The sequence below is a fragment of the Bufo bufo genome, chromosome 6 (assembly GCF_905171765.1).
Source record: "Bufo bufo chromosome 6, aBufBuf1.1, whole genome shotgun sequence".
NCBI lineage: Eukaryota > Metazoa > Chordata > Amphibia > Anura > Bufonidae > Bufo > Bufo bufo.
Window position 1 is genome coordinate 297,427,725 of NC_053394.1, and position 144,179 is coordinate 297,571,903.

Sequence of the window (144,179 nt, forward strand, 5' to 3'; positions counted from 1 at the left end):
TTTTTTTTTTTGGATAGTTAGATTCCTCATAGTGCGATATAGCAGAATATAATGCTCTTACTTACTTTCATGCGGCCGATTCTTTATAAAACGAACTTTTATAATATGTAAAGGAGGGCTCTACCAGCAAGTAGGGCGTCTACTTGCTGGTAGCTGCTGCAGAAATCCGCCCCCTCGCCGTGTTGATTGACAGGGCCAGCCGTGATCTCCTCCTCCGGCCGGCCCTGTCAGTAATTCAAAAATCGCGCGCCTCGCGTCATTCGGCGCAGGCGCTCTGAGATGAGGAGGCTCGTATCCTCAGCACTCCCTCAGTGCGCCTGTGCCGATGACGTCTTCTCTTTCGGTGATGTCATCGGCGCAGGCGCACTGAGGGAGTGCTGAGGATACGAGCCTCCTCATCTCAGAGCGCCTGCGCCGAATGACGCGAGGCGCGCGATTTTTGAATTACTGACAGGGCCGGCCGGAGGAGGAGATCACGGCTGGCCCTGTCAATCAACACGGCGAGGGGGCGGATTTCTGCAGCAGCTACCAGCAAGTAGACGCCCTACTTGCTGGTAGAGCCCTCATTTACATATTATAAAAGTTCGTTTTATAAAGAATCGGCCGCATGAAAGTAAGTAAGAGCATTATATTCTGCTATATCGCACTATGAGGAATCTAACTATACAAAAAAAAAAATGAGTTTTGCAGGGTGACAGAAACCCTTTAAAAGAGATTTTCTGTGATATACATGGACAGTCCCTTTAAGTGAGCTAAAGTAGCAGACACAACCCCATTGATAGCACGTGGGTCACACATCATTGAGCAAACATAAAATAGTGGAAAACACTTTTAAAGAGTAACTAAACTTTTCTACAAACGTCCTTAAAATGTTCTAAATAGCCTCTAAATACATTTTATTAACCAGTTTTCGTGCTCAAATAGGCACCCAAAGTCCTGGGTGCCTATCGCATCTTAACATGTCAGTGCTGTACTAAAATAATGATTTTAAGATGTGATAGGCACCCAGGACGTTGGGTGCCTATTTGAGCAGGAAAACTGAATTACTGGTTAATAAAGTATATTACAGTATATTATATTTTTAAGCTATTTAAAACATTTGTAAGAAAAGTTGTAGAAAGGTTTAGTTACTCTTTAATGACTGAACACCACGTATCAAACCACTAGATGCACACCAGGGAAGTTGTCACACTCTTGTGCCTTTGCCTACTAATGGAGTTTGTGTTACCACTAGAAGCAAGAAACGTTTACTATAGTCAACAAATGATGTCCAGCTGAGACCCCAGCCATTAAATGTAATATGATGGGCAACCCAGCTGCAAGCTTCAATTCCCCTGTAGCATCACCACAGGAGAAATGAAGCATTAAACAGTACCCACTGAAATCGATAGTCTGTCCATATAATACATTGTCATGCCAGATCCCCCAACATTAGAAATGCTCTATGTAGGTGCTTCTTGCTCTAATTATTGGGAAGAGACTCCCAAACAGGGAGTAACCTACTGTTCAAAGACCATATACCATGGGGGCAGACCATGCTTATGCTATGGAGTTCTTGGGCATAGAGGGAAAAAAATAAAAAATGTTACATTAAAACCTCGCACCATAATTGGGGCCCATTATCATGTTTGCTATTGGACCCCTCATTTCTAGGGATGCCACTACTTCTATTAACTCATAATAGAGCATTTGAGAATTAGTGTTCCCACACAGACATCCTCTTTAATTCCGATAACCGATCAACTGTAAACAAGTGCTCAGCTTTGCCAGAGATCCAACACAGGGAAAGTGAAGCATTACACCATGTTCATTGAAGTCAATAGGTTGTCTGCATAATGTGAGACATGACAGGTCTTCCAGAGCATGACATATTCTTGGTAACCACTCTTCACCCTGGCCAAGAGATGAGAAGCCTAAACCGAGGAGCCCTCTGTGCTAACTAAAATTTTCCTAATAGAATACATGAAATTACAGTAGGATTTTTAAACTAGACAACCACTTTAAGAATTTTAGTCAAAGTCATTGAATTTGGTTAATATGTTAGCAATTTTAATGAGACGTTCAGTGTGTAGGTAAAGATTATTCAAGTTGTATAAATCACAGAAAAAACGCACCAAACGGATATGCCACTGACTATACTGGCTAGTCATAAATGCAGATATTAAAAGCTGAGACTTTCGCCAATATATTCCTGTCAGGAAAATGTCGGAGCCCTTCATGCACCACGTCACGGTCACTCAGCATGGCAAAGGGTCCTACCACTACGCTAACTATGGTGTGAACAAGGTCTTAAGGTGATGTAATCCAGCTCACAGCCAGGCTTCCACACGAACGCCTAGCAGGACAACTAGTGCAATGTGAACAAAGCCAGACTGTAAGCCACACCCATATCAGACCATGTGATGGAGGTCCCCAGGTGCAAAAGAGTGTTTGAATGCCAGGTAAAGGCACATACACTACATATAAAACAAGACAAAAACACAGAGATATAGTGGCAATACTGGAGGAGCTGCTCAACCCCTAACACTGTAGCGTGTTTTTCATTGGGGGAGCAGCCCCACCGCATGTGGACCGCAGCAAACGACTATCCCCAGCAAAAAATGCATACGGTGGAGGATGTCGGCGCGGTCCACATGCACCACAAGGGCATCCTACACAAAACGGAGCATTGTGCGGATGAAAATATAATCATATAAATCACAGAAAAAATGCACCAAACGGATATGCCACTGACTATACTGGCTAGTCATAAATGCAGATATTAAAAGCTGAGACTTTCGCCAATATATTCCTGTCAGGAAAATATCGGAGCCCTTCATGCACCACGTCACAGTCACTCAGCATGGCAAAGGGTCCTACCACTACGCTAACTATGGTGTGAACAAGGTCTTAAGGTGATGTAATCCAGCTCACAGCCAGGCTTCCACACAAACGCCTAGCAGGACAACTAGTGCAATGTGAACAAAGCCAGACTGTAAGCCACACCCATATCAGACCATGTGATGGAGGTCCCCTGGTGCAAAAGAGTGTTTGAATGCCAGGTAAAGGCACATACACTACATATAAAACAAGACAAAAACACAGAAATATAGTGGCAATACTGGAGGAGCTGCTCAACCCCTAACACTGTAGCGTGTTTTTCATTGGGGGAGCAGCCCCACCGCATGTGGACCGCAGCAAACGACTATCCCCAGCAAAAAATGCATACGGTGGAGGATGTCGGCGCGGTCCACATGCACCACAAGGGCATCCCACACAAAACGGAGCATTGTGCGGATGAAAATATAATCATATAAATCACAGAAAAAATGCACCAAACGGATATGCCAGTGACTATACTGGCTAGTCATAAAGGGCTCCGATATTTTCCTGACAGGAATATATTGGCGAAAGTCTCAGCTTTTAATATCTGCATTTATGACTAGCCAGTATAGTCAGTGGCATATCCGTTTGGTGCATTTTTTCTGTGATTTATATGATTATATTTTCATCCGCACAATGCTCCGTTTTGTGTAGGATGCCCTTGTGGTGCATGTGGACCGCGCCGACATCCTCCACCGTATGCATTTTTTGCTGGGGATAGTCGTTTGCTGCGGTCCACATCCGGTGGGGCTGCTCCCCCAATGAAAAACACGCTACAGTGTTAGGGGTTGAGCAGCTCCTCCAGTATTGCCACTATATTTCTGTGTTTTTGTAAAGATTATTCAAGTTGTCAATTAGGTCTTGGGACCTGCCAAATTGAACGAGGTTTGATGATGAGTCAGTTTGTCAGAACAGAGCAATGACCTCCAGGAGATGTTATCGGGGTCAGTTATGTAGGCTTACTTATCACTAATCAAACATAAAAGTGGACTTTTAACACTGGTTATTAAGCACAGAAAATTAAGAGTCATTTATTTTTTGTATAGACAAGAGAAGAGCTGAGGGTCTACTGTGATCGGTCTGCACAATGTACAACCAAGTTTCTTTCAAGAAGGTGACCTCTGTCAAAACTGGCAGTATCAGTGATGGAGCTTACCACAGGGTATCAGGAGGCAGCTATGCCTCCAGTGTCTATGCTGGGGCAGGAGGACTGGGCACCCAAATTTCGAAAAATGTCACAGGAAGATATGTACAATATGGAAGTATTCAAATCATGGGGAATCAAAAGAAGACCATGCAGAACCTGAATGACCGTTTGGCCAGCTATATAAACCAAGTGCGCTCCTTGGAGAAGGCTAATGCCAAGCTAGATGGACATATTAGGGAGTGGTACAGCAAGAACAGTGGAAGCTCAGAAAGAGATTACAAGCATTACTTTGAAACTATTGAGGGACTAAGAAAACAGGTAAAAAAAATCATATGTTTTATAGGACATATCTGTCCATCATATCCATGTCTTCTATATGATGCTCATGCACATAGATCTTGATAAATGGTTAAATACATTATTATGCTTAAAGAAGTTGTCTGGGCTTTTACTATTGATGACCTATCCTCTGGATAGGTCATCAATATCAGATTGGCGGGGTGCTGGGTATCAGACCCCAACCAATCTGATATTGATGACCTATCCTTAGGATAGGTTATCAATAGTAAAAGCCCGAACAACCCCGTTAATAGATCATTTATTTACTCAACTCACTTACATATTCCACAGCACTTTACAGACACTTGCATTATACTGTCCCCAACAGGGCACACAATCTAAGTCCCCTATGTGGGAGGAAATTCGAGTTCATTGAGGAAACCCAAACAAATGCAAGGAGAACATACAAACTCCATGCAGATGGTGTCCTTGGTTAGATTCAAACCTAGGACCCCAGCGCTGCAAGTCAACAGTGCTAACCATAATACATTTTAAAAGAGTTACTATTTTTTCCTTAGTTTAAATTATTTTAACAAAGGCCAATTTATTAAATGACATACATAAACTAAATTCTAACTTCACTCAAGTCTGAGGATTTGCCTTCAGTCAATACCACAACTCAGATGTCATACTCATTAGTGAACACCAGTGATTCAGTATTAAATATTAACTACAACCATATACCGTGTTTTTCGCCCTATAAGACGGACGTTTCAGAGGAGGAAAATAAGAAAAAAAAATGTTTTTAATCAGACCTCAGAACAGACCCCCAATGTTATTACGTCCCCCAATCAGACCTCAGATCAGACCTCCATTTGAATGACCCCCAATCAGAGTGAGTAGAGAGCCCGGTGAGCGCTGCATTCACTGCTTCCCGGTCCTCCTATACTAATGAGCGTTTCCCTAAAGGAGGCAGTCTTGAGTATTCGCCCCATAAGACTTACTGACATTTGCCCTCCACTTTGGGGGGAAAAAGTGCATCTTATAGGGCGAAAAATACGGTATATGCCATCTTCCCTTGGGTATTATCTACTGCTTGTTGTCCACTAAGTGGCATGTAATCCTCTCCGCATGTCCTGTATCAGTTCAGTGAAGACACCATATTAATGGCCGCTGTACCATTCTTACTGTACATTTCGCTTTTTTCAGTGGAGTTAGGTGTTTGAGTTTTGTATGATTTATTTATGGCTATATTAACTTTTTTTTAGATCCTAGATGCCACCACAGAAAATGCTAGTATATTGCTTCAAATTGATAATGCACGGTTGGCAGGAGATGACTTCAAAACAAAGTAAGAAACGATTCTTTGTAAAAAAAAATTGGTGCCTCTTTTATAGTTGTTAACGGACTGGTAGGTGCCACTCAGATGACATGCAGTGGTGCGCAGGTTTACCTCATATTTTAGTCTGCACCGTGTTTCACTGCACACTGCTGGGGCTGTAACTGTAGGACTACACAGAGCTAGGGATGTAACTCTCTGGTAGTATTGAGCACGAATATTCAAATAGCGAATTTTTATTGCGAATATCGCCACTTCGAGAATTCGCAAATATTTAGAATATAGTGCTATATATTAGTTATATCGAATATTCATCATTTTTTTTCCATCTGAACACGATTCCTCTCTGCTTCTTGCTTGTGGGCCAATGAGAAGGAAGCAATGTCAAGTTCACAACAATACTTAGTGCACCAATCAGTAATCTGTAGTCAGACCTGCTAAAATGCGAAAAAATATTCTAATCCCTGCCGATTTGCGCAATCGCGAATATATTGGAGCACTTGACTCTAGCTGCATATAAAGCTATTCTAATGTTCTGCCGTGCCAACCATTTTCTCCAGTCTCAGGAAACTTATACCAGCTTGAAAAATGTAGCCAAAGTGACCCACGCCTGTATTTCACGTTACGAATTCGCATTACGCGATTTTTACATTGACAATTTATCGCATTCAATAAAATAATCTTGAATTCTCGAAATTCGCGAATATATGACGAATATTTTAAAAAATATTCGTTAAATATCGCAAATTCGAATATAGCCCCTGCAGCTCATCACTACTCTCTGGCTGCAAAATGCTGGAGCTGTAGACGTATGGCTGCACACGGCTGGATTTGTAGCTCTCTGGCTGCACATTACTGGGTATGTAGCACTCTTCCAGCACACTTCGGACTGTAGCTCCCTGGCTACACAGCGCTGGGGATATAGCTCTCTTGCTGCAAAATGCTGTAGATGTAGCTGTATGTCTGCTCACGGCTGGATATGTAGCACTCTGGCAGCACACTGTTTGGACTGTAGCTCTCTGGTTGCACATTGCTGGGGCTGTAGCTCTCTGGCTGCACTTTGCTGGGGCTGTAGCTATATGGCTGCACACAGCTGGCTATGTAGCTCTCTAGCAGCACACTGTTCAGACTGTAGCTCTATGGATGCACTTTGCTAGGGCTATAGCTCTCTGGCTGCACACAGCTGGCTATGTGCAGCGTACTCAAGTTAGGTTTAGAAATGTTCCTGGGTGTTGTAGTGCAATAGACACTAACCTGAGACGGCTGACTCTCTGCAAGGGCAGGTGATGATAAGAAATGTTCGTGACGCCAGTGCCAAATAAACGGTGGCACGCCGTTTGCTGATAGCAGGAATAACTGAGGAACCACGTGATGTTAAAACAGAACTCAAACTTTAGTAGTCATCATACATGGACATAGGTAGAAACGCAGTTCTTTTGCAGACAGTTGGTTGCAATACATTTGATGCAGGCAATATATATAGCAAGGTGACTTCAGAGTGTGAAACACAGGACTTGCAGTACAGGCGGCTTGCACTCTATTCCTGACTGATCCTGGAACATAGAAAATCTTCTCCAAGGCCCGATACCCTAGCTCTGGCGTATATCCTTGGTTTTATAATTATAAAGTACCTCCTCTGTTGTCTTGAGTACCTCTTGCTTTTCTGGACTTGCCTCTGTCTCTCTCTCAGCTTCCTCAGGCTCTTTAACTGAGGTGTTCCTGCTTCTGCATAGGTGAACTCAGGAGGGGAACCTTCTCCTTGAATCTGGAACCCGGTTACAGGGACTGCAATACCCTCTCCTGGTCTGCAGGCTTCAGGCCTGGACTTGACTCTGACATTGTCTAATCTCCAACTTGGTTCTCACTCTGGTTAGACTAGACTACCGACTCTAGACTGCCTCTCCTTACCCTGACTGGGCCTTATATAACCTAGGGCTCCCTAGCTCCCTCTAGTGACTAAGAGCTGGAATGACACCCCTAGCAGGCCTGTACATGCACATTTTACAGTAACAGGGAAGTACATAGCATTACATTACATTTTATAAAGACGACTCATACCAATCTCCCCATAAATAAGGGGGGGAACGACAGCACACCAAGTGACCTTTCTGTAGTGACGGGCATTATAGCCCCCGTACACTACATATGTCGCTCTCTGGCAGCACATTGCTGGGGCTGTAGCTCTCTGGCTGCACATTGCGGGGGCTGTAGCTCTCTGGTTGCACATTGCTGGGGCTGTAGCTCTCTGGCTGCACACAGCTGGCTATGTAGCTCTCTGGCAGCACACTGTTCAGACTGTAGCTCCATGGATGCACTTTGCTAGGGCTATAGCTCTCTGGCTGCACACAGCTGACTATGTAGCTCTCTGGTTGCACATTGCTAGGGCTGTAGCTCTCTGGCTGCACTTTGCTGGGGCTGTAGCTCTCTGGCTGCACATTGCTGGGGCTGTAGCTCTCTGGTTGCACATTGCTGGGGCTGTAGCTCTCTGGTTGCACATTGCTGGGGCTGTAGCTCTCTGGTTGCACATTTCTGGGGCTGTAGCTCTCTGGCTGCACACAGCTGGCTATGTAGCTCTCTGGCAGCACACTGTTCAGACTGTAGCTCTATGGATGCACATTGCTAAGATGTAGATCTCTTACTGCTGGGGCTGTACCTCTCTACACCACTGGGCTGTAACTAGTAGTATAGCTAAAAGCTCACAAGCAGTGTTGAGTGTAGCGATTCATTCGAAGCGGAATTCGGTTTAGGAAAACTTATTTGAAATTAATCTGAATTTTATCGCGTTTTGTGGTAACGAATAGAGTTGAGCGAACACCTGGATGTTCGGGTTCGAGAAGTTCGGCCGAACTTCCCGGAAATGTTCGGGTTCGGGATCCGAACCCGATCCGAACTTCGTCCCGAACCCCATTGAAGTCAATGGGGACCCGAACTTTTGGGCACTAAAAAGGCTGTAAAACAGCCCAGGGAAGAGCTAGAGGGCTGCAAAAGGCAGCAACATGTAGGTAAATCCCCTGCAAACAAATGTGGATAGGGAAATGAATTAAAATTAAAATAAAAAAAATAAAAATGAACCAATATCAATTGGACAGAGGTCCCATAGCAGAGAATCTGGCTTCACGTCAGCAGAGAATCAGTCTCTTCATGCCATAGCAAAGAATCTGGCTTCATGTCAGCAGAGAATCAGTCTCTTCATGCCATAGCAGAGAATCTGGCTTCATGTCAGCGCAGAATCAGTCTTCATGTCATAGCAGAGAATCAGGCTTCACGTCACCCACCACTGGAACAGGCCACTGTCACACATTTAGGCCCCGGCACCCAGACAGAGGAGAGCGGTCCCGTAACAGAGAATCTGGCCTTATGTCAGCGCAGAATCTGTCTTCCTGTCATAGCAGAGAATCAGGCTTCACGTCACCCACCACTGGAACAGGCCACTGTCAAACATTTAGGCCCAGGCACCCAGGCAGAGGAGAGAGGTCCCGTAACAGAGAATCTGGCCTTATGTCAGCGCAGAATCTGTCTTCATGTCATAGCAGAGATCAGGCTTCACGTCACCCACCACTGGAACAGGCCACTGTCACACATTTAGGCCCCGGCACCCAGACAGAGGAGAGCGGTCCCGTAACAGAGAATCTGGCCTTATGTCAGCGCAGAATTTGTCTTCATGTCATAGCAGAGAATCAGGCTTCACGTCACCCACCACTGGAACAGGCCACTGTCACACATTTAGGCCCAGGCACCCAGGCAGAGGAGAGAGGTCCCGTAACAGAGAATCTGGCCTTATGTCAGCGCAGAATCAGTCTTCATGTCATAGCAGAGAATCAGGCTTCACGTCACCCACCACTGGAACAGGCCACTGTCACACATTTAGGCCCCGGCACCCAGACAGAGGAGAGCGGTCCCGTAACAGAGAATCTGGCCTTATGTCAGCGCAGAATCTGTCTTCATGTCATAGCAGAGAATCAGGCTTCACGTCACCCACCACTGGAACAGGCCACTGTCACACATTTAGGCCCAGGCACCCAGGCAGAGGAGAGAGGTCCCGTAACAGAGAATCTGGCCTTATGTCAGCGCAGAATCTGTCTTCATGTCATAGCAGAGAATCAGGCTTCACGTCACCCACCACTGGAACAGGCCACTGTCACACATTTAGGCCCCGGCACCCAGACAGAGGAGAGCGGTCCCGTAACAGAGAATCTGGCCTTATGTCAGCGCAGAATCTGTCTTCATGTTATATCAGAGAATCAGGCTTCACGTCACCCACCACTGGAACAGGCCACTGTCACACATTTAGGCCCAGGCACCCAGGCAGAGGAGAGAGGTCCCGTAACAGAGAATCTGGCCTTATGTCAGCGCAGAATCTGTCTTCATGTTATATCAGAGAATCAGGCTTCACGTCACCCACCACTGGAACAGGCCACTGTCACACATTTAGGCCCAGGCACCTAGGCAGAGGAGAGAGGTCCCGTAACAGAGAATCTGGCCTTATGTCAGCGCAGAATCTGTCTTCATGTCATAGCAGAGAATCAGGCTTCACGTCACCCACCACTGGAACAGGCCACTGTCACACATTTAGGCCCCGGCACCCAGACAGAGGAGAGCGGTCCCGTAACAGAGAATCTGGCCTTATGTCAGCCCAGAATCTGTATTCATGTCATAGCAGAGAATCAGGCTTCACGTCACCCACCACTGGAACAGGCCACTGTCACACATTTAGGCCCAGGCACCCAGGCAGAGGAGAGAGGTCCCGTAACAGAGAATCTGGCCTTATGTCAGCGCAGAATCTGTCTTCATGTCATAGCAGAGAATCAGGCTTCACGTCACCCACCACTGGAACAGGCCACTGTCACACATTTAGGCCCCGGCACCCAGGCAGAGGAGAGAGGTCCCGTAACAGAGAATCTGGCCTTATGTCAGTGCAGAATCTGTATTCATGTCATAGCAGAGAATCAGGCTTCAGGTCACCCACCACTGGAACAGGCCACTGTCAAACATTTAGGCCCCGGCACCCAGGCAGAGGAGAGAGGTCCCGTAACAGAGAATCTGGCCTTATGTCAGCGCAGAATCTGTATTCATGTCATAGCAGAGAATCAGGCTTCAGGTCACCCACCACTGGAACAGGCCACTGTCACACATTTAGGCCCAGGCACCCAGGCAGAGGAGAGAGGTCCCGTAACAGAGAATCTGGCCTTATGTCAGCGCAGAATCTGTCTTCATGTCATAGCAGAGAATCAGGCTTCACGTCACCCACCACTGGAACAGGCACCCAGACAGAGGAGAGCGGTCCCGTAACAGAGAATCTGGCCTTATGTCAGCGCAGAATCTGTCTTCATGTCATAGCAGAGAATCAGGCTTCACGTCACCCACCACTGGAACAGGCCACTGTCACACATTTAGGCCCCGGCACCCAGACAGAGGAGAGCGGTCCCGTAACAGAGAATCTGGCCTTATGTCAGCGCAGAATCTGTCTTCATGTCATAGCAGAGAATCAGGCTTCACGTCACCCACCACTGGAACAGGCCACTGTCACACATTTAGGCCCAGGCACCCAGGCAGAGGAGAGAGGTCCCGTAACAGAGAATCTGGCCTGATGTCAGCGCAGAATCTGTCTTCATGTCATAGCAGAGAATCAGGCTTCACGTCACCCACCACTGGAACAGGCCACTGTCACACATTTAGGCCCCGGCACCCAGACAGAGGAGAGGTTCATTCAACTTTGGGTTGCCCCGCAATACACTGCGTGCAGAATTATTAGGCAAATGAGTATTTTGACCACATCATCCTCTTTATGCATGTTGTCTTACTCCAAGCTGTATAGGCTCGAAAGCCTACTGCCAATTAAGCATATTAGGTGATGTGCATCTCTGTAATGAGAAGGGGTGTGGTCTAATGACATCAACACCCTATATTAGGTGTGCATAATTATTAGGCAACTTCCTTTCCTTTGGCAAAATGGGTCAAAAGAAGGACTTGACAGGCTCAGAAAAGTCAAAAATAATGAGATATCTTGCAGAGGGATGTAGCACTCTTAAAATTGCAAAGCTTCTGAAGCGTGATCATCGAACAATCAAGCGTTTCATTCAAAATAGTCAACAGGGTCGCAAGAAGCGTGTGGAAAAACCAAGGCGCAAAATAACTGCCCATGAACTGAGAAAAGTCAAGCGTGCAGCTGCCAAGATGCCACTTGCCACCAGTTTGGCCATATTTCAGAGCTGCAACATCACTGGAGTGCCCAAAAGCACAAGGTGTGCAATACTCAGAGACATGGCCAAGGTAAGAAAGGCTGAAAGACAACCACCACTGAACAAGACACACAAGCTGAAACGTCAAGACTGGGCCAAGAAATATCTCAAGACTGATTTTTCTAAGGTTTTATGGACTGATGAAATGAGAGTGAGTCTTGATGGGCCAGATGGATGGGCCCGTGGCTGGATTGGTAAAGGGCAGAGAGCTCCAGTCCGACTCAGACGCCAGCAAGGTGGAGGTGGAGTACTGGTTTGGGCTGGTATCATCAAAGATGAGCTTGTGGGGCCTTTTCGGGTTGAGGATGGAGTCAAGCTCAACTCCCAGTCCTACTGCCAGTTTCTGGAAGACACCTTCTTCAAGCAGTGGTACAGGAAGAAGTCTGCATCCTTCAAGAAAAACATGATTTTCATGCAGGACAATGCTCCATCACACGCGTCCAAGTACTCCACAGCGTGGCTGGCAAGAAAGGGTATAAAAGAAGAAAATCTAATGACATGGCCTCCTTGTTCACCTGATCTGAACCCCATTGAGAACCTGTGGTCCATCATCAAATGTGAGATTTACAAGGAGGGAAAACAGTACACCTCTCTGAACAGTGTCTGGGAGGCTGTGGTTGCTGCTGCACACAATGTTGATGGTGAACAGATCAAAACACTGACAGAATCCATGGATGGCAGGATTTTGAGTGTCCTTGCAAAGAAAGGTGACTATATTGGTCACTGATTTGTTTTTGTTTTGTTTTTGAATGTCAGAAATGTATATTTGTGAATGTTGAGATGTTATATTGGTTTCACTGGTAAAAATAAATAATTGAAATGGGTATATATTTGTTTTTTGTTAAGTTGCCTAATAATTATGCACAGTAATAGTCACCTGCACAAACAGATATCCCCCTAAAATAGCTAAAACTAAAAACAAACTAAAAACTACTTCCAAAAATATTCAGCTTTGATATTAATGAGTTTTTTGGGTTCATTGAGAACATGGTTGTTGTTCAATAATAAAATTAATCCTCAAAAATACAACTTGCCTAATAACTCTGCACTCCCTGTATAATGGTAAAATGAAATTAAAAATAGTATTGAATGAGGAAGTGCCCTGGAGTAGAATAATATATTGTTAAGGGGAGGTAGTTAATATCTAATCTGCACAAGGGATGGACAGGTCCTGTGGGATCCATGCCTGGTTAATTTTTATGAACGTCAGCTTGTCCACATTGGCTGTAGACAGGCGGCTGCGTTTGTCTGTAATGACGCCCCCTGCCGTGCTGAATACACGTTCAGACAAAACGCTGGCCGCCGGGCAGGCCAGCACCTCCAAGGCATAAAAGGCTAGCTCTGGCCACGTGGACAATTTGGAGACCCAGAAGTTGAATGGGGCCGAACCATCAGTCAGTACGTGGAGGGGTGTGCACAGGTACTGTTCCACCATGTTAGTGAAATGTTGCCTCCTGCTAACACGTTCCGTATCAGGTGGTGGTGCAGTTAGCTGGGCGTGGTGACAAAACTTTTCCACATCTCTGCCATGCTAACCCTGCCCTCAGAGGAGCTGGCCGTGACACAGCTGCGTTGGCGACCTCTTGCTCCTCCTCTGCCTTCGCCTTGGGCTTCCACTGGTTCCCCTGTGACATTTGGGAATGCTCTCAGTAGCGCGTCTACCAACGTGCGCTTGTAGTCGCGCATCTTCCTATCACGCTCCAGTGTGGGAAGTAAGGTGGGCACATTGTCTTTGTACCGGGGATCCAGCAGGGTGGCAACCCAGTAGTCCGCACACGTTAAAATGTGGGCAACTCTGCTGTCGTTGCGTAGGCACTGCAGCATGTAGTCGCTCATGTGTGCCAGGCTGCCCAGAGGTAAGGACAAGCTGTCCTCTGTGGGAGGCGTATCGTCATCGTCCTGTGTTTCCCCCCAGCCACGCACAAGTGATGGGCCCGAGCTGCTTTGGGTGCCACCCCGCTGTGAACATGCTTCATCCTCATCCTCCTCCACCTCCTCCTCATCCTCGTCCTCATCGTCCTCCAGTAGTGGGCCCTGTCTGGCCACATTTGTACCTGGCCTCTGGTGTTGCAAAAAACCTCCCTCTGAGTCACTTCGAAGAGACTGGCCTGAAAGTGCTAAAAATGACCCCTCTTCCTCCTCTTCCTCCTGGGCCACCTCCTCTTCCATCATCGCCCTAAGTGTTTTCTCAAGGAGACATAGAAGTGGTATTGTAACGCTGATAACGGCGTCATCGCCACTGGCCATGTTGGTGGAGTACTCGAAACAGCGCAACAGGGCACACAGGTCTCGCATGGAGGCCCAGTCATTGGTGGTGAAGTGTGTCTGATCCGCAGTGCGACTGACCCGTGCGTGCTGCAGCTGAAACTCCACTATGGCCTGCTGCTGCTCGCACAGTCTGTCCAGCATATGCAAGGTGGAGTTCCACCTGGTGGGTACGTCGCATATGTGGCGGTGAGCGGGAAGGCCGAAGTTACGCTGTAGCGCAGACAGGCGAGCGGCGGCAGGGTGTGAACGCCGGAAGTGCGAACAGACGGCCCGCACTTTATGCAGCAGCTCTGACATGTCGGGGTAGTTGCGAATGAACTTCTGCACCACCAAATTCAGCACATGCGCCAGGCAAGGGATGTGCGTCAAACCGGCTAGTCCCAGAGCTGCAACGAGATTTCGCCCATTATCGCACACCACCAGGCCGGGCTTGAGGCTCACCGGCAGCAACCACTCGTCGGTCTGTTGTTCTATACCCCGCCACAACTCCTGTGCGGTGTGGGGCCTGTCCCCCAAACATATGAGTTTCAGAACGGCCTTCTGACGTTTACCCCGGGCTGTGCTGAAGTTGGTGGTGAAGGTGTGTGGCTGACTGGATGAGCAGGTGGAAGAAGAGGAGGAGGAAGCTGAGTAGGAGGAGGAGGAGACAGGAGGCAAAGAATGTTGCCCTGCGATCCTTGGCGGCGGAAGGATGTGCGCCAAACAGCTCTTCGCCTGGGGCCCAGCCGCCACTACATTTACCCAGTGTGCAGTTAGGGAGATATAGCGTCCCTGGCCGTGCTTACTGGTCCACGTATCTGTGGTTAGGTGGACCTTGCCACAGATGGCGTTGCGCAGTGCACACTTGATTTTATCGGACACTTGGTTGTGCAGGGAAGGCACAGCTCTCTTGGAGAAGTAGTGCCGGCTGGGAACAACATACTGTGGGACAGCAAGCGACATGAGCTGTTTGAAGCTGTGTGTGTCCACCAGCCTAAATGACAGCACTTTATAGGCCAGTAGTTTAGAAATGCTGGCATTCAGGGCCAGGGATCGAGGGTGGCTAGGTGGGAATTTACGCTTTCTCTCAAATGTTTGTGAGATGGAGAGCTGAACGCTGCCGTGTGACATGGTTGAGATGCTTGGTGACGCAGGTGGTGGTGTTGGTGGTACATCCCATGTTTGCTGGGCGGCAGGTGCCAACATTCCTCCAGAGGCAGAGGAAGAGGCCGAGGCGGCGGCAGCAGCAGCAGAAGAGGCCGAGGCGGCGGCAGCAGCAGAAGAGGCCGAGGCGGCAGCAGCAGAAGAGGCAGCAGGGGGAGCCTGAGTGACTTCCTTGTTTTTAAGGTGTTTACTCCACTGCAGTTCATGCTTTGCATGCAGGTGCCTGGTCATGCAGGTTGTGCTAAGGTTCAGAACGTTAATGCCTCGCTTCAGGCTCTGATGGCACAGCGTGCAAACCACTCGGGTCTTGTCGTCAGCACATTGTTTGAAGAAGTGCCATGCCAGGGAACTCCTTGAAGCTGCCTTTGGGGTGCTCGGTCCCAGATGGCGGCGGTCAGTAGCAGGCGGAGTCTCTTGGCGGCGGGTGTTCTGATTTTGCCCACTGTGACTGTATGTTTTTTAGCAGCCTTTAAACCCTGCAGCACATGCTAGGCTGAGTAGATGATGTACAGTTAGAGAGCCATGTGTTCTTCCTAAAATGGCTGCAAGACATGCTGTATTCCAGGTCACCCTGCTGCAATATCTTTGTAAATGATTTTCTCTTGTTCATTTTTCTGTATGCTTTGTTATATCCTGTAACATGTATGTGGGAATGTAATATAATGACTGCCTGTTATGATATAGGTAGGCTGGTGACCTGGCTGTATACCACATAGTGGCAGTGTTTCCCTGTTGTATTACAGGTATGTTGCTGTTATCTTCATATACTTGTTCAATGTAAAAACCACTATACGATCACTGTTTTATAATATATTTAGAGTGCAGACATTTACTGTGAAGGAGGTGGGCTGGTGACCTGGCTGTATACCACATAGTGGCAGTGTTTCCCTGTTGTATTACAGGCTCCAGCCAAGTGCACTCCACCTCAATAAAGCTTTAAACCACAGAAGACCTGAGTGTCGTCCCTTAGAGTCCACTTAGAGTTTATGCCTGGAGGAGCTGGTGACCGAGTGAGTGTGAAAGCTGGAGGTGTCGCAGATGGTGCAAGGAAAAGAGGGTTACATTTGTGCCGTGACTCGGATGTCATCATTCTGCTCAAAGTGACCAGTGAAGATACCTAAAGTCACCAGTATGCGAGTTCTGAGGTGATTGTGCCACGGCGGAGCTGCTAGGCGGCAGATTGACCTTATTAGCGGTTTATATCCTCTCAGGAATAGAAGATGAGTGGACGAGCCAGAGCCCGCGGAAGAGCACGTGCCAGGGGGCAGCCCAGCCAAGGACAGCCTGGACAGGAGCAAGAGGCTCAAGAACCTAGACGCATTGAAAGACCCCAGCAGCCACCAGCCGAGCCTTTGCTTGTGGGAAGAGGGCGCCAGAGAGGCCCGCCAGTAGTGGAGAGACCTCCGACTGATGTTCTGCAGCTTTCAGCTGGATTTCAGGACATATCCCTCGGAGAACGGGGTGGCCGCAGGCGTGACTTCCATGACCTTGGAGTGAACACCCGGCAGACCATTGTGAGGCCTGTTTTTTTTTGCGCTGTGTGACAGGTATAGGTTTAATCACAGAATCAGACTTCTATCTGCACGGTAGCGTGTGTCTTAGGTTTTTCTGAATGACACTATCAGTACCTTCAATGTAAGATATTCTTTTTGGGATAGATTTCAAGTAGGCCTCAAATACCAGAAACTAGTTATTTTGAGAATGGCAAATTTGGGAATGGTTTTTCAACCCAGAAAAAAAAGTGTGCTTTTACGGTCACTACAAATAACTTGACCAGCTAAAACAGTACAGATTTGGTTAAATAGAGATGTGAGGCCTGTTTTTTTTTGCGCTGTGTGACAGGTATAGGTTTAATCACAGAATCAGACTTCTATCTGCACGGTAGCGTGTGTCTTAGGTTTTTCTGAATGACACTATCAGTACCTTCAATGTAAGATATCCTTTTTGGGATAGATTTCAAGTAGGCCTCAAATACCAGAAACTAGTTATTTTGAGAATGGCAAATTTGGGAATGGTTTTTCAACCCAGAACAAAAAGTGTGCTTTTACGGTCACTACAAATAACTTGACCAGCTAAAACAGTGCAGATTTGGTTGAATAGAGATGTGAGACCTGTTTTTTTTTGCGCTGTGTGACAGGTATAGGTTTAATCACAGAATCAGACTTCTATCAGCACGCTAGCGTGTGTCTTAGGTTTTTCTGAATGACACTATCAGTACCTTCAATGTAAGATATTCTTTTTGGGATAGATTTCAAGTAGGCCTCAAATACCAGAAACTAGTTATTTTGAGAATGGCAAATTTGGGAATGGTTTTTCAACCCAGAAAAAAAAGTGTGCTTTTACGGTCACTACAAATAACTTGACCAGCTAAAACAGTACAGATTTGGTTAAATAGAGATGTGAGGCCTGTTTTTTTTTGCGCTGTGTGACAGGTATAGGTTTAATCACAGAATCAGACTTCTATCTGCACGGTAGCGTGTGTCTTAGGTTTTTCTGAATGACACTATCAGTACCTTCAATGTAAGATATCCTTTTTGGGATAGATTTCAAGTAGGCCTCAAATACCAGAAACTAGTTATTTTGAAAATGGCAAATTTGGGAATGGTTTTTCAACCCAGAACAAAAAGTGTGCTTTTACGGTCACTACAAATAACTTGACCAGCTAAAACAGTGCAGATTTGGTTGAATAGAAATGTGAGACCTGTTTTGTTTTGCGCTGTGTGACAGGTATAGGTTTAATCACAGAATCAGACTTCTATCAGCACGCTAGCGTGTGTCTTAGGTTTTTCTGAATGACACTATCAGTACCTTCAATGTAAGATATTCTTTTTGGGATAGATTTCAAGTAGGCCTCAAATACCAGAAACTAGTTATTTTGAGAATGGCAAATTTGGGAATGGTTTTTCAACCCAGAAAAAAATGTGTGCTTTTACGGTCACTACAAATAACTTGACCAGCTAAAACAGTACAGATTTGGTTAAATAGAGATGTGAGGCCTGTTTTTTTTTGCGCTGTGTGACAGGTATAGGTTTAATCACAGAATCAGACTTCTATCTGCACGGTAGCGTGTGTCTTAGGTTTTTCTGAATGACACTATCAGTACCTTCAATGTAAGATATTCTTTTTGGGATAGATTTCAAGTAGGCCTCAAATACCAGAAACTAGTTATTTTGAGAATGGCAAATTTGGGAATGGTTTTTCAACCCAGAAAAAAAAGTGTGCTTTTACGGTCACTACAAATAACTTGACCAGCTAAAACAGTACAGATTTGGTTAAATAGAGATGTGAGGCCTGTTTTTTTTTTGCGCTGTGTGACAGGTATAGGTTTAATCACAGAATCAGACTTCTATCTGCACGGTAGCGTGTGTCTTAGGTTTTTCTGAATGACACTATCAGTACCTTCAATGTAAGATATCCTTTTTGGGATAGATTTCAAGTAGGCCTCAAATACCAGAAACTAGTTATTTTGAAAATGGCAAAATTGGGAATGGTTTTTCAACCCAGAACAAAAAGTGTGCTTTTACGGTCACTACAAATAACTTGACCAGCTAAAACAGTGCAGATTTGGTTGAATAGAGATGTGAGACCTGTTTTTTTTTGCGCTGTGTGACAGGTATAGGTTTAATCACAGAATCAGACTTCTATCAGCACGCTAGCGTGTGTCTTAGGTTTTTCTGAATGACACTATCAGTACCTTCAATGTAAGATATCCTTTTTGGGATAGATTTCAAGTAGGCCTCAAATACCAGAAACTAGTTATTTTGAGAATGGCAAATTTGGGAATGGTTTTTCAACCCAGAAAAAAATGTGTGCTTTTACGGTCACTACAAATAACTTGACCAGCTAAAACAGTACAGATTTGGTTAAATAGAGATGTGAGGCCTGTTTTTTTTTTTGCGCTGTGTGACAGGTATAGGTTTAATCACAGAATCAGACTTCTATCTGCACGGTAGCGTGTGTCTTAGGTTTTTCTGAATGACACTATCAGTACCTTCAATGTAAGATATCCTTTTTGGGATAGATTTCAAGTAGGCCTCAAATACCAGAAACTAGTTATTTTGAGAATGGCAAATTTGGGAATGGTTTTTCAACCCAGAAAAAAATGTGTGCTTTTACGGTCACTACAAATAACTTGACCAGCTAAAACAGTACAGATTTGGTTAAATAGAGATGTGAGGCCTGTTTTTTTTTTGCGCTGTGTGACAGGTATAGGTTTAATCACAGAATCAGACTTCTATCTGCACGGTAGCGTGTGTCTTAGGTTTTTCTGAATGACACTATCAGTACCTTCAATGTAAGATATCCTTTTTGGGATAGATTTCAAGTAGGCCTCAAATACCAGAAACTAGTTATTTTGAGAATGGCAAATTTGGGAATGGTTTTTCAACCCAGAACAAAAAGTGTGCTTTTACGGTCACTACAAATAACTTGACCAGCTAAAACAGTGCAGATTTGGTTGAATAGAGATGTGAGGCCTGTTTTTTTTTTGCGCTGTGTGACAGGTATAGGTTTAATCACAGAATCAGACTTCTATCAGCACGCTAGCGTGTGTCTTAGGTTTTTCTGAATGACACTATCAGTACCTTCAATGTAAGATATTCTTTTTGGGATAGATTTCAAGTAGGCCTCAAATACCAGAAACTAGTTATTTTGAGAATGGCAAATTTGGGAATGGTTTTTCAACCCAGAAAAAAAAGTGTGCTTTTACGGTCACTACAAATAACTTGACCAGCTAAAACAGTACAGAGAAGCAACAATTTCGGTTGTATGATAAATGGAAGAGGGATGCCCCTGACTTAACAGAGGAGCAATGGGATGCTGTCCTGGAGGATTTTACTCAAATTGCGGTTAGTGAGGCTCAAAGGGTATCTCAGCTCTTGTTACTGCACAGAGTGTATAAAACTCCAGTTCTGATGAAAAAAATGGGGTACAGGAGTGACGATTGCTGCCCGAGGTGCGATGTAGCAAATGCGGATCTCATTCACTTAATGTGGAATTGCCCGAGGTTGAGGAGATACTGGGTAGGGGTAGGTAAATTGGTGAAAACTGTTTTTGGTGTCGAACTTAATATGAAAGTGACGGAATGTATGTTAGGATGTGTGAATATTCCAAATTCAGTGCCGGAGAAAAGATTAGCTATTATTAGAGTATTATATCAGGCTAGAAAAGTAATAGCATTTCACTGGTTAAGCAGACAACCGCCATCAGTGGAAGAACTGGAAAAAAGAATACATGTACTGATTAGTTTGGAGAAATTTGTTTATCAAAAAAGGAATTGCTTAAAGAAGTTTGAAAAGATATGGTCACTATGGATTCAACATTACAACATACAGATGTAAAGGAATAAGAGAGGGAGTGAATAAATGAGAGAGTGATTGAGGAATGACTAGTAAAGAATGGAAAGGGGAGGTAGAGAGAATTCACAAAAAGTATGTCGAACAATTTATTCTGAGGATTTCAGGGTAAAGGAGGATCTTATGAATACTTCTACATATCCACATACTAATCTAGATGATAACACACTGTTCACAGTTGCACGAATATGAGTGAAAATATTGTGATAGATACAGTGACTATAATAATGTGTAACATATTGCATCGAGATGTTGTACAATGGCTCTTGTCCCATGGGATGTGTTGAGGGGAGGGTGGGAGGGTTAATGTTTTGTCTTTTGTTGTTAAAATGGAAAATTTTCAATAAAAATAATCTGATTTAAAAAAAAAAACAGTACAGATTTGGTTAAATAGAGATGTGAGGCCTGTTTTTTTTTGCGCTGTGTGACAGGTATAGGTTTAATCACAGAATCAGACTTCTATCAGCACGCTAGCGTGTGTCTTAGGTTTTTCTGAATGACACTATCAGTACCTTCAATGTAAGATATTCTTTTTGGGATAGATTTCAAGTAGGCCTCAAATACCAAAAACTAGTTATTTTGAGAATGGCAAATTTGGGAATGGTTTTTCAACCCAGAAAAAAAAGTGTGCTTTTACGGTCACTACAAATAACTTGACCAGCTAAAACAGTACAGATTTGGTTAAATAGAGATGTGAGGCCTGTTTTTTTTTGCGCTGTGTGACAGGTATAGGTTTAATCACAGAATCAGACTTCTATCTGCACGGTAGCGTGTGTCTTAGGTTTTTATGAATGACACTATCAGTACCTTCAATGTAAGATATCCTTTTTGGGAAAGATTTCAAGTAGGCCTCAAATACCAGAAACTAGTTATTTTGAGAATGGCAAATTTGGGAATGGTTTTTCAACCCAGAAAAAAAAGTGTGCTTTTACGGTCACTACAAATAACTTGACCAACTAAAACAGTACAGATTTGGTTAAATAGAGATGTGAGGCCTGTTTTTTTTTGCGCTGTGTGACAGGTATAGGTTTAATCACAGAATCAGACTTCTATCTGCACGGTAGCGTGTGTCTTAGGTTTTTCTGAATGACACTATCAGTACCTTCGATGTAAGATATCCTTTTTGGGATAGATTTCAAGTAGGCCTCAAATACCAGAAACTAGTTATTTTGAGAATGGCAAATTTGGGAATGGTTTTTCAACCCAGAACAAAAAGTGTGCTTTTACGGTCACTACAAATAACTTGACCAGCTAAAACAGTGCAGATTTGGTTGAATAGAGATGTGAGACCTGTTTTTTTTTTGCGCTGTGTGACAGGTATAGGTTTAATCACAGAATCAGACTTCTATCAGCACGCTAGCGTGTGTCTTAGGTTTTTCTGAATGACACTATCAGCACCTTCAATGTAAGATATCCTTTTTGGGATAGATTTCAAGTAGGCCTCAAATACCAGAAACTATTTATTTTGAGAATGGCAAATTTGGGAATAGTTTTTCAACCCAGAAAAAAAAGTGTGCTTTTACGGTCACTACAAATAACTTGACCAGCTAAAACAGTACAGATTTGGTTGAATAGAAATGTCAGGTCTATTTTTTAGGCGCTGGGTGACAGGCTCAACTTGCCCCTGATGTAATATTTGGCCAAAAAATAACCACACTGTTGATGGTTAAATGCACTTGGGTGACACAGGCTCAGCCTTCACCAGATGTAGCATATGGCCAAAAAATAATCAGACTGTTGATGGTTAAATGCACTTGGGTGACACAGGCTCAGCCTGCAGCTGATGTAGTATATGGCCAAAAAATAACCAGACTGTTGATGGTTAAATGCACTTCGGTGACACAGGCTCAGCCTGCAGCTGATGTAGGATATAGCACAAAATAACCACACTATCGATGGTTAAATACACTTGGTGATAGCTTGTGCTGGCGCACCACAAGTCACAAAATGGCCGCCGTCAATAATAGCACTTCAATGATCCACAGCTGCAGATCGATCACAGAATGAAGTCTTTTGGAGGAGTTAATCTGCCTAATCTCGCCCTAACGTCGCAGCTGCAACCTCTCCCTACACTGATCATAGCAGAGTGACGTGCGGCGCTACGTGACTCCAGCTTAAATAGAGGCTGGGTCACATGCTGCACTGGCCAATCACAGCCATGCCAATAGTAGGCATGGCTGTGATGGCCTCTTGGGCCAAGTAGTATGACGCTTGTTGATTGGCTGCTTTGCAGCCTTTCAAAAAGCGCCAAGAAAGCGCCGAACACCGAACCCGAACACAGACTTTTACGAAAATGTTCGGGTTCGGGTCCGTGTCACGGACACCCCAAAATTCGGTACGAACCCGAACTATACAGTTCGGGTTCGCTCATCCCTAGTAACGAATCAAGTTTTGCTAGAATGACAATAAAATTAAATAAAATGAGTCACTAGGTTTCAACGGTACTTGCGCTGCTGGTCTCCCGAAATGAAGTAGGTTCTTCACAAATGCAAAGTGTTAATATAGTGGGACCGAGCTGCTCCTTGTTCACACAAGGCGTTTTTCCAGGAATGCAGGTAATCACTTTCTCTGGCTCAAGACAGACACCCTTCAGTTGGATAGTGGTGTGCTTCAACCCAGATTGAAGCTCAGCAAATCTATGCTGGATCGTTAAAGGCTTTTCTGCAAGATGTCATAAATCACACAATAGTGAGAGTACCTCCGGCACAGTAAAAACTTTCTGTTTTATTATACTCACAGAAGTAAAAAGGTTATTTAGCATATCAATATGATAGTATTCTTTCCGCACAGCCCGACCCGGGTTTCACATAAAGCTTCGTCAGTGGCGAGATTCTCGTCAGGCCAGCACCTCCAAGGCATAAAAGCTTCAATCTGGGTCGAAGCACACCACTATCCAACTGAAGGGTGTCTGTCTTGAGCCAGAGAAAGTGATCACCTGCATTCCTGGAAAAACGCCTTGTGTGAACAAGGAGCAGCGCGGTCCCACTATATTAACACTTTGCTAGAATGGTGACTGCACTTGTTACAAAACGAAACTAAGTGTAGAGAAGACAAACAGTATGTAGTAAAACTGCCTGCAGTCACTACTATGGGGAGCTCAGTTAATATGAATTAATACAGTTACGTTGGATTTGTAAGCTGTGAAATCTCTTAGAATTGAGCTCCCCTCCTAGTGGAGACTGCAGGATAATGCAGTGGTTAAATATCAGGAACAGGAGCAGTTCACATCAGGCCCCCTCCTATAGCAGTGGTGTGGTCTACCAACTTGGAGAGTATGCAACTAGTATCAAAGTCTACTGTAGTGTGGGTTATTTCCTCCACCCGTGATGGCTTAGGGCAATAAAGCAGTTAATATCAGAATCTTTGATGGTCTGTAGCAGTGAGAGTGTTAATGACAGTATAATGCCTGCATCCCTGTAGTGTAGGGCAGCAAAGGAGTTAATGTATGTATAACTTGCTTTAAAAGGGTTAGTGATAGCATACCTGGTCATCATTGTCAGTAAAAGGGTTAATGTTAACATCCTTAGTGGTCTACAGCAGTGAAGAGTTTAATTACAGTATACCTGGTGGTCTGGGGCAGTTTAGGAGTTAATATTATAATCCTTGGTGATCTGGGGCAGTGTAGGTGTGAATGTCAGAAACCATGGTGGTCTGTACAGTGAAGGAGTTAATGTCAGAATCCATGGTGGTCTGTACAATGAATGAGTTAATGTCAGAATCCATGGTGGTTTGTAAAATGAAGTAGTTAATGTCAGAATCTATAGTGGTCTGTACAGTGGAGGAGTTAATGTCACAGTCCATGGTGGTCTGTACAGTGGAGGAGTTAATGTCAGAATCCATAGTGGTCTGTAAAATGAAGGAGTTAATGTCAGCATACCTGTTGATTTAAGAAAGTGAGGATGTTAACAAAAGACTGCATGGTCTCCTAGGGCAGTCAAATGGTACATTTTAAGAGCCCTGATGGAGCGCAGTGGATGGGTTAATGCTGCATATGTGGCAAATGGTGCATGCAAGTCCAGTGGTTACTCACCTCTCCAGGCCTGACCATTGTTCTGCCTGTAACGTTCTGTTTCCTCTTTGTACTGATCATAGAAATAGGTGCAGAGAGCTCATAATATGTGGAAACCATATAGGGAAATGTGAGTCTATCATTAGATGGTGTACGTCTCCCTGACAAATTATATATATATATATATATACAGGTGAAACTCGAAAAAATTAGAATATCGTGCAAAAGTTCATTTATTTCAGTAATGCAACTTAAAATTAGAATATTGTGCAAAGGTTCAATATTCTAGGCTCAAAGTGTCACACTCTAGTCAGCTAATTAATCCATACCCCCTGAGTAAAGGGTACCTGAGATTGTGACTTTTGGGGTTTTCATAAGCTGTAAGCCATAATCATCCAAATACAAATAAAGGCTTGAAATATCTCGCTTTGCATGTAATGAGTAGAGTTGAGCGAACACCTGGATGTTCGGGTTCGAGAAGTTCGGCCGAACTTCCCGGAAATGTTCGGGTTCGGGATCCGAACTCGACCCGAACTTCGCTCGAACCCGAACCCCATTGAAGTCAATGGGGACCCGAACTTTTCGGCACTAAAAAGGCTGTAAAATAGCCCAGGAAAGGGCTAGAGGGCTGCAAAAGGCAGCAAAATGTAGGTAAATCCCCTGCAAACAAATGTGGATAGGGAAATGAATTAAAATAAAAATAAAATAAATTAAAATTAACCAATATCAATTGGAGAGAGGTCTCATGGCAGAGAATCAGGCTTCATGTCATAGCAGAGAATCAGGCTTCACGTCACCCACCACTGGAACAGGCCATTGTCAGATATTTAGGCCCCGGCACCCAGACAGAGGAGAGAGGTCCCATAGCATAGAATCAGGCTTCATGTCATAGCAGAGAATCAGGCTTCACGTCACCCACCACTGGAACAGGCCATTGTCAGATATTTAGGCCCCGGCACCCAGACAGAGGAGAGAGGTCCCATAGCAGAGAATCAGGCTTCATGTCATAGCAGAGAATCAGGCTTCAAGTCATAGCAGAGAATCAGGCTTCATGTCATAGCAGACAATCAGGCTTCACGTCACCCACCACTGGAACAGGCCCTTGTCAGATATTTAGGCCCCGGCACCCAGACAGAGGAGAGAGACCCCATAGCATAGAATCAGGCTTCATGTCATAGCAGAGAATCAGGCTTCACGTCACCCACCACTGGAACAGGCCATTGTCAGATATTTAGGCCCCGGCACCCAGACAGAGGAGAGAGGTCCCATAGCAGAGAATCAGGCTTCATGTCATAGCAGAGAATCAGGCTTCAAGTCATAGCAGAGAATCAGGCTTCATGTCATAGCAGAGAATCAGGCTTCACGCCACCCACCACTGGAACAGGCCATTGTCAGATATTTAGGCCCCGGCACCCAGACAGAGGAGAGAGGTCCCATAGCATAGAATCAGGCTTCATGTCATAGAAGAGAATCAGGCTTCACGTCACCCACCACTGGAACAGGCCATTGTCAGATATTTAGGCCCCGGCACCCAGATAGAGGAGAGAGGTCCCATAGCAGAGAATCAGGCTTCATGTCACCCACCACTGGAACAGGCCATTGTCAGATATTTTTAGGCCCCGGCACCCAGACAGAGGAGAGAGGTCCCATAGCAGAGAATCAGGCTTAATGTCATAGCAGAGAATCAGGCTTCAAGTCATAGCAGAGAATCAGGCTTCATGTCATAGCAGAGAATCAGGCTTCAAGTCATAGCAGAGAATCAGGCTTCATGTCATAGCAGAGAATCAGGCTTCACGCCACCCACCACTGGAACAGGCCATTGTCAGATATTTAGGCCCCGGCACCCAGACAGAGGAGAGAGGTCCCATAGCAGAGAATCAGGCTTCATGTCACCCACCACTGGAACAGGCCATTGTCAGATATTTTTAGGCCCCGGCACCCAGACAGAGGAGAGAGGTCCCATAGCAGAGAATCAGGCTTAATGTCATAGCAGAGAATCAGGCTTCAAGTCATAGCAGAGAATCAGGCTTCATGTCATAGCAGAGAATCAGGCTTCACGTCACCCACCACTGGAACAGGCCATTGTCAGATATTTAGGCCCCGGCACCCAGACAGAGGAGAGAGGTCCCATAGCAGAGAATCAGGCTTCATGGCATAGCAGAGAATCAGGCTTCACGTCACCCACCACTGGAACAGGCCATTGTCAGATATTTAGGCCCCAGCACCCAGACAGAGGAGAGAGGTCCCATAGCAGAGAATCAGGCTTCACGTCACCCACCACTGGAACAGGCCATTGTCAGATATTTAGGCCCCGGCACCCAGACAGAAGAGCGAGAGGTCCCATAGCAGAGAATCAGGCTTCATGTCATAGCAGAGAATCAGGCTTCACGTCACCCACCACTGGAACAGGCCATTGTCAGATATTTAGGCCCCGGCACCCAGACAGAGGAGAGAGGTCCCATAGCAGAGAATCAGGCTTCATGGCATAGCAGAGAATCAGGCTTCATGTCACCCACCACTGGAACAGGCCATTGTCAGATATTTAGGCCCCGGCACCCAGACAGAGGAGAGATGTCTTATAGCAGAGAATCAGGCTTCATGTCATAGCAGAGAATCAGGCTTCATGTCACCCACCACTGGAACAGGCCATTGTCAGATATTTTTAGGCCCCGGCAACCAGACAGAGGAGAGAGGTCCCATAGCAGAGAATCAGGCTTCATGTCATAGCAGAGAATCAGGCTTCATGTCACCCAACACTGGAACAGGCCATTGTCAGATATTTTTAGGCCCCGGCACCCAGACAGAGGAGAGAGGTCCAATAACAGAGAATCAGTCTTCATGTCATAGCAGAGAATCATGCTTCATGTCACCCAACACTGGAACAGGCCATTGTCAGATATTTAGGCCCCGGCACCCAGACAGAGGAGAGATGTCCCATAGCAGAGAATCAGGCTTCATGTCATAGCAGAGAATCAGGCTTCATGTCACCCACCACTGGAACAGGCCACTGTCAGATATTTAGGCCCCGGCACCCAGACAGAGGAGAGAGGTCCCATAGCAGAGAATCAGGCTTCATGGCATAGCAGAGAATCAGGCTTCACGTCACCCACCACTGGAACAGGCCATTGTCAGATATTTAGGCCCCGGCACCCAGACAGAGGAGAGAGGTCCAATAACAGAGAATCAGTCTTCATGTCATAGCAGAGAATCATGCTTCATGTCACCCAACACTGGAACAGGCCATTGTCAGATATTTAGGCCCCGGCACCCAGACAGAGGAGAGATGTCCCATAGCAGAGAATCAGGCTTCATGTCATAGCAGAGAATCAGGCTTCATGTCACCCACCACTGGAACAGGCCACTGTCAGATATTTTAGGCCCCGGCACCCAGACAGAGGAGAGGTTCATTCAACTTTGGGTTGCCCCGCAATATAATGGTAAAATGAAAATAAAAAAAGGATTGAATGAGGAAGTGCCCTGGAGTACAATAATATATGATTAAGGGGAGGTAGTTATAAATGTCTAATCTGCACAAGGGATGGACAGGTCCTGTGGGATCCATGCTTGGTTCATTTTTATGAACGTCAGCTTGTCCACATTGGCTGTAGACAGGCGGCTGCGTTTGTCTGTAATGACGCCCCCTGCCATGCTGAATACACTTTCAGACAAAACGCTGGCCGCCGGGCAGGCCAGCACCTCCAAGGCATAAAAGGCTAGCTTTGGCCACGTGGACAATTTGGAGACCCAGAAGTTGAATGGGGCCGAACCATCAGTCAGTAAGTGGAGGGGTGTGCACACGTACTGTTCCACCATGTTAGTGAAATGTTGCCTCCTGCTAACACGTTCAGTATCGGGTGGTGGTGCAGTTAGCTGTGGCGTGGTGACAAAACTTTTCCACATCTCTGCCATGCTAACCCTGCCCTCAGAGGAGCTGGCCGTGACACAGCTGCGTTGGCGACCTCTTGCTCCTCCTCTTCCTTCGCCTTGGGCTTCCACTTGTTCCCCTGTGACATTTGGGAATGTTCTCAGTAGCGCGTCTACCAACGTGCCCTTGTACTCGCGCATCTTCCTATCACGCTCCAGTGTGGGAAGTAAGGTGGGCACATTGTCTTTGTACGGGGGATCCAGCAGGGTGGCAACCCAGTAGTCCGCACACGTTAAAATGTGGGCAACTCTGCTGTCGTTGCGCAGGCACTGCAGCATGTATTCGCTCATGTGTGCCAGGCTGCCCAGAGGTAAGGACAAGCTGTCCTCTGTGGGAGGCGTATCGTCATCGTCCTGCGTTTCCCCCAGCCACGCACCAGTGATGGGCCCGAGCTGCGTTGGGTGCCACCCCGCTGTGAACATGCTTCATCCTCATCCTCCTCCACCTCCACCTCCTCCTCATCCTCCTCATCCTCCAGTAGTGGGCCCTGTCTGGCCACATTTGTACCTGGCTTCTGCTGTTGCAAACAACCTCCCTCTGAGTCACTTCGAAGAGACTGGCTCTGACATGTCGGGGTAGTTGTGAATGAACTTCTGCACCACCAAATTCAGCACATGCGCCAGGCAAGGAATGTGCTTCAAACCGGCTAGTCCCAGAGCTGCAACGAGATTTCGCCCATTATCGCACACCACCAGGCCGGGCTTGAGGCTCACCGGCAGCAACGACTCGGCGGTCTGTTGTTCTATACCCCGCCACAACTCCTGTGCGGTGTGGGGCCTGTCCCCCAAACATATGAGTTTCAGAATGGCCTGCTGACGTTTACCCCGGGCTGTGCTGAAGTTGATGGTGAAGGTGTGTGGCTGACTGGATGAGCAGGTGGAAGAAGAGGAGGAGGAAGCCGAGTAGGAGGAGGAGGCAACAGGAGGCAAAGAATGTTGCCCTGCGATCCTTGGCGGCGGAAGGACGTGCGCCAAACTGCTCTTCGCCTGGGGCCCAGCCGCCACTACATTTACTCAGTGTGCAGTTAGGGAGATATAGCGTCCCTGGCCGTGCTTACTGGTCCACGTATCTGTGGTTAGGTGGACCTTGCCACAGATGGTGTTGCGCAGTGCACACTTGATTTTATCGGATACTTGGTTGTGCAGGGAAGGCACGGCTCTCTTGGAGAAGTAGTGGCGGCTGGGAACAACATACTGTGGGACAGCAAGCGACATGAGCTGTTTGATGCTGTCTGTGTCCACCAGCCTGAATGACAGCATTTCATAGGCCAGTTGTTTAGAAATGTTGGCATTCAGGGCCAGGGATCGAAGGTGGCTAGGTGGGAATTTACGCTTTCTATCAAATGTTTGTGAGATGGAGAGCTGAACGCTGCCGTGGGACATGGTTGCGATGCTTGGTGACGGAGGTGGTGGTGTTGGTGGTACATCCTCTGTTTGCTGGGCGGCAGGTGCCAACGTTCCTCCAGAGGCGGAGGAAGAGGCCGAGGCAGCAGCAGCAGAAGAGGTAGCAGGGGGAGCCTGAGTGAGTTCCTTGTTTTTAAGGTGTTTACTCCACTGCAGTTCATGCTTTGCTGTGCCTGGTCATGCAGGTTGTGCTAAGGTTCAGAACGTTAATGCCTCGCTTCAGGCTCTGATGGCACAGCGTGCAAACCACTCGGGTCTTGTCGTCAGCACATTGTTTGAAGAACTGCCACGCCAGGGAACTCCTTGAAGCTGCCTTTGGGGTGCTCGGTCCCAGATGGCGGTGGCCAGTAGCAGACGGACTTTCTTGGCGGCGGGTGTTCTGCTTTTGCCCACTGCTCCCTCTTTTGCTACGCTGGTGGCTCGGTCTCACCACTGCCTCTTCCTCAGAATTCTGAAAGTCAGTGGCACGACCTTCATTCCATGTGGGGTCTAGGACCTCATCGTCCCCTGCATCGTTTTCCACCCAGTCTTCCTCCCTGACCTCCTGTTCAGTCTGCACACTGCAGAAAGACGCAGCAGTTGGCACCTGTGTTTCGTCATCATCAGAGACGTGCTGAGGTGGTATTCCCATGTCCTCATCATCAGGAAACATAAGTGGTTGTGCGTTAGTGCATTCTATGTCTTCCACCGCTGGGGAAGGGCTAGGTGGATGCCCTTGGGAAACCCTGCCCGCAGAGTCTTCAAACAGCATAAGAGACTGCTGCATAACTTGAGGCTCAGACAGTTTCCCTTATATGCATGGGGGTGATGTGACAGACTGATGGGCTTGGTTTTCAGGCGCCATCTGTGCGCTCTCTGCAGAAGACTTGGTGGGAGATAATGTGAACGTGCTGGATCCACTGTCGGCCACCCAATTGACTAATGCCTGTACCTGCTCAGGCCTTACCATCCTTAGAACGGCATTGGGCCCCACCAAATATCGCTGTAAATTCTGGTGGCTACTGGGACCTGAGGTAGTTGGTTCACTAGGACGTGTGGCTGTGGCAGAACGGCCACGTCCTCTCCCAGCACCAGAGGGTCCACTAACACCACTACGACCATGTCCGCGTCCCTTACTAGATGTTTTCCTAGTTGTTACCGTTCACCACAATTTGAAAAAAATTATTTGGCCCAATGTATTGAATTCAAATTCAGGCCTTTTTTTACAGGCACCTAACACTATCTGGCTATCTATTTAGGTACCGTATTACACTAATACAGGCACAGCAGTAACGACAGATTTAGCTGAATATAAATTGTGGGCCTAGTATTTAGGCCCTGGATGACAAGTATCCCTTTTACGGATAGAATTAGACTTGGAAATGCACGGTAGCGTGTGAAGTTATTGAGGATGACCCTATCCGCACCTTCAATCTAATATACCCTTTTATGGATAGATTTAACCTTGGCCTGATACAGCAGAAACCACTGATTTAGGGAATTGCTAAGTTGGGAATTGTATTTCAACCCAGAACAAAAACTGTGCTTTGTCGGACACTAAATAGATTGACCAGCCACAGCAGTAACAACAGATTTAGCTGAATATAAATTGTAGGCCTAGTATTTAGGCCCTGGATGACAGGTATCCCTTTTATGGACAGAATTAGACTTGGAAATGCACGGTAGCGTGTGAAGTTATTGAGGATGACCCTATCCGCACCTTCAATCTAATATACCCTTATATGGATAGATTTAACCTTGGCCTGATACAGCAGAAACCACTGATTTAGGGAATTTCTAAGTTGGGAATTGTATTCAACCCAGAACAAAAACTGTGTTTCAGCAGGCAGCAGACAGTATTACAATTGGCTAGCCACAGCTGAAACACCAGATTTAGGGTACTGCTATTTTGGCAATTGTATTTTACCCCTCAATAAAATAGCAAGCACTGCCAAGCCCCTGATGTAGGATATAGCAAAAAAACTAACACACTATTGAGGGTTAAAAATGGACTTGGTGGCAGCTTGTGCTGGCGCACCACAAGACACAAAATGGCCGCCGATCACCCCAGAAAAAAGTGACTGAAAAACGCTCTGGGCAGCCTTAAAACAGTGAGCAATTGAATAGCAGAGGTTGTATGATACACAGCTGTATATCGATCACTTCAGTAAATAAATCACTGCCTAATCTCGCCCTAACAGCAGCAGCTGCATCCTATCCCTACACTGATCAGAGCAGAGTGACGTGCGGCGCTATGTGACTCCAGCTTAAATAGAGGCTGGGTCACATGCTGCACTGGCCAATCACAGCCATGCCAATAGTAGGCATGGCTGTGATGGCCTCTTTGGGCAAGTAGTATGACGCTTGTTGATTGGCTGCTTTGCAGCCTTTCAAAAAGCGCCAAGAAAGCGCCAAACACCGAACCCGAACCCAGACTTTTGTAGTGTCCCACTAGGTAGGCGTGGGCACTACACAAGGGTCAATTGGGTGACGTGTTACTCCTGCTCACAAGGGACAGTAATACTACATTTAACTGTGCACCTTAATGTATTTTTCTATGTGTTTTTACATGCAATGTTTTCCCCTGTGTCATGCATAGCAGGCCTATTAGGGTGTAGTTAGGCATCCTAGACACTAGAGGGAGATAGGGAGCCCCTAGTATAAATGTCCAGGCCCAGACAGGGAGGAGTTAGATCATAGTCAGGAGTCTGTGGAGACAGAAGTGAGAAGGCACCAGCCAGAGATATGCTGAGGGCCTCCTCCTGACATGCAGCTTGATAGCCCTGGCTGCTAGTTACGTCCAGGAGGCTAGTGAAGAACTCTAGCCTGCCTGTAGATCAAGTGAGCCTCATTTAGCTCAGAAGACACCCCAGTAGTAGGAGATGCACCTCCTGGGAGCCACCTGCAGTATCCCTCACAGCAAGGACAATACCACAAGTACAGCTAAGTAACCTGAGGGGCAGAAGTGTTTAATATAAAGCAAGTGCCAATACTGGAGGAAGGATTATATATACCAAGGATTCAAGCCAGCAATTAGGCATCCGGGCCTTGGGATCCAGCCAGCTAGAATAGCTGAGGGGATAGAGCAGCATTGTACTGCAAAGCATTAACTGTTTGCCCTTAAAATATCTTGCAAGATTATACCTGCCATATTGTGAAGTAAACCTGCTGTGCATTTGTATTATCAAGGACTGCATTATCATCTACTGCAACTGCTTGTATAAAGTTGGACTGTTTCCTGAAGTAAAGCAACGTTTGGTTTACCAACTGCGTACTCTATTAATCCTCCTACAAATCGGTGTGCCACCGTTACAGGCACTGGCGTCACGATTCTTAAAGGGACCTTGCCTCAGGCACTCAAAACACCTGCAACATCCAGGGCACCTCACCCGACATCAGGCCAGGTCTCTCCATACAGAGTGTGCCCCAGAGGAACTTGTGTCTACCTCTCATTCACTGTCGCATGCCTGCCCAGGGTTCTCCTCCAAAAAGTGAGTAACCCTCGATTGCCCATAACCGTGACCTCACTGTCGCTATACCCTGCAGGTCTGGCGTGCTGCACTTTTACGAAAATGTTCGGGTTCGGGTCCGTGTCACGGACACCCCAAAATTCGGTACGAACCTGAACTATACAGTTCGGGTTCGCTCATCCCTAGTAATGAGTCTGTCTCATATATTAGTTTCACCTTTTAAGTTGCATTACTGAAATAAATGAACTTTGCACAATATTCAAATTTTTTGAGTTTCACCTGTATGTATGTGTATGTATATATATATATATATATATATATATATATAGGAGCTGTGGCGCCTGTAAATGGTGAATACAGTCTACTTCTGTCCCTGGTCCCTTGGCAGATCACAAAACACAGGAACCACAAAAAAATACTGAAAAATTAAAATCTTCCCACTATTTTCCTCTCTAGGTTTGAAAATGAACAAGTGATCCGCCTCTCTGGGGAGAAAGACTTATTTGAATTACGCAAGGTGGTTGATCAGCTTACCATTACCAAGGCTGAGCTAGAAATGCAAATCGAGGGTCTGAAGGAGGAACTTATCTTCCTTACGAAGAACCACAAGGAGGTCAGTAATCATAGTTTCAGTAATAAAGTTCTATTATTAGCTTTGAAAAGTTTAGCAGTTGAGGACCACAGGTAAAGATGTGACATATGACATACATGGCTGCATGGTCCAGCTTGCATTTAAGCTTCAATGTTTCAAATATTGTATGAAATGTATTACCCATTAAAGATACATCTTGCTTACTTAAATATTAAGAGCTATCCTGCATCACTTTAGGACAGCCCTTTTTGTTAACTTACTGTAAGTCTTCAGGAGTAAAACACACTCTGCAGTATGTCATTTACAGTAGGTATTTGGTTGAGGTGAGCACCCCAATACTATGCGTTATATAACTATATATGATGTGTTTGTATATCTTATTTATTTCGCCAATCAGGAAATAGATGAGCTTCTTAAGAAAAGAACAGGCGCTGTCAACGTGGAGGTAGATGTAGCACCACCTGTGGATCTCGGTAAAATTATGGAAGAGATGAGGGCACAATATGAGCAGTTGGTTGAAAAACAGAGATTCGAGGCTAAAAATGTGTTTGAGAAAAAGGTAAGTGATCTTTATTGACCTTTAGGCTGGGTTCAGACCTGAGCGTATTTGATATGCGCGTTTAACGCGCGTTTGTGTCGCGCGTTTTTGTCGCGCGTTTTTGTCCATAGTCAACGCGCGTATTACGCGCGTTTGTGTGATTAACAGCAGTGTCCTATGGCTGCAAACGCGCGACAAAACGCCCCAAAGAAGCTCAAGAACTTGTTTGAGCGTAGGGCGTTTTTCAGCGCGTTCAAACGCGCTGTAAAACGCTCAAGTGAGAACCAGGGCCATAGGGAAGCATTGGTTTTCATGTGTTGAGCGTTTTACAGCGCGTTTGAACGCGCTGTAAAACGCTCAAGTGTGAACCCAGCCTTACCATACCTAATTAACACCAAGTGGCTAATGTCTGCTTCCAGTTCATATCTCGTCACCCACAAAATAGTAGGAAACGTCCACTCAACAGATCACTAGCCACAGTGGTGACCGACTTCAGCCAGTCGTTGACTGATCAGGAATTTCTTGCTATTTCCTATGTGTCAACATTGGAGAAGGAAGTGGTTACCAGTGTGGACCCAGTAGGCAGCAGAGGGGCATCTCTGAGGTGAGTTATGCCCCATTCTTTATATACAGCGACTTGCCAGCCAGTGCATTAAGGTCCTCAGTGCTTTGGAAAGTATGGTTTGCACTTAAATCAAAACTGCATTGAGAAAAGAAACCCTAAAAAGGCAGATTTGTACCTATGAACTGGCTGACCTGTTACATGTGCGCTTGACAGCTGAAGGTATCTGTGTTGGTCCCATGTTTATATGTGCCCGCAATGCTGAGAAAAATGATCTTTTAATATAAACAAATAAGCCTCTAGGAGCACCGGGGGAGTTGTGGTTACACCTAGAGGCTCTACTCTCTCTGCAACTGCTGCGTCCTCTCGACTTTGAAAACAGGGACAGGCAGTGGAAATGTCAAGAGAGTGCAGCAGTTGCAGAAAGATCAGAGCCGTTAGGTATAAAGGCAACGCCCCCGTTTCTCCTAGAAGCTCATTTGCATATATTAAAACATAATTTTTCTCAGCAATGCATGCACATACACTGCCTGTCCAAAAGAAAAGTCACCACCAAAAAAAAAATGGTCACACACTCATAACTCACTAATATTTTGTTGGACCGCCTTTAGCTTTGATTACGGCACGCATGCGCTGTGGCATTGTTTCGATAAGCTTCTGCAATGTCACAAGATTTATTTCCATCCATGCATAAATTTTTCACCAAGATCTTGCATTGATGATGGTAGAGTCTGACTGCTGCGCAAAGCCTTCTCCAGCACATCCCAAAGATTCTCAATGGGGTTAAGGTCTGGACTCTATGGTGGCCAATCCATGTGTGAAAATGATGTCTCATGCTCCCTGAACCACTCTTTCACAATTTGAGCCCGATGAATCCTGGTATTGTCATCTTGGAATATGCCCGTGCCATCAGGGAAGAAAAAATCCATTGATGGAATAACCTGGTCATTCAGTATGTTCAGGTAGTCGGCTGACCTTATTCTTGGAGCACATACTGTTGAAGAACCTAGACCTGACCAACTTCATCAACCCCAGATCATAGTACTGCCCCCACAGACTTGTACAGTAGGCACTAGGCATGATGGGTGCATCACTTCATCTGCCTCTCTTCTTACCCTGATGCGCCCATCACTCTGGAACAGGGTAAATCTGGACTCATCAGACCACATGGCCTTCTTCAATTGCTCCAGAGTCCAAACTTTATGCACCCTAGCAAATTGAAGCCTTTTTTTCTGGTTTGACTCACTGATTAGTGGTTTTCTTATGGCTACACAGCTGTTCAGTCCAAATCCCTTGAGTTCCCTTTGCATTGTGCATGTGGAAATGCTCTTACTTTCACTATTAAACATAGCCCTGAGTTCTACTGTTGTTTTTCCTTGATTTGATTTCACCAAACGCTTAAGTGATCACAGATCACGATCATTCAGGATTTTTTTCCCGCCACATTTCTTCCTGGAATACGATGGGTCCCCACTATCCTTCCAGTTTTTGATAATGCGTTGGACAGTTCTTAACCCAATTTTAGTAGTTTCTGCAATCTCCCTAGATATTTTCTCTGATTGATGCATGCCAATGATTTGACCCTTCTCAAACAGACTAACATCTTTTCCACGACCACGAAATGTGTCTTTCGACATGGTTGTTTAAGAAATGAGAAGCAACTCATTGCACCAGTTGGGGTTAAATAACTTATTGCCAGCTTAAAGATAATCGCCCATGCAGTAATTATCCAATAGGAAGCTCATAACTATTTGCTTAGTTAAATCCAGGTGGCGACTTTTTTTTTTGGACAGGCAGTGTATGACCATGGCACAAACAGAGATACCTTCACATCAAATCCTCTGACAGATGCCCTTTAAGTCATGACTGATTTCATATGGCATCAGCTAACTAGTAAATATCCTAACCAAAATTCCTTTTCATGTGTACGGATAGCAATTTATATGGTCAAAACGGCAAAAAACTGAAATAACCTGTGAGGTGAAATTGCATAGAAAACATTATTACTGCTTTTAATACATGGTACAAAGGGATATTCAGCATAGAGTCTTTACATGAATGAAAAAATCTACCATGCAAATGCTAAATTCATAGTTATATGATTATCCATGCATAAGTTTTTTATTTGTATAATTATATTTGTATAATTTTTGTATGTCAGGCATGTAAATAATCTTTTGCATCAGACTAATGATTTAGTGATGTGCCATAAAATTGCTATAAAGGTCCTATCATCATTATGTTGATGGAGGCCTGGATGTACTGCTCTTTTGTCAGGTTGTACTGCCTGGTATCATCATTAATATTTATTTTAAAGTGTCATTAATTCTAAGATAAGGTACATCTAAAAGGGGGTACACATACATAATGGGTGAAGACCCTGCCATGATGGATTATAATCTACAAGTGAAGGGGGAAAGAGACAGTAGGAGAGGGTAAAAGCTGCTCAAATATTGTAAGTGTGCAACAAGCCCCTGAGGCGCAAGTGCTGAGGATGGGAGTGATAGTGGCCCTGATGAAATGTTGTGTCACGGTGTACCACCTCAGGCTCCCTTGGGATCAGTGCATTGCTACTTTAGTTTTAAAGAATGAGGCCAGAAGTCTCTTTTACTAAGTTCAACTTAGAAATTCAGGAACATTAAATAACAGCGGAATCCAAGTGCAATTTTCTGGCCCCAGTAACAATATAGAGGTAGGATCGCTGCAATTTAGCACTTGTAATTGTAGATGTCCACTAGCATATGAAGACTTGTATTGTAACTGGCCTATTGGTAATCTTCCATGATGGGTGTCTTACCCGTAGTCCCTCAACTCACAGCAGTGTCTTTTATACTAGTCTTAGCAGTTCACTCTGCTCTTTGATTCCTATATCTGCTTGAGGATCTCTTAACTTAGCCTCTCTGGAGAATACTTTACAGGAGCAGGAGCTCTGCCATGTACTTCCTCTCCTCTCTGTCTATCAACAGAAACTCCACCTCCTGGCAGGAAGCAGGACCTGCCTACTCCTACCAAAAGAGCAGGAACAGGGTGATTAGCCCTGTTCCTTGCCAACCATTCCTTACTGGAATATATGGCCACAATATACAATACAAATACATACCTATTTACAATGCAATAGCAGATACCCCCAGGTCTGGGGAACTGCAGATGGTAGGCTTTCCTGAAGAGGTGAGTTTTCAGGTTGCTTTTGCAGGTTGGTATGTTGGGAGAGAGTCTGATGTGCTGAGGTATTCAGTTCCAGAGTATGGAAGATGCACGTGAAAAATCCTGTAGACAATTGTGTGAGGAACAGACAAGAGGAGAACAAAGGAAAAGGTCATTTGAGAATCGGAGATTACATGTGGGGATGTATCAGGAAAGTAGTATAGGAATGTAAGGAGGCGACAGATTATTTATGGCTTTATTGTGGATACGCTTCAGTTGTGGCCTTGTGAAGGTTGCATAGTATGGCTGAAAAAAACATACTGTATGTCCATCAAGTTCTACCAGAGGATAGGATTGGATGTGGATGAAGGGAAGGGGAGGTGACCAGAATGGATCAATATTCCTAAAAATAATTCTATACCTTTACATAACCATTATGTAAGTCTTATGTTGACTGCTGTGACCACCTCCTATTGCACAGATTCACAGGTCTTATGGTAAAGAACTGTTGGCTCTGGATATTGAACCTCTATTTTTTAGATGGAGAGTTTGCCTTGTCTTCTGAAGGGATTTTACATGGAAAAGCTTTTAACCATATGTTTTCATATTTGACAGTTATTTAAATGGATTTTCCTAGATCTTAACACTGATGACCTATAGTCAGGATAGGTCATCACTCATCAGTATCTAATCGGTGGGGGTCCGACACCTGGGAACCCCGCTGATTAGCAGTTTGAGAACCGCTGCCTTCTCACCACTTCTCCTAGGCCAGTGATAACATGTTCATCGGTCACATGGCCTAGGCACAGTTGAGTGCCCTTCAAGTGAATGAGGCTGAGTGCGATAACAAGCACAGCCGCTATACAGTGCACAGCGCTGTGCTTGGTAAGCTGCGAGAAGGCCACGGCACTCACAGGACCGCCACCAATCAGATTGTGATGACTTATCTAACCACAGGATAGGTCATCAGATATTAAATACTTGAAAACACTTTTAAGTTAATTATGTCTCTGCTCAAGACATGTCTCATCATGGACAATGGGGGCATATCGCTAGGATATGCCCCTATTGTCTTATAGGTGCGGGTCCCACCACTGGGACCCACACCTACAGTATATGGAGAACGGAGCCCCGCAAGTGAAGGAGGGTGCACTGCGCATGTGCAGCCACGCTCCATTAATTTTCTATGGGGCCGGCGAAAATAGCACTGGCTCATCTATTTACGTCAACCCCATAGAAATGAATGGGAGCGGGGACCGTGCATGCGCGGTATGCTCCCATTCACTTCTATGGGGAGCCTGCTTGGTGGTGGCTGGACCGGAGTCCTCCAGCCACCACCTTGCGTGGCTCCGTTCTCAATATAGGTGCGGGTCCCACCACTGGGACCCGCACCTATAAGACAATCGGGGCATATCCTAGCAATATGCTTCCATTGTCTATGATGAGACAACCCCTTTAATGCTTTTATTTTTTCCACATAACTAAGATCCTTCTTATTGTTTATCAATTTAGATGCCTTTCTTTGCTCTTTTTCCATCTCCAGGGCATCACCAATGCTTTGTTGGGTGGTAGTACTACATCCCTGTCCCATGAGTTCCTTTAACAAATGACAGTATTCCACGGACCTTAAAAGCAGCTGATTGACATTTAGGCTGTTATTTAGTGTTGTCATGAACCAGCGGGTGTAAATCCACTGTGCCACATGTCTTACCTCCTCTAAGGGCATTGTCTAAGTAAACCCCTTGATCTTCACAATACCCCTGATAGTGGAGATAAGCTTTCCCGGAGGGAACACAGGTCGCTACCTCTTGAGGAGGATTGGCACATGAGGCAGCTGGTCCAGGCAGACCAGGAGGTACCTGAGCAAGGTACCAGAGGTACAGGCATTGTCAGCAGGCTGAGTCATAACCAGGAGCAACAGGGCAGGAACGAAGGATGAGGCAGAGGTGAAGTAAAACAGGCAATAGGTCAGGGCAGGCGGCACAGGTATAGGTCAAGCAATCCGGATCAGCAACAGGAGAGTCAAGGCAAGCAGGCAGGGATCAAATAGGTAGCAGAGTCCAGGAATACAAGTATGAGACAGGAATACAAGCAGATATCAGGAACCTTAGCAGGACACAAGGACCTTGACACTGAGGCATCTGGGAAGGGGGCTGAGCCACTTAAATATGTGCAGGAGGGCTAAGATTGGTTAGCGAGGTCACATGATCCCATAAAGCACAGGAAGTGACTTGCGCCGGCCTTTAAGGAAATGCTGCAGGAAACAAGCAGCAAGCATGCTGTGGCCAGGGATGTAAGGAAACACTGGCAGCAGATCACCCGTGAACATGGCGCCCGGGACCGCGGCGGTAAGCAGGGGAACAGCGGCGCACAGCAGCGGCTGTTACAAGTGTACGATCTACAAGGACACCCAAATCCTTCTCTACTAATGACCCTCCCAGTGATGCTTCTATTAGGACATATAATGCATGTAAATTACTTGTACCCAGATGTATAACTTTACAGTGCATTCATCCACTTTGAATCTTATTTGCCAAGGGGATGCTCAAAGACTCAGATTGTCCAGGTTGGCTTGTAATTTCTGAATTTCCTTCTTAGACTGCACAGTATTACATAGCTTGGTTTTACCTGCAAAAACAAAAGCAATGCTATTAATCACATTCTCTATATCATTATATGGAACAAATGAAGGCTCTTGTTCTTCTGCCGCCCTATGCCCATCCTAACAGATCTTGATGAGATCTTGAGTAACCTGCAAAGGTTTTCTATACACTTGAGTAGAGTGCTTTATCTTACTCTGCTGAGTTGAGACCTGTCCTCCTTGAAAAGTAGACAAATAGTATACTAGTTCCAAGGGAATCTGTCACAACCTCTCTGAGGGCAGTATAAGCTGGTAGCAGGTATGCTGATTCCAGGGTTCTGTTATATGTGTCCAAAATGTAGTTTCTGAGAAGATTACTTTTTATTAGCAGCAGTGCTGGCATCATGCTGTGAGTCCTCTTACTTATGAGCCCCGTCCACCCTTGGGATGGCCCTGCCCACCTGCCAATGATTGATCACAATAAAAAAAAGTCGCTTAGATACGTATCTGTACTCATCACGCTGGAGGTCCTCGATGTGTTGTTAAAATCACAGAATCCAGTAAATTGTTGTGTAAGATGACCGCGCTGCTGCTCACTCCTCTGAGCCTCCTCTTTTTTCTGTACAGAGCAAATATCTGGCATGGAAACGGACCATCAAGCGCCACAGATAGGTACCTCTCCTCTACCCAACCTTCCTGTAGGAATCAGGGAATCGCAACCATAGTGAAACACTGACTTCCTCCGTACATTAAAAATGTTTTTTTTATACTCACAAGCAGAAAGGTGCGCTCCTGAAAAAGCGCGTAAGCGAAACCCGGCTCGGGCGATACCTGTGATTGTGCACCGTTGTGATTTTATACATACGTTTTAATCAAGTTTCTGCTTGTGAGTATAATAAAACATTTTTAATGTACGGAGGAAGTCAGTGCTTCACTATGGTTGCAATTCCTCGATTACCTACAGGAACGTTGGGTATCTGGCATGGTCCGTCTCCATGCCAGATATTTGCTCTGTACCGAAAAAAGAGGAGGCTCAGAGGAGTGAGCAGCAGTGCGCTCTTCTTATACAACGATTTGCCAATGATTGATAGCTTTTTCCCTATGCACAGTCAGGGCTCATGCACAGGACCGTTGTTGTTTTGTGGTCCGAAAATTGCGGATCTGCAAAACACGGATACAGAACAGCTGTCCCATAATAGAACAGCCCTATCCTTGTCCGTAATGAGGACAATAATAGGACATGTTTTATTTTTTTGCGGAATGGACATGAAACCCATACTGAGGCATTTCTGTTTTTTTGAGGCCACATTGAAGTGAATGGTTCCACATACGGGCCGTAAAAAAACGGAACGGACACGGACAAAAATACATTTGTGTGCGTGAGCCCTAATAGGGAGAAAGCAATCCATACTCAGCAGGTGATCGAGGTTATACCAGTTCTCCCGCTGCCATCTCATCACGTAGGGTAACAGAAAGGTGGTGACGGATTCTCTTTAAATGACTCTACTTAGTGATGTAAAAAAGACAAATCAACCATGTATCCAACAGGTGGAGCAGTGGAATATGGAGATCCAAATAAACACTAGTGATTTAGAGAAGTTCAAGCAAGAACTGAAGGAATACAGACAAAAGGTGCAAGAACTGGAGATGGAATCCGAGGCTGAACTCAATAAGGTCAGTGGTTTACGTATATCTGCAGCATTTTTGTTGGAAGTAGATTCTTTTTCAAGAAAACTTTTTTTTCCTAATCCTGGACAACCCCTTTAAAGGGGTTGTGCATGGTCAGAAAAACATGACAAATTTTTCTCAAAACTGTCCTATACCTGTCTCATTGTCTGCCCCCACACTAGGGTTGCCAACCAGAATTTTTCGTTTTTCTGGACAACTTATCCCAAAATCACAGACAGCCAACATTTTTTACAGACAAATTGGAAAACTATAGCGAATGATAAAGATAATAGTAGCGTTGAGCTAATCGAAGTCAAACAAATTGACCGATCCAAATTTCAGGAAAATTTGATTTGCGCAAAGCCGAAGTTTCTCACGTTTCGTGGTAATGAATCAATTTTCTCTGAAATGGCTGTAAAAACATAGCATACCGGAGTGCCATTGCTCCCTATTTTGAATGAACTTGCCCAGAGAAAGAGATACCGACTGAGTGCACAGGTGAATGCCTGATGAGGACGGCATACTGAAACGAACCCGCAGGTTTTTATAACCCTGTTTTTGATATAAGTGTTTTACCTTTTTCATCAAATAAAGGACACTAATTTAATATATTCCTGTTTTTATATAATATATATGGATTACATGGATAGTGGAAATCCAAATAATCAGGATACAGATAAGGCCTCTTTCACACTTGCGTTGTCCGGATCCGGCGTGTACTCCACTTGCCGGAATTACACGCCGGATCCGGAAAAACGCAAGTGTACTGAAAGCATTTGAAGACGGAACCGTCTTCCAAATGCTTTCAGTGTTACTAAGGCAGCCAGGACGCTATTAAAGTCCTGGTTGCCATAGTAGGAGCGGGGATCGGGGGAGCGGTATACTTACAGTCCGTGCGGCTCCCGGGGCGCTCCAGAATGACGTCAGAGCGCCCCATGCGCATGGATGACGTGATCCATGAGATCACATGATCCATGCGCTTGGGGCGCCCTGACGTCACTCTGGAGCGCCCGGGGAGCCGCACGGACGGTAAGTATGCTGCTCTCCCGCTCCCCGCTACACTTTACCATGGCTGCCAGGACTTTAGCGTCCCGGCAGCCATGGTAACCACTCTGAAAAAGCTAAATGTCGGGTCCGGTAATGCGCCGAAACGACGTTTAGCTTAAGGCCGGATCCGGATCAATGCCTTTCAATGGGCATTAATTCCGGATCCGGCCTTGCGGCAAGTGTTCCGGATTTTTGGCCGGAGCAAAAAGCGCAGCATGCTGCGGTATTTTCTCCGGCCAAAAAACGTTCCGTTCCGGAACTGAAGACATCCTGATGCATCCTGAACGGATTTCTCTCCATTCAGAATGCATTAGGATAATCCTGATCAGGATTCTTCCGGCATAGAGCCCCGACGACGGAACTCTATGCCGGAAGACAAGAACGCAGGTGTGAAAGAGCCCTTAGCCACTAATAATCTGCTATCAAGAGACTGACTTTATAGAATCTATTACACTGTAGTATTGTATTATATTACACTCTTATATTAGTTATACTATTATTTTCACTTTTATAGATTGTTTGCATCGTATGATGAAATGCATCAGTGCTACTATATTTTTGCTCCCCCCCTTATTCATATCAACTGAGACATTATTATCTGTCATTCCATTAAACCATGTCATAATACACATAATTATATCAAATTGTAGGTGTTCTAGCTGTCACGCCCCAGTCTTTGCTCCATTTTTAGTACAGTATAATACCTCAATTTTAAGCTGTTTCTATTATGTCTGTAAACGTCTTGTAAAATTATGCCTATAAAGTTCAGTGGAATCTTACTTTACTGAATCTGAGTGAAAAATATGGCACATTCCATCAGATACGCAATTCCGAAGCTATTCTACCCTTCAACAGCTATGTAGTGTCATATAGAAGCACCATATTGCAGCACACAGAATGCCTATGGTTTTATAGAACACAGCCGCAGGAACTCATACATGCTCTGCGAACTTGGCTCTGCAAGCGCATGAGACCTAACAACACCCCCATTTTCTTCTATTGCTCTGACTATAACCTGAATAATACATTGACATTATTGTATTGACAGAAAAATATAGCAGTTGCCATGTTGGAGAATATTGATGCCCAAAATTCAATGCAGCTAACAGAAGTTCAAGAAAATATTAATAACATAGAAACGCTACTTCAGAAAACACGTCGAGATGTTGGCCACCAGGTCTCCGAATTTACTCTTCTATTGAGCTTAAAGAACAGACTAGAGGCTGAGATTGCAACCTATCGTAGTCTCCTGGATGGAGCAACGAGGTGAGAAATGGTCATTTTATATCCTTCCTGAATAAGGACAGGCTATATATTGACAACTCCTGTTGACCACAAATTCTACGTCTTTCAAAGATTCAGGATGTTTCTTTGTTCTGCTTGGACCCTATTGTAGTACCAGTGAACTCCTCTATAGCACATAGACCAAACGGACACCATGACTTTCTTGAGGCCCAGTGTTAATCATAATGTAGTGGTTCTACAGTACAGTTGTGTAGTCTTTTTACTTCCCTTCATTTCTTTTGAGTTTGGATTCCAACAAAAATTATGGATAATTCAGGGGCAAATTATGCAGACTGTGCAGGTGTCCCACCGTGCTAACAAAAGTGCGTTTCCTACTGTCTATTAGACTGTATTCATGGGCTATTTTAGTCATTCTGTAGGTTCACAACTGATGGTTTGTGATATCAAGGAGAAACTGGCACACTTATGGAGGATCTACTTCAAAGTAAAGAAAACTGTCCTCTGTGATGAGCACTTCAGTTTGACAAATTAGCTGTAGGACATCAGGAAACTTACATAGTTGTTCTTGTAATGTCCAGATCTGAGTTATTAGATTATATAAAAGTACTGTGAAAATAAGAATTGCTGTATAATATTATTGATTATTTCCTTCGACCAAAGAAAAGCACAAGCTTGGGTTGTAGCACTCCTTATCTAAGACAGTGACGTAGACAAAAGTAGAATGTTGCTTCACTGTTACTGGTATAGTGAGAGTGCATTTAGGGTTATAAACAGTTAATCCCTATAGAGATCAGTGACGGGATTAAAAACTTTATTAGGATTAAAGTGGCAGTCATAAAATTCGAGGAAAGCTACAGGATAATCAAGTGACTAAACTTGTCACTCAACAATATTTCATAAACCTAATGGAATAGACAAGGGCACATTTATATTAATTGGTTAATGCAAGTAAAAAAAAAATACATAAAAGTTACAAATGATAGTCTACAATTTTCATACAGATTTATTTAATACAAAGGCCAGGAAATGGCACAAATTTTGGTGCACATCTACCCCTACTCATAGGCAGCATAGATCAAATCTATTAAGAGACATGTGCCATTTAATACATTTGACGCACTTAATTTTTTCCAGACTAGCGTTTGAAGCACCGGTTTTAATACAAGTAGGCCATAGTCTACATAATTTGTTAGTAAAAGCCCATGTTGATAGCTATAATGTACTATAGATTGGGGTTATAGAGGAATAAGGGTATGTTAGGGTCTAGAGGAAGGGTATTATGTCCAGATCAACTGTCCTCAATATGTATGTAACACTCCTTTGTCTTCAGTGGTGCCCTCTAACAAGCGAATGGGGCTCAATGACCCACTATCAGGAATAAACCACTGTTAACCTTTTTAAGTACTCTGTTCATCAGATTAATTGCCAAAAGGTTGTAGCGAGTGATATTTTAATTTCAATTATCATCCAAGATTGGACAGGTGAGGTCAGGGGCTTAGCTATGGGGTGCAGAGGTAGCAATCGCCTAAAGACCCCTCTGCCTCATAAGAAGACACCAGTATAGAAAGCACAGGTGGAGGACCTTGTCCAGATGTTGCACTGGGGCCCAGAATTAAACCTCTGGGTGAGGCCTCAGTGCAGGGATGTAGCAAGGAGAAGGTGGGACATGTTTGGGCTTTGTGGTACTTTATGTCTATTGCAAGGACAGACATGTTTGAACCAATACCTTTCCATTAGCTTTTCCAATCAAAATAAAAACAGAATCCTGATGGACCAATAATAAGTTATTGAGATCTGTCAGAAACTGATAAAGTAGCAGTCTATTTCTGGAAAGCTCATTCAAAAGTACCCACTGAGGGAATTCAGAGTTAGTAGTAGGGTCATAGAAACATAGAAACATAGAATGTGTCGGCAGATAAGAACCATTTGGCCCATCTAGTCTGCCCAATATACTGAATACTATGGATAGCCCCTGGCCCTATCTTATATGAAGGATGCCCTTATGCCTATCCCATGATGGCCTTATGCCTATTCCATTCATCTATTAGACCGGAGCAAATGTAAAAGGCATCTCTTACTCTAGAGGACCAAGCACGTCTGTCCATTTCATGGATAGTCCATTTATTTGAATGAGTTCTTCTTGTGGTGGTGCTGCAGTGGAGTTAAATACTTTCTGCATAGTTCCCCACAGATTACAGATGATTTCTGGGGTCTCAACAGTGAGACACCCTATGGTCTGTGTCACGAGACGCCGGGGCGCTCACTCTCCTCAGCGCCGCCGGCGTCCCGTGTCTATGCAGGAGCGAGGACACGCATAGCGTCCTCGTCTCCTTGGTGATAAGGGGCGAGACGGATTGGCCGTGCATGTCTCTTCCGCATGGCTGGCGTCCCCAGTTCCCCCAGCAACCAGGCGGGATATGAGCACCGAGCTGGGCACTCGGTGCTCAGCTATACTTCCTGCTGCGGGTCATGTGACGCTGGCCACGTCACATGACCCCATCTAGTCAGTATTTAACGGGCAGCCTGCTGGCCACAGGTTGCCTGTTAATTTTAGGTTCCTGGCGATTTGTTTGACTCTTGAATACTTACCTGATCCTGTTCCCTGACGATCCTTTGCCTGCTCCTCCTGTACTTTGCATCCCTCCTGGTATTTTGACCTCGGCTCCCACCTGACTACTCTTTGTTGACTCCTGTGGTACTTCTCGACTCTCCTGGTATTTGACCCCGGCTTTTCCTGACCATTCTTTGCTTAACCCTCTGTACTGCGTTGCCCTCTTGGTTCTGACCCGGTCCGTTCACATTCCGTATTTTGTCTTGTCTGTCTTCCCTGCACATATTCTAAGCTAGGGACTGCCGTCCAGTTGTCCTCTGTCATCAGGACTCGTGAGGCAAGTAGGCAGGGCTAGGGGTGAGGGTGGAGCGCAGTGGTCACTATCCTTCCCCCTGTGTGTGTGTGTGGACGTGACCGTTACAGTCTGCTTATGGTTGAGGGACCCGCTAAAAAATTGAATATTCACCACCCTAGAAAAAGTCATGGTGCCAGAGTGATTAGAGGCTAAATCTGCCTATTTAACATTTGATGAATGTTGTCCGAACCCACCAATTATGGTGTATGGCAGGATCTGAATCTTCCCCAATAGCAGATATTGGAAGAAAACAAGGATCAGGCATGTTGGATTTGAACATGTACGATCTTTTCAAGGGAGGTAAGCCACCACCAGAGGTGTATGCCCAAGGGGTCGAGGAGAATAGCGGTCGCCCAAACATACATTGGTCAGCAGCTATCTGTGTATGACAGACCTTACCAGCCCCAGCCTGTAATTTCCAGGTGGTTTACATATACTTTCTCTTTAAAATTTTGTGCTACATAAAATCCCAGAGTTTTGATGTTGACAACAGTAAATTCTAAAGGGCAAACAAGAATTAGAAGTAATTACCCTAAAAGTGGATTAGATGATCAAGTACTAGCTAGGTCATCTCTGTCTTTCATGTCTCAAAGCTTATGTTAATGGCTGTGAAATTAGTCCTGTAAGGACATCTGGATTAGTGCGCCTTAATGGACAAGGACTCAGAATATCACCCCTGCCCCTTCAGAGCCATGATGTCATTTACAATGTAAGACAGGGATTAGGGGCAGGTGTGAATATCACTGTTCTGACTGCTCCTATGTCTCCAGTCATTATAAACATTGATTCTTTTATTTTTCAGCTCAATAACCAAATGAAGATGCCCTGAAAGGTTAATGGAAGAAACACAAAACCCACTGAGCGTATGTCAATAAAGCTATACAGCAGTGCCCGGGTCTTGTCGTTAGTGCTTTGTAATTGCTTTACAAAGCTGCATGAACACTGTAACAGCAAACAAGAAAAACTTGGCATGGAGCACACCATCCTACGTGCAGTCAAACCTTTGCCAGCCACAGATGTAGCAGTGCTGAGGGGGAAGAACATAAGGTAGAGATTCTGTCTTTAGGTTAAATCCCTGTACCGTATAATCAGGCTACAAGACATGATGTAGTTTATACTACAGATGAGCAAATTTCTCAAAAATTAAATTCGGTCGGTTCGCAGAATTTTCCAAATAGATTAAATTTGATCCGAATTAATTCATTGTGAATCACATTAAAAAACAGCTATTTCCTGGCTGCAGAGATCCTGTATAGTGGTGTAGAACACTGTGCCTTGCAGAAACACGCATAGGGAGTCTGCTGTAGTAGTGAAACAATACTGTCAGTATGACACGCAGATGACAGCATCGCTCTTAGAATCAGTGCACACTTCACTTATAACTGACCAAATAACTTGAGTGTTAATTTAGCCGTACAGGTCAATGTTAGCACCAGGTATAAAGAACCATGCAGTGGCCCAAGATCCTACTATAGCGTGAAAGAACGCACTCCTTTTACACCATCGTCAGCTGATTCCACATAGATTTCTACAAAAGCTGTTCTATTAAACCCTTATACAAGTAGAGCCACCCTGACAGAGTGGAGAATGTGTCAGCGGTAAGTTTGTGTTGACTAGGGATAAGCGAATCAACTTCGGATGAAACATCTGAAGTCGATTCGCATAATACTTTGTTTGAATACTGTATGAGCGCTCATCCCTAGTGTTGACGTCACTGAATATTTTGCCCTTCCCCTAGTCCGTCAGAACAATAACCCCCAAAAGACATATCCTGTCTGTTGAACATCGGCCTTCACTCAGCCAGCATTTGGTCAGTAATTAATCAGTATTTCTAAAGCCAAAAAGAAAACAGGAGTGGATCCAAAACAGAGATGACACGTGAATGGAATATTTGCATATTTTCTGTGTTTTGTACCTACTCCTGCTTTGCCTGCCAAATCATAAGCCAATTCTGATGCAAAATAGGTACCATGTCATACAGACCTTATAGCTGTTACATAGACAGGATCCGTTGTGTGTCTCATTTTTACTTCCTTCTGACAGATCAGAAGAAGGGTCAAATAAATGATTATGTCAACCAGGCCAAAAAGGCAAAATAGTGGCCCAGTCATGGAGTGGGGAGGGTGGGAACAGCATGAGAAGTCCACAGAGTGGCCCAAAGACAGCGTGTTGAGGTGGCAGCAGCATGAGGAGACCACAGAGTTACCCAGTGATAGAGTATTGAGGTGGCAGCAGCATGATAAGACCACAGAGTGGCACAGTGACATAGTGGTGAGGTGGCATCAGCATGACGAGACCACCGAGTGGCCCAGTGACATAGTGGTGAGCTGGCAGCAGCATGACAAGACCACAGAGTGGCCCAGTGACAGAGTACTGAGGTGGCAGCAGCATAAGGAGACCACAGAGTGGCCCATTGACAGAGTGATGAGGTGGCAACAGCATGAGGAGACCACAGAGTGGCCCAGTGACAGAGTGGTGAGGTGGCAGCAGCATGAGGAGACCACATAGTGGTGAGGTGGCAGCAGCATGAGGAGACCACAGTGGCCCAGTGACATAGTAGTGAGGTGGCAGAAGAATGAGGAGACCACAGAGTGGTGATGTGGCAGCAGCATGAGGAGACCCCCCCCCCCCCAGCAGCTATGGCAGTGGAACGTGAGCATCACAGGTCTGGCTGGCTGCTGATTGGCTGCATGCATGGCATTGTGGGTGATCCCTCATTCCCAGCGTTCTTTGCTCCATGTCCTAACACGTGCAGCAGCCATTTTAGGAAGAAATTCGATTTGATACCACGAAGCATGAGGAAATTCAGCTTCAGTGCAAATCGCATTTTTCCTGAAAGTCGGATCAAATTCCACTTCGTCAACTTCGATTCTCATCTCTAATTTATACTTTTGCTTGGAATGTTTCTTCTTATAGTAAATCTAGGGATTCTGTTTCACCTTGTGGAGATTACCAGTTGCTGTAGGAAGTTTTATGGGCCAAGCAATGATCCCTGGGAAAAAAGTTATTTAAATTAACTCTTATCCAGGAGGAAGAAAGCTGTCTCTTCAGTACTACTTATTGAAGGTAGCGCTACCCTAAATAAGTGTTGTTTCTTTTCTTGTGTGCTGTAGGAGACACTGGGGAGGACAAACTGATGAGGATTTAAATGTTAATTGTGGCATCCCACTGGCCTTAAAGGGGTTTCTAACAGTTTTTAAAATTCTCAAGGAGGAGATGACCTTATAAGAGAAAAGAAAAAGCTTAATTTACATACTAAAAGACCCCCTGTTTCAGCGTTTAGGTTTCCAGGGCTTTTAGTCCCTACTGCAGTGCAAGGGATGTCACATTCATCTGTGGGGAGAGAAGAATAAGCTGCTGCCAGGCACCACACTCTGCCATTGCCCCATTGCCCTTTACCAAGACATCTCCACTTGGGGACATTATGGAAGCTCTCATATATATTAGATTATCCATCAACTGATACCTATCTTTGGTCTGCATAGGAGTGGCCTACACTACAAAGATACATAATCACCCAATGCACAAACCTTAAATGCAATGTTATCTGCCAGCAGCATGTTACAGGGTGGGATGAGCTGAGCAAATTAGTTATGGGAAAAATAAAAATTTGTATAATCTGTATTTCATTTATTTAAATTCCTGCTCATTTTGGGCTGTGAAGTTAAGGAGGTGGCAATGCACGGGCACCGTCTGTGAGGCAGGCGCATGGGGATCGCAGACCCATTCACTTGAATGGGTCTGCGATCCTTCCGTTCCGCAAAAAGATAGAGCAAGTTCTATCCTTTTGTGGTGCGGAAGCACGGAACGGAACCCCTGAAAGCACTCCGTAGTTAAAATGAATGGGTCTGCATCCGTGATGCAGAATGGCCACGGAACAGTGCCCGTGTATTGCTGATCTGCAAATCGGCAACGGGCATCACATGTTTGTGTGAACGAGCCCTTAGGGTTTTGTTTTAAAGGGCTAGTGTACCTGGTCTGAGATGCCTATTTAGAAAGGATGTGATCTGGTGATCTAGATATTGCACATAGACTAAAGGAAACATACTAAAAACTCCACGTGTGTGAGCTACAGAATATAAGGACACAGCCAGTTAATGGCATTGTACTTACTGTAATTATTACATCTTTCAACACCAGGACTCAAGTGCTCTTGACTCAAGAATTAGGAACATTCTGTGTTTAACTGAAAAACAACTTACGATCTGAGCAAATCACATCAAGTTGTAAGGACACACCCGTTGCTTCAAGGATCAGTGCCAAGATAAATCTACAGCTACACAACCTGCTTTCCTGTTATTGACCATTGATATTATGAATGGTAGGATGAACACTTGACTTTACCCTCAATGCTTTACTAAATTAACCATTTGCAGCTAAGCTTTCATTCTTGCAAAGGGGTCAGCAAAACAGTATGCCACATGAATAGGTTATTGGTTAATTACTCAGGGCCTCCCCCATAGGCCTCACATTCTCTCCACCCCCCAAGACTTTCCCAATAAGCACGCACACACTCTGCTTGGATTAAATCGGCCACAGCAGCCGTTCTTTATTAATAAAATAAATACATACATAAATAACAATAACATTAACCCCTGACGAGGGAGATCGTAGAAGCCCAAAATTTTACCATCCATAAGAAGCCAACATGGCAATTTCATCTTGCCTCCAGCCGTAAAACACCAGCTCGGAGACACCAACTGATGGACGCCTCTCTGAACCAACCAAGTGCCTCAAACTATGAGAGTCCAGCCCCACCATTGAGGCCCTCCCATTTCCAATACCGTCATATACCACCAGCTTCCAGGAACTCCCACCGCCAACGATGCACAGCTTGAACCCTAACTCCTCCCTCAAGCCTGCGCGTTCCTCCACAACCGTAACGCCCGTTCAATCCCACCCTGCAAACCCAGGGCCCACAAATCAATGCTCACAGCATTTAAATGAACCCCATCCACTCTCCAGAATCCTCCACTCCCCGTCTCCAAATTAGTATGCCTGACCGCCACCGACCCATTACGTGCCATAAACCTCCCAATCGCCCTATTCACCTTCACTCTGGCCTTATTCAGACGTTCCACCGAGCATGCTTCCCTCCAAGTCTTACGGGCCACTATATCCAACCATACCGTTACCAGACCCGGAAACATGGAACACAATCTCAAAAGGTCGAAGTTTATATCTTTTATCAACTCCCTGCAAGGCCTGACTCCCAAATCATTACCCCCGACATGCAACACTAATATGTCGGGGGCCCGATCCAACCGTGCAAAACGGTGCACTTCCCTCAACACGCTCCCCCATAACATACCCCTACACTCAAGCCACCGTATCACCGCGTCACCCCTACTGAAACCCAGCTGCCACCCTTGTGGTCGCACGTCCGCCCGAAGCGCCCCCCAAAAAACAAAAGAGTGGCCAAGAATCCACACCAAAACCGCACCTGTAACACAAACAAAAACAAATTAATAACAGCTCCGCCAATCAACACCCACCCAAACGAACATATGATTTAAAACGCGAATCGCGATTCCCACCTCCCTATCCTCTTAATCACCTCCTCACTCAACCCCCAACCTGGCCGCCTCTGTTGCCACCCCAATCCGGAAGCAATGACCCGTAAAATCCCTAGAGTCCATCCCTAATGCACCCAAACAAACTGAAATTGCGACAAGAACAACTTGTTTTCGTGCCGTAGCAGAGGACCCACCTCCCCAAAACTCACCCCCGACCTGTATTCTCTTAAGCACCGTACCGGACATAACAAACACTCGGGCACTTCAAACATTGTCACGCTACAACCGCTGCCCTCCCTATCTGTCTTAGATACACGTATCCGCACCACCACCCTGTCACCATAAAAGGCCACATTTTCCCCACGCAAAACTCCCGCACTACGTACACTGGAACACACTAGTTCGCCCAAGCGGAAAGCCCCGAAAAACACTAACGAAAAGGCCAACCTAAACAACCGCACTTCACTCACTGATCTGCAAAGCGAGCACACCTGCACACCTATCTGCAACAACAAAGCAAATGAAACCGGCCTCCTACGATCAGCCACTTGCTTACCCCTTCTACATCCTTTCAATACCTGTCTTACCAAGAAGGTTTTCGTAACATCTGGGAGGCCCCTCAATTTAAAACTGAACGCCAAACCCGCCATAACCCGATTCACCTGCGCTACTGACCATCCTTTTTCTGCCACATTCCCCAAGAACAATACTAACGGAATCTCACCGTCATCAATGCTCACTCCGAACTCAGCGCACCACAGCTCCCAATCCCTCCATGCCTTACCGTAGGCCACCCAAGTGCCAGCGCTCAGACTCCCTCAACAACCCCGCTACTGTACCTCCAAGAACTCCCAAAGAAACTCCGGACACACCAGCCCAACTGCCTCCGCTTCTGGGGCCAGCTGCCGAAAACGCTCCCACTGCAAACGAGAAAGAGAGTCAGCCACCCCATTATCAACCCCCGGCACATGTACAGCCACAATTTAAGCGTTAAGCGCTAAACAATATAACACTAAGTGCTGTAATAACCTAACTACTGGAGGAGACGAAGCAGTCAAACCGTTGATCGCCTGCACCACCCCCAGGTTATCGCAATGAAAACGAACTTTTGTATTTCTGAACCTATCCCCCCAGAGCACCACCACAAGCACTATCGGAAACAACTCGAGCAACGCCACGTTCCCATCCTAACCCCTAACAATACACTACAATCCCCCCCCCCCCCCCCGCAGCGTCCAAATACAAATCAAAATCGAAACTGTCCACCGCATCACCCATAACTAATGCCCTACCATTAAAATCCCTCAAAAACTCCTCCCAAACTGCTAAATCTCCCTTCAACTCGCGACCCAACCGAATAAAATGATGCGGGGCCACCCCGACACATCCCAGGACACCGAGCACCCCATTGGCAGACATCTATCCACAAAATACCCGCCATCCCAGAAACAACCTAGCAAATTCAAACTGGGTTAATGGGCAACAACCGGAACGCCGCCTCAATGTCCGTTTTTGCAAATAAGGCCCCCGGACCTAATTTTCGTATCCAACCGACAGCCGCATCAAAGGAGGTGTAGACCACCGAACAGAGCTCAGGATCAATACCCTCATTGACCGACGCCCCCTTTGGAAAGGATAAGTGATGAATGAACCGAAACTTGTTCGGCTCCTTCTTGGGCACCACCCCCAAAGGGCAATCCCGCAAATTTACTAACGGTAACTCTGCAAAAGGCCCATCCATTCTACCCAACGCCACCTCCTTAGCCAGCTTCTCGGATACCACCTCTATATGCTCCAAAGCCGAACGCAGATTCTTCCTAACCACCAACACCTGCTCCCAATGCCGAGACGGAATACTAAACCCCTCCGTGAAACCCTTCCTCAAAAATTCCGCCACTCCCCTGTCCGGGTATCTATCTAGATATCGCGACATCCCGTCCACCCGCACGGGCGTCTGACCCCTTCGCACCAGCCTCACCCCCCCCCTCTGCTTTGCTCCCTGGAAACAACGGCTAGCCCCGTGACCTCCCCCGCAAGACAAACACTCGTGCTTGAATTTACATTTTGGCCCAAACTTGCAACTCCCTTCATTACAGAGAAAGCACAAGCCCTTAGCCGCTGCCTTTGCAAACCCTGATTGACCAGCCCCCCCCCCCCCCCCCGTGCTCCCCCTGAAAGGGCTGACCCGACCTTACTGGCGCCATCACCCTCATCCATAACCCTATGTCTTTATGGTCCCATCGCATGCTACGGCGGACCGCCTTCCTCGTACTAAACTGCTCGTCATACCTCAACCACCCAGTACCCCCATATACCCTATAAGCCTCCCCTATAGCGTCAAAATAGCAAAAAAGCGCCGAACAACTGTCCGGAGCTCTTTCTCCAATAACAGTTGCTAATATGGCGAACGCCTGAAGCCAATTCGCAAAAGTGTGCGATATCAGTCGATACCGCCGTTTCTCCTCCTCTTCCTTCTTTCCCCCATCCCTTTTACCTAAGTCAAGATTAAAACGCTCCAAAGGGAGAAGTGAAAAAATATCTACATATTCCCCCTGCCATATCCTGTCCCTAACCTGCTGCTTCAAGTGCGCTCCCAGGGGGCCCTCAAAACACACGTACACCTCCCCCTCGCCGCATTATCCATCCTGGGCCTGTCGTCTTCGCCGCCCGCCTGCATCTGCACCGACACCAAACCCAACACCGTGACGCCCGAACTACCTGTCCCGCCACTAACTCCAGGCCCAACCCCCCATGCTTGCAGGGGTGCTGCACCCGACACACCTCCCCCAGACTCCACACCCGCTATCCCACACAATAACCTCCCCAACCCCCGAATTGTTTCCTTCTGCCCCCCGCCAAAACCACTCAGCCCAGCACCCTGAGCTAACGCAAGAAATGCTCCCAATGCTGCCTCACCTGGCTGCCGGGGTGCTGTGTACCCCGCAACTGAATTTCCAGAATCCTGATGCTGCACCCAAGATGTCATCGGCACGACCACTCCAGACGTCATTCGCCTGCTTGAACACGGCATCCCAGCATCCTCCGCGCTGGACGCTCTCCGCGCCGAACCCGATTCGTCTTCATCTTTCCTGTGGGCAGGACCAGCGGAAGGCTGTCCGTCACTCTGCTGAGGCCTGTGCACCCTCCCCCTCTCCTGGTGCACAGCCTCGTGTCCCATGCTGCTGCTGCTGCTTCTCCCACGCCGAGCAGCCTTCCCCCCCACTGAGAGGGGGGAGCCTGCAGTACCTGCTCCTGCCACCACACCACATGCTGCCGAGGACGGGGCACTGGTCACCCCGCCGTTCACTGGGCCTCGCCGAACAGTTGGATTCCTCCCACGCCGGAAGGACCTGGAGGGAGTCTGCACACCATCCTCCTGGTGCAGAGGGTCCCCGGAGGGGCTCCTGACTCGGCTTGCTTTACCCGCCGCCCCCCCCCCCCCCCTGCAACAGGCTGGCTACCTGCTCTGCAGCCAGTCCGAACCCCTGGCATCCGCTGCCGCTCTCAGCTGCTGCAACATTTTATCCACCGAGTGGGACATCGTGACCGGTAAGTCAGTTCTTTTCCTCCAAAATGGCGCCCGGTCGCCTCCGGCCACCTCCTTTTAAAACCTAAAACCCACCCCCTCTATTTCCCTAGCCACCCCCTCTCCACTACTATTAACACATTCCTGCCCTGGCCCTTCCTACCAAAACCTCTCATGTCGGCCTCCCCCTACCTCTCGTCCTAGTCCGGCCTCTCTCATGTCTTCATGTATTATTGGTGGCTGTAGCAGTCTAATTGGGTACATCTGCTAGAAGGTGCCAGAGTCCCAGGGATACTAAAAAGCCACTTTGCCTTGGTCAGACTATGTAGATGTCCTGGGTGCGGTCAGTATGGAAAGGTGACTGAGCAGTAGATTCTAGTTTGCTGGTTTTCTGGCATCCCTCGTGTTTCTTTGCCTGTTCCATGTACTAAGTACCGACTTTGCCTGTTCCATGCACCGACTTCCCCATTCACTGCTTGTCGTGACCTCTGCCCAATATCTGTACCGACCCTGAGCTGCCTGCCATGACCTTGGACTGTTTATCGGATTACACATACTCTGTCCTGCCTTGGCCTGTCACTGACCACGGCTTTGTCTGATCCCTCAATGTACCACATCTGTGTTCATATCTGCTTTATTCTAATAGTTAAAGCAGACTTTTCACCACTCCTGATATGCCTGTTTTAATATCTTCTTGCATTCCCCATGTAATAACCATTCTGGAACATCTATTCTTATGGCTCTATGTTGTGCTATTCCTTTATTATTTCTACTAGAAGTTATAAATGAATTGCTATTAGCCTTCAGTAACGGTACAGAGGGGAGGTAACCAGTTGGGGGGGGGTGTACCTGCACAGTTTGAAAATGGCAGCACTGATTGGATAGAGTTAGTCTGTGCAGGTACAGACCGCAAACTGGTTACCTCCCCCTCTGTACCCTTACTGAAGGCTAATAGCAATTCATTCATAACTTATAGTGCAAATAATAAAGGAATGACAAAAAACAGAGCCATAAGAATAGATGCTCCAGAATTGTTATTACATGGGGAATGCATGAAGCTATTAAAAACAGGCATGTCAGGAGTGGTGAAAGGTTCTCTTTAAATTCCTAGGTGAATGAAAGTCTGGCTATGACTCTGGATGGTTGAGACAGTACTGGGTCACTTAAAGGGAGAATGTATATCGGTATACATCAGTGTGCATTGCTAAAACATGCATATCTAATCCTTTCTGGTAGCAAAACAGTTACTGTACATCAGAATGACCGACAGGTCACATATATGGATATGTGCATCATCGTGCAGGCCATCAGCATTCCTAGCTAATCCCTTCTGTTAAACCAAAAGAAAAGCATACAGCAGCCTTCAGTAAAACAAAAACCCACTGCACGCCCCTGCAGGAGCTGTGTCCAAATAACTCTTTAGTGGAACAAAATAAAGACATGAAGGCAGCGTCCATAAAGTAGTGGTGAAAAAAGGTTCTTTTAATCCATTTTGTGGCAGTGCAAACACATGTTTCTGAATCACTTCTGTTAGCTGTAGAATGACTGTGCATCACTAGACTCAGTTGACACTTCAGTTATTTGGTCAATTATTCTCATCATTTATTGTCAGCCAAAAGCACGTGCAGATCAAACCCACAGAACAGGTGTAGGTCTATTCATGATACCTAATCCAAGAGTGGGCTTGCCTCCTGAAATTGGCTCAACAAAACTGGAAATAACTGATCAAATAACTGAAGTGTGAACTCAGCCTTACAGGTTAATGTTAGCATCAGGTCTAATTTATCGGTGTGGAATGAACCGTGCAGTGGCCCAAGATTCAAGTAGTGGCCCTGTGATAGAGTGGGGAGGGTGTGAGCAGTAAGGTTGTCTTGACGTTACTGTTTAATTTTCCCTTCTGATCTGTCTGAAGAACAGCCAAAAAAAACAGATCCTTTAATTTGAGCATCCTATTTAACACGGTTAGTATTTGGTCAGCATTTGATCAGTATAAAATGTGATGGAAATATTTGCATCTGTTCTGTGTTTTAGACCCACTCCTGCTTTTGGCTTCCAAATCATGATCAAATTCTTCTGATGCAAAATACTGACCTGTGATAGAAGCCTTATGCTCAGTTTGCATGCGTTTTGGTGATGTGCATCTGAAATCAGTTTTATTCAGATGGGAAAGAAGTCCTGCATGCAGGACTTTAATGGCCTCTATCACACGGTCAGTATTTGGTCAGTTTTTTTGCATTAGTATTTCACCAGTATTGGTAGTGCAAAAACAGGAGTGCGTCCAAAACAGAGATAAAATGTAATGGAAATATTTGCATGTCTTCTGTGTTTTGGACCCACACCTGCTTTTGGCTTCCAAATGATCAAATTTTGATGCAAAATACTGACCGTGTGATGGGGGCCTTATGGATGCTCCAATGACAGGACCCATTTTTTTTATTTTTCTGTTCTGACAGATCAGAAGAATGGAAAAATAAGTGGTGATGTCAACACGGCCAAACATGGACACTAACAGACTGGTGAGGATGGTAACATCATTAAGAGTGACAATAGTAGCTTTGTAACATAGTGGTGAGGGTGGCAACAGCATGAAGACTCACAATAGTGGCACTGAAACAGAGTGTGTGTGGGGGGGGGCAACAGCAGTGGCAGCAACAGCACAAGATGGTGGCAGATCACAGTAGGAGCAAATGGCAGTAGAGGCAGCAGGAGTGTGGCAGCAGAACGTGGGTCTGGAAATCCTGGTTGATCATTCTTTATAAAGGTTAGTCTCTCAACACTTTGCCACCTGCTGCACTAAACACCCACTTTGATGCCACTCTACTGGCCGGGCAGGAAAGCTTGTCCATGGCAAACTCGGCCAGTTGCGGCCATAATTCAAGTTTGGCTTCCAGTAGTCCAGGGGATCTTGGATCAAGGGTGACAGGGTGTAGTCCAAGTATGCCACCACCTGCTGGATTCTGTTCCATGTACTGCTGCTGCTGGGTGGTTTCTTCAGTAGGCAGCTGAAGATAACTGCCCATTAGAGACTCAAGAATTAAGTTACTGGTGATGGACCGGGTGCTGTTCTTGCCCCCTCCACCTGCTTCCAGTAGTCATGAAAGTGGAGGGTGAGTTCAGAGGGTCCCCCCGTTAGACCTTTGTGAGGATGGGCGATGGCACATCTCTTGATAGTGGTTGTTTCTCATGCCTCTCAGAAGGTGTAAAAAAGGCCCCCATTTTGGACTAGTAGCGAGTCTAACATTGTGGACAGCCAGTAGTTATCCCTCTGCTGAATGGTGATAATGAGGCTGTCACTACGCAAGAAACTCAGCATACATCTGTCAATTTGCACAAGGGACTCGGAGGGACTCCCTGACTCCAATTCGACTGCATACTACCATGGTCTGTCGGGGTCATCTGTGTCATCTTTGGCATCGCCCTCTAGCTCCTCATGCTCCTCCTACTCCTCAACTATCGCTTGGGCAGATAAACCACCTAGTTGTGTATAGAATTTCTGGGCGTTTATGTCCTTCTCCTCGTCCTCCTGTGCCAGTTCAGACTGCACAGGGTTCAGTTGGCCATGAGATGTAGGCGCCACGTCTTCTGTCCCCTCATCAGTCAGATTTATCAGCATCCCCTCCAGGATGTGAAGAAGTGGTATTACATCTTTCATCCCGTAGTCCTGGTGACAGACAAAGAAAATTGCCTCCTCAAAGGGTCTGAGCAAACAGCAGGTGTCACGCATGAGCTGCCACTGTCAAACGTCGAAGTTACAGCGGGAAGTAGTCCTGTCCATCTGCATCATCAAGAAATCAGTCATGGATTTCCTCTGCTCATACAGTCAGTCCAACATATGGAGTGTGGAGTTCCAGCTCATTGGGACCATCACATATGTGGCCACGTAGGGGGACACCATTCTGCCTTTGCAGGTCAAGGAGGGTGTGTTTTTCATGGAGTGGCTGTTTGCATAATTTCCTTGACATTTTCAAGACGTTTTGCAGTTGGGTGGAAGACTTCAGTAAATGGGTGATAACCAGATTGAAGCCATGCGCCATGCAGGGGGCAAGGGTCAGCCTTCCCTGACGCAGTGCAGACAGAATATTCTTCCCATTATTGGTGACCATGGTTCCTATCTCCAGTGCTTTGCTTAGGTGGTATGCCGGAGGACCACTCTAAACTGTGCCTACAGTGGCCGTTGACGACAAGGTGGAAGAAGAGGAGACAGAGGATGACATTGGTGCAGAAATCCCACGATTACAATGCAGAGGCGGTATTGCCATCACCTGGTGAGCCTGGGCCAGATCCACATTTACCCTGTGATCTATAAAGGACATATATTGTCCTTGACCATAGTTACAGCTCCACATGTCAGCGCTGGCATTAACTGTACCAGACACCGACTGCCTCAAGGACTGACCCACCTTATGTTCAACACACATGTGCAGGACTGGTACAGCTTTTTAGAGAAGTAATGACACTCGACCTTGGCTGAGCACAAGCCATAAATTCTCTGAAATGTTCAGAGTCCATGATATGGAAAGGGAGGGACTGTAGTACCAGTAACTTGGCCAGGTGCCTGCACAGATACAGTTGTCTCTTTCCAAGAGCCTTTGTGATCGATTGCTGGCGAAACATGTGACAAGGAGCAATAGACGTAGGGAAGGAATGACAGCTTCCTACTGCTGAGGTTGAATAAAATGAAGGGATGTGTACTGTTACAGTACACAAAAGTGATACCTCTAGGAGCAAAGACACAACCTCAATGGATGTATATAGGATCTTTTTTATTAGTAGTAATAAGCGACAACGCGTTTCGGAGTAAGTATACTCCTTTCTCAAGTCTATGTGCTCCGTGCTGGTGCAGATGCCACAGAGTCTAACATATGAATGGTCAGGGCTGTGGGATCCGTGTAGATGCAGACCGGCAATAAATGGTGCCTTATATCTCATTTCTAGGCCTCAAGTGGAATTCTGCTTTATTTTATATTATATTATTTTACAAGCAAAATTTTTCTTAAAGGGATGCCCAGTTGTTGATGTAAGTCAGTACTTTTGGATAACACTGTCAGGATACAGTTACGATTAGTGACTAAGGCTTTGGCTACTTTCACACTAGCATTTAATGCGGATGCGTCATCTTCCAAAATGCTTCCGTTACAATAATACAACTGCATGCATCCGTCATGAACGGATCCGGTTCTATTATGTCTTCTATAGCCATGAAATCAATGGGGGACATTGAAATCAATAGGGACAAATCCGTTTTCTATTGTGTCAGAGAAAACAGATCCGTCCCCATTGACTTACATTGTGTGTCAAGACAGATCCATCTTGCTCCGCACCACATCGCGGACAGAAAAACGCAGCTTGCAGCGTTATTCTGTCCACGATGGGAATGCAACCAAACGGAACAGAATGCATTTTGGTGCATTTTGTTTCGTTCAGTTCAGTTTTTTCCCCTTGACAATGAATGGGGACAAAACTGAAGTGTTTTCTTCCGCTATTGAGATCCTATAACGGATCTCAATAGTAGAATTGAAAACGCAGCAGATGTGAAAATAGCCTTATCTGCATTATCCAATGTGATTCTGGGTGAAGCTGATGCAAAATCGTGGAACAGGCCGATTTCAGCTGCACTGCTGGACCACTGGTGGATCGGGGGAGCCCAACTGTTCCCCAACATCAGATATTAGGGGAGATAAGGATTAGGCTGATGGATTGCAACATGCTCGATCCTTTTAGTTTTAGGAAGATAAGTCATCATTAGAGGAGTCTGGCAGCTGCTTACTTCATTCTCCCCATTTAGAACACATGCACGCTCGACTGATATGAGTGTGCATGTGTATGGGGGGCTCAGGAGAGATAATGTGAGAGTTAAGTCAATAATTATCTCACGTGTATGGCTGACTTCAGTCTGAAATCCACCTCATATGTTATCAAAGGCTCAGCCACTGATTTGTCCCTCCACCATGCTTTACACTGAAGTTTTACTTCTTCAGAAAGGCCGTTTATTATAACCAGAGAGTAGGGGCACCCTCCCAGCAGCAGCAACCTGACATTGAGGGGCAGGGGGCCAGCACTGGCACATGCACTAACTCTAAGTAGTCAGAGGAAGCAGCAGCACATGAACAGCGCTGCACTGGAGTCCATCACACAGAAGAATTTTAAATAAAAATATGCGCATGATACAGATTATAAATCCATAACATGCTTATTATGTTGGGAAAAAGCTGCCAGTTTTCACAGCTGATTTTACTCTTTCAATGCATAGGGTAAATGTTTGCCTTGGGGTACACAGGATTCCAGTTACGCCAAACAGGATATTCATGACTTAACAGCTGGGGACGAAATGGATAAAAACGTAGATTTTCATGTAAGTTATGACCGGTGAGCCTAAGTGGAAATCCTTTAAATTCACCTTGACTGTAAAACACAACTTCATGCCTAGGTAAAGCTATATGCAAATATGTCAGACTTCGCAACTAGTGAATGGTTGGATAACACTCCAAACGGAAAATTGTGTGGGTGTCAGGAGACGGTTCCCAGGCCGAGTTGCAATGTAACAATAAGACTCCTGCGCTCCACTTAATTGCTTCAAGTGTAGTATTTTAGGCTACTTTCTCACTTGCGGCAGGACGGATCCGACAGGCTGTTCACCCTGTCGGATCCGTCCTTCCACTATTTCGCCGTGCCGCCGGACCGCCGCTCCGTCCCCATTGACTATAATGGGGACGGGGCGGAGCTCCGGCGCAGTATGGCAGTTCGCGGTGAGAGGCCGCCGGACTAAAAAGTCGGACATGCAGGACTTTTAGTCCGGCGGCCTTTCGCCGTGCACTGCCGTTCTGCGCCGGAGCTCCGCCCCCCGTCCCCATTATAAACAATGGCGACGGAGCGTCGGTCCGGCGGCACGGCAAAATAGCGGAAGGACGGATCCGACAGGGTGAACAGCCTGTCGCATCCGTCCTGCCGCAAGTGTGAAAGTACCTTATTGCAGAGGTGGTTTTCCAGTTAACATTTGAAACGTTTTTCGGCCTATAGCCTTCCTCAGAACACTGGAATAGTTTACAAAATAAGGCAATTATTAGTAATAGGGCAAAAAATACAATTATGATGGTGATGTATATACAGTATAAGATTAGATATAGTGGATAGACATCAAAACTCAAGTGAGGGGTCCCGGGTGGTCTCGAGCTGATTATATACGGGAGTGCAGAATTATTAGGCAAGTTGTATTTTTGAGGATTAATTTTATTATTGAACAACAACCATGTTCTCAATGAACCCAAAAAACTCATTAATATCAAAGCTGAATATTTTTGGAAGTAGTTTTTAGTTTGTTTTTAGTTTTAGCTATTTTAGGGGGATATCTGTGTGTGCAGGTGACTATTACTGTGCATAATTATTAGGCAACTTAACAAAAAACAAATATATACCCATTTCAATTATTTATTTTTACCAGTGAAACCAATATAACATCTCAACATTCACAAATATACATTTCTGACATTCAAAAACAAAACAAAAACAAATCAGTGACCAATATAGCCACCTTTCTTTGCAAGGACACTCAAAAGCCTGCCATCCATGGATTCTGTCAGTGTTTTGATCTGTTCACCATCAACATTGCGTGCAGCAGCAACCACAGCCTCCCAGACACTGTTCAGAGAGGTGTACTGTTTTCCCTCCTTGTAAATCTCACATTTGATGATGGACCACAGGTTCTCAATGGGGTTCAGATCAGGTGAACAAGGAGGCCATGTCATTAGATTTTCTTCTTTTATACCCTTTCTTGCCAGCCACGCTGTGGAGTACTTGGACGCGTGTGATGGAGCATTGTCCTGCATGGAAATCATGTTTTTCTTGAAGGATGCAGACTTCTTCCTGTACCACTGCTTGAAGAAGGTGTCTTCCAGAAACTGGCAGTAGGACTGGGAGTTGAGCTTGACTCCATCCTCAACCCGAAAAGGCCCCACAAGCTCATCTTTGATGATACCAGTCCAAACCAGTACTCCACCTCCACCTTGCTGGCGTCTGAGTCGGACTGGAGCTCTCTGCCCTTTACCAATCCAGACACGGGCCCATCCATCTGGCCCATCAAGACTCACTCTCATTTCATCAGTCCATAAAACCTTAGAAAAATCAGTCTTGAGATATTTCTTGGCCCAGTCTTGACGTTTCAGCTTGTGTGTCTTGTTCAGTGGTGGTCGTCTTTCAGCCTTTCTTACCTTGGCCATGTCTCTGAGTATTGCACACCTTGTGCTTTTGGGCACTCCAGTGATGTTGCAGCTCTGAAATATGGCCAAACTGGTGGCAAGTGGCATCTTGGCAGCTGCACGCTTGACTTTTCTCAGTTCATGGGCAGTTATTTTGCGCCTTGGTTTTTCCACACGCTTCTTGCGACCCTGTTGACTATTTTGAATGAAACGCTTGATTGTTCGATGATCACGCTTCAGAAGCTTTGCAATTTTAAGAGTGCTGCATCCCTCTGCAAGATATCTCACTATTTTTGACTTTTCTGAGCCTGTCAAGTCCTTCTTTTGACCCATTTTACCAAAGGAAAGGAAGTTGCCTAATAATTATGCACACCTAATATAGGGTGTTGATGTCATTAGACCACACCCCTTCTCATTACAGAGATGCACATCACCTAATATGCTTAATTGGTAGTAGGCTTTCGAGCCTATACAGCTTGGAGTAAGACAACATGCATAAAGAGGATGATGTGGTCAAAATACTCATTTGCCTAATAATTCTGTACAGGGTGTAATAGCACTTGGGATGGTGTCATCAGGTAAATCGGGGTAGTTGGAGAATGCCGAAGTACAGTAGGGCCGTATATTAAGGAAATAACATTACACACATTGACAGGGATAAACTGGCAAATTGGAAATACTCATGCACATAGTTATGAAATGCTGATAGCACAAAAAGCTTATACTTGTATGAGACACAATAAATATATTAAGCATAATGAACGGGAATACGGGGTATAGACATGTGGATAAGGCACTGCAGATGAGAGCAGGTTTGTGTTACAATATGAGGGATGTGAACATTCTTACCTGGATGAGCCTCACTGCTTACGTGCTGGTGTTTAAATAGGGACTGCTGTGGTCCGATGGATGGGGGCTCAGTGGCCCAGACCGCGCTTGGTGGATGCAGGCTGTAGCCATGTTTTTTCGGCACCATAACTTGGAGCATGGCCATGGTGTTTAAAAAGGTGAGGGGGCGGGACAGGGGCGGGGTTGGGATGCGATTACCTGTTGTGCCCTCTATCGGGTGTAGTGGATAGACAGTGGGGCTGTAGGCGGCGCTGAGGGCAAAGAAAGGTTGGGCTGGAAGTCGGGGCAGTGTGGCAATGATGCGCTACTACTAAGCATGCGCCGGGGTGCGAGAGGCTGGAGCGCCGGGAACATCAAAGATGGCGGGCACAGTGTAAGTTTGACGCTGCGCATGTGCCGAAGGACAAAGAGCGAAGGCCGGGGAACCTATGAAGTAAATAGAATGGGGCAGGAGTCCTATTGTTACATAGACTTTACAACTAGACATATATGTTTGTTCATGTCCTTGGTGACTGTCACGCGCCATTTGCTTATCTTATGGGAGAAATCAGTATGGCTTGAAAGACCGGACAGAATGTTTTTTTTATTAAAACATCACCATTAGGCTACCTGTAGATGTTATGGATTGCGCACGTTTTTTCAGCACAGATTCTCATGCAGAAAAACTGCAGCACAATCCAGTACCAGCAGTCGTACTGTATGAGAATAGACAAATCTCATGTACACTTCTTTGTTCAGTGCGGAAATTGACCTGTCGGTCAGATCTTAAAATCCACAGCTTTCAATTCTTTCTGCAGATCTTTTGTGCAGATTTAACCCTTTTTCATGCAAGTGTGAGATCAGCGGCAAACCACATGAAATCTACACCGAGTAGCACATGCAGATTTGGCGCAGAAACGCATAAAAATCTGCTTGGAAGGTCTACCGCACTCATGTGGATGAGCCTTACTCCTTTTTTACAATTTGTATTCATTGGTTTCATCATCGCTTTCATTAGAAGACAGACTAGAGATGTTTATATGGTACATGAGAACCTTCTCAGTTCTTTCTAGATGTCCTCCTCCTAAAGAAATGAATTCCTGGGTCTCATCAGTGGGGAAGTAGTTACTAAAACAGTTGCTGCGACCCGTGGGGGAGTGTGTGGCTCTGAGGGTGGTCATAATACTCATGGTTCACAGTGGCAATCTCCCCCTCTGGCTCACCCTGGGGCTGAGCAATAACAGGAGGATGCACCCTTTCTTTAGTTGGGGCTCCTGCCTGGGGCTCATAAGGTAAAGTGTTTGTCTAGGAGCAAAGCAGAAGAGCAGATGACAAGGCCGGTGAATGGTGGGGTCAGTAATCAGGCCTGTTGGTGTCCATAAATAAGTCTTGCTTTACTAAAGTGCAGAACTGGAGTAGTAGTACATCCGGCACAGTTCCAAAGCATATGACAGTACAATCCAACAGTGATGGAGGTTGTACTACTCCTATTCTTTTTCTCTCTCTCTCAAAGTCTCCCAGCAGAACCACGGGCATGCAACGGGGTTCTTGCTAAATGCTTCTGCAATTCCTGGACTGAGAGGTGCAGAACTTGGAAAATGGGTGGCCAATCTGCTTCATAGTATGGGGGATGCTTTAGCAATGTTTCCTTCCACTGCACTAAGGTCTTTCTGCCATAAATGTGCACAGTACCTTGCTGTGGGGGAGAATCGGGAGCTCCCCATACACATTACTGTTGACTGAACCTGCTATTCTTGGTGGGTTCAGCCGACAATACACTGAGGTTAGGTCATCAATAGAAAGTCCCAGAAAACCATTTAATTACAGCAGATGAAAAGTGTTTATTTCTCATTTTCTTACATACAACATGATATTAATTGAAATAATATTTAGTGGAAGCCCGGGTAAGTGGCCATTTCTCGTGATTATATTGTAAGGATGATCATGTAGGACTTACGGTTGCCATCAATTTTACAGGACATTACTTCGGAAGAAACAACCCATTGAGACACTTAATTTCACCCGCTGGGGCACTGCAGTGAAATGGAACCCTTGCTGTTGGGTTTCTCCACAAATTACAATGCTAAAGTCCTAGGAGTGCAAGGCCCCATGATCATGTTATTCTAGTAGGCTCCTTCTAGCATAAAGGAACTGCCCGAAGTGGAGAATTTTAATGGGCTGGTGGTGTCTATGTAGGCCTGAAGCTAGACTGTAAAAACAGAATTAGACACCGCGCACAGCCAATCGATCTAAAACACCCCCTCCTGCTATTCTTCTCTGATCCAATAATGCCAATAAGTGTCTCCACTAAATGATCAACATTACCTTGATTTGGATACTCTCCTGGGACTTCTCGTTCTCCGAGGTGGCGAAAACTCCGCAATACTATTACTCACGCTTGCGCTCACAGGGGAGCGGGTGACGTCACCACTTAGAGCTACGGGTCGTCAGTAGCACCAAAATACAGTCCAACGCATTCCGAGCAAGTTACGATGCTCTTCGTCAGTAATAGTATAGTGGAGTTTTCGCCATCGGCCGGGGCGCACTCCGAACTAGCAGCCTTATATCTGTAGAGAACCCCTGCGCATAAGAACTTTGAAAAGATTTGCGCCCCATATGACGTGACCTGCACCTCGGAGAACGAGAAGTCCCAGGACAGTATCCAAATCAAGGTAATCTTGATCATTTAGTGGAGATACTTATTGGCATTATTGGATCAGAGAAGAATAGCAGGAGGGGGTGTTTGGATTTATTGGCTGTGCGCGGTGTCTCATTCTGTTTTTACTGTGATTTCTACTTCCCAAGCAGCAGGACATACGGGACTGCTGCGACACTGCAGCATCGATATGAGCATCTAGCGCCAGTGGTTCCGTTTATCAATACGCATTGAAGCTAGACTGATCTTCCTTTGGCAGTAGAACTGATCACCCTTGACTGTCAAAGACAAAATACATAGCAATATGTTCTCGTGCCTGAAGCTCCCTGCTCAAGAGAGCACCAGACAGTTCCTATACTGAGTACATACCATTATTGTGTCTCGCTGTCATGGGTGTCTGACTCTGAATAAGGGGTTCATTTTGTCAAGTGCAAAACTGGTTTTCTGGCATCAAGATAGAAAAGGATGCAATAACATTGAGCCTCGCCCCTAGCTAGTGATAAATCATCACTCCTGGTACCATTTAGGGATTCACATACCAAGAGAATAAGGTGTTCAGCAACTCACACCCACCCAGGTACATAATCATTATCTCTATTCACCTGTGTGGAAATGTCATTTCTCAATTCAAAATCATAGGAGGGAATGACAGAGGGAGGTGATGAAGCATAAAAGGAATGGAAGACGTACATTGTTACAGCCGCACCCTGGCTGCACAAATTAGGATTACTATCACATCACTAAGATCACATCCATAAATTACGTGGAAACAAGACTTCGTGTTTCCAGACTTTTTTACCAGTTTTTTTTCTACATTGAAGTTCCATATTTGGTGCTTCTACAAGGGTGCCTTCAAAAGCAGCAAGTACATGAGCAGAAACGTCTGCAAAAAGATCTGCCGCATGTGAAGAGCCCCTAACAATTTATTGCAAAATAGCCATCCCATAATCTAATTATTGAATTCTTTGGATTAGATGCTCTCAACAGAAAAGGGTATAAGCCTCGCCACCACCACTGCAGCTGCCATATACAGTGCCATTGTGTGGAATCTGAAATTCCCAGCAGGAAATATTTATGATTTCTATATTCGGGAAATTGCTAGTTATGGAATTATCTGATATGGTCACTTTATTGGATACTAAACAAGCATGTCGCCCAGACAGGGAGAGGGCTATTTCCGTTGTGTCATGTCCTGGAGACAATTGCATGCTATACTACTAAACAAACCAAATCGGTGAGATCAAACAAAGAAAGTTTGCACTCCATAAGTGGCTTAGCTGTGCAGGTGCCGGAGCTTCCATGCAGGTATATCACTATGCACTTAGCTTTTTTTTTTTACTCTCAAAATCTGTGATATTTATAGGCATGATAGGTAGAACTGACAGTATAGGTGATAGAGAATCTGCCGCATACAGTGTATGGGGTCATTTATCAAACTGGTGTAAAGTAGAACTGGCTTAGTTGCCTATAGCAACCAATCAGATTCCATCAATTTCAGATTTCACCTCTCAAAAAAATTGAATGAAAAGTTACCAGAAAGTCTCAAATACTCCAAAATGGTATCAATAAAAACTACAGACCGTCTAGCTAAAAATGACCTCACACATGTCGGTAGACATAACTATAAAAAAGAAATGGGGATCAAAATATTTTGTAAAAAAGAAAAAAAAATCCATATTTTTTTTTTTTGAGTATTAAAACACAAAAAAAATATATAAATGTGGTATCTCTATAATCGTACTGACCTGGAGAATGAAGGTCATGGGTCAGTTTTACCGCATAGGGAATGCCGTAAAAGCAAAGCTCATAAAAAAAATTGTGTTTTTTCCAATTTCAAACCATTTTGAATTTTTTTCTAGCTTCCCACTACATCGTATGCAATATTAAGTGATGCCATTAGACAGTACAACTTGTCCCACAAAAAAACAAGTGCTCAATCACCTATGTGAATGGAAAAATAAAAAGGTTATGGTTCGGGGAAGGAAGTTGTCAGGGGTAGAAGGGGTCACTGTGCCCACACATGACACAGTGTTATTGCAGTCCACCAGTCAATTAAAAAAGAGAGGTTGTCGCAGTTCCATCCCCTTTTTGGCATGATTGAATAGCTTTGTAGTTGTGATTAGAGATGAGCGAAGTTATGACAAACTTGATTCGGGTGCTTCCCTGTATTTCACAAAGAAATTTGTTTCGAAGCACATTTGTTTGTATGTAGCAGACGCAATGACGGGGAACAGTGATTGCGCCGCCCGCTGTCATTGAACCGCTCACATGCCACGTTCATTGCTGATCGCGGCATCTGAGATTAACATTGAGGGCTATCAGGGGTTAATCTGGAGTGGTGACATCACATGTCACCACGCGCAAGTTTTCCCACGATATCTTCAACCCAGATGGCCGCGTCAGCCATTTCGCACGTAAATGGAGGAGGTGAGTATGTTTTTTCCCCCCACCATTTCAGAGAAAATTGATTCATTACCACGAAGCGTGAGGAAATTCGGCTAATCAAATTTTTCATGAAATTCGGATTGAATTCCACTTTGGATACTTCAATTCGCTCAACATTAGTTGTGACCATTCCATAATTTTCAAGGATCCTGGAAGATCAATCTGAAAAAAGAAGTAACTTTTTTTTTCTCTTGCAGACACAACCTTTAATTGATCCAAAGCGATTATAGTAGTAAAACCAGTGTGATGGGCAGACATAGATTATTATCTCACCATGAAACTGAGTCAGGCTGGCTGAATGTGATTATACTTAGCAACGCATAGCGTAACTGGATACCACAGGAAAACAGTGTATTCATTGCAGCTCAGTTTCTTAGCTCCTATACAAATGACCTATATAATGTTACATCATTATTACCGTACTATTCTGTATTTAGGCATTACCAACCTTTACATTGCTGGAATCAATGACCATTGTCTTATTATTCCACATACTGATCTTAAAAATGTTGGAATTTGTAGCCCAATTAAACAAATATCCCAGTTACTCATTGACATGTCTTCGTTCCCTCCATTTGAAAAGGGAAAAAAGGCACAAGTTCATGCCAAAGATTCCCTTCCAGCTGTCGAAGCATACAGTATAAGGCCAGTTCTACGGGGAAGCAAACCGGCTAATTGCAGTGGCCCCTACTGGACCTCCAAAGAGCCAGCAATAGAAGCTTAAAAAGGGATCAACCCAGGGTCAATTTTAGGGGGTAGCAACCTGGGCAATAGTCCAAGACCCCTAAAGATGAGAACTTGTGATTGGAGCATGCATATTTTCACTACCACGGACCACCAGGGACTGTATCATGAATGTCTTCACTGCCTTTGACCATAATCTGCGACTTCAGATGCCCCTAAAGCTGGCCATACACATGAGATAGCTGTCAGCTGGACACATATCTGACCCACAGCTATCTCTACTGATCCTCCTGGCCAAACATGCATATGTAATGAATGAAGAGGGAGGAGAAAGCCACTGCCAGACTACCAGCGTTCCCTGCTATCTAAAGGATCAGGCAATTGAATTCCATATGTCCAACAGCTGATGCTTGGGGGGAGTCAGGAGACCAAAATGCACATTAGACGGTCGATATTGGTGGGTTCGGCCAATACATAAATACATATCTCGTGTGCCAGCTTAAGAGTGCCATGCCCCCATTTCAGCCTTAGATGTCGCCAAAATGTGCCTGTCATAGATTCCCATGAGTTGGACTTGGTGTTTTTATAGTGTCTGGCATCATGGGGGGTCTGGTACCCCATTTGTCCTATAGTTCTAGTGACCTACAATTTACGCAATAAAATATTGAGCCAGTTATAGCAAAATAAAACTGAAATCCATTGATTTACCATGTGGGAGTCTCCCAAGCTAAGGATCCAGGGTCTTGCACTGAAAACGCATACCATGGCCACATAGATGGAAAAAACATAAATTTATCAGTAAGATAATGTTATACTGTTTTATAAAACTACAGATAAAGTTTGTCCAACTCAGTGCTGCTACATCTACAGGTAATAAAAAAAAAACTTACTGAGCAGATAGGTCCAAGCCACTAAGAGATATGTGATATCTCACTGCCCTTCAGCTACCAAGTGTGCTTATATGATCAAGTGTATCTATATGATCAAATGAACCTCGGATGGCCACTACATTAGTAGATATCATTCTGGAATACCACAATACAGACATATCTGCATTCATCTAATATGGTAGTGGACAAAAATAATCCCAATGTGTGCCAGTGAGCCAAGGAAGGCTGGAAGTAGTCGTTTTGTAACTTCTGGACAGTTGCAGGTTGGAAACTACTGCAATACGGAAACCTCCAGGTCCAATCATGTCCTGTCTGTAACTCTAAAGTAGTGTATGTTGCAAAAATACAACTCATGTACTAATAAGCAGTGGCTGTCAAGGTGTGCTGGGTTTGGTAGTTTTGCAACAGCAGGAAAGCTATGGGTTGGAGACCACTGCCGAAGGCATAAGAAGTACATCGTTTGTAAAGCAGTGAGAAATACACATTAGTAAGACATGGATAATAGGAAAAGTATTCTCATAATAGTTAAATCTCACCCCACCTCTCTTCTATTGTGATAGACTAGAAATGCTCCAGGCATGTTTCAGAGAGGGATGATACTTACATCTGTTGTTTTTCAACAGGTGGGCATAACGTGCTCAGCAGGTAGACAGACCGTAAATAAAAATGCTTACATGTGAAAGGAGGAACATGCACAATGAACACCCAGAGACCCACCCACTCTCACCGTATAAAGGTGACACAAGAGAGTACTGAACTCAGCCTCTTGCATCCTCCTACATCAAGGTGATATTGCTTTGGTACATAGTCCTCAATATTACAAAATGTCTTACTCCAGCGGTTTTCAGATTAAATCATCCAGCCAAAAAACACAAAGCAACCGGGGCAGCAGCTATGGAGGATTTGGAGGATTCAGCAGTGCATCCTTGTCCGGAGCTGGTTTTGGTGGAGGATTGTCATCTCAAAATGCCAACTTCAGCTACTGCAGCTCTGGTTTTGGTGGGAGTGATGGTCTTCTGCTTGGTGGGGAGAAGCAGACCATGCAAAACCTGAATGATCGCCTGGCTGCCTATCTCGATAAAGTGAGAGCTTTGGAGCTGGCTAATTCCGAGCTGGAGAAGAAAATTAGGGAATGGTATGAGCAGCATCATGCCGTCAACAATACACAATCCCGAGATTACTCTAAATACTTCCAGGTCATTGAAGATCTCAAGAGCAAGGTAAGTTACTACTATTTATTGTAGTGAGTAAACAATCTAGAGGGAATACAGTTCATATTTAATGAATGGGAATGCATTGTTTGTGCACTGTGATAACTCTTTCAGAAGATTTAACAGCAATATTATGTAAATCCAAAGATAACACATAGTGGTATCACCAACTGGCTCGCCATACACATTAGTCTTCTTTCACACTCGCGTTTTGGCTTTCCGTTTGTGAGATCCGTTCAGGGCTCTCACAAGCGGTCCAAAACGGATCAGTTTGCATTCCAATGCAATCTGAATGGAAAAGGATCTGCTCAGAATGCATCAGTTTGCATCAGTTCAGTCTCCATTCTGCTTTGGAGACGGACACCAAAACGCTGCTTTCAGCTCTTTGGTGTCCTTCTGATGAAACTGAGCCAAACGGATCCGTCCTGGCACACAATGTAAGTCAATGGGGACGGATCCATTTTCACTTGACACAATCTGGCACAATAGAAAACGGATCCGTCCTCCATTGACTTTCAATGGTGTTCAAGACGGATCCGTGTTGGCTATGTTAAATATAATACAAACTGATCCATTCAGAACGGATGCAAACGGCTGTATTATCTGAACGGATCCGTCACAAAAGGCGTGTGAAAGTAGCCTTAGATTGCTGATGGCCAAAAGCTTGTTCAGCTGATAGATATCTTTTTCGACACCCCCCCCCCCTTCTGCCATATACATGCACACTTGACTCTGCCAAGAATCATGTTTTGTGGAAAAGGAAAGGATAGAAAGCTATTGCTAGACAACTCTTGCGGTGGCTTATCTCGCTGAAAACCGAAGGATTGGGCACGTTGAAATCTAACTACCTGATCCTACCCACCTTCAACACCTTCCATCAGGAGAAAGTCAACAGGCCCCCATACACATTAGATGGTCTTGTCAAATTGGCAGTATGGCCCGACTAATAATACAAATAAATCCATGAAATAACAGGGTAATGATAAACTTAAGGCCCCATTCACACGTCCGCAAAAGGGACCGCACCTGTTCCGCAATTTTGTGGCACGGGTGCGGACCCATTCATTCTCTATGGGCCCGGACGTGAAGCAGAAAGCACACTATGTGCTCTCAGCTTCCGCATTTGCGGAGCGCGGCCCCGAACTTCCTCCCCGAGCGGACAAGAATAGGCATTTCTATAGGGGGTGCCGGCCGGGTGTGTTGCGGGTCCGCAACACACCACGGACGTGTGAATGGACCCTAACTGCTACATTTGGAATATGATCTATTCTATACGGAACAAGCATGTGTTCCCATGCATCAGTCACATCAAAAGGTCCAATTAGGAAGGGTTTTCAAAAACTTGGACTACCCCCAATGCCCTGGACATATAAGCAGGTTACAATTCTCAGGGTTTAAATGGAGCTCATAAGCATCCACGTCTCATTTTATATCAACAAGCGCTCACCCTGAGTATTTGAACCTGCCTCTTATTGTTGGTGGTCCCAGCTCATGGAAACTGCGACTGTCTTCTTAAGACATTATCACCCAAAAGGAAACTTCCTTCCTTATCATTGCATCATGTATAAGGGCTACCATTCTGCTGATTGGATCTTTTGAAATTGTCTTATGTCATCAGCACATGTGCCGTGTAAACAGCAGGTGTGCCACTGACAACAATGTAAATGGATGGCTGAAAGAATGATCTGATGGTTTATGCGGCCATTCATTCAAACAACTGCCTGCCCATTTGGGGGTCCTTAAACAAGTGCCAATTGACTTACTTTATCATCAAAAAGCCCTTGTTTCTGGCCAGAAATCTTTGTATATGGTAACAAAGGATAAAACAATGTTGTCAGCAATAAGGAAACAATTATACATGCTAGTTCTCCTGTTCTGCATTCAACACAATGCCTTCAAGATGGATATATTTCCATTGTTAACATGGAGCTGGTACCCTGGGGCTCTTTATGAGTGATATACTTTCTCTTGATGTGGATTTTCCATCACGTTCAGCTTACACTGAAGAATAAAGAAAAACAGATCTCATAGAAAGCAAACAATACACTTGTTTGTACAACAGAATCAAAGGGACCACATACTGTATTAGAAGAAAACAATTGTAGAGACAGCCATTTCAAACATAGACTCAGGACATAGAACACAATAAATGTGTCTCCTAATAGACTGCATGCTTCTTTTCAAGGTTTATATAAAGCAAATGTATCCTACTTGCACAGTAGAGGCTCAAAAGTGATTAAATACATTATGAAGATTAAGGCTACTTTCACAAGGCAGCATGTCTGTATTTTGCATCAGTAAAACCAGAAGTCGAAAGTAAGCAGAGAAAGACTATGATGGAAAGATTTGCATCTGGCTAGTTTTGGACTCGTTCATAGTTTTGGCTTACAAAGTAGTGATGCAAAATATTGACCAAATTACTGCTGTGTAAAAGTGGCCTTAGTCGCAAAAGGTGGAGACTTCATAGAAACCACTTGAATTCTTCTCGATTTTTCCTGACTTGGCTTGCTTTGAATTATCTACAGTCGAGTGCTTTATTCCAATGCCCACTCACAAATGTATATGAAAACCATTGAGTTTTCATTTTTAGAAATTTGTTTTCGCATTATCTGGTGCTCTGAAAACTTCCTCACCATATGTGCAAATAATTTCTTTGTGGGTCCCAGACATGGTGGGGATCTCCTCATATAGATGATACTTACCTCACTGCCCGGCACCCGCATTACTCCTGATTCTCGCACGGGTGCCGCTGCATCTCCCCGCCTCTCTGATCAGAACATCTGGCGATTAGTGGGGGGGAGGGGGGAGGGCAGCAAATAGCAGGCCAAGATGGGGGTGAGCCTCCCTAGCATCGCAAGTGATGCTAGGGAGGCTTGTCCCTGTCACGGCCTGCTATTGGCTGCCCACCCCACCCCCCCCCCCCCCCGCGCCAAATGTTTCAAACCGCCAACGTCATTATAGAGTTTTAAGATAAGTTTCTAGTTAGGCACATGAAAAGATTAACTCTACAGGGTGGGCCATTTATATGGATACACCTTAATAAAATGGGAATGGTTGGTGATATTAACTTCCTGTTTGTGGCACATTAGTATATGTGAGGGGGGAAACTTTTCAAGATGGGTGGTGACCATGGCGGCCATTTTGAAGTCGGCCATTTTGAATCCAACTTTTGTTTTTTCAATAGGAAGAGGGTCATGTGACACATCAAACTTATTGGGAATTTCACAAGAAAAACAATAGTGTGCTTGGTTTTAACGTAACTTTATTCTTTCATGAGTTATTTACAAGTTTCTGACCACTTATAAAATGTGTTCAATGTGCTGCCCATTGTGTTGGATTGTCAATGCAACCCTCTTCTCCCACTCTTCACACACTGATAGCAACACCGCAGGAGAAATGCTAGCACAGGCTTCCAGTATCCGTAGATGTGATGTGCAGCACCTGAAACTACGGATACTGGAAGCCTGTGCTAGCATTTCTCCTGCGGTGTTGCTATCAGTGTGTGAAGAGTGGGAGAAAAGGGTTGCATTGACAATCCAACACAATGGGCAGCACATTGAACACATTTTGTAAGTGGTCAGAAACTTGTAAATAACTCATGAAAGAATAAAGTTACGTTAAAACCAAGCACACCATTATTTTTCTTGTGAAATTCCCAAAAAGTCTGATGTGTCAAATGACCCTCTTCCTATTGAAAAAACTAAAGTTGGATTCAAAATGGCCGACTTCAAAATGGCCGCCATGGTCACCACCCATCTTGAAAAGTTTCCCCCCTCACATATACTCATGTGCCACAAACAGGAAGTTAATATCACCAACCATTCCCATTTTATTAAGGTGTATCCATATAAATGGCCTACCCTGTACATATAAGAAGACATAAATAGCAATAAACAAGGAGATGATTACTATTCGAAGACTTTTATTATGCTCCTTGTCTACAGGTGATATACCCTTATTATTGTAGACCATAAGAGGTCCTAGAACGTCAAAAAAAAGATTGAGATAAGACAGTAGCAGCAATTTAGCCAAATTAGCACTTGCGCTATGTAAAGCCTGTATTACACCAGGCGATTGTCGGGCCAATCATTGCTAACGAGCGTTCGGATGACGCTCATTCATCATACAATCCAAATCTTTTGACAGGTTTAAAAATTATTGTTTGCCCGCAGATCGTGGCGTCTAATGACGTTCTGCTGCAGGCAAACAACTGGATAGCATGGGAACGCTTCCTTCCTGACAATCGCCGGGAGAATCGAGCTGTCTAATACAGCCTTAAGTCCTGGGTTCGTAACCATCCACAGACAACATAAACATGAGTTTGTATTGTATGTTCTCCTGTTGTTAGGGTTGGGCACACTAGTTTTCCAATCAGAATACAAAAACATACTGGTTGGTTGTCATCCTGTGAAAACTGTACCTTAAATCTTATGAAATTGTTAATACTTTATAGTACTTTTAATTGAATTCAGTTATTATCAAAGTCTTCTGAATGTATTCAGCCTTGGCAATTTTCCCACCTGTCACGTTTTGTAGAACTTTTACAATGGTTCTCAAAATGTGGATCTGAATAGCATATAATTAACTATCTCATTTACACAAGGTAGTAAAGTTAGACTTGAAGATCTAGAAACCCATAAAAAGGATATCCATGAAAAATGTCTCATCTGCCGATATATTGGCTGTGTGTGACAATTATAAAGATCAAAGCTTCTGAACTAAAACATCTGAAGTACTTAATGGATTATATACACATAAAGTTAACCACATGACTAATCCTTTTTTTGTCTAACAGATCCTCATTGGAACCACAGACAATGCCCGGGTTGTTCTCCAGATTGACAATGCCAGGCTGGCAGCTGATGACTTCAGAATGAAGTGAGTGTGGCATAGTTCAAAATATATTCTTTTAATACACCATATTTTTATTAAATTATATTCTTTATTACGGTATATCTCATATTATACTGTATTATATATTAGAACATATTTTACGTACTTTTTGCAGGTCTCAATCACTAACATTAGACTAATATTCATAATAGACAACTCAATATACAATGGGGGTCACTATTTTGAATACATTAATACTGCACAGACTCCCAGGCATTACAAATAATATAAAATACCTAAACTTTGTAAAAGGTTTAAATAGGAGAAAAGGACTGGGATATCAAGTGGACCCAGGGCTGGATTTTGGCCATGGCCCAATCAATTACCTCCTTTGTCCAGGGCAGTCCATCTGTCTCTCTTTCCCTTTCCTATCTCATCCTATCCTTCCTTCTATTAGTATGGGATGTGTATACACTGCTAACCCCTGGGAATTTGACCTCTTAGGAACATGGGGAAGTCCTTGTTCCTTGATGGCTGTCCAGTGTTTTGTTCGAGTTAAAAAGAGGTGAAAGCACTTACAGTATGTGTAGCTCTCCTTGAAATCTAAGAGTTACTAGCTTGGCTATCTCTATCACACATATGTGGCCACTTCTTCTATATTTGACTCTTATAAATAAAAGATGGTCTGGGTTCCAGAGATTAAATGGGGCCTATCTGATTTGGGAGCAATACTTTGAGGAAGTCATCTGTTTCTATAGACCACGATACAGTAAAGAATACAAAAAACTTAGTGATATTATTAATTTTAGATATTTATAATCTGAATATTATTTTCATTAGGTATGAAAATGAGCTGGCTTTACGTCAGAGTGTAGAGACTGACATCAATGGACTCCGTCGTGTGCTGGATGAACTGACCGTCTCAAGATCTGAGCTTGAGTTGCAGATTGAGTCCTTGTCTGAAGAGCTTGCATTCCTCAAGAAGAACCATCAAGAGGTAAGAAATATGCTTACACTCCTAATCAATATTTTATCTATGCAATATATAGGACTATGACCAACTGTGACTGTGATTAATATGATTGTGTTTCATCAACATAGGAGATGAATTCCTTTAAGGGTAGCACTGGTCAAGTAAATGTTGAAATGGATGCTGCGCCAGGTGTGGATCTCACTAAACTTCTGAATAACATGAGAGCAGAGTATGAAGATCTTGCTGAGAAGAATCGCAAACAAGCTGAGGAGTGGTTCCTCAAGAAGGTAGAGCTCATTTTGTAGATTTTTTCCTCATAGAAACATGAAGTCTGGTGGCAGAAAAAGACCACTTGGTGAATCTAATATGCCCTAATGAATGTATTAATTCACTTACTGTTGACTTTCCTTCCACATCTGCTTGAAGCTTGCTCCAACAATCTAGTACTTGTTCAGTAAAATAATACTTTCTGACATTGTAATTTTTCATTCATCTACATTTCTTTATAAAACTGCCTGACCATGTTATGCCATTACAGAGCAGTGAATTGAAAAAGGAAATCTCCATTGGAGTTCAAGAAGTCCAGACAAGCAGATCAGAGATTTCAGACCTGAAGCGGACACTTCAAAGTCTTGAAATCGAACTTCAGGCTCAGATATCAATGGTAAGTTAATACAGACCAAATCATAACAATTGTGATTGCTTTTATTGCAACATGTACAAACAATATGTTCAGTACAGAATTCATTTCTATTAATTTCTACAATTGTACCTATCCTAGAAAAACTCTCTTGAAGGAACATTAGCAGAGACAGAAGGTCGCTACTGCGTCCAGCTGAGCCAACTTCAGAGCCAAATCAGCAGCATTGAAGAACAGCTACAACAGGCCAGATCTGATATGGAAAGACAGAAAGGAGAGTACCTACGGCTTTTGGACATCAAGACCAGGCTAGAGATGGAGATTGAGACCTACAGACGCCTGCTAGAAGGAGAAATCGGGTGAGAACAATGTGTGACCCACAAACCGATACTATGTGAGAAATGGAGAAAGGGACAACAGTGAAATGACTGAGAATTTTAAATTACTGTGAATTCTCTTTGATATAACCACCCGAGTAGAGTGCTGCTCTCAAAGGTTATATACAATATAAGCAAATTGAAAATTCATCACAGCAATACTGGTTCAAATCAAAGGTAGTCTGCATTAGATGATGGATGTATTTCAAACATGCATTTTTTATATTCCTAGGTCCATCAGTGTACAGCAGACCAAGTCACCGGCATCTTCAGTTGACTCCAAAAATGGTCAGTGTCATTTTTACCAGAAAAATAAACGGTCTTCAGCAGCATACATATCATAGGAGGTGACCCTGTGGGTTCTACCTGGCCTTGCCATGGTTGTTCCATCTGTTTAGCTATTGAGCAATGACAACCTGTGAAGGACTACCCTCTCCAAAATCAGAGATCAGCTTAAGCTCTTCTGGGATGGATTCTATAGGCAATAAGGCCTGATGATAAATGAATTGAAATCAACCATCTTTTTTATACATTGAGTGTATAAGAACTCCACCCATTGTGGCCTTTAGCTAAGCATTTTGTTTTTAATTTTGTTTAGTTAAAACTACACCACACTTACTAAAGATATGCAACTTTAGTGTAGATATGCCAATCATATATGGTGGTGTAAGGAAGAGTTAGGCGTCTGCCAAATATATTAGGCTATGCACAATATTCACAAACTTGCCATACTTTGTGCCATTTTGCCAACTATTAATGTCAGTATATCAACTTTGCTAAATTGTAAATAGTACTGTATAGTTTAGTGGATATAAAGAGGGCCTTTCACTGATCCTGACATTATCATATAAATAGCTGGCTGTAAAGGCTTGTTATATCGGTACCTATTTTCCATACGCACTGCTCCGTTACCCCGCTGTGCTCAATCATAGCGGAGAGTGTCACAGCCAGGGAGAAGGTGACATCCCTTGAGAAACAGGGCCGTCTCCTCCTCCCTGTACCGATGGTATGAATTTACAAACCAGATGGGAAACCAGAACGGGGGAACAGTGGGGAAATGAAGCAGCCCATAGGGAAGATAGTAAGCGATATAACATGCCTTCAGTATGCCATACACAGCCAGCTATTTACAAGATAATGTCAGGACTGGTGAAAGGTCCTCTAGTGCATGAGATATGATATAAAGTATAGGTTACTTAGGTTCACTTTCTACAATACAATACAAATCACTGCCTCAAAAGAAAGTTTAAAACTTTAAAACTAAAACAAAAAATCGTTACAAAAATTGATAAAATAAGTTGAAGTAGCTCAGCTTAGTTGACAGTTGCTACATTAAGTACAGTATATAGTGTAATATGTTACAGTGCCACAGGTTTCCTATGATTTCAATGAAATAGGCAGTTTGTTGAACCTTGTTTGTCCAGATTACATGCACGTGCACTGGTCACTGATTGTTGTTGGGGGATACTGGTATGTGCACGGAGATACTCTCCGTGACGTCATCTAATTAATTGTGCTTCACTGAGGTGACCAGTATCCTATCCAGGCCCTCTTTGATCACTTTAGCTTGACTATACCTGAGTACACAGGTCTTTCCCTATCAATTTTTGTAATACATTTTTTTTTCGTTTTAAACGTTCTTTTGAGACAGTGATCTTCCAACATCTGCCTTCGGGTAGAATAAGACTGCCCCATATATTATGTCATCTTTATTTAATGTGTATGGAAAGTTTTTGGCTTGGATTGCTTGGAGTAGGGGTGTTTTGCCTACAAAAATATTATTGATATTATTTTATTATACATATCATTATCATGATCTCCTTTTGTCTATTTTTTTTTTTAATACAATGAAAAATATTTTAGATCCAATCAAAACGAGGAAGGTGAAAACAATAATTGAAGATGTCGTTAACGGGAAAGTGGTCTCCACTGAAGTCAAGGAAGTTGAAGAGAAGATGTAATGCAACAGTTGAATGATAACACAGACATAGCCTTCTGAAATGTACAAAGAGATATGATAATTTCAACTTAGTTAATAAAAGTGGTATTGATTACAACAAGTTTAATGTATTATTACATTAGTCATTACCAAAGCGGTCACTTGAAGCCCCAATACAAAATCTGTGTAAAGTATCAATTGCTAACACAGTAATAACCCAAATGCAATATGCTTTCATTGAAACCATTTTCCGTGCTCATCTTAGGACCTTGCACAGTGTAAGCTATTAAACTGAAATAATGACAGTACATACTTCTAAAGTTAACAAGACTAAAAGAATGAATTTGACTTTGAAGATGATGTGCCTGTGATCATTTGACTTAATAAAGCATTATATAAACTTATGTGTGAAGTGAATCATCTTGTGTCACCGTCACCAGTCTTACATGGTACCTACTGACTTTAGTAGATGCCAGCAATCCACCAAAGCAGACAGCCAATCTCAAGCCAAAAGAGTCCTTGTGTCAGGGACAATTTTCAAAACATCACCGGGGAGCCTGCTTTAACCCCCGTCTGCTGACATGAGGTTCTCTGGTCCCCTTTGCAGTCTAAAAGAATACAGATATAGTATACATAATCATCTGTTATCAATATTTCTTCACACCAACTCACATCTACTGATATGATGCTATTATATTAGAAAAGGTCTATCCTACACATACCAAATGTAAGATATAATCCATTAATTTGGATAAGGGGTGGATCTTTATTTATTAGAAAATTACAATGGTTCAAATATTTTCAGAACGGGGACAAAAAATTACTGTATGTAGGGAATATCAGAATGAGATGTGAAATCTACCTGCTGTAAAAACTTTACAGGATCTCCTACAGGAGGGGTTTATGGATACCAATAAAAATACACATTCAAACCTTAAAACTAAAAACACTAAAATTACCCCAGCAACTGATTGTGGAAACATTGGCATTTTTGAGCAACCTATGAACTTGGAAAACTAGGTGAAAACAGATGGGGATGATGCAACCTCACTAAGGAAGAATGGTCCACACTGAAAACCTACAGAATGATACAAATATCACCATTAAACCCTTCAACAAAGGGAACGTACAAAGCTATTGAGCTTTGTACTAATATGCTTCAAGACACATCATTATATCAGAAATTATCAGGGAATGCAATGGAAATCTCCCATGAGCTCAAAGAGCTGAACAGTAAGACACAATCTGAGGGCCAAGTCAATAAGGATGAGGTGGAATTTATGATACCCTCTCAACCAGTTATTTCTACATTCCATGGATTACCAAAAGTGCACAAGGGGCTGACCCCATTAAAAGGGAGGCCCATTGTGTCAGGCATAGGGAGTTTAATTTGGAATACAGGCATTTACATTGATGTGATCCTCAGACTATTTTTTTTACTGGTCTGGCCTCATATATCTGGGACACCTCAGATTTGCTGCTAAAACTTGAGGGATTTAAAATTGATGATCAAACCTTCCTACCCTCAATAGATGTGGAGGAATTATACTAATACAACATGAATTAGGTTTGAAAGCCATTGGGTCTCAGGACACATAATCAATAGTACATAAAAAGATGAATTTGGATGACTAATATATTGGAGGGGATTTATCGTGAGGGTTAGTCAGTTTTTCTTGAGTCTGTGTTGCCATAATTTGCGCCCAATGTATCGCATGTCACACTATATTTGATAAATTTGGTGCATCTTTAAGTCTACCACTTCTGTCTTGACATGTTATTCCTCTTTTTCCACCATCTCTTTGTTTAAGTAAGATTGTGACAATTTGTATTGTTTTTCAAAAAGTCACAGTTGCTAAATCTGGATGGAAGCTAGTGCCCAACTATGGCCACTTTCCCTCCCAAATTGAAAACTGAAATGAGTGGTGTATAAATACAATATGTTACAATATGTGGGGGGCAAATAAGCTCAAAAAAGTCATAAAGCCCTATTTTTATATCTTCTTGAAAATAGAATTCTGATGTGCAGGGCCTGATAAATTCCCTCCATTGTTTCTACAATGTAAAGAAAAAGTGTAGTCATAAGAAATTTCTCTTACACAATAAATCAGCTTTGTTTGTATGAAGGAGTTTACCCTGGGTAATAGTATAAAAGTGTATTGCCTTTAATTGAAATTTGTTCCAGAAAGATGATGGATACAGGAGTACTGGACAGGTAGAATTCACATATCCATGTAAATAAATGGGGAGCCTTTTGGTCTTCATACACAATAGACAAAATGCTAATGAGGAAACGCAGATGAATGCAAAACTTTATTAAAAAAAGGTCTACTCTTTATGCATAAGCATAGCCAACAGAGAAGATGTGGATATGGTGAGCAATTATGTATAAAACATTACTATCTGTTAATAATTCCTCATGATGAACCTGTCACCTGTCTATCTATCTGCAAAGGTCCACTGAGGTCAAATTGGCCCACTGATAAAACAGTTGATTTGAATTCCTATTTTACTAATATTTGCATTGTGAAAAATTTAAACCACTGTCTTATTTCAAGTGCTTCTGATGACGTTGTAAATGTTCTTGAGAGCTATTTGGACAGACATGCTTGCACAAGTAAATTATATTAGGGGATGAGCTAATTTACTGTAAATGTTGGAGGGGAAGAAACAACAGGTTTGTAGGGATTTAAACCATCCATGACATATCCATACCTAACACTTCTATACTGCTGAAATGATGTTAGTAATTAATGTCTGCTATTGTTAAAAGTTAGAGACCTCAATTTTCTGGGGTCTCAGCGAGTGTTGGACTGGCCATAGATCCTACAGGGAAACTTTCAGCTGGGACAATGTCCAGGTAATGCTTGGAACATCCAGGGGCAGACTGGGAATTGGCTCTGGAAAAAAACCTAAAAGTGGCCCCATGTTGTAGGTGGGTCCAAACTGCCGGAATGCGGGGCAACACAAGTAGGCAGGGCCAACACATGTAGGCAGGGACAGCAGAAGTGGGCAGTGCCCAAAAAGAGCCAAATACCACAGTGCAGCACAAAATACTGCCGCCTTCACCACAGTTTGAAATTGTATCATCGTCCTGAGGATGGCGATACAGTTGAATTCAGGAGGGCACCTGTGACTGCTGGCCAGGTGCATAAGTGCCTGATTCTCCTACATTAATTAATGCTGAGAGCATCATATCTTTAGGTACCTGATTGGTGACCACTGTACCCTCACAAAGGAGCTGCTTCTAAGGAGGTATTTTCCTAGGGCTGTATTGTGTGCTGCACAGTGGTCTTTGGTTCTGCTGGGGTGGTATAGTCTGCTGCACTATGGTGTTGCTGACCCCAGCCAATTGACTTATCCCTGTCTACCTGTGTTGGACTCACCTCACCTGCAGTAAATTTGGACCTGCCTATGACATAGAGCCACTTTCAGTCTTTTTCCATGACCACTTAAAATTCCCAATATAATCAAGAGGAGAAAGCGCTGCCGGCACTGCTACACCTGACCAGTATGCAGGATTGCAAGGGAGACACAGGTAATGTGATTCAGCAAATGGATACGGTGGTGCTCTGCTGAGATAGACACAATGGTGTATTCAGGAGAGAGATGAGAAGGAGACAGCGGCACTCACCAATTCCAAGATAAAACGTCCAGTTTATTAGGCTTCAATAAAATAGGGTACAGGCAGGTCTGTGCACATAGATCAAATGGAGGTACTTAAAATTCCCAGCCCGCCCTTGGTCTCAGCTCATTCTTAGTTTTTATTCCATAAAGTTAGAAAATATTAGATATATGGATTTGCCTGCTTGAAAATCAATGGATGCCCTGGTAGGTGCTGACTTTGACATAGTAATAGACCTCTAATGTTCACAGAGCACAACAGCCCACTTGGAGCTGGTTTTAGAGCTAATCGATGTAGAAATGGAAATTAAACCTCATGGTCCAGAATAATGGTGATGCCAACCATTACGTTTGACAAAGCATAAGGGAATTGTATATTGATAAGTTTACTTTTCGTTATTAGCTAAATTACTCTCAGTACAAGAACCAACCCTGTCACCAAGGGTTGGATGTGACTGCTACCTCTATACCTCCCAAAGCTACACCCATGAGGATGGAAACTTCCCTACATTTCATCAACAGGTTCACCTCCAAATAAACCCATATCATATTATGAAGTTACTAGCTGAAATCATCTAATACTCTTATTATTGAACTGACCAATTGATCTTTTTTATTAACTTATCAGCAAAACAATAACTTAAAGTGAGCATTAAGGAAAGAGTTAACCAACAGTGACTCATAACTCACTCATATGGGAATGACTGAAGATAATTCACATTTAAAGTAGAAGATAATGAGACACGAGGGTGTGACTCCTAGTATTATAACCACTCAGAGTTGCTTTACAGAATGAACTATATTCAAAAGGTGATGAAATAAGAATAAGTGATCTATAGTAGTATGCATTCTGCAGTCATGATGAAAGGCAGGTCATCATGCAGGCTATTGGGGTTTATTCATGGGAACGTTTAGGATTATATTATACCATATTCACGTCATTTGAACAACTGACGCAGCTGGGTGTAACTAGGGTCAAATGGGGCAATGTTTTCTGTTCTTCATGAATATATGGTAAGGTTATATAGGAAAAGATTACCACTCCTATATGAAAACAGGTGCAGTGGTATTTATTGCATAATTTTTAACACTGTTAGCCAGTGTCAGACTAGGGTTCTTGGACTCACTCTAAACCCTTAAGTACATGTGGGCATCTACTATAACTGCATCATAAAGTTTGTTGCTATTGCAATGAGCAGGACCGTGGTACGGTTACACAGACGCCAAATTATGCAGTGGGTCAGAATATGGGTATAATAGTCTATTGTTTGTTCCTGACGCCAATTGCAGCATGCGCAGGGTACTGTCACAGGGCCCTTTAAGGTGTTGTAACTCACCAGGTTAGGAATGCCAGAGTAGTGTAATGTCTCTGTATGGTAGTGGCAATAGTGTCAACAGTGTCTCCTACCTGGGTAGGGATGGACTCCTGGATCCTGGCTCACTTGCAATAAATGAGTGTGGTTCTAGTAGGAGTAATAGAGGGATTTGCAGCAGTAATTGAGATCTAGACCTTTGGTAAAGTTCAAACTTGTCTTTACTGAGAGTAGCTTTCATCCAAGCAAGGTACAGCTTTAGTTTTAGGTCCCAGCAGGTATTGGCAATGGTTGGCAGGAATATATCTTCTGCTCTATCATGTACCTGGAGCTTTGCAGGAAATGACGTCTGCTTGTTAGCTCTAAACTGTGGCAGGAATTTGGCTTCTGCACTTTCTATCTTCTGCTGTCTGGGGACTGACTAGCTGAGGAGGAATATGTCTTCTCCTGGGTCTCTGGTCTGTACTCACAGTTATCTTCACAGGGTATGCTTCTTCCTGTAACTGGAGATGTCTGCTTGCTTCTACCAGCTGAGACTGCAAGGCTCAGGCTGGGGATGATGATCACTGTCTCAGCCGAGACAAGATCCTGGCTTGATTCCCTATATCTGGGAGCTCCTAACATGCACACCCTACCCCTAGCAGGGGGTGGGTTACACACAAACACTAACTTCCTTCCCTCCCCATGAGGCAGGATATGGGAGTAATCCACTCTGCTCACAGAGGGGGGAGCTGAACTGGAATGTACTATTCCAGCTCAGAAACACTAAACTGACTTAAGTCCTTGCTAACACATTGCTGCCACCTGCTGGTGAACATGAAGAATGACAACAATATATATTTACAAGGCTTACAATGCACATTTGTAAGGATGTAAGGTAAAATTACATGAGATGACAAAGTTAATGCTCCTAACAGATTGTAGCGGGGTAAAAGAGTTTAGTAACACAACTCTGGGGTGTTACACTATCATTATCATGAAATGTACAAAGCACGTATCATCAATAAGATGAATTAAGATATTTGTAAATCAGCCTATAAGAAATAGACCTTAGCGGCAAGTGGTTGGCTCTAAAGTCAGCTTCATTTGAGAATGTCTTTTGCAGGTTCTTAGGGCTGTGTTTTAGTATGTGCCATTATTACACAACAATCTGGACCCACCAGGGCATCCTTTGGTACTATGGTGGGTGAATCTGATCCTTTGCAGAATATTATCTTTGCTAGAGCAGTAGTTTGTTCTTCAGAGCAGTGCTTTCTCCAGTAACTAAGGAGACGTTGCAACCTTTGTCGGGCATTCAGGAAGCTAAAACAAACCGTGTTTAGTGCCACTGAGGCAGACTGTATATAATTGTACACATACAGTTTCATAGTTGCCAACCGTGCTGAATTTGCAGGGTATGTCCCTAATTGTAGAGACAGTCACAGGAAATTAGGTGGGGCTCATGTAATCTCCACCCATAAGTGGGAATTCCCATGTGACTTTGGGACATCCCTGGGGGTGAGGCTTACATACCTTGAATTTACCAACAACAATGTTTTAGGTATTCAAATTCCAGGCATTTCCACCATTTTTTCTACTCTCTTCATGCCGATCATGCCCATTTTATGCTTACATGGATTACACAAATGGAGGTCCTACCACCCAGAGAAAACCCATATGTGCCCAGGGAGCTATCCATATATTCTTCTCCCATTGATATTTCTATTCATTTCAGCAGATGTCTCAACAAAAATAAAATATGCTCAGGGGTATACACTAATACATACACTAATGCAAAAAAAATTGTCAAAAAAGATGTGGAATTTGGAAATATACAAGTACAATAGGCCTAAATGACCACTACTGTATGTTTCACAGTGGGCAGTTCTATTACCGTACGAACTTTAGTTGTACACATACAGTATGTATAGCTTGTAATATAGAGAATTTTCAATAATGCTCCATTTTACACGAGAAAGTAAAATGTTAAGTATTATGTACATTTTTAACAGGCTTGAAACATGTCATAGGCTTGAAACTCCTAGGTGCAGAGGAGCAAAGGATTCTTTTTTGGCCTCGGGTTCTGAAAAGTGAGAGGTAGCTTTAGGCAAGGACTGACATACTGCCTGTGCAGCCAATTCAGCTGCACAGGGGCCCAGCGTGGGAGGGGGCCTATTCTTGAATACTAGTGATAGCTTCCTTTATGGAAGTGCTCACTAGTCTGCAGGAGGAGGGGAAGCAAAGCGTTGTGAGTGCTGTACACACCCCTCTTCCCTGGTCACCAACCGGCTGCGCTCCACTGTCCTGACTGCATACAGTGTCATGATGTAAAGCTCTCACTATGATCTGACGCTGCAGGGGGTCTGAGGATCTGATAAGGGAGCCTGAGCATCGATATGGTGTGCCTGAGCATCTGATATGGAGGTCTGAGCATCTGATATGGGGGTCTGAGGATCTGCTATAAGGGGCTGAGGATCTGATAAGGGGGTCTGAGGATCTGATATGAGGGTCTGAGGATCTGCTATGAGGGTCTGAGGATCTGATAAGGGGGTCTGAGGATCTGATATGAGGATCTGATATTGCGGTTTGATTTAAGGATCTGATTTGAGGTCTGATATGAGGGTCTGATCGGAAAGGAAGGGGGTATTTTTCATATTGTCACACATTATAGGGGTATTTTTGTACTGGTGCACATTATAAGGGGGCATTTTTCTACTGGCACAGATTGCAAGGAGAATTATTACTACTCGTGGACTACCGGGAACATAATTAAGAGTATGGGCACTATGGGAGCATTATTATTATTGGGGAAAAATAGGGACATTATTACTATTGGGGGCACTGTTAACACTGAGTGAACTCTGGCAGACGGTGTCGGACTGGGGTGCCTAGGGCCCACCAGTAAAATGTATTTTAAGGGCCCACCATTCGGATACATTAAAATATTATGTGCTCACACAGCAGCAGACAAGGGTCCCAGCAGCGACTTTAAGAAGGTGGGTCCCCCCAGAAAAGAGGATACTGGTTGGTCTGCCTCTGTACCTAGAAGCCATCTCAGCCGCCTGATGTATCTATGATAAACTGGGTAGTTTCTTAAATAATCTACTAATTTTTTTTATATGAACATAGATTGGTTGAGGATGTTGTATAATGCCTATCTATATATAGTGCAATCACTCTACTGTGTTATGTGCCACTTGTGCAGGGGTTAGTAGACTAGGGGCCCACCTTGCTGAGGGGCCCACCGGGGGATTCCCTGTACTCCTGTGGGCCAGTCCGAACCTGTTGGCAGATAATTATTTGTATTGGAGGGACTTTGGGGAGTACTATTACTTTGGGGGGCACCCTAGCGCAGTATCAGCTTACCCCAATTATTTTTGGGGGACATTATGGATACACTGTTAGTATCAGAAATGCTATTTCCTGGGCGCAGATATTTTTATTTTGTTAGTTTGTTAATTGATTTATTTATCGTCTATTTGTTAAACTCTGCACAGACGAGAGATGGCTGAAAGAAGTCATCATATCGGTCTGGTCTGAATGGAGAAGATGAGGAAAGAGAACATCTATATCAGAGGAGACGACAAAAGAGGTATGTTCGCTGTATTCTCCTGTATGTTTGCAGCGCTATATGTAATGGTTTCCAAGCATGTCTTTAACAGTAGGGCTGGAAGGAACAGGGTAAGTTGAGAATTTGGCATGTGGGGTGGGGGGGATAAAACTTTTTTTCCTCTGCAACAGAAAGGCTGGGCACCCCTGCCTCTTGCCACAAAGCACTGAGGCAAGAAGGGGGGGCAGGCACATCCTTTTCACAGGGGCCCTCTCCTGTCTGTGTCCGCACCTGGCTTTAGGGAATGCAGCACTAGCAGACTCACCTAGGCCCTGGTGGCTGAAGGGACCCTAGATCCCATCTGCCACATAGGGAGAAGGTATTATTATAAATGGTACATGGTAGATGGGGGGCCATGTTGCTTCTTAGCTGTTTTACATTTAGGCCATTTTCTAGGCCTAAAACAGGCATAGAAAACAATGAATGAGATGAGCCTGCCGGCCCGTCCCCTTCCCCACCGACACCACGCCCACTTTTTTAGACCTGGTGTAGGCGGGGAAAAGTCACAGATTGTGGCGCAAATAACCTTTGTTCTGTGCCAGAAATATGCTTAATATAGAGATATTTCTGATCGTAAATGACCCCCTATGAGCATATTACTAGGCTATACCTGTACTTCTTAATTGGTAAGGGTCCAGCTATCAGGACCCCCACTGATACTCAGAATGAAGGGGCTGCTTGAGTGTTGCAGCTCCTTCACAGGTTTCTTCTGCACAGATGTTTTCCAGTAGACACACTTAGGAGGAATTTATCACATTCTGCACTGCAGAATTCTAGCTTTAAAAAGTATCAAAATTGGGTTTGTGCAAATAATACATTTACCATGGTCTACACCCTTTCTTCCAATCTGTTTTCATAGGAAAAGCTCCTTTTGTATCATATTTGAAACAGTTTTGAAAAATGGATGGGAGAGTAGGTGTGGTTAGATATTTTAATAGTTTTACTCCAGATTTATCACTGTGACTCTTTTAAAAGTTGCAAAAAAGTTATAAAGTCACTCCGGTGGGGCAGTGGTATAAAAAAAAGTAGCATCTCTAGCCAAATGGTGTTAGGTGTAAAGATACACCAAATGCAATAATTTGCTGCATTTGATGAATTTAGAGCAAAGTTTGCCAATGCACACTCAAACAAAACTGACTTCACATATTATCCTCATATTACCCAACAGAACCCCAAAAGGTGGACATTTATGCAATCTATCCTGTAATGGCATATCCTTAAAAAATGAGAATACTCCTTATAGGGCTCCAAAACACATTCATTTATTGTGGTATATTTTGTTTACAAAAAAGACAGAAAAAAACAACATTTTTGAACAGTAAAAAAAAAAGACACCACTACTTCTGGTTGTGTTTTAAATAAACACCAGACACACAAAATCACCACCACTTGGTCACTAGGCAAAAATACTTGGCTGTCCTGCATTTAATACTTCCCTTAGGCCCCTTGCAGATGAGCGAGTATTCCGCGCGGGTGCAATGCGTGATGCAAACGCATTGCGCCCGCTCGGAATCCGGACCCATTCATTTCAATGGGGCTGTGTACATGTGAGTTGGTTTTTACGCATCACTTGTGCGTTGTGTGAAAATTGCAGCATGTTCTATATTCTGCGATTTTCACGCAACGCTGGCCCCATAGAATTGAATGGGTCTGCGTGAAAATCGCAAGCATCCACAAGCAAGTGCGGATGCGATGCGTTTTTCCTGGATGGTTGCTAAGAGATGTTGTTTGTATATATTCAGTCTTTTATCACGCGCGTGCAAAACGCATCAAAACGCATTGCACCCGCGCGATAAAAACTGAACAACTGAATGCAATCACAGGCAAAACTGAATGACTTTGCTTTTTTTCACTGAACGCATTTGCAATGCATCCGGACCTAATCCAGACACGCTCGTCTGCAAGGGGCCTTAGGCTGGGTTCACACGAGCGTGTCCGGATTAGTTCCGGATGCGTCCCGGTGTGTTGCGGCAAACCCGCGCGAATAGGAATGCAATTGCAGTCAGTTTTGACTGCGATTGCGTTCCGATGTTCAGTTTTTATCGCGCGAGTGCAATGTGTTTTGCACGCGCGTGATAAAAAACCGACTGTGGTACCCAGACCCGAACTTCTTCACAGAAGTTCAGGTTTGGGATCGGGGCTGTGTAGATGTTATTATTTTCCCTTATAACATGGTTATAAGGGAAAATAATAGCATTCTGAAAACAGAATGCTTAGTACAAGGTCAATTGAGGGTTAAAAATAATAAAAAAAATTAACTCACCTTCTCCTCTTGTTCGCGTAGTTCTCCCGGTCTTTAGTTCTTTAAAAGATAAAATATGGGCTAAAGGACCTTTGGTGACGCGGTGATGGACCATGTGATTGGAGCATGTGATCTGACGTCACCAAAGGTCCTTTAGCCCATATTTTATCTTTTAAAGAACTAAAGACCGGGAGAACTACGCGAACAAGAGGAGAAGGTGAGTTAATTTTTTTTATTATTTTTAACCCTCAATTGACCTTGTACTAAGCATTCTGTTTTCAGAATGCTATTATTTTCCCTTATAACCATGTTATAAGGGAAAATAATATAGTGAATAGACTGTCACCTAGCAACCATGCGTGAAAATCGCACCGCATCCGCACTTGCTTGCGGATGCTTGCGATTTTCACGCAACCCCATTCACTTCTATGGGGCCTGCGATGCGTGAAAAACGCAGAATATAGAGCATGCTGCGATTTTCACGCAACGCACAAGTGATGCGTGAAAATCACCGCTCATCTGAACAGCCCCATAGAAATGAATGGGTCAGGATTCAGTGCGGGTGCAATGCGTTCACCTACCGCATTGCACCCGCGCGGAATACTCGCCCGTGTGAACGCAGCCTTAGACTTTCAGCTAACATACCTATGTGTGTTTTCAGCCTAAATGTAGACATGTACTGTAAACTTCTGTTTTTCAAAGGTAATGCTCTAACGATAGTGAACATAATACAATGGGGTCAATATCGGGGAGACACATTTATAACAGCGTAATACACATTTATAAAGCTTTACTTGAATATGACAAAAGTTTAATGGGAGGGTATATAGAAGGTAAATATGAAATAGATGGAGGGAGTAAAGCACTTGACTTTGGCATTGTACAGTCCTGCAATCATAAATAAGCACCACCAACTCAGCTGCTGCCTACCCACCTACTCCAAACCATCCCATCCCACCAGAGCCTTATCCCATCCAATACCAACACTTAGTTTAGATAACATTGGTCACAGCAGCCATTTTATTAGGATATATTAACATACAGAAAATAAATAAACTTTATTACATGGGAAAGCAACCATACTAAGATTCCTACAATAGAAGTGAAGGGAGTCCTTGAAGCTCCAAATTCTGGCATCCAACTTATAACCATAATTCCTTTCATTTACCTCATGCATCATCACTTGTTTTCTGGCATCAAAAGACACTAAATATGGGCAGAAACATCATCTACTGGCTCCCACGGCCTTGCGCCAGGACCCACCATTTGCCAGACCAGCCAAATTGTTCTCCATGAATTTTCAGGGGGTACATACCCAGGCCCGTCGCTAACAGACAGGCAAAACAAGCAATTGGTTGGGGCCCCGAGCTGGCCCGGGGCCAAGCAGAGCCGGTGCTTGTTTTGCTTCCTTTAAGGCTGAGTAACTCAGAAGATCCGATGGTATATTCTAACCCCCAGGCGTTCCCATGGTGACGGGGACGCTTGCCTGGGGGTTAGAATATACCATCGGATCTGAGTTTTACGAGCTCAGTGAGATCGTAAAAACTCAAATCCGATGGTATATTCTAACCCCCAGGCGTTCCCATGGTGACAGGGACGCTTGCCTGGGGGTTAGAATATACAGGGCCACGCCGCTCACAGCAGTATATTTATAAACTAATCAGTAACTACTTTAACTTTAATCATTGACATTGCTGATCTCTTTACTGTGATATCTTACTCTGTCTTAGCTCCGGTAATAGCAGGCAGTGCGGGGGGCGGCTCTCACTCACTGACGTCACGCGCCTGCTCCTCCCACTAGGCGGCGCAGGCGCGTGACGTCAGTGAGTGAGCGCCGCCCCCCGCACTGCCTGCTATTACCGGAGCTAAGACAAAGTAAGATATCCAAATAATCCAAGTAAAGAGCTCAGCAATGAGCAATGATTAAAGTTAAAGTAGATACTCCCCCCACAGATCTCCCCCCTAAACAGTGCCATCCACAGATCCCCCCTAAACAGTGCTTTCCACAGATCCCCCGTAAACAGTGCAATCCACAGATCCCCCGTAAACAGTGCCATCCACAGATCCCCCCTCCCCTAAACAGTGCCATCATGGCACTGTTTAGGGGAGGGGGGATCTGTGGATGGCACTGTTTACTGGGGATCTGTGGATGGCACTGTTTAGGGGGGATCTGTGGATGGCACTGTTTAGGGGGGATCTGTGGATGGCACTGTTTAGGGGGGATCTGTGGATGGCACTGTTTAGAGGGGGAGATCTGTGGATGGCACTGTTTAGGGGAGGGAGGATCTGTGGATGGCACTGTTTAGGGGGGATCTGTGGATGGCACTGTTTAGGGGGGAATCTGTGGATGGCACTGTTTAGGGGGGAGATCTATGGATGGCACTGTTTAGGGGAGGAGGGATCTGTGGATGGCACTGTTTAGGGGGGAGATCTGTGGATGGCACTGTTTAGGGGGGATCTGTGGATGGCACTGTTTAGGGGGATCTGTGGATGGCACTGTTTAGGGTGGGATCTGTGGATGGCACTGTTTAGGGGGGGATCTGTGGATAGCACTGTTTAGAGGGGGATCTGTGGATGGCACTGTTTAGGGGGAGATCTGTGGATGGCACTGTTTAGGGGAGGGGGATCTGTGGATGGCACTGTTCAAATTTCATGCACATTAAATGCAACAGCAGTATTTGCACTGTAAACCTCCTTTTTTATTTATATAAAGTGTGGGTGAACTTAAACTGTATGGCTATACTGTGGTTCCTGTAGGCTTTGCGTGCGTAAGGTGGGGAGGGCGTGGAGGGGGGGCCTCCATGTCTATTTTGCTTGGGGCCCCCAAATTCCTTCAAACGGCCCTGTACATACCCCCAATGAAATTCCCTGTCACCACTAATTTACCACCAATTCCAATAACCCCCACCTGTGATGTAACTTATCTGCCACCCCTTGAACATCAGACACACTCTCCAGACTTAAAGCGTACCTGAGCTTTCAAAAAAAGTTTTGTTGTCAAATCATAAGGGCACGTCCACACAACAGTCTCTTCAGCATAATTTTGGCATGGACAGCCGTGCCGAAATTTAGCCGACAACCCACTAAGCAACTACGTCCTTCCTACCTCCTATACGTCTCAAACGGAGGCAGCACCGAGAATAGCAAAGTGGCAGCTTAAAGCTGCCCCACACTAAGAACAGACTTATCCCTTCTTAGTGTGGCCGCGGCTATAATCAGCTCCACGATCCTCAGTGCTGTCTCACATTGAGATGTATGGAAGATAGAAAGGATACGGCTTCCAGCAGGCTTCAGCTGAATTTTTGGTGTGGCTGTCCTTACCAAAATTCTGCTGAAAAATCTGTCAAGTGAACATCCCCTAACTGTAAAAGAACTTGTCTTTTTTGGGTTTTTCCCTAATGTCTTCCTCCGCCATATTATTTCCTGTTTCAGCTGCACAGCTAAATACATTTCTCTCACAAACAGTGTGTGTCTCCCTTCTATGGAAATTGTTTTTTCTAGGGAGCTGAGAAAGCTGTGATAGCTGTGTTGAGGCAGTGCTTCTATCAGGCTCAGGAACTCAGCTAGCTCTGACATGTCCCCATTTCTTGTCAACCATCTATGTTACAAGAGATGGATCTAGCCTAATAACAGGCAGTGGACTGCACATTAAGTGGAAGCAAGACCCCTAATGGCCATGACTTTACAGCTTTTTTACAGGTGGATGCAGGCAGATATTTAAATTAAGTAATATAGAAATTTGCTAAGTATTCCATTCTCTATTAAATTACATTAAATTGTGTGAAAGTACAGTGACACTTTAAAAGGGTTTTCCAAGACTTTAATACTGATGAGGTATGCTCTGGATAGATCATCAGTATCTGATCAGTGGAGGTTGGACACCCAGGACCACTGCCGATCTACTGTTTAAGAAGGCACCGGCACTCATATGAGCACCATCGCCTTCTCTGTGCTTACTAAGCACAGTCCTGTAAATTGTATTGCAGCTCAGCCCCATTAATTACTATAGGGCTGAGTTGCGCCTAGGCCTTGTGACCGATGAACATATCATCACATGGCATAGGAAAAACTGGGGAAGGCCACGGCACTACTTTGAGCACCGCTGCCTTCTCGAACAGCTGATTGGTGGGGGTCCCGGTTGTCACACCCTCACCGATCACATGCTGAAGGTTGTGGTCTGAAGGAAAAAGGAGAAGATAACCACTCATAGTCCAGAGCGAGAAAAATAATGTAAGGTGCCATGACTGCATGAACTGATGACCCTGCACTAACTGAATTCCTAGTCCTTGTAATGGTCACTATTCCCTCCACCCAGGCCTAAGCCGCTGCCTAAACCTGCCCTACAAACTATGTCATGCTACCCCCTCCCTTTCCCCCACCCCAGCATCATAATTAGACCATGGTGGAATGGAAGAAGATGGCCTGGTCTGATTAATCACAATATCTTTTACATGATGTGGACTGCCGGGTGCATGTTTCTCACTTACCTGGGGAAGAGATGGCACCAGGATGCACTATGGGAAGAAGACAAGCTGACATAGGCAGCTGCCAATGTTCTGCTAAGTAATCTAGGGTCCTGGTGTTCCTATAGATACAACTATGTCACTTTCTACCTACCTAAATACTGTACAGACCACATACTCCACTTCATTGCAGCAGTATTTCATAAAGGCAGAGGCCTTTTTTTCAGCAGGATAGTATGCCTAGCCACACAGCAAAAATTGTTCAGGAATGGTTTGAACAACGTAACAAACAATGTATTGACTTTATCTCCAAATTCCCCAGGTCTCAGTCCAATCAAGCATCTGTGGAATGTGCCGGAAAAAGAGGATCCATGGAGGTTTCACCTCGTAGATGAAGCAGGTTAAAGCATCTATTTCTAGCATCAGATACCATAGGACACCCTTAGAGGTCTTGAGGAGTGTTATGCCTTTGTAGGTCAGAGCTGTGTTGGCAGAACTAGGGAACCTATGCAGTATTAGGTAGTTGGTTTTATTGTTATGGATGATCAGTATATGTGGAGAAGGGAACTTTGATGAAAGGTGCACAATGATAAACATTAGATTTTTTTTTTACTCTAGTTGTGGATTCACCTCATCTCTAATTGCATCTAATAGCAATATATAGACGAGTATAAATTTTCTGGGACTTGTTATATCTCATACCCTATATGTAAATGCAACGATCAATAGATGAAATGTATAACATAGAACTTGATGGATTGCCTTTATACTAGTGCCCCCAAGGTATCTATACATTTTACTGCTTTTGTGTGTAAGTCTATACATACCATTATTATGCTGTAACAAGTCAACTTACCAAACTAATGGTTTTCCTAGTGTTAGCAGCTCAAGGCTATGCGATGCGATAGACCCATGAAAATTTTAAGAATCTGCCTCTCCCTATTACTGTATTTTTTAGAAAGACTACATTAACACGTGTAGACAGATAAATAATTTTTTCCTCAAAGCAATTTTATGTTGAGTGCCGCACATACAGCACATAGGAACTATAAGGTCTCATTTACCAAACTGTCTAAAAGAAAAACTGTCTTTGTTGCCCATAGCAACCAATCCCAGTGCGGCTTCATTTCATCTGAGCACTATAAGAGATGCAAGCTGTGCTGTGATTGGTTGTTATGGGAAGTGATTAACTTCAATCCGAATTTCAGGGGAAAAAAACTTGCCGCAAAGCCGAATTTCCTCGCGCTTCATGTTAAAGAATCAATTTTTACTGACATGGCATAAAAAAAATAAAAAATACATAGTAACCTCAACCATTTGCTCGCAGAGAGGCCATTGCGGTCATCTTGATTGAAGATATCGTGCAAAACTTGTGCGGGGTTACATGTGAAGCCACCACGCCTGGCCAGCCTGATGACGTCATCACGTCACTGTGTGAGATTTTGCGCGGTGTCTTCAATCAAGATGACTGGGAAGGCCTCTCCGCGAGCAAATGGATAAGGTGAGGATGTTTTTTTTTTTTCCGGATTAACCCCTGAAAGTCCACAAGCATCAGATGCTGCGATCAGTGATTAACACTGCATCTGAGGGGTTCAATGACGGGGGGAAGGGGCAGCACGATTGTCATTGTGCCCGCCACATTTCTAGTTATGAGCAACAAGAACAGGTTTTCTTTTAGACAGTTTCATAAAATGGGCAGCATGGTAGCTCAATGGTTAGCACTGAGGTCCTGGGCGCAAATCCAACCAAGGGCAACATCTGCATTGAGTTTTTATGTTCTCTGAGTGTTTTATTGATTTCTCACAATTCTTCCACCGCTGGAACCCGAACCTATATCAAGAGCGGAGCAGACCAAAGTGGTGGCTGGAGGACTCCGGTCTGGCCACTATCAAGCGCTTTCCCCATAGAAGTGAATAGGAGACTATTTTCAGTGGCCCATTGAAATGAATGAGGGCGGCCTCCACCACTTTCGAGTTCCATTCTAGTTATATGCCCCCATTGTCTCAGATGAGACAACCCCTTTAAAGCTAGCAGCCCAAGCTTCATGTCCTTTCTGCTTCAGCTCTCTCCCTTTAACTGTTACAGCTTCTAACACTAGATGCAGTCGGGGGCAGCCGAAGGATGGAATTAAGCATCTGCGACCACCTCAGTACATGGTCATGCACATTACTATACTGACTGAACACCAGGAGCTCCATTATACTAAAGTAAAGAGAATATCTCACAAATGAAGCATTTTTGTAACAGAAAGTAAATTACAAAAATAACTAGATTTTCATTCTGAATTATAAAAATATTTAATGCTGGCATGAACCCTTTAAAGAGATTTTGTAGGATTTCAAAAACATGGCTGCTTTCTTTAAAAAATAATAAAAAATCACGCCTATCCTAAGATTGTGTTTGGTATTGGTACTTGGCTCTATTTACTTCAATGAAGTTGAGGTGCCATAGTAAATTCAACCAGTGAACTGTAGCCATGTTTTTCTAATACTAGACAACCCCCTAAAACTTCTTCCTTCAGATAAGAGAACATTTGCATGTCTTATAATTCCCTATCTTGTCTAGGAGACAATAAAGAATGAAGCAGGTGTTGTGGGCCTAGCCCATATCAATGCCAGTATTATAAGGTTGAGCTCATAGAACTAGAGGCTTCTTGAACATGAAATGAATTACGGTAGTGTACAAGAAGAGTATATGTCTTTAAGACTGAATAAAGTTACCTTCATGCATCTGACAATTTGATTGTACTGCCCCCTGCTGCTTTAACATGATCCAAAAATGACCAATACGTCACAGATCATGTAGATGTACCGTATCTGTCAGGGATTAAACTTGCTTCAGATGGGGTGTTTTTGAAATAGGAAACAATTATAAAAGATCTACCCTTACCCTAGGCCAGTGGTGGGCAACCTTTTTTGTCAACTGAGCCAAATATCGCCAAAACCAAGATTGGAATTTCTTTCGAGAGCCACATTTTTAAAACCTAAAATATTGCATCAACCGTACCAGTGAGGACTATTAGGCTCATGCACACGACCGTGTGCCCGCAAAAAAGTAGCGCATGCTGAAGTGAATGGGTCCATGATGCGTGCTGCACACGGCTGTGTGCAGCCCGCATCAAGGACCCATTCACTTCAATGGGTCCAGGATCCGGTGCGGAGGCACAGCCAGAAGCACCACGGAAGCACACTGTAGCACTCATATCCCGGATCCTGGACCCATTTTTATTTAAATTTTTTTCATTTTTTCACTATTCTCTGAATATTATGCAGGTTACGTCTGTGAATAAACAATATATCTTTTAAATTACACATTTACACACATAAATGTGGACCTAGATTTCTAGACAACCCCTTTAAGCTTTGTGTCATATGTCAAATGTGATAGGGGGAGTCCCACTGCCTATTACAAGTATGTGCAGGGATCAGCAATCTCTGGCCCTCCAGCTTTGGGGAGACTACAACTCCCAGTGTGCTCTATTCACTTTTATGGGCGTTCCAAGCAAGGGTGCATGCTGAGAGTCGTAGTTTTTAGCGCTGCTGGAGTGCCGCAGGCTGCTGATCCCTGGCGCGTACTTGTAATAGGCGGCAGGACTCCCCCTGTCACATATGACAGAAAGCTTAAAGGGGTTGTCCAGAAATATTCTCCAGTTCCATCTGACATCGGAGGTGGAGAGACGGAGCTGCACGCTGGTTAGTCAGGTTGCCATGGCAACTTTCCGAAGCGCAGCGAGTATTGTGCACTGGTCTGCATTGAACTGAAGCTATGTACAGTACTTGCCGGCTGCAGGACGGTTGACGTCAGGTGAGAGTACGCCCGCTTGGGCATTGCAGATGGAAAATCCGCAGAGTTTCACACGTCAGAGGGTCTGTGCCCCCCCCTATTGATAGACATTGGATGTTCCCATTCACTGACAGCTAGCAGAAAAGTTTGAGTGTGGCACGTGGACTGAACGCTGACACATTGTAGTCAGCGGGCCAATTCGCTGTCCGGTTTTCCGCACAGATTATCGGTCTGTGCAGAGAAGATCACTGCATGCTCTGCTTTGTTCTGACTCTTATGGGAGGCTTGCCCATTCGAGTCAATGGGTCCGCCCCCAAAAAATATATAATGGACGATGCACAGTCTCCAACCCCGTGCGGTCCGCTTTACACAGATGGCTGCAAGGAGACCTTGAAAAGAAGCGACAGCAGGAAGTACCGCCCACCCGCCAGCCCGAACCAAAGAGCCGCAGTGAAGGATCAAAAGAGCCGCATGTGGCTCGCGAGCCGCGGCTTGCCGACCACTGCCCTAGGCCAGTGATGGAGAACCTTTTAGAGCACTGTGCCCAAACTGCACTGAGTGCCCAAACTGCAACCCTGGAACCCACAGTCCAATGGTATATCTTCCATATACTTTATCATTTAGCTGTAATATCCTGCCTACATTCAGTGCGCTGCCTGTGCTGTTCATAGTGCGACCTACGCTGATAAATTGCAGGAAAAGTCTAAGGCATATTGGTACACCATATACTTTTTCCAGGGTGCACCCGTGTCATAGGTTCGCCTATCTTATGAAATATAGAAAATTACAAGTACTATATTATTAAGTGCCATATTATCATCTTACAAACAGATTGGTCATCAGTGACCAAAAGGTGGCCAACCCCTTTAATGAAAACCTGATCCAGAGTGCTATGGACCTCAGACTGGGCCAAAGGACCAACTTCCAACAAGACATTGAGCCTAAGTACACAGCCAAGGCACCCGTGTCATAGGTTCGCCACCACTGCCCTAGGCGAATATTTTAAAAATCCAGATAATACACATCCACATAACATCCCATAATTACATACAATGCAAGGACAAATAAAACTTACTATTATTCAGCCTGTATAAGGTGTGTACACGTGTTATTTAAGTGACAAGAGGTTGCTGCTGATTAACTGTCTGGTATGTTCTCCACTCTGCATGCTATAATTCTGTGCCGTTCAGCCTTTACAAACAAGTCACCAAGCCCATCACCATGAATCCACAAGGATAGTGGTCATACATGGGGAAATGTACATGGTACCCATTTCCCCTATTTACAATTTATTCATCCACATACCTTAATAGAGCATATTGTCAGGAATTGTCTTTTGTTCTTATCTCTGAGTCAGTTTTTTTTTTTTTAAAGCTCAGTTATAAGGAGGATAATTAAGGGAATTGCCTGGGTCCCCTATTATGTATGACCTAACTGGGTTTCCACCATCCCCATTCGAAGTGACACCTGTTGGCCAGGGGAGTAACTACCATAGCGGCAGACCATGCTATGGGACCAAGGGCAAGACTAACTCAACTCCTTCCTCTCAAGAGAGGTGGCTAGAATGGAAGAAGAGCTCCATTCTAGCTAAACTAGCTCTGCCAGAAGTGCTGTCATCTGCTGGTGAACCAGGCACATTACATGTTAAACCATTACCAAATTATAAATACAGTTACACATTGTGCAGGACCTAGGGATAAATACACGTGATGGTACAGGGTACACCATTAAGGACAGTGGAGGGGTAAAAAGAGTCGTAATGCCCCCTTGCAAGGCATTACAGGATCCTCTCCTCTTCTACTGGGGGTGAAAACTTGGTCAGGACTCTACCCTCTAAAGAAACAACTTTTAGCAAACAAGGCAGTGAAGAAAATGGCCCAAGGGTCACTGAAAGGGGTTTAGGCGGAAACCCTTTTGTCCTGTGTGGGGGGCCTGGTTTGATCCTTACTATGGGGTTCTTACTTCTCTATGCCACTGCTGTTGGATATCTAATACACTGTGTACAGAATTATTAAGCAAATGAGTATTTTGACCACATCATCCTCTTTATGCATGTTGTCTTACTCCAAGCTGTATAGGCTCGAAAGCCTACTACCAATTAAGCATATTAGGTGATGTGCATCTCTGTAATGAGAAGGGGTGTTGTCTAATGACATCAACATCCTATATTAGGTGTGCATAATTATTAGGCAACTTCCTTTCCTTTGGCAAAATGGGTCAAAAGAAGGACTTGACAGGCTCAGAAAAGTCAAAAATAGTGAGATATCTTGCAGAGGGATGCAGCACTCTTAAAATTGCAAAGCTTCTGAAGCGTGATCATCGAACAATCAAGCGTTTCATTCAAAATAGTCAACAGGGTCGCAAGAAGCGTGTGGAAAAACCAAGGCGCAAAATAACTGCCCATGAACTGAGAAAAGTCAAGCGTGCAGCTGCCAAGATGCCACTTGCCACCAGTTTGGCCATATTTCAGAGCTGCAACATCACTGGAGTGCCCAAAAGCACAAGGTGTGCAATACTCAGAGACATGGCCAAGGTAAGAAAGGCTGAAAGACGACCACCACTGAACAAGACACACAAGCTGAAACATCAAGACTGGGCCAAGAAATATCTCAAGACTGATTTTTCTAAGGTTTTATGGACTGATGAAATGAGAGTGAGTCTTGATGGGCCAGATGGATGGGCCCGTGGCTGGATTGGTAAAGGGCAGAGAGCTCCAGTCCGACTCAGACGCCAGCAAGGTGGAGGTGGAGTACTGGTTTGGGCTGGTATCATCAAAGATGAGCTTGTGGGGCCTTTTCGGGGTGAGGATGGAGTCAAGCTCAACTCCCAGTCCTACTGCCAGTTTCTGGAAGACACCTTCTTCAAGCAGTGGTACAGGAAGAAGTCTGCATCCTTCAAGAAAAACATGATTTTCATGCAGGACAATGCTCCATCACACGCGTCCAAGTACTCCACAACGTGGCTGGCAAGAAAGGGTATAAAAGAAGAAAATCTAATGACATGGCCTCCTTGTTCACCTGATCTGAACCCCATTGAGAACCTGTGGTCCATCATCAAATGTGAGATTTACAAGGAGGGAAAACAGTACACCTCTCTGAACAGTGTCTGGGAGGCTGTGGTTGCTGCTGCACGCAATGTTGATGGTGAACAGATCAAAACACTGACAGAATCCGTGGATGGCAGGCTTTTGAGTGTCCTTGCAAAGAAAGGTGGCTATATTGGTCACTGATTTGTTTTTGTTTTGTTTTTGAATGTCAGAAATGTATATTTGTGAATGTTGAGATGTTATATTGGTTTCACTGGTAAAAATAAATAATTGAAATGGGTATATATTTGTTTTTTGTTAAGTTGCCTAATAATTATGCACAGTAATAGTCACCTGCACACACAGATATCCCCCTAAAATAGCTAAAACTAAAAACAAACAAAAATATTCAGCTTTGATATTAATGAGTTTTTTGGGTTCATTGAGAACATGGTTGTTGTTCAATAATAAAATTAATCCTCAAAAATACAACTTGCCTAATAATTCTGCACTCCCTGTATATATATAGAGATATCCCGATTCCCTCATCCTGATGGCAGATTAGGCATGTTAAAATCCCTTCCTCTGATCCAGCAGAAGGCTAGCTGCTGCCAGAGGAGAATGACAGAGACTTATTCCCCTATTATCATAAAAAAAACATGCATGCTCAGCCAAGCCAAAAGTGTATGTCTATAGTTAATAGCTATCTAAGGTGTAAGACCCCCTTAAATTTGTAGAACATGTTTAGAAGCAGAGTCCTACGCAGATGAAGGCCAACTTGCCAGTGGTTCTCATGGCTCATAAATCATTTGCTCTGTGGACGTTCATGTAAAAACCATTATTTTTCCTAAACCTGAATGTCTAGGCAGAAAGAAACAGATGTCAATGTCAGATGCCTCATATACACAAACAAGCTGTACTTGTTTTCATTAACATGGCTTAACTAGTTAAATAAGTCACTTGGCATTCCTTGCATTTAAGTACACTAAAATAACATATCACAGAGGCATATCTCGAAACTACAAAGCTATTATTGGAATTCTGTAAGAGCGGGTTCACCACCATTTACAACTCATAGTACTGCTATCTTTTTATTCGGCGGGGAAGGGGATGCACACCATGGCTTGCATAGGGCCAGGCAGAAAGCAACATTTGTGAGAGTTTGAGAACATTAATAAGCGTATATTGAAAAGAGGCAACTGATGCAAGGGAATTCTGCAAATGGCCTGGTAGCATTGAAGGAATTTTCCGATCCCAGATGATAGTGGAATATTGTATGAAAAGGCCATCATTTTCTGGACACTTGTTGTCCAACTATTGGGATCCCTATGTTCCTGAGAATGAAGGGGCTGCAACATTGGTTTAGTGCTGTGAGCCCCTCATAGTCAGTAGACAGCCATTTTCAAGTCTCTTTATAGATGTTCGATTGGGTTTAAGTCACAGCTCTGACTGAGCCACTCAAGGACTCAATGTCCCTAAGCCACTCCTGTGTTGCCTTGGCTGTGTACTTAGGCTCATTGTCTTGTTGGAAGTTGATCCTTTGGCCCAGACTGAGGTCCATAGCACTCTGGATCAGGTTTTCATTAAAGGGGTTGGCCACCTTTTGGTCACTGATGACCAATCTGTTTGTAAGATGATAATATGGCACTTAATAATATACTACTTGTCATTTTCTATATTTCATAAGATATGCCCCCTTGTTTACAAAGTCTTTTGTGTTGTCCACACAGAGGTCCTGTCCATTAGATGGCAGCTGATGGAGGGTCATGTGACCAAGCAAATCACCTCCATGTAATGCCTCCTTCATTCAAATACACTGCACCTGTCATCTGCACTTGTTCTTTTAGGAGTTTAGTGCAGGTGCAGTGTATTTAAAAGGAGGAGACATCGCATGGAGGTGATTTTCCTGGTCACATGGCCCTCCACCAGTGGCCATCTTATGTAAATGAGCTCTGTGTAGATAGTACAAAAGACTTTGTAAATAAGGGAGTATACCTAAAAAGATATAGAAAATGGTGCAGAAATTCAACACATGCTATATTAGTAAGTGCCATATAATCATCTTACACATGCATTGGTCAACAGTAACCAGAAAGTGGCCAACCCTTTTAAGGGTATCTTTGTACTTTGCTGCATTCAGCTTTTCCTTAACGCTGACCAGTCTCTCTGTCCCCCTGCTGAAAAACAACCCTATACCATGATGCTGCCACCATCATGCTTCACTGTACAGATGGTATTGGCCAGGTGATGAGCAGCGTCTGGTTTCCTCTTGCCATGACACTTAGAACTGAGGCCAAAAAGTTTGATCTTGGTTTTATCAGACCAGAAAATCGTGGTTATCAGAGTATGACAGTCCTTTAGGTGCTTTTAGGCAAACTTTCATGTGTCTTTTACTTGATAGGGTTATTGGTTACTTACTCAGGGCCTTCCATAACTTCCCCTTTCTCCACCTCCAAGTACCATCCCAATAAAACACCACACACTTTGCTTGGATTAAATCGGCCACAGCAGCCGTTTTATTAATAAAATAAATACATCCATAAATAACAATAACATTAAATTAACATTAACCCCTGACGAGGGAGATAGTAGAAGCCCCAAAATGTTACCATCCACAAGAAGCCAACCTGGCAACTCCATCTTGCCTCCAGCCGTAAGCACCAGCTCGGAGACACCAAGTGATGGATGCCTTCTCCAATTAACCAAGTACCTGAAACTATGAGAGTCCAGCCCCACCATTGAGGCCCTCCCATTTCCACTACCGTCATATACCACCAGCTTCTATGATCTCCCACCGCCACGACTGCCGCGACATATAACACTGTCCCGTACATTCCACCACCCCAAAACCTTAGGGCGGGAGGGAGGGAGTTTGCTTTCCACAAAATGGCACCGGCTGCCTGCCGGTCACCTCTATTTGACCCCTAACTCCTCCCATCTCATTACCCTAACCACACCTCTACCCACCAGTTTAACTCACTCCAACCCAGGCCCTTCCTACCAAAACCCATCATGACGGCCTCCCCTTACCTGGCGTCCTAGTCCGGCCTCTCTTGATAGGGTTATTGGTTACTTACTCAGGGCCTTCCATAACTTCCCCTTTCTCCACCTCCAAGTACCATCCCAATAAAACACCACACACTTTGCTTGGATTAAATCGGCCACAGCAGCCGTTTTATTAATAAAATAAATACATCCATAAATAACAATAACATTAAATTAACATTAACCCCTGACGAGGGAGATCGTAGAAGCCCCAAAATGTTACCATCCACAAGAAGCCAACCTGGCAACTCCATCTTGCCTCCAGCCGTAAGCACCAGCTCGGAGACACCAAGTGATGGATGCCTTCTCCAATTAACCAAGTACCTGAAACTATGAGAGTCCAGCCCCACCATTGAGGCCCTCCCATTTCCACTACCGTCATATACCACCAGCTTCTATGATCTCCCACCGCCAACAACGCGCAGCTTGAATCCTACTACCACCCTCAAGCCTGCGCGTTCCTCCACAAACACAAGGCCCGTTCAATTCCATTCTGCAAACCAAGCGCCCACAGATCAATGCCCACCGCATTCAGGTGAACACCATCCGACCTTCAAAAACCACCGCTCCCCGCCTCCAGATCCGCATGCCGAACCGCCACTGCTCCATTCCGTGCCATAAACCTTCCAATAGCCCTATTTACCTTAACCCTGGCCTTGTTGATCCGCTCCACCGAACGCGCCTCCCTCCATGTCTTCCGAGCCACAATGTCGGACCAGACAATCACCATACCCGGAAACAAAGACCACAACCTCAAAATGTCAAACTTCACATCCTTGATAAGTTCCCGACACGGTCTAACCCCCAAGTCATTACCCCCGACATGCAACACTAAAATGTCTGGGGCTCGATCCAACCTCACAAAATGGTGCACCTCCCTCATCACACTTCCCCACAACATACCCCTACTACCCAGCCACCGCAGCACCGCCTCGTTCCTGCTGAAACCCAGCTGACGCCCCTCCGGACGCACATCAGCCCGCAGCGCACCCCAGAAAACAAATGAATGCCCCATAATCCACACCAACACCGCACCTGCAATACAAACAAAGAAAATTAATGCCATCACTCAGCTTACCAACTTCCCAAACGAACATAGGATTTAAAACGCGAAGATTCCCATCTCCCAATTTTTTTAATCACCTCCTCGCCCAAACCTAACCTCGCCGCCTCCGTAGCAGCCCCAATCCTGAAGGAATGACCCGTAAAAAGCTTAGAGTCCATTCCCAACTCCCCCAAACATTTTTTAAACACTGCCACGAACTAAAAACGCGACAGAAACGATCCGTCCTCATGCCTCAACATGGGCCCCATATTCCCAAAACTTACACCCTCCCGGTACTCCCTCAAGCAACGCACCGGGCACAACCCACAACCTGGAACCCCAAACAGTGACACGCTACACCCCTTACCTTCCCTATCCGTCTTAGACACCCGTATCCGCACTACCACTCTGTCACCATCCAAATCCACATCCCCCAACACAAACTCCCTGCCCTATTAATACTAGGACACACCAACTCACCCAACCGAAAAGCCCCAAAAAACGCTAGCGAAAAGGCCAATCTAAACAACCTTACCTCACTCATTGACCGACAAATCACGCCCACCTGCTCCCCTATCTTCAATAATAGAGCAAATGAAACCGGCCGTCTCTGATCAGCAATTCGCTTCCCCCTCCTACAACCCTTCAACACCTGCCTCACCAAAAAGGTTTTTGTAACATCAGGTAGGCCTCTAAGCTTAAAACCAAATGCCAAACCTGCCATAACTCGATTCACCTGCGCAACCGACCTCCCTAGTTCAGCTAAATGCCCCAAGAACAAAACCAACGGAACCTCACCATCTTCGACCCCCACCCCTAGCTCAGTACACCACCCCTCCCACTCACTCCAGGCCTTACCGTATGCCGCCCAAGTACCAGCGCTCAAAGACTCCCTCAACAGACCCGCTACTGTACCTCCAAGAGCTCCCACAGGGACTCCGGACACACCAACCCGACCGCCTCCGCCTCCGGGGCGAGTTGCCGAAAACGCTCCCACTGCAAACGAGAAAGAGAGTCAGCCACACCATTATCAACCCCTGGCACATGCACAGCCACAACCCAAGCAACACAACACTAAATGCTGCAATAACTTAACCACCGGGGGAGAAGAAGCCGTCAACCCATTAATAGCCTGCACCACTCCAAGGTTGTCGCAATGGAAACGAACCTTCCTATCACGAAACCTATCCCTCCAGAGCACCACTGCCAAAACAATTGGAAACAATTCAAGCAAAGCCACATTGCGGACCCAACCCCTCAACACCCAAGACTCTGGCCACTGACCCGCACACCACTGTCCATTACAGAAAACCCCGAAACCAACCCCCCCTGCTGCATCCGAATACAAATCAAAGTCAAAGCTATCCACCACCTCCCCCAACACCAATGTCCTGCCATTGAAATCCTTCAAAAACTTGTCCCAAACCACCAAATCCCCTTTTAACTCCCGCCCCAATCGAATAAAATGATGTGGGGCAACCACCCCCCCGGTAGCAGCCGCCAATCTCCTGCAAAATATCCGCCCCATTGGCATAATCCGACATGCAAAATTCAACTTGCCCAATAAAGACTGCAAATCTCGCAGTCGAATCTTGGGCGCCCTCAGTGCACTACCTACCACCCCCCTCAGGTCCTGAACCTTCTCCTCAGGCAACCGACACTCCATCTTAACTGTGTCAATAACAATACCCAAAAAACTCAACTCCGTCGTGGGTCCCACCGTCTTCTCTGCCGCCAACGGCACCCCAAACAAGTCAAAAACATACTGCAACGTGGACAACAACAATGAACAAACTCGTGACTCCGCCGGACCCAAGCATAAAAAATCATCAAGATAATGTATCAGCGACACACACGCCGACACATCCTTAACTACCCATTCCAAGAAAGAACTGAATGTTTCAAAGAATGCACAAGACACCGAGCACCCCATTGGCAAACACCTGTCCACAAAATACCCCCCGTCCCAGAAACAACCTAACAAGTGTAAACTATCTGGATTAACAGGCAACAAACGGAATGCCGCCTCAATGTCCGTTTTTGCCAACAAGGCCCCAGGCCCCAACCTACGTACCCAACCTACCGCCGCATCAAACGAGGTATAGACCACCGAACAAAGTTCGGGATCAATACCGTCATTGACCGACGCCCCCTTTGGGAAAGACAAGTGATGAATAAGCCGAAACTTGTTCGGCTCCTTCTTAGGCACCACCCCCAAAGGGGAAACCCTCAAATCCTCCCACGGCAAGTCACCAAACGGCCCATCCATCCTCCCCAACGCTACCTCCTTAGCCAGCTTCTCCGATACAACCTCCTTGTGCTCTAAGGCTGACCGCAAATTCTTCCTGACCCCACACCCCTGTTCCGCCGGGCGAGACGGAATACTAAAACCCTCCGTAAACCCCTTCCGCAAAAATTCTGCCGCCCCCTTGTCCAGGTATCTATCTAGGTACCCCGCCATCACGGCCACCCGCATCGGCGTCCGGCCCTTTTGCACCAGCCTCACTCCCCTTCTGCCTTGCCCCCCTAAAACAACGGCTGGCCCCGTGTCCACCACCGCAGGAAGAACACTCGTGCTTAAACTTGCACTTAGGCCCAAACTTGCAACTCCCCTCATTGAAGAGAAAGCACAATCCTTTGGCCGCTGCTGTTGCAAATCCCGACTGACTTGACCCCCCTTGCTCCCCCCGAAAGGGCTGCCCAGCCCGTACCGGCGCCATTACCTTCATCCATAACCCTATGTCCTTATGGTCCCACCGCATACTCTGGCGGACCGCTTTTCTCTGACGAAACTGCTCGTCGTATCTCAACCACCCAGAACCCCCATAAACCCTATACGCCTCCCCAATCGCATCCAAGTAACAAAAAAGTGCCGAACAACTGTCCGGCGCCCTTTCCCCAATCACGCTAGCCAAAATGGCGAAGGCCTGCAGCCAGTTAGCAAACGTGCGCGGTATCAGTCTATAACGCCGCTTCTCCTCCTCCTCCCTTTTTGACCCGTCCCGCTTTGCTAAATCCAGATTGAAACGCTCCAGGGGAAGCAGCGAAAATATATCCACGTACTCCCCTTGGCAAATCCGATCCCTGACCTCCTGTTTTAAGTGCGCACCTAGTGGGCCTTCAAAGCACACATAAACCTCCCCCTTAGCAGCATTATCCACCCGCGGCCTATCTTCGTCACCCCCTGCCTGCGTCTGCACCGACACGGAAGCTGCCGCTGCAATACCTGAGCCCCTTGTCTCCACTCCCCCAACAGGCCCAACACCCCAAGCCTGCATCGGCCCCCCGCCTGACACACCACTCCCAGAATCCACACCAGCTAACCCACACAATAATCTCCCCAAACCCGCCATCATATCTTTCTGTCCCCCTCCTAAACCACCCAGCCCAGAACCCTGCGCCAGTGCAAGAAAAGCTCCCAATGCCGCCTCACCTGGCTGCCGGGGCGCTGGAGGTGCAGTGTACTCAAGTTGTGCGTAGTAGGTGTTTCTGAGTGTAGTAGTGCAATATACACTAACCTGGTACAGCTGACTCTCTGCAAGGGCAGGTATAGGTAGGAATAGTTCGTGACGCCAGTGCCAAGTAAACGGTGGCACGCCGTTTGCGGATGCAGGAATAATTTGAGGAAACGTGGTGTTAAAACAGAACTTCAACTTTAGTAGTTTGCAGGCAGAGACAATATTGGAAACGCAGTTCCTCAGCATACAGTCGATTTTGCAATTCGGTCGATGCAGGCAATTCAGTACAGCAGGGTAATTACAGAGTGTTAAACACAGGATTTGCAGCAAAGGAGCTTGCACTCTAATTCTGTCTGATCCTGGAATGTAGCAATTCTTCACCAAGGCCCATTAACCTAAGTCTGGCTTTATATCCTTGATTATGGCTTACATAAGTACCTCCTCTGTTTCTCTCAGTACCTCTGGCTCCTCTGATCTTTGCCTCAGTCTCTCCCAGCTTCCTCAGGCTCTAGAAACTTCTGAGCTCTGGTCTAGACTGACTTCTGCACTCCACACTAGATCAGGTTACACTGACTTTCCCTTCCTTGTCTGGCCTTATATAAACTAGGGCTCTTTAGCTCCCTCTAATGCCTAAGAGCTGGAATGACACCCCTAGCCGGCCTGTACTTGCAAGTTTCATAGTAACAGGGAAATACATGCATTACATTACATGACATTTTATAAAACTGACATATACCAACTTCCCATAATTAAGGAGGGACGACAGCACACCAAGTGACCTTTGGTAGTGACGGGTATTACAGTTCCCGTACACTACATACCCCACTGCTTTAAGCTGAGTACGACCTCGTACTCCATCATGGGTCGCCCAACTGGAATCTCTACCTGAAATAGAAAATAGAGACATGCAGGCATACATATATGCAATTCATCTGCATTTACATTTACATCAGGTCCAATTGGCAAAGGTGCAGGGCAGTGACAAGGGGCGTCGTTCTCTTCTCTCAGGATAGTGAATGGAACGGGGGCGCTGACCTGGCACAGCGTAACATTATAACCAGGATAGTCCATGACAATGAATAAGTCCATGATAAAACAGTAGAAAACGGTATAAAAGTTCTTGGAGGCTCAAATAACAAACATGAGTCCGTACCCAGGTTATTTCCATATTAAATCACAGAGGCTCTCATGCGGTGGAGTCCATCTCTGGGCACAATACTTTTGTATGAAGTTGCACAATAAAATGACAGAATAACAACGGAACTACCCAGGGGTTTCCTGTGGGTGTAGCACAGGCAAGGGCTCACGTGGGGGAGTCCATTCTTGCGCACAAATGTCCAACAAGGTATTCCCAGTAACAACGGTTTGGGAGGAGACGCCACCAGAATAGTCAAAGTCTCCTAAACGGACTGGCGGGCGTCCCCTGGTCATCCGGGTAGACCTTCTCAGTACAGGGGTCTCCTCTTCCCTTAGCAACGAAGTAGAAGGGACAGGAGCAACAGGAGGGTCTCCATCAGCGAGACCCTGGTCAGGAACAACTGGAACAACTGGAACAACTGGAACAACAGGAACAACTGGAACAACAATATCCACAAGAGGGGAAACTGGATCCGGGGCATCTTGAACGGGCTCTTCTGGAGGTGAAGAAACAGCAGGGGCCGGAGCAGGCACCAGCAAATTCAACCACGGTGTCAGAAGCCAATGCATGGGATCAGCGTCATACCTTAGATTATTGACAGCCTGCATAGGATCCTCGGGCTGTATTGCTGACTCTGATACAGGATATTCGGATCCAGAACTCTTGGCACTAGGTTCTGGTGTCAGGCAGAGCTTCAACCGGTTTCGATGTACAATTTGGGATCCCTTGTCTTCCCGGGTGATCTCATAAGTGTGAGTTCCAACATTTGGGATTGCAGTGACAACATAAGGACTTCGCTCCCATTTACTGTCCAATTTACTGGTACGACGGTTATTCTTTAACCATACCACGGCCCCTATGGTCAAGGGTTCTGCCTGGGCTGCCTGATCATAGTCTTTCTGCTGCCGGTCTCTAGCAAAGTCCATACGTTCCTGAACAATGGCCTTGGCTGCATCCAATCGCCTTTGATGTTCAGCAACCCAGTCGGTGTTAGGTAATGGGTTAATGCAGTCAGGCACATGTACATCCAATGAATGATCAGCAGGCAATGTCCCTTGGCGCCCAAACATCAGGTAAAAAGGGGTATACCCGGTGGAACAATGTATGGTATGATTGTATGTGAACATGAGCTGTGGCAACAGACTGGGCCAATCTCCTCTGTTTTCAGGAGGCACGGCCCTCAGCATCTCTATCAAGGTCTGATTCATTTTTTCACATAATCCGTTACCTTGAGGATGGTAGGCCGTTGTCCGGATCTTCTTACAGTTGTGTAAGCGGCACAGTTCATGGAACAGATGAGACTCAAAAGCAGGTCCTTGGTCGGTGAGGATCTTTTCTGGACATCCATAGGGCAGGAGGAAGTGCTTCCAGAACATTTCGGCTGTAGTCTTGGCTGTCTGGTCTCTCACAGGCACTGCTACTGTACAACAAACTTAGTGAAATGGTCAATAATAGTCATGGCATAAGCATACCCTGAGCGACTAGGCTCCAGTTTTACATGGTCGATGGTGACAAGTTCAAGAGGACGGGTACTTACAATGGGTCTCAGTGGTGCCCTCTGATCATGGTGCTCACTTCGTTTCAAGGCACAGGCTACACACTCTCGACACCACTTCTCCATGTCTTCTCTCATGCCCACCCAGTAAAACCTCTGGCGGATAGTAGCCTCAGTCTTTTGGACCCCAAAGTGACCGGATTGATTGTGGTACATCTCCAACACCATACCTGCATCTCGTCGGGGTATGAGAATCTGGTGTACTCTTTCGTTGGACACTGGGTCTAGGCTCCTCCGTAGCAACAGGCCCTTTTGTATGAAGAGTTGGTGGCGCTGTCTCCATAGTTTGATGAGCTCAGGATCTGCACTCTTACGCCGAATCCTCTCAGGGGCTCTGCCACTGGTAATGAAGTCCAACAGCTCACCCAGCACTCTACTTTCAGACTGCAGTCTCACCCACCTTTCTTCTTTAGGTTCAGGCCTATTGGAGGATGAAGGAACTGCAGCTCTGTTATTGGTAGCTCGAGCCTGATCCTGTTGAGCAAATTTGTTATAGAAAGCCGGCATCTCTACATCTTCCCAAGCATCTCGCACATCATCAGGAGCTGTCTCTGTGGGAAGCCTGGATAAAGCATCAGCGTTATCATTAGTACGTCCAGCACGATACTTTACAGAGAAATTATAGTTGGCAAGGCGAGAGGCCCATCTCTGCTCCAAGGCCCCCAATCTAGCTGTATTTAGATGTGCCAGAGGGTTATTGTCAGTGAATGCAATGAACGGGGTGGCGGCTAGATAATCCTTGAATTTTTCTGTCACCGCCCACACTAATGCCAGGAACTCTAGTTTGAAGGAACTATAATTCTGGTCATTTTTCTCAGCTCCTTTCAGGGAGCGGCTTGCATATGCTATCACTCTCTCTTTTCCCTCTTGGATTTGGGCTAACACAGCTCCCAGGCCTTGCTTGCTAGCGTCAGTATAGAGATGGAAGGGCTTGCTATAATCTGGATAACCTAACACTGGAGGCTCGGTCAGTTTCTTTTTTAGAAATTGGAACGCTATCTCTCTTTTCTCATTCCACTCAATGGGCACAGGAGTTCTAGGACTCTTTTTGGGTTGCCCCCTCAAGAGCTCCTGGATAGGATCAGCTATTTGAGCAAAATGGGGGATAAAACGTCTATAGTAGCCGGCAAAACCCAGGAAACTCCTCACCTCTTTGACAGTAGTAGGAACCGGCCAATTACGGACAGCTGCCAATTTATCAGGGTCAGGTTGCACTCCCTCTCCGCTTACTATATGCCCCAGGTATCTTACTGCAGGTTTGAGCAGGTGACACTTGGATGGCTTTACTTTCAAGCCATATTTGATAAGGATTTCAAATACTTCTGCCAAATGTTTCAGATGGTCTTCATATGTTTTTGAGTACACAATGACATCATCTAGATACAGCAGCACTGTTTCGAAGTTTTTGTGACCCAAACACCGCTCCATTAGTCTCTGGAAAGTTCCTGGGGCATTACATAGCCCGAACGGCATACAATTGAATTCGAACAGGCCCATGGGAGTAGTGAAGGCAGTCTTTTCTCTATCTGCAGGGGCCATGGGTACTTGCCAGTAGCCACTGGTCAAGTCCAATGTGGAGAAATAGGCAGAGGAGCCCAGAGCAGTTAGTGACTCCTCAATGCGGGGCAGTGGGTATGCGTCTTTGTGGGTTATTTGATTAATTTTCCTATAATCCACACAGAAACGGATACCCCCGTCCTTCTTCTTTACAAGGACCAGGGGTGCAGCCCACGGACTACGGCTGTCCCGGATTACATTAGAGTCTTTCATCTCTTGGATCATTTCCTTTACAGTCTGATATGAAGTAGGCGGTAAAGGTCTGTACCTTTCCTTGATAGGAGGATGAGAGCCAGTAGGTATAGTGTGTTGTATGGCACTCACCTCACCATAATCAGTGGCATGCTTACTGAAGGCCTGGTGGTGCTCTTTGACAAGCTGTATAATCCCTTCTTGTTGCCGTTGGGGGGTATTCTCGTCCCCGACATGGAGCTCTTCCCACCAGGGCACTTGTGGCTGGGTCACCGGCGAACATCCGCGGCCTGCAGCTGACGGCTTTTCTGTCACTGGAAGACGAATGATGTCTTGGAAGGACACCTGGGACAGCTGGGCAACAGGGCAATGCTTAGTAAGCGCAACAGGATGATTACTCAGATTAATCAGACGGACAGGTACTTTACCTTGGGAGACGTTCACCAGGCACTTGGCAGCTCTCACATAAGGATAATCCTCCATCTGGATCGGTTCCACCAGGGCTGGATAATCTCGGCCTTCGACTCCCAGGACAGCACGACACCACAAAAGAGTTTGAGAATTAGGAGGCAAAGTCACAGGCTTAATATCACGGATCCTGGCAGTACAAATTTCTCCTTTCCCATTAGCAAACCTCTGCTGGGCACTTAACACAGTAATAGTCTTTTGAATCACCCTCCTGGATGCAGAGGAAGCAGTGGGCAAAGTCTGATGTAATACAGCAAGTATTTCTGAATAACAATTTTTGAAGACATTGGTGCCTAGAATGACAGGATGTCCTCCTCTGTCACCGGCCTGTACTACGATCACTCCCTGTTGAGGCAGGGTTACTTCTCCCACCTGCAGGGTGGGTTCCCAGTATCCATGAACCTTTACTGGTTTGCCATTGCTGGCGATAATTTCCACCCAGGATTCAGGCGGTTGGGTCAACTGGTGGGTGTCCCAGAACTTTTCAAATGCAGGCAGCTGAATAGTAGTGACCTGAGACCCAGTATCTAATAGGGCTTCAAAGGGGACCCCGTTGATCTCTATATTGATTTTAGGATGGGATCCTACATACCGTGGCATCCAATTTGGATCCTCTGGACCTAGTGTTCTACCTCCCGAGGGGTGGTCCTCAGCCTCAGGGGTTGCCCTGTTTAACTGCCAGCACGTGGATTCTGTGTGTCCCAGCTTTTTGCAGTATGTACACACGGGCTTCTTGCGACCTCTATTACGCCTCCCAGGATCCCTGGGGTGAGTCTCTTGGTATGGAGGTGAGAACGGCCTAGGAGATGACAGGAATTCTTCTTCTGTCATTATGGGTTTTTCCCATTCCTCTATTTTTCTGCACACTTTCTCTAAACTTTTAGTGAGGTGATTTACTTGCTCTGTCAGCATGGCAATAGTATCAGTAGCTGACACTTGAACAGCTTGACCGGCCTCAGCTCGGTTAGTGATAAGCGGTTTTGGCCTGCAGGCTGATGACTCAGATAGGGCGCTCAACTCAGGAGATACTGTGGACCCCAGAATTTTTATAGCCAGTTCTTTAAAGTCCAGAAAGGCACTGTTAGGGTGCTGGGCCGACAGCATCTTTAATTGGGTCCTTATTTGCTCACTAGACACCCCGGTGATAAATTGTTCCCTTAGGGTCTGGTCCCAGTTATCAGCCTCTTTGGGATCTATCTGAATTACAGCCCCTAAAGCCTCCTGAAGTGATAGGGCATAGTCACGGAGGGACTCACCGGACTTCTGTCTCTTGCCAAAGAAGTGCATCTTTATCTCTGAGGCAGTCCTAGTTTCAAAAGTGGCTCTGAGGCGGGTGAAGATCTGTTCTAGAGTACTCCGCTCAGTAGCAGGCCATGATAACACTTCCCTGCGGGCAGCCCCCTCCAGTTGCGCCAGCATGATTTCCATTTGCTGGTCGGCATTTATAGGGTATAATCGGAATAGTGCCAGCAACTTTTCTTCAAAGTCCCGTAGGGTATGGGTCTCTCCCCTGTAGCGGGGGAACCATGGGGCCCCGAAATAGTAGGGCATGGTAAAGGGCATCATGCTGGGGGCCGCCGGATGACCAGGAGCCGCAAGCTCTCCTGGGGCCGGCTGTTCAGGCACTCCTGGCTCTGACATGGTAGTCTATTGAGAGGTGGCCGCTGGCGACTAAAGAGGCCAGTACACTCCCCTTCCCTCCGGTTACCAGTGCTTACCGGTATCGCTGGGCTTGCGCAGGCCAAGTCTCGCGAGATCCCGGACGTCCTGAGACCGCGGTGACGCAGGAGAAGCAGGGCCGCGGCGGTGCGATGATGAAGAGGGGCGGGACTCTCTGTGTCTTTGCAGGGATCCGCCCACGAAGTCCTCAGCGGCGCGGGAAACTTTACTCCAGGCAGCCGGTGGCCATCTTTAGCAAAACGCTGTCCATTCACTGACAGCAAGCAGGATTGTAAAAAGTCTATAAATCCACACTCCAATGCGGCGATTTTCTTCCTCTGTATAGCGCAATACTGCACAGCGCTTTTTAGAAGTTTTTGGTATACTTTGGGTATAATTTTCAGTCCACAAAGTCCACTTGAAATAAACAGGCAAATTGTCACTTTGGTCACAGGGCAACTGTATAAGGCACAAAGTTCACGCTTCTTGCACTATAAAGCGTGCGTATCCGTGTTCGTGACGCCAAAAGAGAGGTGCAGTGTACTCAAGTTGTGCGTAGTAGGTGTTTCTGAGTGTAGTAGTGCAATATACACTAACCTGGTACAGCTGACTCTCTGCAAGGGCAGGTATAGGTAGGAATAGTTCGTGACGCCAGTGCCAAGTAAACGGTGGCACGCCGTTTGCGGATGCAGGAATAATTTGAGGAAACGTGGTGTTAAAACAGAACTTCAACTTTAGTAGTTTGCAGGCAGAGACAATATTGGAAACGCAGTTCCTCAGCATACAGTCGATTTTGCAATTCGGTCGATGCAGGCAATTCAGTACAGCAGGGTAATTACAGAGTGTTAAACACAGGATTTGCAGCAAAGGAGCTTGCACTCTAATTCTGTCTGATCCTGGAATGTAGCAATTCTTCACCAAGGCCCATTAACCTAAGTCTGGCTTTATATCCTTGATTATGGCTTACATAAGTACCTCCTCTGTTTCTCTCAGTACCTCTGGCTCCTCTGATCTTTGCCTCAGTCTCTCCCAGCTTCCTCAGGCTCTAGAAACTTCTGAGCTCTGGTCTAGACTGACTTCTGCACTCCACACTAGATCAGGTTACACTGACTTTCCCTTCCTTGTCTGGCCTTATATAAACTAGGGCTCTTTAGCTCCCTCTAATGCCTAAGAGCTGGAATGACACCCCTAGCCGGCCTGTACTTGCAAGTTTCATAGTAACAGGGAAATACATGCATTACATTACATGACATTTTATAAAACTGACATATACCAACTTCCCATAATTAAGGAGGGACGACAGCACACCAAGTGACCTTTGGTAGTGACGGGTATTACAGTTCCCGTACACTACAACTCCTGACGTAGTGACCCCGCCGTCACTGGAACGACCACTCCAGACGCGGCCTGCAGCTGACGGCTTTTCTGTCACTGGAAGACGAATGATGTCTTGGAAGGACACCTGGGACAGCTGGGCAACAGGGCAATGCTTAGTAAGCGCAACAGGATGATTACTCAGATTAATCAGACGGACAGGTACTTTACCTTGGGAGACGTTCACCAGGCACTTGGCAGCTCTCACATAAGGATAATCCTCCATCTGGATCGGTTCCACCAGGGCTGGATAATCTCGGCCTTCGACTCCCAGGACAGCACGACACCACAAAAGAGTTTGAGAATTAGGAGGCAAAGTCACAGGCTTAATATCACGGATCCTGGCAGTACAAATTTCTCCTTTCCCATTAGCAAACCTCTGCTGGGCACTTAACACAGTAATAGTCTTTTGAATCACCCTCCTGGATGCAGAGGAAGCAGTGGGCAAAGTCTGATGTAATACAGCAAGTATTTCTGAATAACAATTTTTGAAGACATTGGTGCCTAGAATGACAGGATGTCCTCCTCTGTCACCGGCCTGTACTACGATCACTCCCTGTTGAGGCAGGGTTACTTCTCCCACCTGCAGGGTGGGTTCCCAGTATCCATGAACCTTTACTGGTTTGCCATTGCTGGCGATAATTTCCACCCAGGATTCAGGCGGTTGGGTCAACTGGTGGGTGTCCCAGAACTTTTCAAATGCAGGCAGCTGAATAGTAGTGACCTGAGACCCAGTATCTAATAGGGCTTCAAAGGGGACCCCGTTGATCTCTATATTGATTTTAGGATGGGATCCTACATACCGTGGCATCCAATTTGGATCCTCTGGACCTAGTGTTCTACCTCCCGAGGGGTGGTCCTCAGCCTCAGGGGTTGCCCTGTTTAACTGCCAGCACGTGGATTCTGTGTGTCCCAGCTTTTTGCAGTATGTACACACGGGCTTCTTGCGACCTCTATTACGCCTCCCAGGATCCCTGGGGTGAGTCTCTTGGTATGGAGGTGAGAACGGCCTAGGAGATGACAGGAATTCTTCTTCTGTCATTATGGGTTTTTCCCATTCCTCTATTTTTCTGCACACTTTCTCTAAACTTTTAGTGAGGTGATTTACTTGCTCTGTCAGCATGGCAATAGTATCAGTAGCTGACACTTGAACAGCTTGACCGGCCTCAGCTCGGTTAGTGATAAGCGGTTTTGGCCTGCAGGCTGATGACTCAGATAGGGCGCTCAACTCAGGAGATACTGTGGACCCCAGAATTTTTATAGCCAGTTCTTTAAAGTCCAGAAAGGCACTGTTAGGGTGCTGGGCCGACAGCATCTTTAATTGGGTCCTTATTTGCTCACTAGACACCCCGGTGATAAATTGTTCCCTTAGGGTCTGGTCCCAGTTATCAGCCTCTTTGGGATCTATCTGAATTACAGCCCCTAAAGCCTCCTGAAGTGATAGGGCATAGTCACGGAGGGACTCACCGGACTTCTGTCTCTTGCCAAAGAAGTGCATCTTTATCTCTGAGGCAGTCCTAGTTTCAAAAGTGGCTCTGAGGCGGGTGAAGATCTGTTCTAGAGTACTCCGCTCAGTAGCAGGCCATGATAACACTTCCCTGCGGGCAGCCCCCTCCAGTTGCGCCAGCATGATTTCCATTTGCTGGTCGGCATTTATAGGGTATAATCGGAATAGTGCCAGCAACTTTTCTTCAAAGTCCCGTAGGGTATGGGTCTCTCCCCTGTAGCGGGGGAACCATGGGGCCCCGAAATAGTAGGGCATGGTAAAGGGCATCATGCTGGGGGCCGCCGGATGACCAGGAGCCGCAAGCTCTCCTGGGGCCGGCTGTTCAGGCACTCCTGGCTCTGACATGGTAGTCTATTGAGAGGTGGCCGCTGGCGACTAAAGAGGCCAGTACACTCCCCTTCCCTCCGGTTACCAGTGCTTACCGGTATCGCTGGGCTTGCGCAGGCCAAGTCTCGCGAGATCCCGGACGTCCTGAGACCGCGGTGACGCAGGAGAAGCAGGGCCGCGGCGGTGCGATGATGAAGAGGGGCGGGACTCTCTGTGTCTTTGCAGGGATCCGCCCACGAAGTCCTCAGCGGCGCGGGAAACTTTACTCCAGGCAGCCGGTGGCCATCTTTAGCAAAACGCTGTCCATTCACTGACAGCAAGCAGGATTGTAAAAAGTCTATAAATCCACACTCCAATGCGGCGATTTTCTTCCTCTGTATAGCGCAATACTGCACAGCGCTTTTTAGAAGTTTTTGGTATACTTTGGGTATAATTTTCAGTCCACAAAGTCCACTTGAAATAAACAGGCAAATTGTCACTTTGGTCACAGGGCAACTGTATAAGGCACAAAGTTCACGCTTCTTGCACTATAAAGCGTGCGTATCCGTGTTCGTGACGCCAAAAGAGAGGTGCAGTGTACTCAAGTTGTGCGTAGTAGGTGTTTCTGAGTGTAGTAGTGCAATATACACTAACCTGGTACAGCTGACTCTCTGCAAGGGCAGGTATAGGTAGGAATAGTTCGTGACGCCAGTGCCAAGTAAACGGTGGCACGCCGTTTGCGGATGCAGGAATAATTTGAGGAAACGTGGTGTTAAAACAGAACTTCAACTTTAGTAGTTTGCAGGCAGAGACAATATTGGAAACGCAGTTCCTCAGCATACAGTCGATTTTGCAATTCGGTCGATGCAGGCAATTCAGTACAGCAGGGTAATTACAGAGTGTTAAACACAGGATTTGCAGCAAAGGAGCTTGCACTCTAATTCTGTCTGATCCTGGAATGTAGCAATTCTTCACCAAGGCCCATTAACCTAAGTCTGGCTTTATATCCTTGATTATGGCTTACATAAGTACCTCCTCTGTTTCTCTCAGTACCTCTGGCTCCTCTGATCTTTGCCTCAGTCTCTCCCAGCTTCCTCAGGCTCTAGAAACTTCTGAGCTCTGGTCTAGACTGACTTCTGCACTCCACACTAGATCAGGTTACACTGACTTTCCCTTCCTTGTCTGGCCTTATATAAACTAGGGCTCTTTAGCTCCCTCTAATGCCTAAGAGCTGGAATGACACCCCTAGCCGGCCTGTACTTGCAAGTTTCATAGTAACAGGGAAATACATGCATTACATTACATGACATTTTATAAAACTGACATATACCAACTTCCCATAATTAAGGAGGGACGACAGCACACCAAGTGACCTTTGGTAGTGACGGGTATTACAGTTCCCGTACACTACAACTCCTGACGTAGTGACCCCGCCGTCACTGGAACGACCACTCCAGACGCCACTCTCCCGCTCGGACCGGGCATCCCAGCATCCTCCACGCTGAATGCGCTGTGCGGCGAAAACGACTCCTCCTCCTCATCTTCAGCGCGGGCAGGACCAGCGGTACGCTGTCCGTCATCCTGCTGAGGCCTGTGCACTCCACCTCGCTCCTGGTGCACAGCCTCGCGACCCCTGCTGCTGCTGCTGCCTCTCCCACGTCGAGCAGCCCTCCCCCCCCCCGCCTGGAGAGGGGAGCCTGCAGTACCAGCTCCTGCTTCCCTGTCGTACGCTGCCGGAGACGGAGCACTTGCCGCCCCGCCCCTCGCTGGGCCCCGCCGAACAACTGGATTCCTCCCGCGCCGGGAGGACCTGGAGGGAGTCTGCACATTGGCCCCCCGGCACGGAGGGTCCCGCAAGGGGCTCCTAACACGGCGCCGGACCCTGGGGGTATCCTCTGGGCTCAGGCGCGCCGGCGGCCGGACCCGCCGCGACCGTGTGGTGCCCGGCGGCGGGCTTGCTGACCCCGCCGCCCCCCCCTGCAGCAGGCTGGCTACCTGTCCTTGTAGCCACTCCGGACCTCTGACCTCCGCTGCTGCTCTCAGCTGCTGCAACATCTCCTCCACCTGCGACATGGTAAGCTGCTCCCTAGTTTGCTTTCCACAAAATGGCACCGGCTGCCTGCCGGTCACCTCTATTTAACCCCTAACTCCTCCCATCTCATTACCCTAACCACACCTCTACCCACCAGTTTAACTCACTCCAACCCAGGCCCTTCCTACCAAAACCCATCATGACGGCCTCCCCTTACCTGGCGTCCTAGTCCGGCCTCTCTGACAAGAGATTTCTTTGTGGCTACTCTATCATAAAGCCCAGATTGGTGGAGTTATGCATTTATGATTGGCCTTCTGGAAGTTTCTCCCATCTGCACACAGGATCTTTGGAGCTCAGCCAGAGTAACCATTGGGTCCTTGATTAGAGATGAGCGAATTTCTCAAAAATTCTATTCGGACGGTTCGCCAAAATTCCAAAAAAGATTAGATCTGAATTTATTTGTGACAAATCTTGTCAAAAAACTGCTATTACCTGGCTGCAGAGAGCCTGTATAGTGGTGTAGAACACTGTGCTTTGTAGTAACACGCATAGGGAGTCTGCTGTGGTAGTGAAATAATACTGTGAGTCAGTATGACGTGCAGATGACAGGCGTCGCTCTTAGAATCACTGCACACTTCTGTTATTTGGTCAGTTACGGGGCCAAAACTGACCAATTAACTCAAGTATGAACTCAGCCTTACAGGTAAATGTTCACGTCAAGAACACTGTCGTCAGCTGATTCCACATAGATTTCTACAAAACCTGTTCTGTTACACACTATATACTTTTATATATGAAATGAATACACCCCAGGGGGGCGAGCTAGCCACTGGTCTGAGCAGAAGCACAGACAAAGAGCTCTGCATTGAATAGCAGATTTAAGTGATTTAATTCACATTTCATAGAGACTTTTATACAAAATCAGACTCTGATAAGGTGTACTAACATTAGGGCACTATGACAGCAGCTTTATATGAGCTGATAAGCTGATATCAGCGCTGGGAAGATCATGGCCTGAAGTACAGCAGACGCCGGGGACTGGAGTTCCGGTCTCTTACAGCTGCCGGCTGGTGAAGACACAAAGACCGCTGTAAAGCTCTTACTTGGTGCTACATCCAGCTGGGGCCGATTTGAGACATCAAGAAGCACACAACACCGCAAGCCTGCTACCCGGTCCCTCATGTGAGTACCGCTGAGCGCGAGGGTAGTCAGAGCAGCCTGGCAGAGTGATTAGAATCGGCGCCTGGGGAGACAGACATTGCGGAACCTGCCATTACATCGGGCGGGTGCCTATACTGTTAAAAAAAAAAAAGCCGGCCGGCATCAGAGCATCAGCGCATAAGCGCATCAACACTGAACATCTGCGCTGAGTAGTAGTGCAAATTCTACAGTGCCCACACATCAGCGCTCTCAGAGAAAGAGTGCACACAGAGAATAGGGCTAGAACAGCATTAAGGAAAGCCTGAACATCGCAGATACAGTGATTGAGGTGCAGACAGAATACTGTAATCAGAGATCCCTCCGCCGGAGTGAAAAGGAGTGCCGATTTTTTACAGCAGCGGAGCCCGTCTGAGATAAGACAGACAACTGAACCGGCGGATATCTGCTATTCGCCACCCACGACCCGCAATAAGTGACACAGGAACCTCCAGTAAGCGCAAATATCGCATCGGGGCCTAATATACTAGCGGGAGCAGGTCACTGATCACCCAGTCTGGGCCTGAAGCCGGCTGGCAGAGGTCCGTCGCACCATAGCAGCAGATGAGCCCGGCATATAGCCTGGGACTGAGAGTTTATCCCGAGGCTGCAGGAGACGGGCGTCTTGGTCTGAAAGACTTATTGTTGACGCTGCTGAGCGCTCCAGAGTCTGGAGCCTGTTGCAGTGTAAAGTCAGCACTTGAATCCAAACCTGCTTAAGATAGCAGGAACCCAAACATAGTGCCCTCATAGAACGGACATCTATCAAGATAACAGCGGGATGTAACTATATAACATAACCAGTGAGACCTACCTCCCAGTGCTTCAACTATCTTAACATAAAGAGACACTCACGGTTATGTAGCTGAAAATCCAAAGACTTTTATGTACCCGGCGCCTGTAAGCTATCAAAATGGGCAAAAGTAAAGTCACAATGGAGGCCACTCCTAAGGGCCTTAACCACTACAGGACCGCCGTACGCAGGATTGCGTCTTTGCGGCGGCCCTGTTATTCCGAGTGGACGCGCCGGCGCGTCATCTCGCGGGATGCGAGATTTCGGGCAAAGCCGACCCACGCATCGCGGGCCGGCAAAAGTTAAAGGACAAGTTCGTCATCAGCCTGCCAGCCACTGATCGTCGCTGGCAGGCTGATGATTTTCAAAAAAACTAATCAGAAGCCAGTTAACACATTATATTTATAAATATAATGTGTTAAATGGCTTCTGTGCTCCTCTGCTGGTCTTTTTCATCGGTTGGTCCCAGCAGAGGAGCACACATCACAGTCAGTACACCCAACAATACACTTAGCCCCCAGATCACCCTCCATCACCCCAATTAACCCCTTGATCACCCGTCAATCTCCCCTGTCAATCACCTAGTCGTTATTGACTAATCATATGGGCATTTTTACCATTGAATTAAATATTTAACGGCTCAAACCTCTATCACATATCTATATCAAGATTGTTTAATTCTACATGCGCCCTACAAATAGCCATTCATCACCAGCTATTTATTATCAGCCACGTAACCAACTGGCGCCTCTCTTATTTATGTGTGTGTGTGTATATGTAGTTAAGGCTGCCGTGCAGCCTGTATTTGTGGGAGGGGCAGAGGCCATGCCCCTTGGCTATATTAACCCCCTCGCAGGTCAGGGGACGGGACGTGCGGCCAGGTACCTGGATCGTCCGGTCACGTCTGGTTCCTGCACGTCCCGCGCCTTCAATCCTCGAGCCGGGTAAGTATGGGATCGGCTTCTCGTCTCAGGTAAGCTATATCCGTTGCCTGTTCCGGGTCGGATTCTTACCTCGGTGCGGGGGGCGGCATACGGCGGTGCAAGGCTCATCACCACGGGGACGGCACATCCACGCGGGGGGGTTGGGGGCCGGAGCTCCGCTCACCTCCTGGTCCAGCCGGCCGGCACTGTCAGCGGAGGGCGTGTGTGTGTGTTCCGGGGGGCGGCCGCGGGTGCCGGTTGCTAGGCACGCCGGCGGCGCCGCCCCTGGTAACGCGCTCTTTGGTTTCTCATAACCCGCCGGGGGTCATGGTGGATGGCAGTAGCGCATGTAGGCCAGCGTGTGCTGTTCCTAGGCACGTGGCTGGTTTCCATGGGAACTAGGACAAACTGTTTAAGCCTGTTGAGCTGAGGCATGTGTAATAACAGGCGGCAAACGCTGGTTTTGAAAGGTAAGAATTCACGGTAATTGTGGCTTTGATGTTGCCTTATATTGCGCCCCACACCTTGAGTCAATACCAGTCACGGGGTTCATTTGTATATGGTGCTGCGAATGGCTGCCTGCACGCCACGTGACAAGCCGTACAACTATGGCAGTGTCTTCAATCATGTGGTCGTGCAGTGTGGAGCAATATATATAAATCTTCTGTGACGGGTGTTGCTTCTTACTGATCAATATCACAGGACACAAGGCCACCACTGAGGGCATGCACTTTGGGGTCTTCATACCTAGGTCTGTGTTGTGGCAACAGCTAACCTTTAATGTGCAAGAATTGCGGGGTCCTAACAATTTATGGGGAACTATCATGTCTAGGTTGGCTTGCATAGACAGTAGCCCCAAACGTGTTTCACTGTCTACCTACATTTAGGAGGGTGTTGGTGCACCTTTCACATAGATCGCTATTTAATTCCCTGACTAGGGGTGTCATTTAGGGTTACCCTAATTTAGGTATCTTCTACTTGCCCTGCTCTGGAGCGGTGTGATGGGCTTTCTGTGCGGGAGCAGCAGTGCCGATGTCTGTGTAAAAAAAAAAAGGCAAAATATTTAATTTGTTGTACATTTACATTGCTGTCATGCTTCATCGTATTGCAGAGTTTTCGTCTGATCAAGTATCTGACGCTCCATTCTGTTCCAAGGATTCCGTACTTGCAGTAGGTGGTATGTCCTGTTATATGGTTATGATATGTGTCACGGGGGTTGGCCGCAGGCACATTTTTCACGTCCCGTATGTTATATGCGTGGCATGGCTTTAAAACGTTCAGGCGCTATTCTGTCGCCCTCCCCGGTGGCACAGGATTCTGCCTGGAACGTCCAGGTTGTCACTTGTCTACTATGGTACGTCGGCTTGAAGCGTTCAGGCATCGTGGCGTCCGCCACTCCGGTGGCATGTAGTCCTGCCTGGAACTCCAGGTTGTCATTTTTTCCTTATTGTGGTATGTCTGCCTAAAACGTACAGGCAATGTTACGTCCGCCAGTTCGTGGCACGGTGTCCTGCCTGGATGTCCAGGGTGTCTTGTCATCTCATGTGGTACGTCCGCTTAAAACGTTTAAGCATTATATTGGTCACTCCTGTGACAGGTGGTCCTGCCTGGTACGTCCAGGTTGGCATAATAAAAAAATAAAAAATTTTAAAAAAAAAAAGGTGGTCAGGATTGTTACCTTCAAGCTACAGCCGTGTGTCTGCTTTTACATTTTGTCCTATACGCCATTCACTTCTAGAGCAGCGGTCGCGGTTGCATTACATTAATACTCTGTTCCCTTTCAGCTTGCATTCATACAGCTGCGTTATACCATGCTCCTCATGCTCATACTCAGAGCTGTGCTCATACCATATTGTAGGCACCTCCCACATCCAGAGCTGCAGTTACCCACTTGTTCTTGCATCATGTGTTCTACTCTGCTTCCACATTAAGCTGCATTTCTTTCATTTCTACATCATGGTTACTCAGTATTCTTGCTAGGGCTATCAGCGCACCGCTCTAATTCTGCTCTTCCGTTAAAACATAGCTGCTTCTTCAGTCTTGAGTTTCGTTCCTCGGTGGTGGGTTACGCAGACTGATCTCCTTTACTTCTGGTTCACATTTACGCAGTTGGATCTCCCGCCCCAGTTAACCAAGTAGCTCCCTAGCGGACAGTGGGCCGATAGGAGTGAGTTCCTACTATGTTTCACAGTTGTTCATGTGTTTGTCACGACTAGAGGTTTTTCTTAGCTAACTGCAAAAGCCTCTGGCTCTGGTTTTTCTCCCATCTGTTTCAATTTCACGGTTGGTTAATGTTTCATTCATGCAAGTGGTTTGGATCACTAATGTCTATGCATTTTGCCTTTAGGTCGGGCTCACGTTTAATTACTTATCATCACGGTAAGGTCTTCCGGGTCGATCCCTTGGCTTCGGGGGGGCCTCAGGGCTTCGGGGGCCCGGTGTTCGTTCGTCATGTGGTCGGTGGGGGGCAATATGGTTGTAGGCTGGTTAGCGTCCTAGGTCATTGTCGGAGAGGATCATGGTTATGCGAGTCCCCAAGTCATACTGGGGCGGCATAGTGGTTGTTAATTAATTAAGAGGGAAATTAAGCCGCCATATGACTCCGCCATTAGGGTCTCTCACGCATGGCTTAGCCATTTGAGTCTCTCACGCATGGCTTCTCCCTTTTAGTGTACATATAACTCCGCCATTAGAGTCTCTCACGCATGGCTTTGCCATTAGAGTCTCTCACGCATGGCTTCCCCCTTTTTTAGTATGGCTTCTCCCTTTAGTGTTACATATGACTCCGCCATTAGAGTCTCTCACGCATGGCTTTGCCATTAGAGTCTCTCACGTATGGCTTTCCCCTTTAGTGTTACATATAACTCCGCCATTAGAGTCTCTCACGTATGGCTGTGCCATTAGAGTCTCTCACGCATGGCTTCTCCCTTGTTAGTGTCACATATGACTCCGCCATTAGAGTCTCTCACGTATGGCTTCTCACTGTAAGGGTACATATGCCTCCGCCATTAGAGTCTCTCACGTGTGGCTTTTCCTTTTGAGTGGTACACATGACTCCGCCATTAGAGTCTCTCACGCATGGCTTTGCCATTTGAGTCTCTCACGTATGGTTTCCCCCGTCAGTGTCACATAGGACTCCGTCATTGGAGTCTCGCGCATGCCTTCTCCGTTTTAGTCTTCACGTATGACTCTGCCATTAGTCTCTCATGCATGGCTTCTCCATTCTAGTGTTGCACATATGACTCTGCCATTAGTCTCGCATGCATGGCTTTTCCATTCTAGTGTTGCACATATGACTCTGCCATTAGTCTCTCACGCACGGCTTCTCCCCTTTTGGTGTTACACATATGAATTCACCATTAGTCTCACGCAGGGCTTCTCCCTTTTAGGGTTACACATGGCTCTGCCATTAGAGTCTCATGCATGGCTTCTCCATTTAGTCTTACACGTATGACTCCGCAATTAGTCTTCCACGCATGGCTTCTTCGTTGTAAGGTTACACATATGTCTCCGCCATTAGTCTCTCACGCATTGCTTCTCCGTTTTAGGGTTGCACATGTCTCTGCCAGTAGAGTCTTTCACACATGGCTTCTCCGTGTTAGTTTTACACATATGACTCCGCCATTAGTCTCTCACGCTTGGCTTCCCCCTTTTAGGGTTCCACAGGTGTTTGCCATTTGAGTCTCACGCATGGCTTCTCAAAGAAAAAATAAAAATAAAAAAAATAAAAATAAAAATAATTACACACACAACGCCAGTCGAGGCCGGCTGCGTGGTCCCATAACAAGTAAGTTCCATGTCTTTTCTGTCCTCAGTCCCGCTTGCATGGCTCGGTCATCTGTGGCTCGCAATACAATTTTCTTGGGGTGGCTCGCACGTGTGGCTTGTGCCATTAGAGTCCCACTCTCGTTAGTGTTTTCTCTGACTCTGTTATTTTCTAGGTTGTTGGGTTTCATTGTTTCTTTGTAAGCAGTCATTCCAAGCCTGCCGTTGCGGACATCATCTTCTCCCAGGCATGCTTACTTCATCTACAAACTCGGGCTGAGGGTGTTGGTGTCCGGCCTAAATCCTGGGTATCGGTCCATCTTCCAGTAGGAGGTACAGTAATAAGGCGCAAGTTTACGAAGTCTGTCGTGTCACCTGACACGACAAGTGCTATCACGACTACAGGTGCAGCATACATAGTTTATCACGACCTTAAGCTTTTTCTGTCTCAACTGCAGGTATTGGGGTACGTCCTGTCCTTAGTACGGGCACATTAGCTCATTAATCATTATAGCCATATATTTCTGGGGATGGTTCCCCAGGCCTGGTGGGTTACACTTCACTGAGTGTGCTACTTCGGTAGGGCAACAGGCACCATGTTCTGACTCTTTTTGGCCCTTATTAGGAAGTGTGGCCTGGGGAATAAGTAGAGGTAAGTATTTTGCCACCAGGAACAGTTGGTGCCCGATCGGGGCCCTTGGTGGATGGTCGGGGTTCATCTGGGCCGGGGGTCGTGGGCTGCGGCCCTCCGGCTGTTGCGAGGTTGTGGCTCCCGCGGTGCCCGGACAGCCTGCAGGTATCTGCCTGCAGCGGGGCGTTGTGGGGGTTGTGGTTGCGGCAGCTGAGGGGCCGCGGTTTGAGAGGCCTGATCTAGGCCCTTCCAACCGTTTCACCATTGTTTGTTTCAGTCTGCAGCTCTCAGGATTCAGACCTTCTCGTATGATCATCTGTTAGTCAGCATTGGAGTAAATCGTTCCTGGTTCCAGACACTCTTTCAATTGCATCAGCATTTAACCAGCTCCAAGAACGGTGTGGCGGTACACATGGCAAGGAGGTAAGGTAGATGGAAGTCACGGTGATATAAGACGGTATATCCCGCACCTCCATCGTGAAGGGTCTTTTGGTTCAAAACGGGTGTCGTAACGGTAGGTGTATATTTACTCTAAACAGGGTCTGCTCCACTCCTTTCGTTTTGAGGCGGTGTCCAAGCACCAGATGCCTCCTCAGGTTATCAGGTGCATGGGACGTTGGAGGTAGTCGTGTTCTCCAGATATGGTCCAAGTCCTCCGTTCGGAGATCCGTGATGCTTTCGGTTCCCTTGCCCTGTACAGTGCAATGAGTGTTTGGTATGGTTGGGTCTCCTTTTTGGCCCCTTTTAGGCCTATCCTCGCTACGGGCTCCCGGCATTTCCCAGCCTGAGGTTAGCTCTAGTTCCTACGTCCAGGGGCCGTCGCCCTGACCACAAGTAGTTAAGGCTGCCGTGCAGCCTGTATTTGTGGGAGGGGCAGAGGCCACGCCCCTTGGCTATATTAACCCCCTCGCAGGTCAGGGGACGGGACGTGCGGCCAGGTACCCCTCCCTCCCTTCCCTTTTCTTAGCTCTTCCTTAAGGATAGGCCCCTTTTAGGCCTATCCTCGCTACGGGCTCCCGGCATTTCCCAGCCTGAGGTTAGCTCTAGTTCCTACGTCCAGGGGCCGTCGCCCTGACCACAAATATATATATATATGTATTAAGGCATTTGCCTGGATTTGTGGGAGGGGCTGAGGTCCGCCTCCAGCCTATTTAGGGCACCCCCCTTACCTGGCTCCTGCACCGTCTGAGGTCTGAGCTTTGTGAGAGGTCGCTTGTTGGAGTTCTGAGGAATTTACCTGCGAGCCGCTGATTTTCTGAGAGCTTTTTCGTCGCCGTCTGGTTCTGGTTTTGGAGCATTGCTGTTCTTTTCCCAGCTTCACTCGGTTCACTGTGGGTCGCGTTTGCCCGTCAAACTGTAAGTTATTTCGTACGGGTCAGCAGGGCCTCACGGTTGCCCCAGTACCGGTTCATCTCATTTCATCAAGGCGCACCAATGTCACGGTTTTCATAACAAGTCACCAGCATTCATTTCTGTCACACCTGTTTCATGCGTATTTATTCACAAACCGCGCCACCATTCCGGTCATACAACTCTGGCAGCATGCGGCCAATTGTTCCTGGATTAAATCCCCCTTTTCTGTTGTTCTTTTCACGCACGCTGCACCCATGTCACGGCTTCTCGCAGCAGTCACCGGCAGCTCATTACTCATGCCTATTCTGGCGTCTCCCCACAGGACCGTCACTCCGGTCAGCTCCCTGATGGTTCCAGCCCCATTCCCCATTTCTGGTTTCACCCCTCAAACATCCAACATTCATGCCCTCCTCCCCCCTCCTCCATCCCCTCCTCGTATTTCATGGACACAGCACAGGGGCCAGCTGCGGTACACCCGGCACACCCCCATTCATTTCAAACTTCACTGGGCTTGCCGCGGCGCGGACATCCCCTCCCCACCGCCTACTGCCTGTTTTCCGCTCCTCCTGCCGCGCGGCCGATGGCGCCCGGCCGCGTCCTGGGGCCTGGTACGCGCATGCGCGGCCGGGGATCTGCTCATGCGCGGCGATTTCGTCGGCGCATGCGCGGTGTCCCGGCGGCCGTGGGGGGACACCGGACAAATGGGTTAAAAAAATAAAAAAAAACATATAATAAAAATAAATGGCTTTCATTTTTCGTATGCTCCAGTTTGTCATTCCTTACAAACAGTCACATAATCTTCCAGGCATGTTCCATGATGCACTTTCACTTCACCACCAACGTTCATGGCCCCCCCCCCGGTCATTTACGTTCGCAGTCACGGGGGCCAGCGGCGGTGCAACCGGCACCCCCCCCATTCATTTCACCTCCACTGGGCTTACCGCTGCCCTGACATCGCCTCCCCACCACCTCCTGCCTGGTTACCGCTCCTCCTGCCGCGCGGACGATGGCGCCCGGCCGCGTCCTGGTGCCTGGTCTGCGCATGCGCGGCCGGGGTTCTGCGCATGCGCGGCGATTTCGTCGGCGCATGCGCGGTGTCCCGGCGGCCGTGCGCGCCGCATCTGTTGCGGGGGGCCGCCGTCGGACGGCAGGGGAGCCTTCCAGCACGCCCCTCCAGTCATATAACACCCCAGCAGCCGCAACAAAAAAAAAAAAAAAAACGCCATCAAACACCTTTGGAATAAACATGAAGATTATGAGCCAGGCCCTCTTGTCCAAAATCAACGTATGATCTTATAAATGCTCTTCTGGTTGGAAGGGCATAACTTCCCATACACACATTCAGCTGCAAAGAGACTGTCTTAAAAGGGTTCTTCACCTTTTTGTTACCGATGATCTACCCTTGGATAGGTCATCAGCATAAAAAAAAAAAATAATACATATATATTATAAATTGTTGCACCATAAATAAATAGGTGGGAAATTGCAGGGGGACGGTCCAAAATGTTCCATCAAATTGCAGGCACGCGCTTTCCGCCTGGGCATGGCCACGCGGCACGCACTAGTCTCTTTTCACACCAGGTGCAAGCTGTCATTTCATGAACAACCACCATGATCCTCCCGGTCATGTATATGTACCATATGCATTTGCACATTTCATCACACTATGTTATGTCTACCCTCCCCCTTATTTTTTTAGGCGGTCAACCTATACTGTATTTTACACTACCGTGTATCCGGAGAATTTTTCTTGGTACCAGGTACGTTCACCTGCTCAGTTACCAAAATCTTCCTTACATTTCGGATGGTCCCGTTAGGGTCAGCGTGCTGGCTTTAGGGGCACTATCATCCTACTAGGTATCCCCCCCCTTCTTTGGCTTCGCCGGCAGTTAGTGGTCCCGCGAGGCCGACACCCCGCCTCAAACGTACAGAGGCACCTGCCCAACGCGCCACCTCGTTAGTAAGCCGCCTCGCATGTTGCATAGAGAGGGCCTCACCTGTCACTCCCTTCCCCTAGTCCTGTCTTACAGTCAACCGAGAGGCCAACGCTCCTGCCGCTACCACGAGTGGCCTCATTATCCCCTCGCGCCAAATCATAGGTAGAGCCTCTCAAAGCCGCTTGGCAATTAGCAGGGCCTCATCTGTCACCATGCAAGTGTAATTTTTTTCGCCGTTCGGCCTAGCTAGCCAGCACGATCCTGCGTGGCCTCAAACGAATCAACTTTTTTATTGTAGTATGTCGCTGGATGGGTTAGAAAACTTCTCCCTACCTGGCACCCCTGCTAGATCTGTCACTGCTACTCCGGGAGACGATCTAGCCAGTCCAGCGTCCATCCGGTCCTGGACAATTCCACGCATCACGGCGGAGTTGAGGAAACGGCATGTTCCCTTCCCCGCCACGGCAAGGAAAGCGGAGCTGTTCCGGCTGCTACGCGCATCAACCAATAATAGGGATGCGGGGGAAGGACCCAGCCAGTCCGGCACCGGAGACATCCATGCCATGCTGGCCTCTCTGATGACATCTATGTCAACAGTCAACGCCAGGTTGGAGAGGCTAGAATCGGTCACCACGACCCTCTCCTTGGCGGGTCCGCCACCGGCGGCATCACCGGCACCGGCCGGTTTGCCAGTAATCACACCGTCCATTAGCGTGGAGGACCAGGAAGTCAACCCGGCGCATATGATTCCTGAGCACTTGAAACGGGACATCCTGGAAGGTAAGGATGTAAACCTGGCCTCCCTTCTGATTGCCTCCCAGGGCGTGGTTGAAAACACGACTTACGCCTATGACGAGGTGTCAGTTGTGGTCAAGTCCAGGGATGCCCGGCTCAATAGGAAATTGACCATTCCCGAATTCGTGTTGGCCTTCGGAATCTATAGAGAGGTCATCTGTGCGGTCCACCCCAACAGAAGGGAGGAATTCGACCTCTACTTACACAAACTGGTGGATTTGGGCAACAAATACGGAGGGTCAGCGTTTTATGACTATCACAGGTCTTTTTCGGCGAAGGTGGCGGGGGCTTTCTCCCAGTACGGAGTCCGCTCCAACTGGGCGAGGATCGACACGGTCATATTCTGTCGCGACTTCGCAGGCCTTAGGACCCCAGCCTGTGCGCACTGCTCCTCCACGGCCCACACCACCAATTTCTGCCCGAACACGTCGGTCAGACAGGGCCTCTCCCAGGCAGCGGGTCCCTCCGGGGTCCCGGAAAGACTGGCCCGGGACAAACTGGGTCGGCCGATCAAATTTCTAGGCAAATCCATGATTTGCAATAATTTCAATGAGGGGTCCTGTAATTATAACGGGTGTAAATTGTTACATATATGCACCAAATGTTTCCGGGCACATGCCAAGTCCATGTGTCCAAATAAAATGTTTACAAAACCGTATCTAACAACCATCAACATGCCAGTTTTTACCGCGCTCATGTCGCAACACCCCTCCAGGCATCTCTCAGATTTCCTCGTTTCAGGGTTGACAGAAGGATTCCACACGGGCATCCTGTATATGCCAACTGGCACCCTGGAATGTCCCAATCTTCTATCCGCTCTACACAACCCCACCGCCATTAACGCCCTCATAGCCCAAGAAGTAACGGAGGGTTTTGTACTAGGTCCTTTCAAGACTCCCCCATTCGCCACTTGGCGCACCAACCCCATTGGCATCGTCACTGGGAAATCTTCCCAGAAACAGAGGCTCATCATCGACCTATCGGCTCCTCACGGGACGGGCAACCCCAGTCTCAACTCCCTCATTCCCTCGGAGGAATTCTCTCTGCAGTACACCACCATAGATCACGCCATCACGGCCATCAGTCAAGCAGGGGTGGGGGCGTGGCTCAGCAAAACCGACATCGCCAACGCCTTCAAATTACTACCGATTCACCCTACACTGTGGCACCTGCACAGCATCAAGTGGTCTGGGGATTATTATTTTTTCTCCCGATTGACCTTCGGGTCCAAAAGCAGCCCGGCCATCTTCGACGTGTTTGCAGAAGCATTATGCTGGTTGCTATTGAATGTAGCAAGATGCCCGCTGGTTTTACATTACCTTGATGACTTCCTATTGGTGGAAGAAAACACTTCCCCTCCTTCCAGCCTCAGAGCCACCATCAAGCTGTTCAAGGAACTGGGGGTCCCCCTCTCCACCAAGAAGACAGAGGGGCCGGACACGATCATCACCTTTCTGGGTATCCAGTTGGATTCAGCCGCAATGCAAGCCAGTTTGCCGTCCGGGAAGATCCAGGACATTCTCACCCACATAGACGGCTATCTTCAACTCGGCACCTGCAACCGCAAAGAACTACAGTCCCTGCTGGATTCCCTGAACTTTGACATGCGCATCATACCCCAGGGTCGCTCATTTATTTCACGGCTTCTGCACCTCTTCCCCTTGTTCTCACACGACTCGCACAGATTGTCCCTGGATGCCCACGCTGCGGCTGATCTGGGAATGTGGAGGAGATTTCTGTCCACCTGGAATGGCAGGAGCTTGTTTCTCCCTCAGCTGTCGGATTCTTCCCCCTCTATCTGGTCAGATGCGGCATCTACCACAGGCTTTGCGGCCATATTTGGGGACGATTGGCTGTGGGGCAGCTGGCCTCCTGAGGTCAAGGGTCTGGAAGGATTCTCCACTACCTCAGCGCTTTTTGAGATCTATCCCATCGTAGCGGCTGCCGTGGCGTGGGGTCATTTATGGGCAAATCTGGCGGTCCGCTGCTACTCAGACAACCAAGCAACCTGCCAGATCATCAACAAAGGTCGTTCCAAATCCCTCACAATCATGAGGTTCATGCGAAGACTTACTTGGCTGGCCGCCTGCAATAATTTTTTCTTGCATTGTTTCCATGTCCCGGGGGTGTGCAATTCGGCTGCTGACAATTTGTCTCGCTTCAAATTTCAGGCATTTCATCAGGATCTCCCATCAGCATCACCCACTGCCTCCAGCACCCCGTCATTTCAGCAACTCATTCTGGACTAGAGGCCATCATGCGGCATAGCCAGTCTTTGTCCCACTTTTCACTATGAGTCAATACACATAGAACATACAACAGAGCGTTCACGCTATTCAACAGATTCCTGGTAGAACACAACATCACGCACCCTTTCATCATGACGTCAGTTTTAGGTTTTGCTTCTTTCTGCCACCTCAAACTCAAAATGTCATACAACACCATCAAACTATATCTTACTGGCATTCAACATCATATGCTAATCTTGCACCCTAACTACACCAGCTTCATGGCCTCCCACCAAATCAAAACAATACTCAGAGGCATTCAGAAGACGGAACCCGCACGTCCAGCCCAAAGGCTGCCCATCAACAGTCATGTTTTCAAAGCATTATCCGACTTGCTGGACGCCACGCCTTTTGATACAAATACCAACGCTGTCATCAAAACTGCAATTTACTTAGCCTTCTACGGGTTCCTGAGGCCCGGGGAATTCACTACCACGTCCCAAACCTCACCTTGTCTCCTGGTCTCCCACTTATCTGAACACCTGGATCACTACATCCTGACCTTACCTCACTCCAAGAGTAGTCAGCATTCACCCGTCAACATCGCTTATTACCCCACGCACAACAAATGGTGTCCGGTGAGGGTTCTGGACACCTACAGTCAGCTTCACAAGTTCCTACCCTCTCAACCGCTACTCCAACTTCATGGGTCGGTGCTCACCACGACCACCTTCATGATCCATGTCAGGTCATTTCTCACCCAACTGGGCCTTAACGCTGCCAACTACTCAGGGCACTCCTTTCGCATCGGAGCTGCATCCACGGCCTCCAGTGCCAACATCCCTGCCCATGTTATCAAGAAATTGGGACGCTGGAAGTCGTCCGCTTACGCATGATACATTCCCAATCCAGCGCAAGAGTCAAGAGTGGCTTTCCAAAGCATGTCGGGTTGAGCTATTTACGTGTTTCATTGGTTACAAATAAACTGGGTTATTTCCATTTTTTGCCCTCTTCTTTCTTAGGCCTACCTCATCCTCGGTTTCGGCACACCACAACCGACTGCATTTCTTTCCCTGGTTCCAGGGCTCTTCTCTGTACTACCGTAAGCACCTAACACAAGTATTAAGGCATTTGCCTGGATTTGTGGGAGGGGCTGAGGTCCGCCTCCAGCCTATTTAGGGCACCCCCCTTACCTGGCTCCTGCACCGTCTGAGGTCTGAGCTTTGTCCCTCCCACCACTCCACTCATTTACAACTCATTTCTTTTCATGTCTTTTCCTTGGGTGGGCCCTCTTCTTTCTTAGGCCTACCTCATCCTCGGTTTCGGCACACCACAACCGACTGCATTTCTTTCCCTGGTTCCAGGGCTCTTCTCTGTACTACCGTAAGCACCTAACACAAATATATATTTACATTTTTAATTTAATATTCTACAACTGATAGTTGTTCATGTTTATAATTATGTTTTTTTTTTTATTACTATTATATTATATATATATTTTTTATTGACATCATGGTATTCACGTATATATGTATCCATTCATCCATTTATATCTACATCCAAGTCTAAGCTTGACGGCCATACTATTATTACTACTATTATTATTACTATTATCCTTTTTTATATAATTTGTATGTACATGTTTTTTAGACTTGAAAAAGGGGTCCACAGTACCCCGAAACGCGTTGTCACGATAACAAAAACAATTAAAAAAACCTGTTAAAGTAAATGGATTGGTCACTCTTATATGGAACTATAGGATGTTTGATTCATTGTACAATTTAAAAAAGATAAAAATGTATGGATAAAATACATGTAATATTCTTAACATAAATACAATACCTATATAAAAGACTGTTGTGCATATGTCTGTATCTACTCTTTATCTGGCTATCAATATGTTCCTAGACAATAGCTCCAGAATGAGTAACCAAGAGTGACCAATCCATTTACTTTAACATATATCCATATAAGAGTGACCAATCCATTTACTTTAACATATATCCAAAATCCTTTGAGGGGTGACTTAAATTCTGGATTGGAGCACCTATTCTGAGGGGGTCAGAGGTGAGCGGATCTCATATTGTTTTTACAAATTAAAAAAACCTATTGGTTTGAAACAAACTCTGGTTGTGTTTTGCGCCTATGGTCCACCCTCCACTCGACCCCAGAGTCCAGTGGATACATACTACATACACTGACCCGGAAGGCGGCCTGGCCCCCGCCAAAGGTGAACACGGACGTAACCAGCAGCACCAACCAGCAACACCTAAACCACTCCTACTCGCCTCCAGTATAGTTGCACCGAACATTAGGTGCAACAACAACAGGTCAGCAGTACCACTCTTCCTGTATTTGGAAGCTTGTTCTGAACCTACTCACCCTATGAGCGCCTTTTTCCTCCTTTGGCCACTTCTTACTAGTGAAAGGGAAAAAAGTGATCACTTTTTTTTCCCACTGGTATTGACTGTTAGGTTTTAGGATAGTTTAGGCCCCTTGGTTAGGTAGTTAGCGATCGTTTAGCGGCCAGCCCACCGCACCGCAGTCACTGATTCGCTGATTAGCGTATCGCTAATCAGCATTTGTACTTTTATAGTATCTGTAATTGATCAGAACTGATCACAGTCAGATCTATAATAGTATTAGTGTCCCCTTAGCTCGCCCTTCACCCAAAACGCAGTGTTTGCCCGATCAGGCCTGATCGGTCGCCTACACGTGCGTTCACCCACGCCCGCCCCGCCGCAGTGACAAAAATATTATTTTTTTTGGATCACTGCACAATCACTTTACAAGCGCTGCGGCGATAAAAAAAAAAACAGTTTTGATATTTTTTATCAATCGCAGCGGCCTCCGGTACTTCGCTAGCCTCCCATTTGTAAGACAGGCTTGCTTTTTTTCTTGGGTAGTCTCAGGGAATACCCCTAAATTTAGTTGACCAAATGGCAAACAAGGGGTATTCTTCTGAAGAGGCCTACAGGCTTCTGACCCTGTCGGATGAGGAATGGGAACCCTCATCTGACGAATCCAGCGGGTCAGAATATGAACCTGTAGAAAGCAGTGGCAGTCTGACCCAAAGATCGGAGGTTGAGGTCCCTGATACCACCAGGCGTACCCGGCCCCGTGTTGCTACACCACAGGTTGCGCAGGATCCGCTTCAAGGGCAGCAGAGTGGGGCTGGCGCTGTCAGATTACGTGGTGAGGCATACACCAGCAGCGCAGCCCATCCTGGACCTAGTACCAGCACTGCCGTACAACATGGTGAAGTGGCGAGCACCAGAAGGGGAGTTGAAGCTGGTACGGTGGCACGTACATTAGTTCCCCCTGTCGCAGCCACCGCACAGACAGGCCCGTAGAGCCCCTAGAGTCCCTGAGGTGCTGGCAAACCCTGATTGGCAGCCCCCAACTTCAGCCGCACCTGTAGTTCCCCCTTTCACCGCCCAGTCTGGAGTTCGGGTTGAGACAGCTCAGATCGGTTCGGCACTGGGGTTTTTAGAGCTGTTCTTGACTGCGGAGCTCTTGGACTTAGCTGTGGCAGAAACAAACCGATATGCCACTCAATTTATAGCCGCCAACCCGGGAAGCTATTATGCCCAGTCTTTCCGGTGGAAACCCGTCCAAGTTTCCGAATTTAAAAATTTTCTGGGCCTTCTCCTCAACATGGGCTTAACCAAAAAGCATGAATTGCGGTCATATTGGTCCACAAACCCAATTCATCACATGCCCATGTTCTCTGCTGCCATGTCCAGGACACGATTTAAGGCCACCCTGCGTTTCCTGCACTTTAGCGACAACAGCACCTCTCGTCCCAGAGGCCACCCAGGTTTTGACCGGCTCCACAAAATTCGGCCCTTCATAGACCACTTCAACACCAAATTTGCAGATTTGTATACCCCTGAGCAAAACATCTGCGTAGACGAGTCCCTTATACATTTTACCGGGCGCCTTGGCTTCAAACAATACATCCCAAGCAAGCGCGCCCGGTATGGGGTCAAATTGTATAAGCTCTGTGAAAGGGCCACAGGCTATACCCACAAAATTTGGATGTTGCCCTGACTACCTGGGGAGCAGTGGGAAGACAGTCTGGGACTTGGTGTCACCCTTATTTGGCAAGGGGTACCATCTTTATGTGGACAATTTCTACACAAGTGTGCCCCTCTTCAGGCATTTGTTCCTAGAACAGATTGGCTGCTGTGGCACCGCGCGACCTAGTCGCCGGGGCTTCCCCCAACGGCTCGTTACCACCCGTCTTGCAAGGGGGGAGAGGGCTGCCTTGTGTAACCAAGAACTGCTCGCGGTGAAATGGAGAGACAAGCGTGACGTTTACATGCTCTCCTCCATTCACGCAGACACGACAATCCAAATTGAACGAGCAACCAGTGTCATTGAAAAGCCCCTCTGTGTCCACGACTATAATTTGCTCATGGGAGGGGTGGACTTCAATGACCAGATTTTGGCTCCTTATCTACTTTCCCGCAGGACCAGACGCTGGTATAAGAAGGTGTCTGTATATTTAATTCAATTGGCTGTATATAATAGTTTTGTTCTCTACAGTAAGGCTGGGAGAACAAGATCCTTCCTCAAATTTCAAGAAGAGATCATCGAGAACCTCCTGTATCCAGGAGGTTCCGTGGCCCCATCCACCAGTGTAGTGAGCCGTCTACATGAGCGACATTTCCCCAGTGTCGTTGCTGGTACCTCAAACCGACCGCCACCCCGAAAAAAATGTGTCTGTAGCAGGAGTGGAATAAGGCGTGACACCCGCTATTTCTGTCCTGACTGCCCTGACCACCCTGCCCTATGCTTAGGGGAGTGTTTCCAGAAGTACCACACACAGGTACACTTAGCATAGGGATTGCGTTTCACAGGACAGGCACACAGGGCTATTAGGGCCCTTTCACTCACAGCTGCTGCAAACCTCTCCTTTCACCTGGGACAAAGTGCATAATGTACTTCGCCACATCTTTGGGCGATTTGCGCTTTGCACATTGTCCCATGGGGAAGAAGAGGTTTGTCCTATAAAGGTAAAAAAAAATGTTAAAAAATCACCGGTAAGCAAAAAAGTTAACGTTCTGTTCAAAAAGTTAAATAAAGTTTATATGTTCCGTTCAAATTTTATTATAAAGTTAATAAATTTATTGCGTTGCGGCCTGGTTTTTTCTTTTTTTTTTTTTTTTTTTTTTACCTTCTAGGTGGACCAACCGATGAACCAGCTGCAGCACTGATGTGCATTCTGACAGAAGCATTGCGCTGCTGTCAGATTACACAAAAGTCGGTGTATGCGGCGCTGCAAGACGAGATTTCTCCTCTGCAGTAAAAGATATGTTTGCCGAGGCATATGAGCTGAGGGGCGCGGTATTCATATGCTTTGGCAAACACTTTGTATATAAAAAAAAATTATAAAATCCCGGCAATGATTTATTCATCCACATCGATTGATGTGAATGGAGAAATCGGGTTTGCCAGGGCATACGGGCTAAGTGGGTTTGGATGTTGGGCTGAGCTCCTATGTCCTGGCAGACGCCTTTCCCCTCCTTTTTTTTTTTGGCAGAGATTTTTTCATCCACATTGATCAATGCGAATGAAGAAATCTGTGCCGTTCATTTTTTCTTTCAGCTCAGAGGCTGAACGGAAAAAATATATATCATTACCCGTATGCTCAATATAAGGAGAATAGCAGAAACTCCTAATATTGGCCATACATGTAATGATTACGGAGACCCTCAAATGCCAGGGCAGTACAAACACCCCACAAATGACCCCATTTTGGAAAGAAGACACAGCAAGGTATTCGCTGAGGGGCATATTGAGTCCATGAAAGATTGAAATTTTTGTCCCAAGTTAGCGGAAATGGAGACTTTGTTAGAAAAAACAAAAAAAATCAATTTCCGCTAACTTGTGCAAAAAAAAAAAATCTTCTATGAACTCGCCATGCCCCTCATTGAATACCTTGGGGTGTCTTCTTTCCAAAATGGGGTCACATGTGGGGTATTTATACTGCCCTGGCATTTTAGGGGCCCTAAAGCGTGAGAAGAAGTCTGGGATCCAAATGTCTAAAAATGCGCTCCTAAAAGGAATTTGGGCCCCTTTGCGCATCTAGGCTGCAAAAAAGTGTCACACATGTGGTATCGCCGTACTCAGGAGAAGTTGGCCAATGTGTTTTGGGGTGTCATTTTACATATACCCATGCTGGGTGAGATAAATATCTCGGTCAAATGCCAACTTTGTATAAAAAAATGGGAAAAGTTGTCTTTTGCCGAGATATTTCTCTCACCTAGCATGGGTATATGTAAAAAGACCCCAAAACACATTGCCCAACTTCTCCTGAGTACGGCGATACCACTTGTGTGACACTTTTTTGCAGCCTAGGTGGGCAAAGAGGCCCACATTCCAAAGAGCACCTTTAGGATTTCACAGGGCATTTTTTACACATTTTGATTTCAAACTACTTCTTATGCATTAGGGCCCCTAAAATGCCAGGGCAGTATAACTACCCCACAAGTGACCCCATTTTGGAATGAAGACACCCCAAGGTATTTCGTGATGGGCATAGTGAGTTCATGGAAGTTTTTATTTTTTGTCACAAGTTAGTGGAATATGAGACTTTGTAAGAAAAAATAAATAAAATAAATCATCATTTTCCGCTAACTTGTGACAAAAAATAAAAAGTTCTATGAACTCACTATGCCCATCAGCAAATACCTTAGGGTGTCTAATTTCCGAAATGGGGTCATTTGTGGGGTTTTTCTACTGTCTGGGCATTGTAGAACCTCAG

The 144,179-nt window shown here is 45.8% G+C and overlaps 2 protein-coding genes across 2 annotated transcripts; both read left to right on the plus strand.

Annotated features, from left to right (window-relative positions):
- Positions 1-3,889: 3,889 nt before the first annotated feature.
- LOC121006124 (keratin, type I cytoskeletal 19-like) lies at positions 3,890-48,596 on the plus strand. The gene is made up of 7 exons (XM_040439065.1): positions 3,890-4,327; positions 5,557-5,639; positions 33,874-34,030; positions 34,407-34,568; positions 42,383-42,508; positions 44,598-44,815; positions 48,503-48,596. The coding sequence occupies exons 1-7, from the start codon at positions 3,950-3,952 to the stop codon at positions 48,516-48,518; spliced, it is 1,140 nt and encodes a 379-aa protein (XP_040294999.1). The 5' UTR covers positions 3,890-3,949; the 3' UTR covers positions 48,519-48,596.
- Positions 48,597-73,183: 24,587 nt separating this feature from the next.
- On the plus strand, positions 73,184-82,794 carry LOC121006123 (keratin, type I cytoskeletal 12-like). Its single transcript, XM_040439064.1, has 8 exons — positions 73,184-73,657; positions 78,444-78,526; positions 79,322-79,478; positions 79,583-79,741; positions 79,993-80,118; positions 80,236-80,453; positions 80,704-80,759; positions 82,335-82,794. The coding sequence occupies exons 1-8, from the start codon at positions 73,262-73,264 to the stop codon at positions 82,430-82,432; spliced, it is 1,293 nt and encodes a 430-aa protein (XP_040294998.1). The 5' UTR covers positions 73,184-73,261; the 3' UTR covers positions 82,433-82,794.
- Positions 82,795-144,179: the final 61,385 nt, after the last annotated feature.

Bases quoted from the DNA above. Each gene is read 5' to 3' on its own strand.
- LOC121006124 (XM_040439065.1), top strand. From the start codon at position 3,950: ATGTACAACCAAGTTTCTTTCAAGAAGGTGACCTCTGTCAAAACTGGC. The intron at 4,328-5,556 runs GTAAAAAAAATC...ACTTTTTTTTAG, and splicing joins TTGAGGGACTAAGAAAACAG to ATCCTAGATGCCACCACAGA. The intron at 34,569-42,382 runs GTAAGTGATCTT...TGTATCCAACAG, and splicing joins AAAATGTGTTTGAGAAAAAG to GTGGAGCAGTGGAATATGGA.
- LOC121006123 (XM_040439064.1), top strand. From the start codon at position 73,262: ATGTCTTACTCCAGCGGTTTTCAGATTAAATCATCCAGCCAAAAAACA. The intron at 73,658-78,443 runs GTAAGTTACTAC...TTTGTCTAACAG, and splicing joins TTGAAGATCTCAAGAGCAAG to ATCCTCATTGGAACCACAGA. The intron at 80,454-80,703 runs GTGAGAACAATG...TTATATTCCTAG, and splicing joins CTGCTAGAAGGAGAAATCGG to GTCCATCAGTGTACAGCAGA.